This window comes from Cinclus cinclus, chromosome Z (assembly GCF_963662255.1).
Source record: "Cinclus cinclus chromosome Z, bCinCin1.1, whole genome shotgun sequence".
Classification (NCBI taxonomy): domain Eukaryota; kingdom Metazoa; phylum Chordata; class Aves; order Passeriformes; family Cinclidae; genus Cinclus; species Cinclus cinclus.
This window is the reverse complement of record NC_085084.1, coordinates 5,717,836-5,862,014: the sequence shown is the minus strand read 5'-3', so window position 1 is coordinate 5,862,014 and position 144,179 is coordinate 5,717,836.

The window sequence follows — 144,179 nt, the reverse complement described above, 5'->3', positions numbered from 1 at the left end:
ACAACAGGGCCTAATATAAGAAACAGAGGCTTCTTCATTTCTTACTGAGGCCCAGAGTCTGATAAAATGGGTTCTTCATCCTGCTGTGATCAGTGAATCTCAGGGTGAATTTCCACAAATTTCCCACCCTGTTTCCTTTATACCTGCCAGCCACATGTGCCATGATATCCTGTTGCTCAGCTTCCTTGAGAAAAGCTGTCATCTCTTTGGGACAGGCTTCTTCACTAATAGTTTGACTCAAAATTGGCTCACTGATGTCTCTCTAATTCCCAAGTTATTGCAGAGCTACAGCTGCCTTCTAGGGATGTACCCTGCTGCTCCTTTGATTCCTGTGGGGTCTTCTTTGCCTACCTTTTTCAGGAATGAGCTAGAACAAGCCATTAAATGTTCAAGGGAAGGATTTGTGTTTCCTACTTCATACAGGGTCATTTAATTTGAAAAGTTTTAGACTCTGATTTTTATGTAACGGGGGGCCAGACTTGAAATTCTGACCACTCTTTGGGCCAGACTTTAAATTCTCTCAGCACACTCCTGTTTTCCACATCAAAGTTTTTACACACCAAAATAGTATGTTTCACTGAATTTTAGTAAAATATTAAATGGATGAAGAGCCCTCCAGTTAGTATTCTTGCTTAATGGAGATTCCATAGTGATCCAGAATGAAGTGCTTGATTTGCACACTCCTGGAAACTCCATGCCTTCCTTCTCCCCATCCAGCCTTCAATGTAAGGAATACCAAAATTTCTTACATCATGCTATTTGTTGCCAATGTGTTTGAATATCATGCATTTAGTAATGTTGTGTTAAAGTTATCTGATACAGAATCACTTCCCAACTTCAAAACCCACGCACTTAATGTTTGACTCCAACTGCACCACACATAGACATTTTTTTAACCTACTTTCTCTGCTATAATTGAGCAGTCCTTTCTCTCTTGGATCACTAATTTGCTCAAATAAGACTAAAATGTAATCATCCTTTGTCACATGATGCTCTAGTCAGTATATTTCATTTATTCCTATTTACTAGGTATCAAGACTTAATTCTCACATGTAATAAGTACATTCTTTCAGCTTTAAGAGGCAGAGGCCATGAATTCCATTGAGACTGGCTCAATACTTTTATCTTCAGAGTCACTCATGAACTGTTTCAAGTTTGCATAAACAATTAATGCAGCAGTGCCTCTAAGAGACAGGGAAAAGATGATTAGGAGCAAGCAAATCATGGCTTGCTTTGGCATGCAGAAGTCTTCGCTTTAAAAAGAGAATTTCATTACATTTTGTATGTTTTGAAAAGGCAACAGGAGAAAAAAATATCTTTAAATGTTGGTAAGTTTCAGAGATAATTATGCAAATGTTAATGTGAGAATCTACAGAGTATCCTTCTTAATGACACATGTAGCTGTGCAGGTTTTTCATTCCTACATGGACATATTTGTGAAATAACTATCCATAAAGGATTTTTTTCTAAGAGTTTGCAGGAATGTTTTTATCTGATGTATCTTCCTGCTCTAAACTCTGTGTTTTGTGGAAAGAACACTAATACCTAGATAGCCTGGTTTCCTTTTGCAAAACTCTTCCTTCCAACTAATTTAAAACTTGTTCCCTGTTCTGCTTGGGTCAGCAGAGCAGTTCTAGTCTGTCTCCAGCTGGAAGCTGTCTTTCCCTTTCTTCTTCCTGGTCCAGAATCTCCTTTAATTCCTGCCTCCCACAGCTCTGCCCACTGACAAGCAAGTGCAGCACCAGTTCGTGGTCTGGATCCCTGTGCATTATTTGATGCCATTCTGCAGAACCAAGGGGAGATGTGTGGGCTGTGCAACTATTTGTGGATTTCTGTGTTTTTACTCCTACATATTGTCACAGATTTAATGCCACTTCTGCCCCTGAAGTCTGTGTATGTCCATTTATCTACTGCTATTGCTCAGAGCATAGTGTACCTTGTGCTTTTCAGCTGGGGCAGAATTCTTTTAGCAAACATCATGTGAATTTTTGAGAAGATAGGGTGTAAGAGAATTGAAGAGAGCTGCATCATACAGAACAAGAACAGTGTGCAATATGAGGAGAATCTGAGGCAGAGGGTATGTAGTTCTTACACACTGGATAACAGCTAAAAATGCCCATTGTTACAGAACACCTTGCAGACTGCTCCTGTGCTTGCTTTGTGCTCAGCCTGAGTTGACACATGCTGGTCTCTGAGCTTGTGTATAGACAAGCAAATTCCCACAGAGGGCACCGTGCAGCCTCCAGAATGCACAAGAACTTTAGGACACATTTAAGCATCACAGAAATATAAAAACCCCAAACCAAAATATATCACCATAACTAACTGAAAAAAAAAAGAAGTCTAATAAAAACCCCATGGAAATTTGTTTACAGGTTATAATAAATTGTCTCATGTCACCTCCATTCTGTTAGTCAAACTACTGTCAATGTTAATACAGATGGCGAAAGAGAGGTTTCAGTAAGATTGACAAAGTTTTGGTTTGGCCCCTCCTGCAACTGGTTTGGGAAAAGAATGAAGTGGAAAAAAATCTGTTTATTTAACAGGCAAAGCAGTCCCCAGCACAAAAATGAAGAACACTAAACAACAAAACCTCTCTCTGCTCTGACAAATGAGATGACAAATTCAGCAGAGTCCCTTTTGTGGGTTGCAGCCCGGCTCACTCAGGCTGTTCTCAGTCCCTTCAGAGCTGGGAAATGCCACAGCCCAGGCCAGGCATTCTGTGCCACAGGTGCCAGATCCTGCTGCTCTTCTGAGTTTTCCAGTCCAGAGCAGCTTCCAACAATACTGAGAAAATGGAAATGAACCACAGACCAGGGAATTTCTCTGCCTCAGCTAGTCAAAAAGGAAGTAACAGCAAAGGAGAGCTCTCTCCTGCTGTCCACTACAGACAGCACAGTCTGTGTGTAGGAATGTGGGGGAGCAAGTGCAGTCCCTGATGAAAAACTGTGCACCTCTTCTCTCCCCCTTCACTCTTGGAACCAGTCTTCAAGTTGCAGAACTTAATAGCCAACCCAAAGAGAACAAACAACTGGGGATGCAAGCATCATAAAGTCAACCCAGGACATTTGCTCATCACAGGGCTCATGAAGTCTGAATCTAGAGGCACAAAGTTTGCATGAGTTTCTGCACTCTTGTCAGAAGGAAAACCAATTCCATTCTAGAGGGGTTACTGGCACCAAGGCTCCAATAACCTGCACACAAAGTTGAGTGTTCCTCATTAAAATGACAAGATTGGGTTGGAAAGAGCCATGCACTTGTGAATTGCCCTTTGGTTCTTTTCAAAGGCTTCTGGGAAGCTCTGCACACATGAGCTCAAAGCTGTCTTTTCAAAGAAATGTTGAAGAATTATGAACATTAAAAGAGCTGGCATAAGGAAAAGTCAGCTGAAACAGGAAGGAACACTGAGAGTCTGGATAATCTCTCGCTGCTTTCCATCTGGGGCTTTTTGCCAAGTTTCAAACCACAGGATGCTTTATAGTCTTTGTTAGTTTACATTGCCACTCTATACACACAGCTCAGAATGTCAGCAGGTGGAGATTGTCATTTCATAGCTGAAACTGGACAAAATCTGTACAGAACACTCCCAGTTCCATGGGACGTAACCTATGGAGGTCTTACCCCAGCAGCAAGATGAGAGAACAAATCAGAGTCTAAAAAGACACATGAATAAAATTTGCAAAGAAACCACTGGGATGTGGCCAAAAGCATTTTTCCTTGCACTATTGAGGATCAGAATTCAAGTGGCTTCTAAAGAAAAAAGGGAGCCCATATGAAATGCTCGGTGGAAGATCTTCCCAAGTTAAAATCCTATCACAAAAGTGACAGGAAATGATAATTTCAGTCTGTGTGTATCACCTTTGGGAAAAGTGCTCTCATCTTTGGGAAAACTACTCTCATCTTAAAACAGCTTTCTGGTGTGAGCATCCCGGATGACTCTGGAGGTCAGGTACATACCTCATCAACCTGGGGACTGTGTCTATGTCAGAAAGCAAAGCAACAAGGCACTTAAAGTGGAAATGAGCATTTCAAGTACTCCTAAGCAATCCTGCATCAATAAAAAGGGATGGGATAAGTGCATTGGTAAAACTTCCACAAAGGAAGCCAGCCACAACATAAGAAGATCTAGGTGGGAAAATAAAGGCAAATGAGAATTTGAAACTTACACTTGTAAAAGCATGAAAATATGACTCCTTTATGCTGTATAGAATTGGTTAGAAGAATTGCCATGTAAGGAGTGAGAAGTCATGAAGGGGTAACCATGAAAAATTCTCAGTCCCAGCTCACTCTTGACAGCAACACTCTTGCATGTGGTTCTAAACAGCAGCAGTCAGCAAGCCAAGGGCAGGCACACCAGCAGAATTCACCCCAAGGCCCCTGTGGCAGAATTCCTTGTGCTGTTGCACTCCAGAGGTGTAGGAGCAGCCCTGGCCCCAGGCAAAAAAGGATACAAATCTCAGGATTTAAGAGGTGACATTTGCTTGAACTTCACTGGAAGGAGAACAAAGGGCAGCAACAGCTCAGCTGTTCAATCACAAAATGCAGCAAGATATCTCAGTTATGGGGACTTAACTGTGTTGGCATGGAGGCAACTGCAGAAGTTCTAAAATACTCTCCAAGGAAGAAAGGGGCATTCACAGCCCCATTTGACTCTTATCATATATTTTCTTCCCTCAGTCATTTTTTTATCCTTGCCCAAAAGAATGTTAATGGCATTGCTGGTCAAAACTCCACAGTGTCAGCTGAATACATTAACAACAGGAGAATTAGGAAAATGGATGGACTTCAGAGACCCCATAGGTCTGTGCAGGAAACAATAGCTGTGTTTCTCTGCAAAATCTACTTGGGCCAGACATTTTTTGAAAGAACAATTGAACAGTGTCTCCATATTGACACATTCACCTGGTTTCTCTTTAAAACCTGCTGAAGTATCTTCTCTGCAACTCTTGTAAATGACTTTTACAAAACACTTGCCAAGATCTCCATATTCCTTGGCTCACTGACAAGGTCAAACCAAGGTCTACAAGGAGGAGGTGCTTCAACTGACATCTTGGTGCAGCCCATAGGAATTCCTGTGTAACCGTCCAAAATAAGGTGATCTGGGGAAGGGCTTTGCCCAAACTTTTATACCTTTGACAAAATAAGGTAAAGAGTTAAAATTAAAATACAGATCAAAAAACACCCCTATACCCATCATAAAAAACTTCAGTTTACTACAATATCCTCTTAACATGTGCATAGCCTCATAGTAGAGGTACTGGGCGTCTACCCTCTACTGAAAAAGTTTATTTCCATGGATATACCTAAGGCTTGAAGCAAAGAATTGACCAGAAGAAAGCCACTCCAAATAATGTATAAAGAATGAGAGACAGAGCTATCAACAGTGAAATTTCTTTATTGTAAAAGTTCAAAACTAACTTCCTTCAACATCTAAAACTTCCTAAACTTCTTTGAACTAATCCTACATTTTTAACAAATAATCATCTGCTCAGTGCTATGTGCTAACTTAACTCTTCAGTGCTAACTTAAATAATCCTAAAAGCCTATTCTTCTAGTTCAAATAAAAATCCAGAGATCACTGATTTATGAGGCTGGAGCAGATGTCTGGTGCCAGGACTCCAATAATTGTTTGTCAAATTCAGATATTTGTCTGTGAATATGGGACAGCTTTTTGTGGAGGAATCGGCACCTGCTCTTCATTTCAGAGTAGCTGGGGCTACCCTGTGAAGGAGGAAGAAAAAGAAAATTAGGGCATGCAAACAGCTCTGCAGAATTTAGAATCTGATGTCTTTTGATTTATAAAAGCCTTGAGCCAGACTCAGCAGTAACCATGGCCCTGCAGGTCTGGTCTCACACATACCTCTTGTAACTGCTGATAATCTGAGAGGATTTGATGAAGCAGCATCTTCCAGGAAAAAAAAAATAAAGAAAGTTTCTCTACCACCATAAAATGTAAACCTAGGTAAACTGTAAAAATACTCTCAGTTTGACTCTAGAGATTCTCTTCTCTGTGGGCCACCTCTCTTCTGGGACGCTTGCAAAAACAAATCCCCAACTCCCAGCATCACCCAAAATCTACAATTAAGCCTCTCAATAGGGAGCACAAGGAGCACATGCTCTGAGGCTCTGCTTGGGACACATCTCACCTTCCTGTTTCTTCATAAGCACCTCAAACATGGTATTTTGGGCAGGGCCTTGCAAAAACTCAGACCCAGCCCAAGCAGTGGCTGAGCACATGTGCCAATTCTGCAGTTTCCATTTGTCCCAATGAGCAGCTCCAGGGAATCCAAAACAGTGCTGTGATGAAGCACAGCCTTCACAGTTTAATCCTTCTTTACCTGGTAGGCTTTGGAGCCTCGATTCAGAGACTTCCATTGTTCATGAAACCGTCTGAAATTCCTGTTGATCCTGACAATCTGAGTATGTAAATCCTGGTATTCCTCATAGTCTGCATTAAAGTCATCCTTGTAGTGCTGGCGTTGCTCCAAGGAGACTATGGCTATATATTTTCTAATGGAAAAAATTAGATCATTTTTCTATGAATGAACTCGAAGAGAACATTCTAATGTGTTCCTATTCCATAAAGCACATGTGTAGTTTTACACCATGCACGTGGCAAATGTCAAAACTGACCCCCAAGCTCTGAGTCAGTTCCTCTGGCCCTCACTGTTTCTACATGCAAGTTCATGTGCTTGAAGAGAATGTAGACAGGTGACTCTAGAAATCTGCCACATTTCTATGACACTTAATTACTAAGAGTTTACATAGGACAGGTATTCTTCATTAACAAGTGGAACACATTTAGAAAATACTGGCAATCATTTCAAATGTCAAAGGACCAACAATGACCACAGCCTCAGGAAGAGAAGAAACATTGCTAAATAATGTTCTCTTTCTATATAGGAAAAGCTTTTAAGTTTACATTTGCTTTTGAAAATCCATTTGTAATTCATTTTTGGCAGGGACTGCTTTTATGGATATGGTTTCACAGAGCTGGACTTGTGAGCTACATTAATGTCTCCCTATCTAACAGCAAAGCAGAGCTAATACAAATATTTGATTCTTCCAGTGGACAGCAGTTACAAAACTGAGCCTTGAACTGAGGCCCTTGTAATTCAGCCATTAAAAAAAACATCACTCTAAACAAGTCTGAAATTACAACTACAAAATCCCAAATCACATCACCTGCTAAGGGGGGCAGAACTGATTAATGCTTAAAGATATTGCATGGAGAAAAATCTTCTTCATTCTCCTCCCCCTCCAATTAATATGAGTGATGTTTATAAAGCTCATGATATAAATCCAAGATGAATTGGCAATGAGAATGATAGACACCATTTCCCAGCACAGACGCACCATTGCTTCTGCTCCTCTGGGCATGAACACCTGGTTATCTTGGAGGACAAAAACTCCCTCCACATGGAAATGAATCCTTCAAAGCCTCCTAAGATTAATTGTTGCAAGCAGTAAATACTTCACACGCTGAAATTCAGTACCAAGAGAGAAAACAGCTTGTGCCAGGGATGTGTCCCAGGCCAGATGCAGCTGCCTGGTGTGCTGGTGTGTTCTGGAAAGTACAGATGTCTTTGCAGGTTTTGGCAGGTACCAGAGAAAGAAAAGCCTAGACTTGTGCCATGTGCCCAGTGCCATTTCCTAGCAAGAGCCCTAGCACAGGCCTCCCTCAGCTGCTCCCCTGCAGGGCCAGCCTTGCCCTGAGCCTTGCCATGGAGCATCCCTGGCTGTATCCAATGTGAGCCAGGGCCCTGCCGCGCCTGCTCCAAAGGCCACAGCTGCCCCAGAGCCCAAGGGCTGCAGGAGGCCTGACTGCCCTTGCCACCATCAGTGCTCTGACAGAAGCTCTGAGCCATTCCCAGCCTTTCATACCACACACACACACACACACAGACACTTCTCCCTGCCCTCCTGCTCTGCAAATCCCAGGGGGGATGCAGCACCAGAGCTGCAGCTGACCCTGTGCAATTGCACTGCAGGAAGGGAGGGCCCGTCCGGGACAAACCCACCTCGGGGTCCATCTCAGCTCTTAGTCTGGGAGATACAGCAAAACCTACTCCAAATCATCCTTTCAATACTGTAAACAGCTTCACATGGCACCCCACTGCCAGTGCCAAGGCTTAATTGTTATTTCACTCACCTCAGGTAGTCAGCTTGGTTGTTTGTTGCAGACCATGTGGACACAATGGAAGTCTCTTTTCTCTGTCCTGTAGAAAAGCAGAATTTGGACATTCTTCACCAGGAGATCTTTAAAAAGCAAAAACAGACCTCCGGGATGACCATGAAAAATTCCTTCAGAGCTTTGTTCTCACATGAAATTATTCAGGAAACCCTACAAAACAAACCCTACAAAACTCAATAATGGGGCAGACATAACATTCTCTACAGTAGCCAGTTCTGAGCTTTAGACAGAATGCATAGCCACTTTATTCTACAGGTTTTGCACTAGCACAGGATAAAGCCCAGCTCAGCTCTTCTGTTTTGAGGGCATGAGGTGGCATCTGCACAAACATTCAAGTCTTGCAGCAACAGATACAGCTTCACAAAAGACAACAGCCTGAGAGGGACAGAGGGGGAAAGAGACAGACCAACATGGAGGTTCTAACAAGAAATAGAGAAAAAAGATGGAGTTCTTCATATCCAATATTTTTACTGCCATTTCCTTGCCCATTCCAGTGACCTGAATTTTGGATGAAATAAAGCGTGGATGCAAAGTTTCTGCACTTTTGTCTGCAGGAAAATCACAGTATGTTCAATACAACTTGTAAGAGCAGCTTTGCTGAGAGCATTTCATTCCTGAAAGTGCATTTGCTCTCATGGCTCAGTCTACACAAAAGCTTCAGCCCAAGCCCCAACTTGAAACACAATCCAGAATTTTCCCTCACCAGCTGCTCAGGGTTTTGTAACTGGCTCCTGAAGAACAATGCTCATGTATTTATAGATTCAAGCAGGAGTCCTTCCAAAGTCACCCCAAGGTTTGCTGGCATTGTGTGTATGTCCAGAAGAAATGTGGAAAGACCATCTCAAAGCACCTGTCCCTACAAGCACACCACCACTCTCAAGAGGCATCTGCACACTCTGAACATGCCTCCAGGCTAAACGCAACTGGTGATTTGCAAATTCAACTTCCAAAAGAGACAACACACAGAGAAAGCAACTGAACTCTGCCCTACTGGGCGTGTCCCTGGGATCAGATGTCAAGTGTTCTTTGTGCCTTTCTGTTTAGCTTTTCAATGTCATCTTCAGTCTTGTAAAGCTTTTGAAGAGAGAAATTCTGCAGCTAAGATACAGAGGAGCTCCTGGCAAAACCCAAACTACAACTTCAGGAACCCCAGCCCAGGGTTGGTAGCTTTTGGTGTTCCCATGAAAAGGCTGAGTTCAATGAAAAATGATGAAATCATTGAGATTTGATCTACATATTTCAGCAAACTAATCCGCAATCAATGTGTAATGGGTTTCTGTCTTCAACATGCAGACTTGAAAGCCTGCTGGTGGAAAAAGTGGTGCCTCAATCAACTGTTACTTTTACTAGAAATCAAACTAAAAGAAAACATCCATTCTCTGTGGCTTTCTAGCTCCTGGCTCCTCATTTTTAGCAGGTTTCCCCAACATTAATCCATGGGTCACATTTCTTTCTCCTTGATTGGTTTTGCAATACAGAGGGAGAAATTCTAAAATTTAATGACGTCTTAGATAAGGTTCCAGCAGCACAGATTCTGGGCTTTGCTCTTGCTTTTAAACAACAAGACTTACAATGTAATGCAAAGGCAGAAAACAAAGTCTTGATTTTTCAGGACGGTGCATGAGGGATAATGTAGAGCAGTAATAGAGAGCAGTGACTTCATGTCTTCAGTCCCAGGTTTCCAAGCTCCCTTTTCACACAGTGCAAGAACACAATTCACTATTTCAGAGCACAGTCAAAGAAGGATGTTCCCATAAGATAAGCCATCAGAACAAGAATTTTAAAAAAGCACAGATGGCATGAAGAAAGGCACTAAGCCTTGACCTAACAGAGGTGAAGACTTGGAATTAGGAGACCAGACAGAAATGCTGTTGGAGGGACTGTGGGAAAGGAAAGGACAGCTTACATCCCTTACAGGCCAAGATCTAAGAATATCTGTGACCATCTCTATCTGTGGGTACTCAAATCTTGGGCAGTATAAAGGTGGTACCTCCTGAGGGACTTGGGGACACCCATCACCGACAAGACCAAGGCTGAAGAAAGACTGGCTGGATGACAGAGAATCCATGTGGTGCTGACATCTTCATACTTAACATCTCTCTCTCTTCCCCAAGCCCCACCTCTCTTCTCTTATTCTTTTCTAGCTCCCTACTTTGCATTTACTCTTAATAACATCTGCACACTTGAAAAGGATCTCACTTGTGCTCTAATTTGGGCAGAAGCTTCTCTACATAACCAAATCTTTCCACCACAGTTCTCCAGAGAGGACTTAGGAGAAGCAGCATATTAATACCTTCATCAAAATCCAAAGGATGAGACTGCTTCAGCCTTCCCAATTCATTTTTCTTCCCATTTGAACTGGGGACCTCCTTCTGTACCATGCCAAGCTCAGGGACACAAGAACTCTGGAAATTTTCTTCCTGGCGCACCTCATGGGCGCAGGGGGAAATGGAGCCGACCCTTGGAGACATGTTCAAAGTAGAAAGGGATGTGGAAGCTAGCACCCAGGAAGAAGAGAGGCATGCAGCTGCTGGCTGGATGTGACTGGTGAATTGCTGGTGACCAATTCGCCTCTTCTTGCTCATCACAGGATCAGTAAAGTCAGAAGCCAGAGGGTGTTTCTGCAACAATAACAAAGTTATTTATTTATTTATTTATTCATTCATTCATTCGTTCATTCAGTCGTTCATTCAGTCGGTCATTCATTCATCTATGATCAGGATCAGCTCCAGTTGGTTTTGTGTAACTCCCAATTCCTGCTTGCACACACCAGGAAAAGACTCAGTTCTTGCTCGCACACACCTACATGATGCACTAAAGACACCCTTGGCTGGTTTAGGGTTTTACCCGTTAAAGACAAGATCAGTGCTTCATTCACCCAACCCAGGAGTACCGGCTGTGGTGGTTGGTTGTGAATTGTCATCAGGAGGAGCAAAGACATCAGTCACATGTCAGGAAATTCTTTAGGTGCTTTTAGGTAGAATTGCCTTGACTCAAGCAGCCACTCCACTCTTTAGACTCAAAAGCTGTTGGTTCAAAACTTCTTAGATTTGTACAGCAGACTTTCACAAGTGAGCACCTTATGAGCCCTTCCTTTTCCCTCAGTGCCCTTCAATCATTTCTCACCACCTCCCAAGGACCTTCTCAGAGGTACTGGCTCACAAGCCACAAAACACATGGCCACAAGCTCCCCACTCCCACAGCAAACTTGAGGGCTGAGGATGGAGTAGAACAGGACAGCCATGCTGTTCCCAGGCAGAGTGAGGGAGGAGAGAAATTAAGGCCGAGAAGGGAGCGAGGGAATACCACAGTTTTGTCATGCATGCAGAGCCAGCCCTTTGAGCCCTTCTCCAGGGAAAGAGTGGAAAGTGGCTGCTGAGCTCAAGTGTCCAGGCAGAGCAGAAAGTTGGCTCAGGACAGTGCTGCTCCAGCCCTGCAGGACCCTCTCTTCTGATCACAACCTTCCTGTCCAAGCAGTCACAATGCCTGAGGCACAGCATATTTTGGCCCTGGTTTTGCACATTCCCATCACAGCTTTATCCCCATCAGCAGAGGTCTGAACATTAATACAAAACAAAGAATGTGCAAAAATGCCCCAAATACCTGAGCAGGTCTTGCTGGAGCATCTCTCTCAGAAGGCCCTGGAGATGTCACTTGGCTGGTGCTGGTGGGGTTCTGAGATGGAGCTGATTTGCTAGGAAGATGGTCAAACATTTCAGGTTACAAGGATTAAGTATCAACTGACATAGTTCTTTCCTTGTCGACAAAACAGACTTTCAGTGTCAGGACTCAAGGAAACTGCATGGGGCTGAGTTGAGAGAGCTTTCAGCTGGATATCAGGAAAACATTCTTGCCCCAGAAGGTGCTTGAGGACTAGAACAGGCTCTCCTGGCCAGTGGTCACCACAGCAGGGCTTCAAGAGGTGTTTGGACAACACTCTTGGGCACAGGCTGTGATTCTTGTGGTGTCCAGAGCAGGGCCAGGAGTTGGACTCCATGACCGTGATGGGTTGCTGCTGACTCAGCATATTCTAACAAGCTCGGCTTCATTTCCCAGGGTGTTTCCTCTGAAAAGTCTCTTTTCCTTCCTCTAAAGACTGAACTTACCTAGCTAGTATTAACTTCAAATTCTCCCTATCGATTTCAGTGTAGCCAGGCCAATCAGTCTGAAGGGTTGGAAATAGATGTTCCTTCAGACTGAAGGAATTATCCTTTAGGTTCAGGTTGGCTACCTACAGGCAGACATACAAGAAAAGAAACATCAATTATGGTTGTGTTATGCAAACTAGAGAAATCCAATTGGTCCTGACAGCTGTTTGTGAGCACCCAACTCAAACTAAACAATGTCCTTTGGTACAGAGATGAATTATTCCTCTATCACATGAGTTTCAAGCCATGTCAAACTTTCACCGACTTGAAACAACCAAGTATGTCTATTGATATCAGGCAAGTATTCCTTTGAAAACAACATTTAGTGCTGCAATGTGTAAGGAGAGGCTGTCAGGCCTAGTATCCCTCCCTCTTCACGTGGCAGAGCCAGAGTTCATTCCTGACAAGTCCTGTTGTGAGAAGGCAGTGCACATGGCTTGCTCTATTCCTTTGACAATAAATGAGGTTCATCCCTCCCTCTAGACAAATACAAAGTCTACTCAAGAAGCTAAAATGAGGTAGTAAAATTTCAAGACCACTGACATGAATAGTGCTGGTTTAGATTTTATCACCTGTCACCTGCTCAGAGATCCTGCTGAGATGAAGACAGGAAAAGTCTCTCTCCATTTACCCCGACAATACATTAAATACCTCATCAACACAGCACCACCATGCCTCCATATCTGGCCTTTCTCTTTCTTTGAAGACATTATAAACACTGATGTTCATCTGATGGTCTGTGTTGATGTCTCTGTCCCCCCAGCTTAGAAAAAATGTAGGAGTAACAAAGATACCAAAAATTGAGGATTTCATGTCTTAAAAGCAGAACTAAGGTTGTGTTGGAAGGGAAGTCAGTCTGTGAATCCATTTGATAAGCAAGGCTGTGCATCCAAAATTGTATCCATTTGAATTATCCTCCCTGGACATTGTTCATAGCTGAAGAAGATGTATTCTTATGTGGTATATTAATGTTGGCATAATTCAACAACAGCCATGGGGAACAGGGAGGATTTTAAAAAGAGAAAAGTTTCTTATAGAAAGATTGAAGGAAGAAATATAAATTAAGGACAAAAGAACAATGTGGTGGAAAAAATTGCTGGAACAAACTGCACAATCTCACCTGCTGGAGGATCTTTCCAAGGGTACCCTTGTCCTTTTGCATGACTCCATCTCTCTGCAAGCGGGCAAGTAACTCTGGCTTCTTGTACATCCTCAGAGCAAGCAAATGAATCACCCTGTCCCTGTAGGGTCGGCGATAAACAGCAGTGCAAGGATTGCCTTCACTCTCTGCAGCCTTCATGGGCATTGTTTTCTTCTTCTCGGGTGCAAGATATGAAGTGTTTGGCTGGGCTCTTTTGTTTACCCAAAGGAAAAGACAACAGAAATGAAATGTCATTGGGAGCAGGCAAGAGAGCTGATTTAAACTTACGATGGAATTCTTGGGCACAGAGTTGCACTTGCATATCCTTGTGAATCCCTTCCAGCTAAGCGTATTCTCTCATTCTGTGACAAAGCCCAATCCCTAACTGGTACTGCATGGAGCATGTTGCAAGGGCACCCTGTACCCTACCAGCAACCACACCTGACTCACCTGAGTTTCTCAGTGCCAGCCCAAAGCAAAACCATCCAGACCAAGTTCCACAATTATCTCACTACTGCCTGTTTTCAATCTCAATTGCTGAAATGTTCAATATTCCCTTTGGATCTATGTAAACTATCAGCAAGTGTTACACAATCATCATTCACATGATATATAAACAGAAGATCCATAAAAACAAATTTGGAGGTTTAGTTTCATTTCCCCAAAATACCATGATGTTGCTGCCCTAAAATGCTCAGCACTCAGCTAAGGCAGAGGAAGAGCTGCACTTTCAGTGGCAGGGATGTCCCTGCAGGCAGGTGACTGCAGCCACAGCCAGGTGAGAGCCTCTTTTTCTCAGGGCAGCTGGCTGTGCCTAATTCAGCTGTCTGCTACAGGCAGCACCACGGAGTGCCTGGAAGGGGAATATCCACCTCATGTCTGCCTGGAGCCAGGCTCCTTGGGGAAACACTACTCAGAACAGGTTAATAACAGATGGCACCACCAGAGCACACTGGGTTTTGTGCACAGTTATGCAATCTGTGGGGAAGATGACATCATTACTTGCCTTTCACTTTCTTTGAAAAGGACCCAAAACTGTATTGTGTCTACCGTTACTTCTTACTGACCATGACAAAGAATGAAATCAAGTAACATTTTCCATCTTGACCTTATGAAATTCTGCATGGGACTTCCTCAATGTCATTTTTGGTCAATTTCCAAGGTTTACCACATAAACAGAGTGCCTAGCTACCCCAAAGTCCACTTGAAAACCAAATCATTAGTTACCAAGGCAGGTTACTTAAGTGCATTGGGTAGTCCCTACCTGGACCTCAATGCTCAAAATTCCAAACATTCCAAAATTCCAAAATTCCATCAAGCAGTATGGGGACAGGAACGGACTGGCAGGCTTTCCAAGAGGAAAACAGGCCAATGGCTGAATGTAGTGACAAGAGAATGCAAGGCAGACCTCAGGGCAAACCACCTATAGCTAACTCTGAACACACCACCTGGCCCAAGAATATGCTGCAAGAATAAATTACCAAGTTGAAAATCTTACAGATGTTGAACAAAATATGCAAAGCAACCATACCTCCAAGTGGGTTATACAATTTGACAACCTGAGCAATTCCAATGTGCAATGCCTCACTGGAACTTGGCTAAAAGGAAAAAGAAATGCTCTGTAAAACTTCCAGCCAGCACTCCATTCCTGGTGATTCACCAGGCCCTTACTTTTAAACAAGAGCTCTAGTTGAAAATTTTTGCTGTCCCATCACTAAAAACAGCTGCTGTGACACAATTCTCCCTCTGAAAGCAGCCGGCTACAAAACTGCCCTGAGACAGCGACTGTCACTTCACCTCCAATGCAGACAAGTGCTCAAGTAGCAAGTCATCCTGTCCCAGTTGCTGGAATTTATAGGCACGGGCTTCCCTTGAAATCAAGTGCCTGAGGACAATTGGGCTGGCCAGAGCTCAGCTGACAAACCAGGTGAGAGTGGTTCCCAAAAAGATCACAAAGTTGGGACAGCACCCAGTGCTGGCATTGATTTGGTACTAAGGAAGCACATGCTGCAGTGAGCTCCAAGAAGAATTTCAACTGCAAATGGTGAATTTTGTCTGGAACAGGCACCAAAACCCTTTCTCTTCTCCGCAGCTCTAGGTGTATTTATTTGCATAGATGTGACATGGAAACAGTTTATCCCAGGTTAATGACATGTAACAAAATTTGGATTGCTTGGCTGAACTCATCATTTGCTACAGAATGTGCCACAGGGAGCTCAAAACTCACTAAAATGTCTGTAAACACAACCATATTTTTTAACAAAAACAGCCTACTGCCATGTAACTGCTTCATTCTAAAAGCAAAATGGGCTGAAAGTGAAGCTAAAATCTATTCATCTGGAATTTGCCTGGACTTTTATTTAAACAGGAATATCACTTGCAAATACCTGTGAAAGCAATATTCCACAGTCCTTTGGAAATCCCTCAACATTTTGCTTGTGACACTGTTCATCCTTCATCCATGGCACTGTCATTTGCACTAAGTATTGCCTCAAAACAATTCCACTGAGATTTCTGTTTCAATCATCCGCACTGGCAGAGCTTAGGATAGGGACTGGATATGAAGGGGAGCAGGGAGTCACCTGAAATTCACATCCTTTTACGTCAGCTAAATGAATAAGTTTCCTCTAAGACCACCCGTGCATTTTATAGAAGAATGGGAACAAATATCAGAGGGGGCTGATGGGTTTCCACCAGCCTGGATTATTTATGGAGCATTTCATTTCTTGTTTAGCCTATATTTTCTCCCGCTTAATGTACTTAATTAACTTTGTAATTGCTTCTTAAATTAATCATAAACAGTATGGTAATCATATACACTGCTTTCCTCCTAAGCAGGAGAAGCAAGAGGATCGTTACCCAAGAACAGACAGAATATTAATTATGAACAGAACTCGGGAACTTGCAGCCAATGAACACAAAGAGCTTTGCTGGTTCAAATGTATCAATACTAAAATCTTCTGGGGCTTATGGTGCAGGCTTTGCGAATTTGCCACTGAGTCCCCCCTTTCTGCCCAGAACTGTAAATATTTACCTCCACTCAGTGTGTGGATCAGCCTCTTGACCAACGGGTGTGAGATCCAACCAAGCTGGAAGAGCACTCGCTGAACGCTCGGACACCTCCGCTCTCGCTGCAGCCACGGAAGGGTCTGACCGGTCCTGCCCTGTGCTGCTGACAATGGCCTCGTGTCCTTGGAAACAGGCAGCTCCATGTTCCAGGCTGGGTGGGCTGTCACTGAGGAGCTGGATGGGACACACCCAGGGCAGAGGGAATTCCCACTGGGCACACATAGGAACGCACTGCCCAGTTCCACAAGGGACTCAGCTCATTTCCAAGAGCAGGAAGAGGTGCTCCGGTCACCCCAGTTGCTGCAGCTGTGCAAAGCAGGGCTAATTAAGTGTTTCTGCACAAAAGTGCTGTACTTGGCTGTCTCCTGGGTGAAGGTGCAGCTGAACACCTCTCACAAGGGCAGCAAGGTGCAGCCCTACCAGCACTGCTTGATCCTGCCATGGGCCGGTCAGTCTGTGAGGCTTCCAGCACGTACATGCTCACTCAAATATCATCCCTTTGACAAAAGCCCCTGGAGCTTTCCTCATCCCCCTCTCCTAAAAGGATACAAGCCAGCAACATGCACAGGCCCCCATGGGCTCTGCAGGAGGAGCTGGCATGGAAGAGCCAGTGCTGACCCTGAACACAATCACAGGCTGATAGTTGTGCTGACTGCAGGTGGCCATTGAAGTTATATTGACACATCTGGAAAAATAGTTTGTAGTCAGTTTATGATCCTTTTACTTCCAGCTTCTCCTTAGCCACTCTTACTCCTGATTTCAGTCAACTGGCAGCAATAATACTCTCTTGCAGTCATTACAGGGAGAGGGAATAAAGCGTGTCATTGAAAATGCGTTGAATATTTCCATCCAAGCTCCTTTTCCATATCACAAAATCTTGTCTTTGTCTTCAAGACCATGTCCATATCTGCCCATGTCTGGTGTCCTGGCTGCCACGCTCACAAGGGCAGTGTAGTTTGGGGAACAGTAAGGAAGGAAGTAGTTTGTCAAACACTAGAGCCCAGATCTATAAGACAACTATGTCCCTGCTTGGGAATGCCTGGATGGTGGGAATTATGGATCCCCAGTTATGGACTATTGCAAAAGCCTTTGTATGAACCACCAAAGGAATCCAAGGAGGTAATTCACTGGATTATGGAATGTCCATCAACCATTCAATACCTTAACAAGACATTGCTGACCACACCTGCTCAGGAGTTACCACATTTGACTCAAACCTTTGCACTGTTCATCCCTGAGTGCCTTTGCCTTGCACAGCAGCTCCATATTTAGCTCCAAGACTGGGAATGAAGGAATGAACCCAGTAGAAAGGAGCATATTTCTCAAAAGAACCCTAAACTAGTTACTCAAGGGATGGCCAGTTCACCTCAGAGTTGGAGCCACCATGGTCCTCATTGATAGAACAGACTTGAAAATGAATGGGGAAAAAATGACAGCTTCTGTGCCACACAGGTTATCCCTGAGAAGAATCTTAAAATAACAGGTAGTATTGCAAGATCAAAAGGCATGGTGCTAAAGACAGCTCCTACCTTGAACCCTGCTAAGTTCCTCAATCCTTCTACAAGCAATCATGACCTCCAAGCAAGTATGGACAGTTCTGGGAGTGCCCAGTTCTCTGCTAAAGCAGCAATAATGCACTGCAAAGCTCACCAGTACACACAAACACCCGGCAACATCCAAAACCCAGTAGCAGACAAAACTGCTAGAGAGGGGGCAGGACAAAGCATCTTGTTGCCAGTTCTATCCAAAGTTGTCAACCTTTCCAAATCAGTCCCAGAACACCAGGATGAAAACAATCCATTAGCAAAATCCCTACATGTCGGATTTAGTGGGGAAGGGTGGTGGCTGACAACAAATCAACAAATTAGTGTCTCAAGCAATAATGACACAAGCTATAGAAGACAAACATAGAGAAACCCATTAGGGTAGTGAGGATTCAGAGGACAATTTGGAAAAGCTGCTACTTAGTGTTAGGCTGACAAGGAATGGGACAAGTGCAATGTAGAGTCTGCTTACAGAACAATGCACAGTTTTACAAAACACTGCCATTAGAGATCACAAAAAAAAAAAAAAGAAAAGAAAAAAAAGAAATAATGCAGGAGATGACTGCCAAAGAGATTTTTCCAAGTTACCTCAACACAAAAGAATATAAGTATATATTAGGTTTAGTAGACCCACTTTCTGTGGCCAGAGGCTTTTCCTTTTCATACACACAAAGCTAGAGAAGTACCTCAAGTAATAATAAGAGAAATAATACTCAGGTTGGGGATCCAATTGGGAATGTCATCAAATAGAGGTTCTCGTTTTGTACCTGAAACTGTACAAAATCTATGCAAAACACTCCCAGTTACATGGGACCTACTTTGCTAATGGAGGTCGTACTGCAGTGGCAAGGCTGAAAGAACAAATCAGAGTCAAAGAAGATGAAAAGATTGACCCAGCTCCCCAGAGGGAAGCCAGCCCCAAGGCATGAGGAACTAGATGGGAAATTAGATTCAACTTAAGACTGTGAAGCTTACACTTCTAAAATCATGAAAATATGACTTCTTTCTGCTGTGTAGAATTAGTTAGAAGAATGGCCAGGCAAGGAAAGATAAGTCATGAAAGGGTAACCATGAGAAGTCCTCCGTCTCAGTCCATTCTTGACTGCAACACTATTGCACACTCTGCCAAGCAGCAGCAGTCACCAGGCCAAGGGCAGGCACCCCAGCAGAATTTACCCATTCATGCTCCCCACAGCAGAGTTCCTTGTGCTAAGGCACTCCAGATGTGTAGGATTACCCCTGCGCCAGGCACAAAAGGACACAGATCTCAGGGTTTAAGAGGTGACATTTTCTTCAACTTCACTTGAAGGAGAAATGAAGGCCAGCAACAGCTCAGGTGTTCAAGCACAAAACACCCCAAGATGTCTCAGGTATGGGGGCTTATCATCCTTAGCATGGAGAGAACTGAGGAAATTCCAAAATATTCTCCAGGGAAGAAAGGGGCATTCATTGCTCCCTTTGAGTGTACCCAAATATTGTCCTCCCTCAGTCATTTTTCTATCCTTCCCCAAAAAGAAGGTTATGGCATTGCTGACCACACTTCTACCCTGTCAGCTCAATGTATTAACAACAGGAAACTTAGGAAAAAGACTGGACTTCAGTGTTCCCATAGGTCTGCGCATGAATCAACTTTTGAGGCTGTCTACAAAGACTGGGTGTGACAGATTATTTTGGAGACAACTACAAACCAGAGTTTCCATTAGGGATACATTCACCCAATTTCTCTTTCAAAGCCACTGAAATATTTACAAGTGTTGAAGGCAAGGTGTGTTTTACAAAACACTTGCAAAGATCTGGATATCCCTTGGCTCATTGACAAGGTGAAAACCAAGATCTACAAGCAGTCCTGGGAGGTGCTTCAGCTGACCTCTCAGAGCAGCCCATATGCATTCCTCTGTAACCCTCCAATACAAGCTGATTTGGGGATGGGATTGTCCAAACTTCTACACCTTCTACCACTCAAGGCAAAGATCGTAAATTAACAAGTGTCTTGGGTTGTAAAGCAGGAGTAACCAAAAGCAGGTATCCTATCTTCAGCTGTTAAAACCACGTGCGGGAGTTGTCACCATCAGGTTGGACGTCACACACAAACACACACACACACACACACACACACACACACACACTCACACACACTCACACACACTTGAGCAGAGTTGCAATGGTGTCTTTGTCCTCTTAATTCTGCGTGTTCTCCTTTTTATATACTCTTAACAAAGCACGATCCTAAGGCGTTGTCTACACCTCAATTGCTTATTATATTCATTAGTGCAGAGCAGTTATTGTCAATATATTTGGCAAAAGTTTTGCACCAATTTAATAAGGCAGGTATACACATTTCCTTATGTACCTAGTCTAACTACAAAAATCCTTCATGTACCTTTTTCAACCAGTTTCCATGCTAATGGCCGTGTCTTCTTCTTTGCTATGGATATGCTTGGAATTCATCAATTGCTGTTTTTTCTACTGACTCAGTTTGGCTTACAGGCCAGCTCTCAAGCCTCTACATAGATAGTTGAATGTGACATAGGGAAAAGTGCTGCAAAATGCCAATGATTAAATGCCCATTGCATCTGAGGCAGGTGTGGGTCCAGTATGCTCATGCCACACTGCAGGTCTGTAGTGGATGCCTGTGATTCACCAGCAGAACACATTTACCCACTTCCCAAAAAACCCTACAGGTCCTGTCCAAGTACCCACTACAAATCTCCTGCTTACGAGCATCTCTGGAAAGACATCTCAAATATGGCTTGTACTGGATTCATCTGCAAACCAGCATTATATTATACCAGGATTGTTACGAGATGGCACTTGCACAGACCCTCATAAACTAACATGCTGGTTTGTAATAACTTTTTCCTTTTTTTCGGGGGGGGAAGGAATGAATGAGTTATGCAAAAAATTCCCTGTAAGGATCTGGGGAGCTTGCTTTTGACCAGAAAAAACCCCATCAGTGGCTGATTTTTAATACTGACACATTGCCATACCAATGAAAATTTAGATGCGTGTCTGGGAACACACAGGTAAAGATGGACAACAAATCCTGGGAATCTCTCTTGCCCTTCTAGCCTGAGTACAGGCAACAGCCTGGCCAGGCAGGCTCTGCCCCTTTGCAGGGCTGGGTCAGGCCAAGCATTTGCACACCACTGTTCACAAGAACAATTCAATTCTGATGGCACTCACTCAGATGTAATCCAGCCTAAAACATCAAGACAAGATCACTGCAGACCAATTTGAGTCAAATGTTGAGATTCAAATAAAATAAGTAAGAAAGCAACTCCAGACTATAAACAGTAAAAATTGGAAGCAAGCAAGAAATGGATATATTTGATGAAGCAACTTCATGTCAGCTGGTGACACGGGCTTTGTCAGCCCCTCTGCTGTGGATGAGCTTTCCCCTGGGTGAAGGACCCCACAGCGGGGCTGGTCTGCACATGGGAGGATGGGTGGTCCCTGAGCCTCTCACCAGAGGCTTTCCAACACAGCCCCAAAGCTTCTCTTTGCCCACCCTTTGGGGTGAGGCTCTGTGCGAGCCTGGCAGCTGATAGCCTTGTGGCTGTTGTCTCCTCCCCAGAGGTGCTAAGCTTGTGCTTGGTCAATGTCCCCAGTTCCTGAGTTTTATCTTACCTTCACTGTCGAACAATCCAGGGCCTCACTCCAAAGGCCTATTCAGGATACGGTGGTATTCTGTGAAGCTCCTGTAATACAGATCTAAATGTCCCTCAAGAAAATATTTCAGTCAAAAATTAGAATATTTCATCCACTGACACACACTGAGAAAGAAAGGGATCTTCCAGAGGGGTTGTCGTTTCAGAAAACACTGATTTACAATCCACTTTTTCTTGTGCCCCCCAGCCTGTTGCTCTTGCACAGGTGAAAGCTACAAGGTTTGTGAGCTCTGGCCCATCAGGCACTTAGCAGCTTCATGGTTTCTCACAGAAACCTAGAGTTTCCAGCTGGCATAAAAAGACTGGGAAAGCAGCTCAGACTTTTCCCACAGGCTTTATTATCATCTGTGTAGGGGTCAGGCTACAAATCCAAAGATGGGGGAATCACACATGGAATTTTACAGGGTTTGGGGGGATCACAAGTAAACCAATGAAAAACAGGGTTAACGCATTTTGGCCAACTACATTATCTTTTGTTGGAATAACCAATGATAAAAGAATCAAACCTAACCAATAATATTCCAAAAAGAAGAGCAGCTTACGTATTTTCTAACACAAGTCATTGTAAACAAGTAGTTTCTCTTATCTCAAAGAAAGTGCCAGGTGGCCCTCCCAGGGATGTCTGCAGAGGGACTCATCTCCTCTATACAATCCTACTCTACAATTCTTCTCTATAATTCCTACTCTACAAACCTACTCTACAATTCTACACTACAGTCCTATTCTAAAATCGTAGACTGGTTGGTGGAGGAAATGGTCCACAGGTGATTATCTGTCTCCCCTCCACCATCTTCTTCTTCACAAGCAGTGGCACCAGGCAGAAGGTAGGCTCGACTGATGCCACCAACAGATACTGCCCAAAGAAACAAAGAAGAAATTACCAACAATAAACAAGGAACAATGACTTTCCAAGGTCAGTGCTTTACAGGCTCAATCAGGATTCCTCTGGTTCATAGAAAGATGAAGATGTGGGGAGGTGGAGGGCTCATCTGATGCCTTGGACTTGAGTGGAGGAGGAACCCATCCCTGGCACACTGTTTCACCTGCAGCCCCTTCACATTTTACCTGCAGGAGCTCCTTGGCAGTCCAGCGCCGAGCCTCATCTGTCTGCAGGCAGCAGCTCAGGAAGTCCCGCAGCAAAGGAGAGAAGAGGTTGGGCTGCTGCAGCTTTGGTCTCCCTCCGGTGGCTATCAGGAGCTGAGGCTGCACAAAAAGGAAACACGAGGCTCCACCTGCTTCTTTCACATCTGTAACTGCTCTCCCAGATACCCTTGTTTAACCTCCACTCTGCAGTGGCAGTTTCTGCCCTGGCAGAGAGGCGGAGATGAGTTTGTTATACCAACAAAATCCCCAAAACCCAAAGCAGCCACAGCTTCTCCCACATCCAGGGGTTGTTGCCTTGGCAGGTGATTTCATTGACTGACCTCGTTAGTGGGAACTACTTCAGCAAAAGCAAGTGTGTTTCCCTAAGGATTCACAACAGCTGAACAGGCTTTTTGGAAGAGGGACTTGACTGTGTTATCTAACACTACTATTTCCAAGGGTAGTTACATGAAAGGCATCTTGGAAGTGCTGCTTGGTCCCTTAAGCACAGTGGCCATAAAATAAAGCTCATTAAGTTTTTGTCCTCTTCTTGCTCAGAAAAGGAAACGGATAGCAGAACTGCTTGGAGATGGCTTTGGTGATTGTCCTTTCCCTTTCTGTTTTCATTTTCCTTCTCTTTCTCCTTCTGCTTTTTCTTATTCTTTTTTTGTTTCTTACTTTTCCTATAAAATTAAAACTAGGATAATTCAACCTCTAATGTGAAGGATATTTATCACATATCTAATTATTTCACTAAAAAAATCCTTTCCTTCAGAAACAGAGCTCCAACAGGGCTCAAAAAGCAAATAAGAAATAGCAGGCATGGCTGGAGGCCAAAGTGGCAAGTAGCTGAACTAGTTCCCAGCCACTTCCCTTCTGATGCTACCAAAACTACAGCACATGTGCTAAAATGTGCAAGGGACATTTTACAAGGGGACCATGGTGGAAGGGGTGCCAGCAGATGACAATGGGATTTTGTCCAGTGGCACACACAGTATGGCACAGGTGAGAAAGACAGCGGCATCAGGAAGTCTTTGCACCTTACCCACACAGCATTTTCATTCCAGTAGGGAACTTCTCCTTCCACCATTTCAATGCCCACAATTCCAAAAGACCATAATCCAGTTTAGGGCCATATTGTTGACCTGTCAGGACTTCAGGTGCCATCCACCCAGAAGTGCTGGCCACTGAGTCCTGTCTTCTCTGCTCAGGGCTGAGCTGAGCTAAGAGGCCAAAATCAGCTGTGGAGAAAACAACACACCAGGAAAGCCAGCTCAAATTAGCAAACCAGGCAAAAGAATTCCCCACTCTCACTCTGAGAATGTGCTGTTGATGAATGTCCTGGAGAACTGTCAGTGGGGATTTAGCCAAAGGAGTAGGGAAATGTCCACTTCCAAAAATAACCTAGGTTTTTAAATGCTGCTCACAGCAGTGGCCTTTATTCCCCTGGACGTTTCGATAGTATCTCCCTCCCTCTGGAAAAGACACACACAGACCAACGCCACTCTTGACTGCTTGTGGCTCCTTATCATACCTCTGTGCACATTGCAACTGTGCCTTCAGCTCAGAGCAGGGGACCCTGCACTGCTACCAGCACCATTTTTGGGGAGCTGGAAGTCACTCATAGCAGCCCAAAACCCCACAACCCTGGAATGCTGCCTCTGACCAAGAATATACTGACCCAGCTTGACAGAGCCATCGCTTCTGAGAAGGATGTTGCGGCTCTTCACATTTTGATGGATCACACACATTTTGAGAAGAAAATCCAGGCCTTGCAGGCACTGGGAAGGGAAACAGAAAGAGGAAAAGGCAAAAATTAGTGATGGGAGCTCATCCCACAAGAAAGGAAACAACTCCAAATCACTTCCTTTCCACAGGAATAGGGAATCATGGCAGAACACTGTGCCATTGAGAGGAAGAGCATGCTGCTCCAACACTAGCAGAGCAGGACCTCTCTAAGGAAAGGCACGTCAGCTTTTGAAAGAGCAACAGCAACTGCTGTTGTAGACCGTCCCCTGCAAACCAGCCAGAATGCCTGCTCCTGCAGTGGATGTGCTCAGAATCCAACAGCACTTTGGGTGCACTATTATCCTCTTCAGCTGAGGACTGTGAGAAAAGAGTCTCTCTTTTCTCTTTGCTGTTTGTTTCAAATCCTGCCAGCAGCAACTTTGCTTTCCCAGGCAAGGAATGCAGTGCACACAGGCTGGAGGTAAACATTTAGAGAGGTAGGGTGGAGAACAGCAAATACAAAGAGACAGAGTGAGGATACAAGAGCAGGAGATAAGGGTACAGGAACAGAGTACAGTGAGTTCTGGGGCACTGGTAGACAATTGACTTGAGATGCTCTAGCTTCCCCATAGCATTCTAGCAACACAGAAACAAAGCTTGGCACATGAAATCTCTCCAGGTCTGAGCCCCACTTTCCCAGACAATCCTGCCCAAGGCCCTGGAAGCACAGGTGGGATTCCTGACCTGCTGACTGACAGCTGCCATCTCATCTTCAGACAGGAAGGTCCAGCTGATGACATTGCTCAGAGTGCCTCCATCCATGTACTCCACTACCAGCCAGAATTGCTTATCCACAAGGTAGCTGAAAGAAGGAAACAAGGGCGTGGATATGAACATGCATGACTACGTTGCTGTTTGGAAAAGATATGGGTTGATTCTTTGTTTCTGGGTCTCTTTGTGATGAGAACAGAATAAAAGGAATAGACATTCCCTCTAGGCTGTGTAGTGTTTGCACTCTCTGCTGGCTCAAGGAAAACAACACATCTGGGAAAAAGAGATGTGTTAGAGGACCAGCAAGGGAAAAAATGCAGTTTACTAACAGATCAAGAAGCTGTCACACTGTGTGTTTCTGGAAAAGAGCTCCTAGTGTCCCTGGCATGCACAGTAATGGAAAAGACGGAACACAATCCAAGGGAAATCCTTGTTAGTTTATCCACATGTAAGAAGACACTTGAAACAACCAAGCCCCAAAACAATGGGGTGGCAGTGAATTTACAGGCTATTGATTTAGTAAGATACGGTTAATCCAGTTTTTGGAACAATTTTTAAACTACGTGGACCAGGGAAAACTCATGCAGACAAGATCCACTCTCTTCCCATCCATAGTGAGGGTGAGCAGAACAATAACAATTTACTAATAATAACAGCTGTCTTTTCTGCCAGGGACCAAAGTGGGGGTTTACCTTGTGTGTTTGCAGTATGTAAACAAACAGTCATGGAACTAAAGCACAACAACTCACCAGTCTAAATATTTGACCAGGTTGGGATTCCTATTCTTCTTGATGACCATAAGTTCATCAACTTTTAGTTCCCTCTTCCTCAGTTGGTGGAGATTAATTTTCTTTATGGCCACCTAAAATGACATTCACACTCAATAACTTCAGAAGTTGATGGCACAAGACCACAGTGCTCATGAGTGCAGGATGCACTTGTGATGGGTGAGGGTACTGCTGGAAAGTCTGAGGGGAGGCAGACTACACCCACATCAGGCAGAACAGAAGGGGAATTGCTGCAGTGCGTGAGGGATTTGAGACTGGGACAGGGGAGTGAGGAGGAGGCAGTAGGGGGATCAAAGCGGTTGCGGGTCTTGAAAGGAATGACACCGAGGGCTCAACAGAAGAGACTGAAGGGGGAACTGAAGTGCCCAAGGGGAGACCTGGGGCAACTGGCAGAGGGGTTGAGGCATTTTTGGGTAACCAGAAGGAGAAAGATAAGTAATCGAGGGGACACCATCTACTACTAGTTCTATCTTCCCCCTTTCTTTTTGCTTTTGTAGTTTGCTTGATTTTCATGGACTGCGGCACTTTTTTTCCCAACAGGCTGCATAGGAAAACTGTTCCATGTCCAGAGTTTCTCAGGTTCTTAAATAGATTTAACTGAGAACACATCCACGGATCCCGTGTTCCATACCAAGGCCACTCCCTTTGTAGGTCTAAGTTAGGCCAGACTTCTGGACAATAAAAAATCAGTTTTATTTGGTCTAGACTGTTGGTGGCCTCCCGAGTGTCCCATTAATGCAGTATCTGTACAAGAGAGCAATTAGGTGGAATACTCTTTACTTTCTTCCGGTTTCCTTTCTGGCAACTCTCTGCCTTTCTCCAACGCTTTCTGGTATCTATTCCTTTTGCCTAAACAGAAAATCACTACCTAGTAACTCAAGTCAGGCTTTTACTAAAATTTTAAGGTGCCCTTACCCAAACAGAAAACTACAGACACGCAACACAACTGTTGAACTAAAAATTTACCTTTTCCTTAAACTCGGGAACCTCTAGACATCCAATGCAGGAATTAAGACTCTTTGAAACTCTCTTCACCTACTCAGTTTTACACACAGATTTCCTTTCTCCCCAGGAACACACTATTAGGGCAAGGATGGAATTCACTCACACCAGGCCTACAGGAGCAGTATGGATCCTTGTGTGTGACTCTCACTCATGGCTGGGCCTCCACATGCTCAGAGCCACCCAGCCACATAGCCTTTACAAGGGAGGCCTTACCCCTTTTGCCTCCCAGCTCACATTAAGGATCTCCAGGGGACCTGGGGTGGAGGGAATAGAAAAGACAGTGTGTGTTGGCCTTCCTTTGTCCCCAGGAGATGGCTCACCCACTCCTCAGGGCCTTGTTAGGCCTCTCTCACTTCCCTCGTGGCCGGCCTCCCTACAGGAGTTCTGAACCTCAGTGCTCACAACACCTCCCTCACTTCAGGGCTCCGGGCTACCAGCCCCCGTCCCACTCCTCGCCACCCGCCCCCCCCCCACCTTACTCCCATCACCGCTTTCTTACCTACTCCTGGTGCTCCTTCACCTCTCCTCACATTCCAGCTCCACCAGCTGTCCCCACAGGGAGCTCAGCCGCCTGCTCCCAGCTCCTCTGCAGGGGCAGCTCTCCTCCACGAGCCCCCGAGGTGCCCCCAACCGCCCACAACCAGCTCCCTTTCAAAAGCCTTCACCGATCACAGCTCCACCTGGGGCCCCAGGAGGTCACACACACCAATGCTGCTCCCACAGCACAGCCTGAAGGACAACACCAGCTCAGCTCTGCCCCCCAGCTCCCCCAGGGCTCCCACCCACACCACATCAAACACACCAACCAAGTCCTCGCCAAGGGCTGTCATAGTAATCAGCTGCTATTCAAGTCATAGCAACAAGACAAAGAACACTCTGGTTGCTGATTTGATGTTCTTCACTGTTTTGCTGACTCAAAAATGTCATTTTCAGTCTTTAGTTTTACACTGGCTCGTTGTTCTTGGGGTCCTTTTATTCCTAAACAATTCTGGATGTCTTGAATTTGCATGTAGCCTTGGGCGCACAGCCTCTTGGGAGCAGCAGAAGTGATACCCCAAGGAGGGGCAGACAGTGACAGGGTAGGTTCCAGAAGGGGTACAAGCTTTGACTAACAGTTAATCTTAGGACATCAACATTTAACAATTAAAGCTTAACAATCCTGGGACATTAACATTTAACAATTATACCTTAACAATCTTGGAACATTAGCATTTAACAATTATAGCTTAACAATCTTGGAACATTAGCATTTAAGAATTAAACCTTTAACAATTAAATAGCTCTTCAACAAAGGACCTGTGTTTGGGGATTCCATTCCCCACACCCTGGGTGTCTGTAAACGTCCATTTAAACAGAGGGCTGAAAGGGGGGGGGGGGAAGGGGGGGGGGGGGGGGGGGGGGGGGCTCTGCCCGCCCTGTGCTGCTCCAGGGCTGGGGCTGGGCAGGCAGGGGCTGCAGAGCACCCAGGGAGGGACAGCCTCAGCCCTGGTCATCATCTTGTGTGTCTGCCTCAGACCCGGCCGCCGTCTTGTGTGTGTCTGCCTCAGCCCCGGCCACCATCTTGTGCCTCCACCAAGTCCAGCTCTGAAGGCAATGTGTTGCTGTTTTGCCAGCAGGCAGGGGCAGCACCAAAGACACCAACACCAACTTATGGAATAAGTGTCATTTAATGAAGTGCAAAGCAGCAATGAAATACAAAAGGATAAGCTAAGCAATGCACCCAATTATTACTGCAAAAGATTGTCTGTAGAGACTAGGAAAGGTACATCACCAGTGGCCCTAATACTTGACCATCATCCTGACACACCCGTCCCCTGGGGAGCCCCTGTCACAGCAAAGGATTGGAGAGGCACTGCCAGGAACTGGAAACTCCTGTGCAGTTTGCCCACCCTCACGCATGGTCGCCACCTTTGCTGTGAGAGGCACAGATTTTATACTGTTGAATAAACAAGCCACCATAACTTGTATTGTGGGAACATCTGCTTTCATCTTCCTCTTGGCTAGGGCTCAGGGAGGAACCAAGGGAATTTACTGTGACCATATAACTTCAGGAAAAAACAGACAGTGATTTTGTGGCCTTGTCTGGCTTCTAAGTGTAGAGAGGTAAATGCCTGTTGCGCTGACAAGCAGATTCATACATATACTGGTAATGATCATCCATATTTTGCTAATGAGTGAATATATATATAATATTTGGCTGGAGGTCATCTTTGGCTCAGAGCTTGTTGTTCAGCCTTAGTACTTCACTGGAATTGTCCTTTTACAGGCAGTGATCCTGTCCCCTCAGCTGCAATGGAATCCTCATCTGGTCCCACAGGGATTGCTCAAGCTCTGGATGTGCTGAGCTCCTTGTGCGTGGAGTCATCAGTCTCTTGGACAAGCAGATTCTCTGTCACAGTGTACAGAATTTTTCCCTGGGATCCACCAAGGTAAGAGGAAAGGTCTCTGCAGCTCTGACATGGAAATTGTCCTGCTGGGTGGCCTTGGCTGTGAGTCTGAAGCACAGCAGCTCTCTGGCCCACACGGTGCTGCAGGCAGAGCTGGCTGCTGCCTACTCAAGGCTCAGGTAGGCGCCTGAGCTGCCTTGCTGCACGGCCAAAACCATCTCAGTGCTCAGTGGCACCTCCCGACCCCTGGTCTCAGTGGGGTCCCCCTGGCAGTGTCAGAGCAGTGGCTCGTCAGGGTCGGTGCTGCCCGTGCTCTCCGCCCGCCCTGGCCCCGGCAGTCCTGGCCCGCAGCCATGCACTCACAGGGAATGGGAACTGCTGCCTGTGGCTTTCTGAGCTGCGCTTCTGCTGCTGCTGCTGAAGACACCTTGATGAATGAACTAGTGGGACTATGGGCCATATTGGCCTGTGATAGCGAGGTCATGAAGGCAGAGGTGCAGATGGTCCCGTCCAGTCCTATTTCTGCATATTTCTGGAAACCAAGGAATCGCCATTGATCCTGTGAGGCGCTGAGTTTGCAAAGTAATGGCTCCTTTGTTGTTGTTGTTTTCCCTCTGGACAACATCCATATTTAAAGACAGCTGAACCTCTCTCGAGACTGGCATCTCTGATCATTGCAATAAATCAATGGAGGGAGTTCAGGAGGTGGTGATGACTAATTCAGGATGGCTCTCTCCAGTTCAGGCCCTGAGTAGAACTCAGAATAACAACTTTTATTAAACCTGAACTCCATTGGAAGCTTCCCTTCCTTGTCATCCTGTGAATAAGCTCTACATTAACTTTCTGAATTGTCCAATGTTTTTTTTTTTCTTCAATTTGGAAAGTTCTGATTATGGTGGTTGTGATATGATTAGGAGTTGGTGAAGGTTCTCCTTCTGCCACCCAAATTATTTTTTGGTTTTTTATTTCCTTTATATATTCATAGATGTATAGACTATTGTTGTACGGTTACATAGTTCCTAGGTAACTTCAGTACTTTTCCTCCCCTGATAGGCAGAATGACAAAACACATTCCTAAGGCTCCTATCCTATCTTGCTTCCTCTGGGAACCAAGGTTAAAACACATTGTCAGGACACTTTCTCATAAAATGAGTGTAGCCCATACCGCTATTAGCAAGAAAGAGGGGCTCCAGAGGAGGTGGATTGAAAAGGGGGAACATGTCCTCATTATTGTGCTTCTAATTGGGAATTCTTGTCAATTATGCTAATTTTCAAAACTTATAAAACCAAATTTGCCCTATGTGGGGTGGACATTTTTCCGTATCTGCCCCTGGAGGCCTCCAGTTAGAGACCGGATTTGATATTACCTCCTATTGCGTAATATTGTCACAAAAGTGTGTTCTTTTGTTTCTCAATCATTAGGGCATCGCGTCCTCCACACTGCAGTGCCTGCGGAACACGGCACACCGTCCAATTTTTTCACAACCGTGGTACTTCTCCAGGAGGCAGAAAGTGCAATTGCATTTCCAAAGGCCAAGAGCCGATGAGGAGTGGGGCAGCCGGAGCATCCTGTGCACATACAGGCCTGCAGCTGTGACTCGAGAGCGTTTTGGTTCCTGCCCAGCGCAGCGGGTGCGTGTCCTCTGCCACTGCTGCTCCTTCCCTGGTGCCCATGGATAGTAGGTACAGGGTTCTGCAGGGGGAATGGAACAGGGTGGGGACATCTGCTGGCAATGGAGTGCAGTGGAAAATGTCAAAAAAATGTTTGACTGTAACAACCTGTGAATTCCTGAAACTTTACCAGAGAGTTCTTAGTCGTGTATTCCCTCATACCAATGATTGATGTGTGCAAGTGGATATCTTAGTCTTGAGAATAGAGTGGGCCTTCTGAGAAGATCGCTGCAATGTATTTAAGGGGAAACAACTGGTTTTAGGAGGCTTTTGACCATCAAAGGATAGTTTAAGACATGGGATGTTCCCCAGATGACCACCAGAGACTTTTAAGAGACCTTTATTCTAATACAAATAATTCTGTGGAAATGATTTATAAAAGTAAAATTATCTGCAGAAATGCTTAGCCTATGTGTTTCTGCAAAGTAGTGAATATGCCTTAGTTCCATGGATACAAAATAGTAGGTGCTGGAAAAAAAAAGCAATTCCTTCTCTCTATCCCTGTTAAAAAGGGATCCAGAAAGAAGAATCAAGAATCACTGTATTTTCCAAACAGCAATGTTGCATTGCACATTGATCTCCATGCCCCTATTTCCTTCTTTCAGCCACCTTGTGGATAAGCAATGCTGGCTGGTGATGGAGTACATGGATGGAGGCACTCAGAGATGTGATTAGTGAGACTCACATGTCTGAAGATGAGATTGCAGCTGCCAGTCAGGACGTCAGGGATCCCACCTGTGTTTCCAAGGACTTGGGCAGGATTGTCTGGGAAACGGCGACAAAACAGGAGCAATTCCATGTGCCAGTGGGCAAGAAAGGGCATTTCTGCACAAGTGTGTGTGTGTGTGCATGTGTGCGTGTGTGTCTGTGTGTGTGTGCATGTGTGTGTGTGTGTGCGCATGTGTGTGTGTGTGTGTGTGTCTGTGTGTGTGTGTGTGTGTGTGTGTGTGTCTGTGTGTGTGTGTGTGGTATGAAAGGCTGGGAATGGCTCAGAGCTTCTGTCAGAGCACTGATGGTGGCAAGGGCAGTCAGGCCTCCTGCAGCCCTTGGGCTCTGGGGCAGCTGTGGCCTTTGGAGCAGGCGCGGCAGGGCCCTGGCTCACATTGGATACAGCCAGGGATGCTCCGTGGCAAGGCTCAGGGCAAGGCTGGCCCTGCAGGGGAGCAGCTGAGGGAGGCCTGTGCTAGGGCTCTTGCTAGGAAATGGCACTGGGCACATGGCACAAGTCCAGGCTATTTCTTCTGAGGCACCTGCCAAAACCTGCAAAGACATCTGTACTTTCCTTTTCAGAACACACCAGCACACCAGGCAGCTGCATCTGGCCTGGGACACATCCCTGGCACAAGCTGTTTTTTGTCTCGGTACTGAATTTCAGCGTGTGAAGTATTTACTGCTTGCAACAATTAATCTCAGGAGGCTTTGAAGGATTCATTTCCATGTGGAGGGAGTTTTTGTCGAGCAAAAGAGCCAGGTGCTCAGGCTCAGAGGAGCAGAAGCATTGGTGTGTCAGTGTTAGGAATTGGTGTCTGTTATTATCATTGCCACATCATCTTGGATTTATATAATGATCTTTGCAAAATTAACTCATGTTAATTTGAGGGAGAAGGGAATGAAGAAAAAATTTCTCCCATCAGTGTCTTTATGTATTAATGAGTTTTGCCCTCCTTAGCAGCTGGTGTGGTTTGGGATTTTGTTGTTGTAGTTTCAGACTTGTGTAGAGTTGTTTTTTTTTTTCTAATGGCTGTATTGCACATGCCTCAGTTCAAGGCTCAGTTTTGTAACTGCTGTCCAGTAGAAGAATCAAATATTATCATCACCTCTGCTTTGCTGTTAGACAGGCAGACATAAATGTAGCTCAGAAGTCCAGCTCTGTGCAAACAAATCCATAAATGCCAAAGTCCCTGCCAAAAATGAATTACAAATGGATTTTCAAAAGGAAATGTAAATTCAAATGTGTTCCTAACTACAGAGAGAATATACTTTAGCAATGGGTCTTCTTTTCCTGAGGCCGTGGTCTCTGTTGTTCCTTTGACATTTGAAATGAGTCCCAATGTTTCTGAATGGGTTCCACTTGCTAATGAAGAAAACCTCTACTATGTAAAATCTTAGTAATTAAGTGTCATAGAAATGTGACAGATTTCTAGAGTCACCTGTCTACATTCTCTTCTAGCACATGAACTTGCATGTAGAAACAGTGAGGGCCAGAGGAACTGACTTAGAGCTTGGGGGTCTGTGCTTGACATTTGCCACGTGCTTGGTGTAAAACTACACATGTGCTTTATGGAATAGGAACACATTAGAATGTTCTCTCAGAGTTCATTCATAGAAAAATGATCTAATTTTTTACCATTAGAAAATATATAGCCATAGTCTCCTGGGAGCAACACCAGAACTACAAGGATGACTTCAATGCAGAGTATGAGGAATACCAGGATTTACATACTCAGATTGACAAGATCAGCAGGAATTTCAGATGGTTTCATGAACAATGGAAGTCTCTGAATCGAGGCTCCAAAGCCTACCAGGTAAAGAAGGATTAAACTGTGAAGGCTGTGCTTCATCACAGCACTGTTTTGGATTCCCTGGAGCTGCTCATTGGGACAAATGGAAACTTCAGAATTGGCATATGTGCTCAGTCACTGCTTGGGCTGGGTCTGAATTTTTGCAAGGCCCTGCCCAAAAAACCGTGTTTCAGGTGTTTATGAAGAAACAGGAAGGTGAGATGTGTCCCAAGCAGAGCCTCAGAGCATGTGCTCCTTGTGTTCCCTATCGAGAGGCTTAATTGCAGATTTTGGGTGATGCTGGGAGTTGGGGATGTGTTTTTGCAAACATTCCCACAAGAGTGGTGGCTGACAGGGAAGAAAATTTCTGGAGTCAAACAGAGAGTAGTTTTAGTGTTTTACCTAGGTTTGCATTTTATGGTGGTAGTAAAACATGCTTTATGGTTTTATCTTGATGATGCTGCTTCATCAAATCCTAGCAGATTATCAGCAGTTACAAGAGGTATGTGTGAGACCAGACCTGCAGGGCCATGGTTACTGCTGAGTCTGGCTCAAGGCTTTTATAAATCAAAAGACATCAGATTCTAAATTCTGCAGAGCTGTTTGCATGCCCTAATTTTCTTTTCTTTCTCCTTCACAGGGTAGCCCCAGCTACTCAGAAATTAAGAGCAGGTGCCAGTACCTCCACAAAAAGCTGTCCCATATTCACAGACAAATATCAGAATTTGACAAGCAGGTAGTGGAGTCCTGGCACCAGACATCTGCTTCAGCCTTATAAATCAGTGACCTCTAGAGTTTTATTTCAACTAGAAAATTAGGCTTTTTGGAATACTTTATTTAGTATTGAATAGTTGAGATATGTTACCACATAGCACTGAGGAGTTATTTGTTCAAAATGTAGGATTAGTTCAAAGATGTTCAGGAAGTTTTAGATGTTGAAAGAAGTTAGTTTTGAACTTTTACAATAAAGAAATTTCACTGTTGGTATCTCCTTCTCTCGTTGTTTATACATTATTTGGAGTGGCTTTCTTCTGGTCAATACTTTTCTTCAAGCCTTTGCTATGTCCCTTGAAATAAACATTTTCAGTTGAGGGTTGAAGCGCAGTACCTCTACTATGAACCTGTAGACATGTTAAGAGGATATTGTGGAAAATTGAAGTTCTTTATGATAGGTGTAGGGGTATTTTTCAATCTTTCTTGCAATTTGAACTCTTTACCTTATTTTGTCAAAGGTGTAGTAGTTTGTAAAACTTCATCCCCAAATCACCTTATTTTGGAGGGTTTCAGAGGAATGCATATGGGCTGCTCCAAGATATCAGCTGAAGCACCTCCTGGACTTCCTGTAGATTTTGGTTTCACCTTGTTCATGAGTCAAGGAATATCCAGATCATGGCAAAAGTTTTGTAAAATACATTTACAAGTGTTGCAGAAAAGATACTTTGGTGGATTTTAAAGAGAAATTAGATGAATGTGTCAATATGGAGACACTGTATAGTAGTCCTTTCAAAAATAAACTGTCACATCTGGATTTTCTAGAGAGACAGAGCTGTTGATTCCTGCACAGACCTATGGGGACTTGGAAGTCCGTCCATTTTCCTAAGTTTCCTGTTGTTAATATATTCAGCTGTCAAGGTAGAGTTTTGGCCATCCATGCCATAATATTCTTCTGGGCAAGCATAGAAAAAATGACTGAGGGAAGACAACATATGAGAAGACTCAAATGGGGCTGTGAAAGCCCATTTCTTCCTTGGAGAGTATTTTAGAACTTCCTCAATTATCTCCATGCCAACATTGTCAAGTCCCATAATTGAGATATCATGGTTCATTTGTTGCTTGAACACCTGAGCTGTTGCTGCCCTTTGTTCTCCTTCAAGGGAATTGCTAGAAAATATCACCTCCTTAACCCTGAGATGTGTGTCCATTTTTTCCTGGGGCAGGGGTGCTCCGACACCTCTGGAGTGCAACAGCACAAGGAACTCTGCCACGGGGGGCATGGGGTGAATTCTGCTGGGGAGCCTGCCCTTGGCTTGCTGACTGCTGCTGCTTGGAACCACATGCAAGAGTGTTGCTGTCAAGAGTGAGCTGGGACTGAGGATTTTTCATGTTACCCCTTCATGACTTCTCACTCCTTACATGGCAATTCTTCTAATTCTATACAGCGTAAAGAAGTCATATGTTCATGCTTTTAGAGGCTTCAAATTCTCAGTTGACTTTATCTTGCCAACTAGATCTTCAAGTGTTGTAGCTGGCTTCTCTTGGGGAAGTTCTACCAATGCACTTATCCCATCCCTTTTTATTGATGAAGGAGTGCTTAGGAGTACTTGAAATGGTCAAATCCACTTTTCTTTCAGTGTCTTCTTGCTTTGCTTTCTGACATAGACACAGTCCCCAGGTTGATGAGTTGTGTACCTGACCTCCAAAGTTGTCACGGATGCTCACACCAGAAAGCTGCTCAAAGATGAGAGAACTTTTCCCAGAGATGAGATCACTTTTCCCAAAGGTGATACACAGACTGAAATGATCATTTCCTATCACATGATTGTCTCTAGACAGGATTGGAACTTGGGAAGGTCTTCCACCGAGCATTTTATATGGGCTCGCTTTACTTTAGGAGCCACTTGAGTTCTGATCCTCAATAGTGCAAGGGAAAATGCTTTTGGCTTTTTCCCAGTGGTTTCCTTGCAAATTTTACTAATTTGTCTTTTTAGACTCTGATTTGTTCTCTCATCTTGCTGCTGGGGTAAGACCTCCATAGGTTACGTCCCATGGAACTGGGAGTGTTCTGTACAGATTTTGTCCAATTTCAGCTATGAAATGACAATCTCCACCTGCTGACATTCCAAGCAGTGTGTATACAGTGGCAATGTAAGCTAACAAAGATTATAAAAAATCCTGTGGTCTTTAAACTGGCCACAAAACCCCAGATGGAAAGCAGAGAGAGATTATCCAGACTCTCAGTGTTCCTTCCTGTTGCAGCGATTTTTACTTATGCCAGCTGCTTTTATTTTCATAATTCTTCAACATTTCTCTGAAATGATGGCTTTGAGCTTATGCATGTGGAGCTTCCCAAATGCCTTTGAAAAGAGCCAAAGAGCAATTCACAAGTGCATGGCTCTTTCCAACCCAATCTTGTCATTTTAATGAGGAACACTCAACTTTGTGTGCAGGTTATTGGAGCCTTGGTGCCAGTAACCCCTCTAGAATGGAATTGGTTTTCCTTCTGACAAGAGTGCAGAAACTCATGCAAACTTTGTGCCTCTAGATTCAGACTTCATGAGCCCTGTGATGAGCAAATGTCCTGGGTTGACTTTATGATGCTTGCATCCCCAGTTGTTTGTTCTCTTTGGGCTGGCTATTAAGTTCTGCAACTTGAAGACTGGTTCCAAGAGTGAAGGGGGAGTGAAGAGGTGCACAGTTTGTCATCAGGGACTGCACTTGCTCCCCCACATTCCTACACACAGACTGTGCTGTCTGTAGTGGACAGCAGGAGAGAGCTCTCCTTTGAATTTACTTTGTTTTTGACTAGCTGAGGCAGAGGTATTCCTTGGTCTATGCTTTTTTTTACTTTTTCTCAGTATTGTTGGAAGCTGCTCTAGACTGGAAAACTCAGAAGAGCAGCAGGATCTGGCACCTGTGGCACAGAATGCCTGGCCTGGGCTGTGGCATTTCCCAGCTCTGGAGGGACTGAGAACAGCCTGAGTGAGCTGGGCTGCAACCCACAAAAGGGACTCTGCTGAATTTGTCATCTCATTTGTCAGAGCAGAGAGATGTTTTGTTTTTTAGTGTTCTTCAATTGTTGTGCTGGGGACTGCTTTGCCTGTTAAATAAACAGATTTTTTCCACTTCACTCTTTTCCCAAACCATTTGGGGCAGGGGCCATACCAAAACTTTGTCAATGTTACTAAAATCTCTTTCTTCTTCTTTGTTAACATTGACAGTAGTTTGAATAACAGAATGGAGATGACATGAGACAATTTATTATAACCTGTAAACAAATTTCCATGGGGTTTTTATTAGACTTCTTTTTTTTTCCCCAGTTAGTTATGGTGTTATAGTTTGGTGTGGGGTTTTTCTATTTCTGTGATGCTTAAATGTGTCCTGCACAGTTCTTCTGCATTCTGGAGGCTCTACAGTGCCCTCCATGGCAATTTGCTTGTCTATACACAAGCTCAGAGACCAGCATGTGTCAACTCAGGCTGAGCACAAAGCAAGCATAGGAGGAGTCTGCAAGGTGCTCTATAGCAATAGGTACTTTTGGCTGTTATCCAGTGTGTAAGAACTACATACCCTCTGCCTCAGATTCTCCTCATATTGCACACTGTTCTTGTTCTGTATGATGCAGCTCTCTTCAATTCTCTTACACAGTATCTTCTCAAAAATTCACATGATGTTTGCTAAAAGAATTCTGCCCCAGCTGAAAAGCACAAGGTACACTCTGCTCTGAGAAATAGCAATAGATAAATGGACATACACAGACTTCAGGGGCAGAAGTGGCATTAAATCTGACAATATGTAGGAGTAAAAACACAGAAATCCACAAATAGTTGCACAGCCCACACATCTCCACTTGGTTCTGCAGAATGGCATCAAACAACGCACAGGGATCCAGACCACGAACTGGTGCTGCACTTACTTGTCAGTGGGCAGAGCTGTGGGAGGCAGGAATTAAAGGAGATTTTGGACCAGGAAGAAGAAAGGGAAAGACAGCTTCCAGCTGGAGACAGACTAGAACTGCTCTGCTGACCCAAGCAGAACAGGGAACAAGTTGCAAATTAGTTGGAAGGAAGAGTTTTGCAAAAGGAAACCATGATATCTGGGCATTGGTGTTCTTTCCACAAAACACAGAGTTTAGAGCAGGAATATACATCAGAGATAAATATTCTTGCAAAGTCTTAGAAAAAATCCTTTACCTCTGGTTGTTTCCTCAATTATTTCCCTGCTGGAATGATAAACCTGCACAGCTACATGTATTATTAAGAAGGATACTCTGTAGATTCTCACATTAACACTTGCATAATTACCTCTGGTACTTCCTAAATATTGAAAGATTTTTTTGTCTCCTTTTGTGTCTTGAAAACATACGAAATTTAATGAAATTCTCTTTTTAAACTGAAGATTACTGCGTGCCAAAGCAAGCCATGATTTGCTTGCTCCTAATCATCTTTTCCCTGTCTGTTAGAGGCACTGATGCATTAATTATTTATCCAAACTTGAAACAGTTCATGAGTGACTCTGAAGATAAAATTAATGAGCCAATATCAGTGGAAATCATGTCCTCTGCCTCTTAAAACCGGTGTTTTCTACATGTCAGAATTAAGTCTTGATACCTAATAAATGGGAAAAGAATGAAATATACTCACTAGATTACCATGTTTCAAGGGATCATTGCATTTTAGTCTTATTTGACCAAGTTAGTGATCCAGGAGAGAATGGACTGGTCAATTATAATAGAGAAAGTAGACGAGGAAGATGTCTAGGTGTGGTGCAAAAATTAAGCATGTTGTTTTGAAGTTGGGAAGTGATACTGTATCAGGTGATTTTAACAAAACATTACTAAATGCATGATCTTCAAACAAACACATTGGCAACAAATAGCATGACAGAAGGAAGGCATGGGGTTTTCAGGAGTGTGCAAATCAAGCACTTCATTCTGGATCACTATGGAATCTCCATTAAGCAAAAATACTAAGTGGAGTGCTCTTCACCCACTTAATATTTTACTAAAACTCAGTGAAACATACTTTTTTGGAGTGTAAAAACCTTTGATGTGGAAAACACGAGTGTGCTGAGAGATTTTTAAGTCTGGCCCAAAAGAGTGGTCAGAATTTCAAGTCTGGCCCCCTGTTAAAAATCAGAGTCTAAAACTTTTCAAATTAAATGACCCTAGATGGGGTAGGAAACACAAGTCCTTCCATTGAACCTTTAATGGCTTTAAGGAATGAAGAAGCCTCTGTTTCTTATATTAGGTCCAGTTGTCCTTTGTCAGGTGGTAGCAGCTGCTCAGCAGAAGGCTCTGCTTTAACTTCAGCCCATCACACCTGGGGGCAGCCCTAGAAGTGCTCCACACCTCAGCTGGTGCCAGAGCACAGGGACACCCAGACACCCTCTTTAGACCCTTGTGTGCCATTAACTAAAGGCATCTCCCCAAACCAAGCTATCCAATTCAGCACTTAGCACAGAATATGTCACTGCCAGGGAAGTCAGCATGTAAGAATTCAGAGAAAAATGCAATTACTAAACATACTGGGGATTCAATATAACAGAGGATAAATTCAAATTTTGGTACTTACCTTCATAAATGAGCATATATACTAGCTGTTTTCTCTGGAGTATAGTTCAAGAGTGTGCACTTTCCATAGCAGTAACATTCTTCACTTCATGCATTCACAGCCACCAGAGCTCTCACACAACTTGTTGTTTCTCTTAACTGTAAGGAAGGCCTTAGTTCAAATGAACCGTGCTGCTTCCTCCAAAAGATACCGAATTATGGCAATAATACATGCAAAGTCATAGGTTCTTTAAGGCAGGCTACTGGTATCTAAAATAAGGATGGTTTACATGTAGCATCATATGCACATAAGGTAACAATCAATTTTCTTATGTTTGTGAAAAATATGTTTTGTACTCCCAGAAAGTACACAGTCCAATAAAGCCAAACTCAGATACAAATGTTTTCCGCACCATGAAAATGGCCAAACAAAGAATAGCTGCCAGTGATACATTTCCTACAGCCCTGTTTGCCCCAGGTGTGGATACAACCAGCGTCTGAGCTGCTCAGATCATTCCGGCCTGTTGATCTGAGCCTGTCCCAGAGTGTCACCAACAAGGACATGGAAGTTCAGCGTCCCGTGCTCTATGCCCCGTGCTCCTCTCAGGGCTCCTGAGAGCTCCTCCAGGGACAGGATAAACCCCCGCCAGTGGGGACCAGCTCCTGCTGTGTCACCAGGCAGCCTCGGATGGTGCTGGGGCAGCAGCCCATGCAGGGCTCGCTCAGCGTCAGCCCCGGGCACTGTGGGCAGTGCTGCATTCTCAGCAAAGCTCTGCTGCAGGCTTTGCAGAAGTGTGGGTGTTCTGTTGGATTGATCCCTGCAATCCCCAAATTCAGAGCCCGCAGCAAAGTCCAGCTGGGTGTGAGTGATCTTCCCATTTGTCCCGTGGCCTTTTTGGGAATGCTGCCAAGGAGCCTGATGTCTCTTCTCCCCACCTGGAGGCATCAGCACATGCCAGGGACCTGTCAGTGGCACCAGGGTTAATCACAGTTCCTAGACTACTGCAAACAAGGTGGTGTCAAAACATGCATTCGCTAATTCCTCTGTGCTAATGCCTGTGCCCAGCAGGAAGAGTGCAACATCTGTGAAAAGCTCCTGCACATCCACAGCAGCCTCAGTATCTGTGTTGGTAGAAGCATTGCAGAAAAGTGTGCTTGTGAATTCTCAGCCAGTCTGATAAGCATTTCAAGGGTTTCAATCGATCAATCAATTGATCAATCAATCAATCAATATTTTTATGGTTTTAAAAAAAAAGCAATTAGTGGGAGCATTTAAAGCAATTAAATTACATAACGTTCATATATCCCAAATTAATATTATCATGAGAATTGTGGAGGTGACAAATTCCTCACAAACTAGCACAGCTGTCTTTAGAGAAACACCTTACAGGTAATGTTACAACACAATCAATAATTCATGTTTTCCTTGCAGGTTGCATTAAACACAGCCTACAAACATGTGTAACAGGAAATCATTGTAGGCAGAGTTCTTAGGTAACCAACTGCAGCAAAGGCCTGTTGTACCTGTCTCTGTAGCTCTCTTACCTCATGTCTCATTCTTCAAGTTGCAATAAACAGATGAATGCTCCCAGTGACTCTGAGTCCTTCCTCTTATCATCCTGAATGGATGGGCAAAAGTAGCATTAAACAATACAAACAACTCTTCCATTCTATCATAACTTAAACCTCAGAAGTTTGGATTTTGTGTCTTGCAGGGCAAGCGGATGTACCAAACACACAGGAGAACATGATTTGAGATGATGCTGTTTGGTCTGGTATGCTCAAGAGCTGCTTTCCCAGGGAACTGATGGATAGTCCCTCTCTAAACCTCAAGAACTGCAGAATGAGTAAAGCCTGAATGGACAAACTTGCATTTCACGTGGTACCTGGTAATCCGCATAGACTCAGATTAGTGTTGGATAAAGCAGGTAAAGGATATTGGAAAAACATCCTCTCCTGATGTGATCTGTGATTTCCAGGTAAGAAAAAAGTCAGTTTTCAAAAGACAAAAAGGATGTTTACATTGAGGAATTCCCTAGACCTGCCTGAGAAGGTTGCCCTTCAGAGAAGGCAATGAAGCAATAGACAGATCAAAAAGAAACTTAGCTTAAAATTGAGAATAATAACACAGAAACACGTATTACAAATATTAACCCGTTTTATACACCTAAGGGCTACAACTCAGTATCTTTTAATTCAACTTGTACAACTTTTCATGCATTTTTTCACATTTACTTTTAAGTGGGACTGCACAAATAATGTAAGGAAAAACATGAAGTACACTTAATGCTGACTAAAGCAGGATGTTAAATACAGGCAGAATCAAATACTGTCAAACTATGTCAAGTATTTTCTGAAGCAATCTGAAGTCTGCTGAGAAGTCACTGACTGAAAGGAATAGTAGCAAAAACCAGAATAAGTGTCGAAAAGACAGGGCTGGTATAGGAGAACAAGTAGGGTGTGGAACAGAGAGCCCAGTTGGTCGAGACATTCTGGCTTTGGTCGAGTACAGACCATGGAATAAGAAAGCACAGATATGAAGCAAAGAGCTTCATGTGCAGCTATCAGGTTTTTTGGAACTATGTGTTTTTGTAAGGCTGCCAAGTAATGCGAACAATAGGCTGATTCTGTAACTGGGGGGACATTCTGGCCTGGGGATGTGACTGCTTGGGGCTGCAACAGTCTAGAAGGCTGACCTGAGAGAACAATACATTACTTCAGTGACTGCAGTGACTTCAAGAACTTCAGTAACTTCAATGACTTCAATGTCTTCCACTCTGACTTCAACTCTGATTTCAACTTCAAATCTGACTTCTTTCTGCTTGGACTTTGGCTTCTTGCTTGGATTACTTTTTGTACCCCTCCTTTGCAATCCCGTCTCTCAGTCACGCAGCAGACTGGCTATCACATCTTTAATAAATATCCATGCAGCAGTGTCTGATATTATGATCAAAAGTTTGTTCATTTCAGGTGAGTGAAAGGACTCTTGCTGACTGCAGTGGATTGGATACTGCATGCTTTGGGAAAAGATCACAGAGAAAACATTCAAGTGATCAGCATATCCTTTGTATTCAGTCTCTGTTTCCTCCAGTCTAAATGAGATACATGCTTATAAATCACAACCATTCTTCTGCTCTCTTTAAGTCTTAGTTTGGTATTCCAGGTGGCTCTTGGAATTAAATTGGCTTTCTGGAAAGCAATTTGCTATTCTTCTAGTAGTCACACAAGTAGGGACAAAGAGTCTTGGTAGCTCACAGTAGAATCAGAAAGTGCATTTGATGGGTTGTGTGTTTTTCTATTGCTACGTCTCATACATATGTGAACCTCTCCTAATGTAAGTTCCACTTTCATCATTCATAAATATCACAGTGATTCAGCAAAGGGATTAATTTATTTCCAAAATCAGACTCCTAAAGTGAGTGCCATTTGTGAACATGAGTTCCCACCAGTGGAGATCTCAATGGAAATTCTTGGATTTATCCTGGGAGTTAAGAGCAGATGTACCAGCTGAGCACCTCTGCAGTTCCAAACGTCTCCTGCAGCCCATTATGCCTCCGCACTAAGCTACATTTATTTAAATACATATTTTACATGTATTGATTTCTATATTTATTTCTATTTCTATTTCTATTTCTATTTCTATTTCTCTTTCTATTTCTATTTCTATTTCTATTTCAAAACAAGATGAGCAGCGTATCTCATCCTCCACTTCAGCAGCTCATCTCCTGTACCCAAGACACTTGCCCTGCAGCCGATGTCTGTAGGGGTGCCGGTGTGCATGGGAGACCTATTTCCTTCTGGAGCAGCAAATGAGGCACAACAGATCCCACAGGGAAGATTCAATGGATCAAAAGGTCCACTTTAAGGCACCTGAAGCAAGGATGAGATCTCCACCACCCTAAAGGCAGTTTGGACACCCAGCTCCCCTGGAGGCACAGGTACGTGGGAAACTCAAGGACAGCCCTGAATGATGAACTATCTAACTCTAGTACACCTCAATTTTCCCTGGGGATATAAGGAATGCAAAGAACATGCAGTCCTACTAGAGAAACTTCGTGGACCTGTCTGAGAGTGTTTGATAGCATTTTGAAAGGTCGATGCCATTTTTTATTTGCCTATCCAAAAGGGCTTTTGTGTTCCACAGCTTTTGTGTCATATCCGTAGGTCCTTTATGGACATTTTGTATTTAAAATGGTTCCAGAGGGCTGTGCTGAAACCATGGAATTAAATTCTAGATATCTGGTTATCACAGGTTTGACAAGCCTTCATATACAACCGTGGAGGAGCCCAGAAGAGCAAAGACAAAAACTGAAGTCAAAGTGAAGTTAAATCTCTGTCACTCACAATGCTTTCTGACCCTTCAGTGCCAAATCAAATGACACTGCTTCAATACTGCAAGCTGCAGCAATGAGTTTATCTTTTAAATCTGTGGGCTGAGACTAAAATGATCAGCATGAATTATTCGGCAACATAAAAGAAGTGATGAGTTTTCAATCACTATACATCTAATCTATATAAAGCACATTTTAAGTATAATTGAGATGAGCTAGATAAGCTCTTTTTATTGTTATCAAATGATGTTTTCATCTTCGGCACCAGGGTCTCTTATCTCCATCATTTATGAGATCTTCATATTAACTGCTCTACAATATCCCAAAGATACTTTGTGCAATGCTCCTGTTAATAATGTCTATTGCTTACCACTCACAAAGTGTCAATTTTGTTTCTCTTCAGCAAGAGAGAATTAAAATTATTATTTGAACGATCCTAAATCAAACTTCATCAAACTTGTCAATTTTTTAACCAATTAATTTTGGAAAGGACAGTAGTATTTCTCTTCCTGATTTTACTAAGAAAGAACAAAACAGGAAGCTAGCAAAAACTGTAGATGAGATCTTGTTTATGTGGAGCATTTCTTCAGCTGATACTTCATACCTGTACATATATACGTTGTATTTAGATTATAGTATATTTACCTAAGGGCTTACAAACTGATGTAAAATACCTATCAGGTCATTGCTTTAAAGGATTTGTTCTCTTCCCTTCCTTTAACAGTTGTGTTCCTGAGAACCATGGGTAATTGTAAATGATAAAGAAGTTGCATGGTATCAATTAGTTCAGTGGGTTACTGGCATTAAAATCAAAATCAAAAATATACACACGCCTTGTTTACTAGGAAGAAAGAGAACAAAAGGGAAATCGAGATTTTGATACCTGGATATTAATCGGATTTAAAGGAAATATTGCACAGATTGAAAGAGAATTTGGATTCAATTCTAAACCAGCCCTGCAATTCTCACCCTTAACTGCTTTAGCAAAGTGTCTTGATACTAGAGGTTCCTTAGAAAATAAGTTGAACTAAAGTTCTATGGAACCATGCTGTTGTAAAACCTTTCTTAAATTTGCCCTTTCTTCACAGAGAAGCATGAATGTTCTAGAAATCTGCTAAAGGAGAGAAGACATGGTTCTAAATGCTGAGCACTACCTTTTGAAACACCCAGGGTACGTAATGCAGAGATAGCCTAGAAAGTAAAAAATCCATATTAACAGTGGGGCAACAAGTGCTGAAGTCTTATCATTGATCCCATTTATAATCAGGTCTGCTCTCGGCAGTGGATTTGAGCTCCAAACGCCAAGCAGAGCCTGCAGGATGGGCAACTGATCTGTAACTGCAGTTCCAGGAGGGGTCCTGTTGGCAGCTCAGGAACAGCTCCCTTGTCCATCAGCAATGTGCCCGCTCCTCCTGCGTGCTGCCAGTCCTTCCCTTGCAGTGCCAGCAGGAGCTGCTCCCTGCCACCGGCCAGCTCCTTAGCCTGGAGTGCCTTCCAGTGCTGGCAGTCCAAGCTCCCTCTTGCCTTGAGCCAAACACGTGCCTGCACCTTGGGCTGGCTTTGCCAGGTCTCTTTTTCCAAGCGGCTGACTCCCCAGCTTCTGCCCCAGCCCAGGGACATTGGTTATTTCCATCACCAGGTAGTTTTACACCATGAACCATTTTGGTTTTAGTCAGGAGGTGAATCATTATCATTCTGGTGTTTTCTTGTACCCAATGTCCTGTTAAGACCAAGAATGAGCTGTTCCCACAGCTTAGTTGGTGGCTATTCCTACACCATTTTATTCCAGACTGCATGACTAAAGAAAAGCTATCCTTTTCCTTCCTATGTTCCAGCTCACTAAGTACTTCCTACATGTGTATATATATATATATATATATATATATATATATATATATATATATATATTTGTATATAAGGATGTCTGCGTATAAAGAACCAAACATCAATGGAATGACCTGAAAATCCACAGAGCACAAGTTCTGTGCCAGTGGAGTCCCGGAGTTTCCTCAGCAGGCTTTGCAGGGAGTTCTTGGTGAACATGTGCCTCTGCTACCATCCCAAATCTGCCCTTTCCTTGCCCAGCCTGAGTGCACGTGGGACATGTGCTGGGCATGGCTGGAGATTTTCACAATCAAAATCCTCCAGCGCCATCGCCTTTACACCTGCTCATTGCTTTGGACAGCACAAATCACACAACACCCATCTCAGCCGACAAATGTCATTTCTTGCACATTGCTACAGCCACACTGCTGATCGACAAACACACAATAATATTGATTTCAGCTGAAAAATAGAGTTTGTTACAAATTGTGACACCCATGCTGACAATACAGAATGACACCAATCTCTGTTAAGGTCAAAAAAAGGAATTTATTACATTAGTACAACAATGCTATGGAAATACATACAAATACTAACTCCAGTTAACAAAAAGATTAATTTATTGCCAACATCTACAACAACTCACTATACACAAAGATCAACTAAGTGTTGAACAACCTAATTTATTACATACTACTACAAGTGTACAGGCCATATAGAAATACAAATATATGCATTCCCTCTCTAAATAGATAAAACTCTACCATTCTACAACTCCATACACGTTGAAACAGAACTCAATTAATACATATATACATACATATAAATACATATAAACATATAACGATACACAGATGTAAAGATAGATTAAATATTACATATTAAATACAATATAGTTAAACATATATATAAAACACACCATCTATAAATTTAAAAATATCCCTGTGCCAAGCTAAATAGCCATACAACTGCACCAGTACAAATACAGAGCTCTTCAATTGGATACAAATGTGAATAGAATGACATCTAGAAATTGATTATTACACATGTAAAAATAAAACATATAGACCTATGCAAATAACAATATACCTATTTAAAACGCCATCTACCTATAATTGCATCAAAACAAACAGATACATATGTACAGAAAAATCTATACAAAGGAAACAGAACTAAAAGTAGACCGAACACCATACATGTCTACTTAGACACATATATACACTTATATGTAATTACAAACATATATGTATGTATATGCATACATATATGCATAGCATAGGTCCATCAATATAACAACAGACGTATAAATACAATGCTATACAAATAGAAACCCATATATGCATATTTCCATATAATTATCACTGCCTATGTGCAAGTCCATCTGTCTTGAACAAGGACGCTGAGCAGAGGGATTCCAGCAGGCCCAGCTCCAAAGCCTCTCCCTCGGTCTCCTTGTCCCGTGCAGAGCAGCTCTCCTGGACAGGGACAGCACATGGCACATCTGGGAAGCAAAGGGAACACGGAGTCAGGATCAGGCCCTTTCCCTTGGCAGCACCTGCCCTTCCATCGGGGAAGCGAAGAGAAAACCTCAGCACCTCCCCAGGAGGGTTGGAAGAAAAAGCAGGCCCAGCGGGCCAGGCTGTGGTGAGCGCAGCCGCGGCGGGACTGTCCCACAGCCCCCGGCAGCCCGGCACAGCCGGCACAGCTCCCGGGCCCTGCCGGCACAGCTGCCTTGCCCAAGGACAGCCCCTGTGCCGGCCGGGGCAGCTGCGCTGAGCAGCCCCAGCACGGACAGGGCCCGCTCCTGCCCCGCCGGGCAGTGCCCACGGCCACACCCCACGGCACCCTCACCCCCACCCTGCCTCCCCGGCCCTGTGCCCTCACCCAGGCTCTCGCGGGGCAGCACCAGCTCCCTGCTCGCTCCTCTTGCTCCTGCCCTTCAGCTCCTCCCTGCTGCCTCCTGTCAGTGCTCCTGCTGTCTTCCAGGCCTTCACTGCAGCTGTGGCACAAGTGGAGGCTCAGCAATGGCTTCCAAGGCCTGCCAGAGCTGCAGTCCCTCAGCCCTCTGTGCTCCCTGCTGGCCCCCTCCATCCCCTCAGTCCCGCCATGCTCTCGGCAAACCCCGAGTCCCCTTCAGGTTCTTCTGAGCCCCGCAGTCCCCTCACCCCCCTCAGTCCCTTCTGACCCATCCCGTCCCCTTGGCCCCACCACCACCCTCCTCAGCCTGTGCCACTTCCCTGTCACCTCAGTGCCACCATTGCCCTCTGCTGCCCCACAGCCTCAGCCCCAGCAGCACCTCCAGGTCACCGTCCCTTCAGTGTCACCGCCTCCTCAGCCCCCTCAGTCCCCTCAGTCTCACCGTCCCTCAGCAGCTCCTCAGGGGACAGTGCCTGGGGCCACCGGCAGCTCCCACCTCTCCAGGGACACCCGGGGCTGGAACTGCTGCTCCGCCCGGCCCGGCCACCAGCTCGGACCCATCACAGGACAAGGGGACACAGGGGGCACAGGGGAAAGACAAGAGATGAAAAATCAGCATGTCAGGGGGGAAAGAGCTTACGAAAAGACCTGCACCTATACAGATGTCAATCTTTGTAAATGAACTCCCAAATGTTAATATAAATATGTCTATTTATAAACATAGCTATAGATATGTAAATGCTATTCTAGATATGTATAAATGCATCTAGGCATATCTAGAACTATATATTCACATATAAAAAGATATATATCTACAACTATATATATAAATTTAACTATACAGATCTATAAATACAACTATATAGACATATAAATACACCTATATAGATCTAGAAACATAAATGTATAACTATAACATTGTAACTCTAAATATCAACAAACATGTCTACTGGCAGAGGGATTCACCTGCCCGATGGTCACAGGCCTTTCCTCTGTCTCTTCCTGCCACACAGGGCAGCCCTCCTGGAGAGGCGGATCAGATGGGATCTGGGAAGCAAAGGGAACACTGAGTTAATATTGGCCCTTGTGCACACTTCCCTTGGGCACCAATTGTCCTTCTATCCGGGACTGTTCAAGACAGTCTGAAAGGCAGACTCTCATTTGGAATTTAAAGCCTGCTCTTCAGAGAGCACGGATCCTTCCAAGTGTTCAAAACTGTGGAAAGCACTGAAAACTTTATCATTTATCTTGATAAAGTCTCAGAGCTCATAGTGCAAATAGCACCTCTGAGACCTTGAAACACAGTCTCAGCTCCCACAAGGAAGCCCAGCCTTGTTCTTTCTCTGTGCTGACACAGAGACCTCAGTCCTCACTGAAATGGCTGAAGCTGAAGGGTGCTGTGAGCTGCGTTAGGAACCAGCTCCATGAGCTGAGTTCTGCCAACTGCCCTCTGCACTGAACAACAGCTGCTCCAACTCGACCATCAGCTCTAGCAGGAAGAGCTGGCAGGGAAAGACCTCCCTACCAGGACTGCAGGCTGTACCAGCTTGCTAAAGATAGGATCTATAATGTTCCCTCTGTCCTCTCAGGTCTTGCTAATTTGGGGTCATTCAGGCTTTTCCTTTTGTCAATGGATTTGCAATTTTTCAATTGATTGGCCTCTGATCTTTTGCTCCTTTTTTTTTTTTTCTTCTGTCTCAGGAAAGATAGCAGCAGACTGGTACTACATTTAGTCAGTGATCTGGACTTCTCTCCTGACTTTTTGCTCTTTTTTCCCGCCCCTGTTCCTTCATGGGCCAGGCTCAGACTGGCTTCCGCTGTCATCCTAGAGCAAACTTATCCATGGACTTCAGCACAAAATTGGGACACCTGGCCTGTGGGCGACACAACTCCCACAAGGTCAGGTTTACTCCTGGCTCTCTTGCCCCAGCAGAGGACTCAGTGTCAGAGCCTCTGGAGAAGCGTGGAGGGCAAGGCTCAGGGAGGTTGTGTCACTGCAGGATTTGATCTAAAGGCACCCAGAAGCACCAACCCTGTAGACAAGAACTCAGCTCTTCTCATCTCCCTTCCTGTCACAGGCAGGCTCAGAGCAGCTGTCTCACACCTCCCTAATCCAATGTGGGCTCTCTCCTTACCAGGCTCCTCACGCTCTGGGGAACTGTTCCCGCAGCTCTCGGTGCCAGATGAAGCTTCCTCTGCTGCAGCCTTGTTCAGAGTGTCCTCTCCTGATGACTCAGGGGCAGCATTGATATTCCCCTTGAAAGAGAAACAGAAAGAAAGCAACCCAAAGATCATTCACTATTTTCTTGGAATCACATCAGGGATACAGGAACTCTCCTTCCCCACTCCCAGGGGACATGGAGAACAAGGGGGGAACACTGCCCACATGGTTCACATGACAAGCATTTTCAATTCAGGATTTGGGGGGCCAAGGTGAAACTGAAGCTCTTACAAAATGACCTTTGAGGCAAAACATGAACACAGAAAAACACAAGACACCAAGTGAGGGGACGTGCCCTCAGGTGCTGACCCTGCCTTATCCCATGAGCTGTAAATCTGGAGGGTAAAAGAAAAGAAACAACCCACCTCTTCTGCAATAGCCTGCCCATCAGAATCCTAAAGATTCTAAAGATGATTCGGAGCCTACAAAGTTTCCTTTTAGTGCGGAATAAAATTCTTTTGAAAAGTGCTACGTGTGAGTTTATGGAAGACAAAAGACATCCCACTGGAGAATTAAATATTAGAAAAACCTAAAAAAATCCCGCTCCCTGCCCTGAGTCTGCCCTTCCTCAGTCATAGATGTACTGCAGCCAGTGGGATCAGCACATCAAGAGAAAGAGAGCCATTCTTTGGACAACACGTGGAATAGCTGTGAAAAGGCTTTTGTAACACTCCAGGCAAGTTGGGGAAGAGTTCAGAGAAATGGGATTCCTAATGCAAAGACTGAATCTGGCAATCAAAAGGTCAGAAGGCTGCAGCTACAGCCCATCCCCAAACGCAGCTCTGGGAGCACCTACACGCACAGCAGGGCTCACACAGCAGCTGCAGCAGCTCCAGCCCAGCCCTTGCTTTGCCTGGGCCTTCCAACACCAAAGAGGCAGAGCCCACATCTGCTGCTGCAGCAGAGGCACCTCTCACGTGCCCCTCCCTGCAAGGGACACTTGGCCTTCAGTGCCCTTCTTCAAACGCTCTTCTGTTCTTTCCCAACAAACAAAGCCTGGTAGAACCTACAAAGCATCACCACAACTGCCTTTGCACGAGGCATTCTTCCCAGGAAAAGGAGCAACCAAATGTGGCCAGCACAGGCTCACACCTCTCATCCTCACTAAGGGAGAAGACTTTTTCATCCTTCTCCTTTTAGAAATCCTACCTTACTTAGAATAATTAGATAGCTATACAATAACACAACAAATTCAGTTCAAGAAGCCTTTGCTTCCTAGTCCAGCCCCTTTTCTTCCCATCCAATGGGCTTACCTGAGCAGAGGGAGACCGTTGAGGCAAGGATCTCCTGATCTCCCGAATCATTTTTTCTATTTCAATGCCTAGATCTGCCGCTGCTGATTGCTCTTCCGCAGGTGCATTCCGTGCTGAGCTGGAGGCCATCGATGCTGCACAACCAGCACTACCAGGTGGAACACTGAGGGCTGAAGTGCCTGGGTGGGAGGCTGCAGGAATCCAAAAACATTGGTCAGGTTCCAGAATGAGGCTCTGGGACACAGAGCTCTATGGCTGCCTTGGATCAAACATCGCAGGAAGCACACAGGAAAACCAGGCAGAGAATCTTTTGGCCTTCTAGGTGCCCCTTCCTAACAGTCTTGACAATTTCTGTCTCACAATGACAGAGCAGCGCTGAAAAATACTTCAAGCGCTCGCTTTTCATGACCTTCTGGAAAAGCAAGGCTACAATTCTTTTCCTACCTGGCTCACCGGAGGCAGGGAGCTGCTGCTCCCTGTGGAGCTGCTGGAAGCTGCAGGGCTGGATCCTGAGCACCTCCTGCTCGGCCGGAGGCAGCTGCTCCCCGCAGAGCTCCGGCAAGCGGCGGGGGGCCCCCTCCCGGCCGAGCGGCAGCGGTCGCTCCCCGTGGAGCCCGAGGAAGTGGCAGGGCGGCAGCCGGAGCACCTCCCGCTCGGCGGGCAGCGGCCGCTCCCCGTAGAGCTCCTGCAAGCGGCTCGGCCCCTCCCGCCGGGCCGGCAGCGGCCGCTCCCCGTGCAGCAGGTGGAAGCCGCAGGGCGGGCGCCGGAAGAGCAGCGGCCCCTCCCTGGGGGGCTGCTGGAAGCGGCCGGGCCGGGGGCCGCGCAGCTCCCGCCCGTCCGGCAGCGGCCGCGCCCTGGGGAGCTGCTGGGAGCCGCGGGGCGGGCGCCTGCGCCCCTCCCGCCCCGCCGGCAGCCGCTGCCTGTTGGCCGCGCTCCGGCGCCGCATGCGGAACAGCAGGTCGGGGCGGTCGCGGCGAAAGCAGGGGTTGGCGTAGTGGAGCCAGGCGCCGGCATCGCCCGGCACAGCCGAGCCGAGCCAGCCCGGCACCTTGCGGAAGCCGTAGCGGTAGAGCTGGCGCACGAAGCTGCGGAACCGCGTGGCCCTGAAGGTGCGCGGGGCCGGAGGCCGGGCGGCGGCCGGGCTGAGCAGCTCCCGCTCGAACAGGCAGCGGTCGACGAGCAGCCCCTGGGCCCGGCCGTCCCAGCGCACGGACACGACGCGGGGGCTGTTCACCAGGCGCCACAGCTTGGCGGGGAAGGTGTCGGCGTTGAGCCCGGCGGGCAGCGGCAGCTCCGCCATCTCGCCCATCGCCGACTGTCGCCACAACGCCCGCGGCGCAACGGCCGCGGCTGCAACGGCGGCGCGCGGCCTGAGGGGGGCGCTGCGCTCGGCCCCGCTCGCGGCCCCCGCGCGGGCCGGACTTGGCGGGGACGAGCGCCGCAGAGCCGGGGCTGCGGGACCAGCGCGGGCGGGGCGGCTCCCGGGGCTGGCCGGGCACCGCAGGGCGGGCCGGGGTGAGCTGCAAACCCCTTCTGGGACGGGTTTGCCTGCCATGGAAAGGTCCTGCACATGACGGTTGAGGTGCACATGTCCCCGCTGCACCTCTTGGTGCATCTTTGTATGGACCACAGGAATACCCACTCAGCCTGTGAAGCGCTGAATTTGGAAAGTCATAGTTCATGGGGTTTCTTTTTTGTTTGCTTGTTTATTGTTTTTTGAGTTGTTTCTTTCTTGTAGGCAGCATCCATTTGTGGCATCTGTCAACCCTACTTCCTGCCTGGTGCCACTGATCATTCCTGTGAGGAAGAGGGTGCTTGAGAAAGACTGTCAAAATCACATCTGGACCATTTACTCCACAGCCAGTTTATAATGTTAGAGTAGAACTGTAGAGTAGGAATGCAGAGTAGCATTAGAGAGTAGGATTGTAGAGAAGAACTATAGAGTAGCATTGTAAATAAGGATATTCTCTGAAACATCAACTCATCTGGAGGATTCCTTTCTAGATCACCGTGTGTCAGAGACTGAAATATTCTAATTTTTGACTGAAACATTTTCTTGAAGGACTTGTAGGACTGAATTGCAATAGCTGCACATAATACCACCATATCCTGAACAGGCCTTTGGAGTGAGGCCCTGGACTGTTCCACAATGAAGGTAAGATAAAACTCAGGAACTGGGGACATTCACCAAGCACAAGCTTAGCACCTCTGGGGAGGAGACAACAGCCACAAGGCTATCAGCTGCCAGGCTCACACAGAGCCTCACCTCAAAGGGTGGGCAGGGAGAGAAGCTTTGGGGGTGTGTTGGAAAGCCTCTGGTGAGAGGCTCAGGGACCACCCATCCTCCCATGTGCAGACCAGCCCCGCTGTGGGGTCCTTCACCCAGGGGAAAGCTCATCCACAGCAGAGGGGCTGACAAAGCCCGTGTCACCAGCTGACATGAAGTTGCTACATCAAATATATCCATTTCTTGCTTGCTTCCAACTTTTACTGTTAACAATCTGGAGTTGCTTTTTTACTTATTTTATTTGAATCTCAACATTTGACTCAAATTGGTCTGCAGTGATCTTGTCTTGATGTTTTAGGCTGGATTACATCTGAGTGAGTGCCATCAGAATTGTTCTTGTGAACAGTGGTGTGAAAATGCTTTTATAATTTGGGTGGTTTCAGGTCAATCTGGGCTGAAACACCAGTTTTTTATTGTGTTTTTAGTTTGCCATTTTGAAATTTCCCAGGCAATGCATCAATTGCTGTGGTGGGACTAGTACTTGTCAAATCACAGTGCACCTTCAAGTCCCAGAGACTTTATTTCTTTACAATTGTGGTCTCATTCCTCCTCTACAATCCTTTTCAACAATCCTGCTCTAAGCTTGTTGTCGTGTAAATGATCCTGGTGTGATTATCACAGTCTTCTCTCTTCCTTTCTCTTTTCACTGAAATGATGCGTAGCACATTGATGGAACTAGGCTTAGATAATGGTACAGGTGTTCAGTCACAAAAGGCTCCAAGAATTCTTCAACATCACTGGCATGGAGACAATTGAGGAAGTTCTAAAATACTCCCTAAGGGGAAAAGGGCATTCAGAGACCCTTTGAATGTTCCCAAATATTGTCCTCCCTCAGTCAGTTGCATACACTTTCCCAAAAGAAGGTTATGGCATTGCTGGCCACACCTCTACTCTGTCAGCTGAATAAATCAACAGCAAGAAACTTAGGAAAAGGATTAGACACCAAACTTCATAGACCCCATAGGTCTGTGCACAAATCAATGACTGTCACTCTGGAAAGAGTGGTTGGAAGAGCATGTTTTGGAGAAAACTACAAAACTGCCAGAGTTTGCATATGGACAGATTCAACCAATTGCTCTTGAAAATCTGCTGAAGTACCTTGCCTGCAACATTTCTTTATGAGTTTTACAGAACACTTGCCAAAATCTGCATATTCCTTGGCTCACTGACAAGGTGAAACCAAGGTCTACAAATAGTCCTGGGAGGTGTTTCAGCTGACATCTTGGAGCAGCCTGTACACATTCCTCTGTAACCCTCCAAGGCAAGGTGATTTAGGGGGGAATTGTCTGAACTTCTACACTTTTGACAGCATAAGGCAAAGCACTTAAACTATAAGAATGTTTACAAAACACCCCTGTATTTATCATAAAGTATTTCAATTTGCCGCAATAGTTTCTTAAAATGTGCACAACTTCATAGCAGAGGTATTTGGCTTCCACCCGCTACTGAAAAAGTTTATTTCAATGAACAAACCTAAGGCTTGAAGAAAAGAATTGACCTGAAGAAAGCCACTCCAAAGGCTGTATAAACAATGAGAGATAGAGTTATCAACAGGGAACATTTCTTTATTTTTAAAGGTCTAAACTAACTTCTATCAACTTCTACAACTTTCTAAACATATTTCAACGAATCCTATATTTTGAACAAATATTCAACTGCTAGTGCTGTGTGCTAACAGAACTGTTCATTACTAACTTAAGTAAGGCTCAAAGACTAATCTTCTAATTGAAATAAAAATCCAAAGGCCAGAGATTTGATCAGGCTGAAGCATAAGTGTGGTGCTAGGACTCCACTACCTGCTTGTCAAGTTCAGATGTTTGGCTCTGAATATGGGACAGCTTTTTGTGGAGCTACTGGCACCTGCCCTTCATTTCAGAGTAGCTGGGGCTACCCTGTGAAGGAGGAAGAAAAAGAAAATGAGGGCATGCAAGCATCTCTGCAGAATTTAGAATCTGTTGTCTTTTGATTTAAAAAAAGCCTTGAGCCAGTCTCAGCAGTAACCATGGCCCTGCAGGTCTGGTCTCACACATACCTCTTGTAACTGCTGATAATCTGCTAGGATTCGATGAAGCAGCATCTTCAAGAAAAAAACCATGAAGAATGTTTCACTACCACTATAAAATGCAAACCTAGGTAAACACTAAAAATCCCCTCTGCTTGACTCTGTTCCTGTGCCTCTTCTCTGTGAACCACCACTCTTGTGGGAGGTTAGCAAAAACAAATCTCCAACTCTCAGTATCACCCAATATCAGCAATTAAGTCTCTCAATAGGGAACACAAGGAGCACATGCTCTGAGGCTCTGCTTGGGACACATCTCACCTTCCTGTTTGTCCATAGACACCTCAAACAGGGGGTTTGGGACTGCAGCCCTAAGCAGACCCAGCCCAAGCAGTGGCTGAGCACATATGGCAGTTACGCAGTTTCCATTTGTCTCACTGAGCAGCTCCAGGGGATCCAAAACCCTGCTGTGATGAAGCACAGCCTTCACAGTTTTGTCCTTCTTTACCTGGTAGACTTTGGAGCCTCGATTCAGAGACTTCCACTGTTCATGGAACCATCTGAAATTCCTGTTGATCTTGTCAATCTGAGTATGTAAATCCTGGTATTCCTCATACTCTGAATTGAAGTCATCCTTGTAGTGCTCCAAGGAGACTATGGTTATGTATTTTCTAATGGAAAAAATTAGATCATTTTTCTCTGAATGAACTCTAAGTGAATATTCTAATGTGTTCCTATTCTATTAAACCACATGTGTAGTTTTACACCAAGCACGTGGCAAATGTCAAGCACAGACCCCCAAGCTCTGAGTCAGTTCCTCTGGCCCTCACTGTTTCTACATGCAAGTTCAAGTGATTGAAGAGAATGTAGACAGGTGACTCTAGAAATCTGCCACATTTCTATGACACTTAATTACTAAGATTTTACATAGTAGAGGTTGTCTTCATTAGGCAGTAGAGCACATTTAGGAAACACTGGCACTCATTTCAAATGTCAAAGGACCAGCAATGACCACAGCCTCAAGAAGAGAAGAAACATCACTGAATTATATTCTCTTTCAATATAGGGAAAGCTTTTAAGTTTACATTTGCTTTTGAAAATCCATTTGTAATTCATTTTTGCAGGGACTACGTTTATGGATTTGGTTGCACAGAGCTGGACTTCTGAGCTACATTTATATCTGCCTGTCTAACAGCAAAGCAGAGGTAATGATAATATTTGATTCTTCTAGTGGACAGCTGTTACAAAACTGAGTCTTGAACTGAGGCATTTGTAATGCAGCCATTAAGTAAACTCTATACATCTCTGAAACTGCAACAACAAAATCCCAAACCACATCAGCTGCTAAGGAGGGCAAAACACATTAATGTTGCTGACAGAGAGAAAAAATTCTACACCCTTTCTCCCTCAAGTTAACCAAAGTAAAATTTATAGAGCTCATGATACAAGTCCAAGATGAAGTGGAAATGGGAATGATAGACACCAATTCCCAACACTGACACACCAATGCTTCTGCTCCTCTGAGCCTGAGCACCTGGCTCTTTTGCACGACAAAAACTCCCTCCACAAGGAAATTAATCCTTCAAAGCATCCTGAGATTAACTTTTGCAAGGTGTAAATATTTAACATGCTGAAATTTGGTACCAAGACAGACAGCATCTTGTGCCAGGTATATGTCCCAGGCCTGATGCACCTGCCTGGTGTGCTGGTGTGTTCTGAAAAGGAAAGTACAGATGTCTTTGCAGGTTTTGGCAGGTGCCTCAGAAGAAATAGCCTGGACTTGTGCCATGTGCCCAGTGCCATTTCCTAGCAAGAGCCCTAGCACAGGCCTCCCTCAGCTGCTCCCCTGCAGGGCCAGCCTTGCCCTGAGCCTTGCCACGGAGCATCCCTGGCTGTATCCAATGTGAGCCAGGGCCCTGCCGCGCCTGCTCCAAAGGCCACAGCTGCCCCAGAGCCCAAGGGCTGCAGGAGGCCTGACTGCCCTTGCCACCATCAGTGCTCTGACAGAAGCTCTGAGCCATTCCCAGCCTTTCATACCACACACACACACACACACAGACACACACACACACACACACACACACACTTCTCCCTGCCCTCCTGCTCTGCAAATCCCAGGGGGGATGCAGCACCAGAGCTGCAGCTGACCCTGTGCAACTGCACTGCAGGAAGGGAGGGCCCGTCCGGGACAAACCCACCTCGGGGTCCATCTCAGCTCTCCCTCCCACCACACCCATCTCCTCCTATTCCTTTCTATCTCTTGATCACATTTACTACTAAATACGTCTGTACTATTGATTCTGGAATATGGCCTTGCTTGTACCTTAATTCAGGCAGAGACTTCTCTTAATAATCAAATCGTTCCACCATGGTTATCCACACAGGACCTAGGAAACACAGCCCAACAATATTTTCATGAACATCCAAAGGACACTACTCCTTCAGCCTCAACAAGTGTTTTTACTTCCTATTGGACTTTTGGTTCTACTTCAGTACATGTCAGGCGCTGGGATTCTGGAGCTCCAAAATTTATCGGTTTTGGCACCTCATATTTGCAGGGGCAAATGGAGCCGACACTTGGGGACAGGGATGAAGTGGAACGGGAATCTGGAAGGCAGAACCAAGGAAGCAGCTGCTGGAAGGACTTGATTGGGCTGCTGGTCAATCCTCTGCTTCTTGCTGTCCTGGATTAGGGAACATTTGGAAGGAAACCTCTGAATGGGTTCCCTCTGGGAAACAGACTGCCCTCATAGCGGCCCCTCCTCCAACTGGTTTGGGCAAAGGTTTCCTTGGAGTGAAGTGGAAAAGAGGTGTTTATTTAACAGGCAAAGCAGTCCCCAGCACAAAAATGAAGAACACTAAACAACAAAACCTCTCTCTGCTCTGACAAATGAGATGACAAATTCAGCAGAGTCCCTTTTGTGGGGTGCAGCCCGGCTCACTCAGGCTGTTCTCAGTCCCTCCAGAGCTGGGAAATGCCACAGCCCAGGCCAGGCATTCTGTGCCACAGGTGCCAGATCCTGCTGCTCTTCTGAGTTTTCCAGTCTAGAGCAGGTTCCAACAATTCCAAGAAAAAGGAAAATAACATACAGTCTAGGGAACTTCTCTGCCTCAGCTAGGCAAAACCAAAGTAAAAGCAAAGGAGAGCTCTCCCCTGCTGTCCACTACAGACAGCACAGTCTGTGTGTAGGAATGTGGGGGAGCAAGTGCAGTCCCTGATAACAAACTGTGCACCTCTTCTCTCCCCCTTCACTCTTGGAACCAGTCTTCAAGTTGCAGAACTTAATAGCCAACCCAAAGAGAACAAACAACTGGGGATGCAAGCATCATAAAGTCAACCCAGGACACTTGCTCATCACAGGGCTCATAAAGTCTGAATCTAGGGGCACAAAGTTTGCATGAGTTTCTGCACTCTTGTCAGAAGGAAAACCAATTCCATTCTAGAGGGGTTACTGGCACCAAGGCTCCAATAACCTGCACACAAAGTTGAGTGTTCCTCATTAAAATGACAAGATTGGGTTGGAAAAAGCCATGCACTTGTGAATTGCTCTTTGGCTCTTTTCAAAGGGAAGCTCTGCATACATAAGCTCAAAGCCATAATTTCAGAGAAATGTTGAAGAATTATGAAAATAAAATGAGCTGGCATAAGGAAAAAATCAGCTGCAACAGGAAGGAACACTGAGGATCTTGGCAATCTCTCTTTGCTTTTCATCTGGTGTTTTGTGGCAAGTTTATCCTTTATAGTCTTTGTTAGCTTACATTGCCACTCTATACACACAGCTCGGAATGTCAGCAGGTGGAGATTGTCATGTCATAGCTGAAATTGGACAAAATAGATACAGAACACTCCCAGTTCCATGGGACCGACTTAATCCATGGAGGTCTCACCCCTGCAGCAAGATGAGAAAACAAATCAGCGTCTAAAAACACAAATGAATAAAAATTTCCAGGGAACCACTCAGAAGTGGCCAAAAGCATATCCCCCTTGCACTATTAAGGATCAGAATTCAAGTGGCTTCTAAAGAAAAAAGTGAGCCCATATGAAATGCTCTGTGGAAGACCTTCCCAAGTTCCAATCCTGTCTAGAGATAATCAATGTGATAGGAAATGATAATTTAAGTCTCTGTGTACCACCTTTGGGAAAAGTGCTCTCATCTTTGAACAGATTTCTGGTGTGAGCAGCCTTGATGACTTTGGATGACAGGTACATACCTCATCAACCTGGGGACTGTGTCTATGTCAGAAAGCAAAGCAAGAAGGCACTGAAAGAAAAGTGGATTTGACCATTTCAAGTTCTCCTAAGCACTCCTGCATCAATAAAAAGGGATGGGATAAGTGCATTGGTAGAAATTCCCCAAGAGGAGCCTGCTATAGCATTTGATGGTCTAGATGGGAAAATAAGGTCAACTGAGAATTTGAAGCCTCTAAAAGCATGAACATATGACTTCTTTACGCTGTATGGTATTACGAGAATTGCCATGTAAGGAGAGAGAAATCGTGAAGGGGTAACCATGAAAAATCCTCTGTTTCAGCCCACTCTTGACAGCAACACTCTTGCATGTGGTTCCAAGCAGCAGCAGTCAGCAAGCCAAGGGCAGGCTCCCCAGCAGAATTCACCCCATGCCCCCTGTGGCAGAGTTCCTTGTGCTGTTGCATTCCAGAGGTGTAGGAGCACCCCTGCCCCAGGAAAAAATGGACACACATCTCAGGGTTAAGGAGGTGATATTTTCTAGAAATTCCCTTGAAGGAGAACAAAGGGCAGCAACAGCTCAGGTGTTCAAGCAACAAATGAACCAAGATGTCTCAGTTATGGGGACTTGACGTTGTTGTCACGGAGACAATTGAGGAAGTTCTAAAACAGTCTCCAAGGAAGAAATGGGCATTCACAGCCCTATTTGAGTGCTCCCAAATATTGTCCTCCCTCAACTAATTTCATATCCTTCCCCAAAATAAGGTTATGGCATTGCTGGCCACACCTCCACCCTGTCAGCTGAACATATTAACAACCAGAAACTTAGGAAAAAGACTGGACTTCCATGTTCCCATAGGTCTGTGCACGAATCAACTTTTGTGGCTCTCTAGAAAGACTATGACAGATTACTTTGGAGACAACTACAAACCAGAGTTTCCATAGGAATACATTCACCCAATTTCTCTTTCAAACCCACTGAAATACCTTGCCTTCAACACTTGTAAATGTGTTTTACAAAACACTTGCAAAAATCTGGATATCCCTTGGCTCATTGACAAGGTGAAAACCAAGATCTACAAGCAGTCCTGGGAGGTGCTTCAGCTGACCTTTCAGAGCAGTCCATATGCATTCCTCTGTAACCCTCCAGTGCAAGCTGATTTGGGGATGGGATTGTCCAAACCTCTACACCTTCAACCACTCAAGGCAAAGATCGTAAATTAACAAGTGTCTTGGGTTGTAAAGCAGGAGTAACCAAAAGCAGGTATCCTATCTTCAGCTGTTAAAACCACGTGGGGGAGTTGTCACCATCAGGTCGGACGTGACACACACACACACACACACACACACACACACACACACACACACAAACTCACACACTCATACACTTGAGCAGAGTTGCAATGGTGACTTTGTCCTCTTAATTCTGAGTGTTCTCCTCTTTATGTACTCTTAACAAAGCATGATCCTAAGGCATTGTCTACACCTCAATTGCTTATTATATTCATTAGTGCAGAGCAGTTATTGTCAATATATTTGGCAAAAGTTTTGCACCAATTTAATAAGGCAGGTATACACATTTCCTTATGTACCTAGTCTAACTACAAAAATCCTTCATGTACCTTTTTCAACCAGTTTCCATGCTAATGGCTGTGTCTTCTTCTTTGCTACAGATATGCTTGGAATTCATCAATTGCTGTTTTTTCTACTGACTCAGTTTGGCTTACAGGCCAGCTCTCAAGCCTCTACATAGATAGTTGAATGTGACATAGGGAAAAGTGCTGCAAAATGCCAATGATTAAATGCCCATTGCATCTGAGGCAGGTGTGGGTCCAGTATGCTCATGCCACACTGCAGGTCTGTAGTGGATGCCTGTGATTCACCAGCAAAACACATTTACCCACTTCCCAAAAAACCCTACAGGTCCTGTCCAAGTACCCACTACAAATCTCCTGCTTACGAGCATCTCTGGAAAGACATCTCAAATATGGCTTTTACTGGATTCATCTGCAAACCAGCATTATATTATACCAGGATTGTTACGAGATGGCACTTGCACAGACCCTCATAAACTAACATGCTGGTTTGTAATAACTTTTTCCTTTTTTTCGGGGGGGAAGGAATGAATGAGTTATGCAAAAAATACCCTGTAAGGATCTGGGGAGCTTGCGTTTGACCAGAAAAAAACCCATCAGTGGCTGATTTTTAATACTGACACATTGCCATACCAATGAAAATTTAGATGCGTGTCTGGGAACACACAGGTAAGGATGGACAACAAAGCCTGGAAATCTCTCTTGCCCTTCTAGCCTGAGTACAGCCAATACCCTGGCCAGGCAGGCTCTGCACCTTTGCAGGGCTGGGTGAAGCCAAGCATTTGCACACCACTGTTCACAAGAACAATTCAATTCTGATGGCACTCACTCAGATGTAATCCAGCCTAAAACATCAAGACAAGATCACTGCAGACCAATTTGAGTCAAATGTTGAGATTCAAATAAAATAAGTAAAAAAGCAACTCCAGATTGTTAACAGTAAAAGTTGGAAGCAAGCAAGAAATGGATATATTTGATGTAGCAACTTCATGTCAGCTGGTGGCACGGGCTTTGTCAGCCCCTCTACTGTGGATGAGCTTTCCCCTGGGTGAAGGACCCCACAGCGGGGCTGGCCTGCACATGGGAGGATGGGTGGTCCCTGAGCCTCTCACCAGAGGCTTTCCAACACACCCCCAAAGCTTCTCTCTCTGCCCACCCTTTGGGGTGAGGCTCTGTGCCAGCCTGGCAGCTGATAGCCTTGTGGCTGTTGTCTCCTCCCCAGAGGTGCTAAGCTTGTGCTTGGTGAATGTCCCCAGTTCCCGAGTTTTATCTTACCTTCACTGTTGAACAATCCAGGGCCTCACTCCAAAGGCCTGTTCAGGATATGGTGGTATTATATGCAGCTACTGTAATACACTTCTAAATATCCTTCAAGAAAATGTTTCAGTCTAAAATTAGAATATTTCAGTCTCTGACACATGGTGAGAAGGAAAGGAATCTTCCAGATGGGTTGAGGTTTCAGAAAATGTCTTTATTCAAAATCCTACTCTATAATCCTTGTCTACAATCCTACTCTGCAGTCCTACTCTACAATCCTACGCTAAAATCATACACTGGTTGGTGGAGGAAATAGTCCAGATGTGCTTATCACAGTTTCTTCTCCACCATCCTCTTCTTCAAAGAAACGATCAGTGGCACCAGGCAGGAAGTAGGCTCGACTGATGCCACAAATGGATGCTGCCCAGCGGAAAAAACCAAAAATTAACAACAAACAACAAAAAACAATGAACCGTGATTTTCCAAGGTCAGTGCTTTACAGGCTCAATCAGGATTCCTCTGGCTCATAGAAAGATGAAGATGTGGGGAGGTGGAGGGCTCATCTGATGCCTTGGACTTGAGTGGAGGAGGAGCCCATCCCTGGCACACTGTTTCACCTGCAGCCCCTTCACATTTTACCTGCAGGAGCTCCTTGGCAGTCCAGCGCCGAGCCTCATCTGTCTGCAGGCAGCAGCTCAGGAAGTCCCGCAGCAAAGGAGAGAAGAGGTCAGGCTGCTGCAGCTTTGGTCTCCCTCCGGTGGCTATCAGGAGCTGAGGCTGCAGAAAAAGGAAACACGAGGCTCCACCTGCTTCTTTCACATCTGTAACTGTTCTCCCAGATGCCCTTTTTTAACCTCCACTCTGCAGTGGCAGTTTCTGCCCTGGCAGAGAGGCAGAGATGACTTTGCTATACCAACAAAACACCCAAACCCCAAAGCAGCCACAGCTTCTCCCACATCCAGGGGTTGTTGCCTTGGCAGGTGATTTCATTGACTGACCTCTTGCAAAAGCAAGTGTGTTTCCCTGAGGATTCTCACCAGCTGAACAGGCTTTTTGGAAGGGGGATTTTGCTATATTATCTAACACTATTATTTCCAAGGGTAATTACATGAAAGGCATCTCTGAGTGCTTCTTGGTCCCTTAAGCATGGCGGCCATAAATTAAAGCTCATTAAGCTCTTTATCCTGTACTCGGTTAAAAAAGACAATAGATAGCAGAACTGCTTGGAGATTGCTTTGCTGATTGTCCTTTCCCTTTCCCTTTCCCTTTCCCTTTCCCTTTCCCTTTCCCTTTCCCCTTCTGTTTTTTTCTTGTTCTTTTTTCATTTTTTCTTACTTTTACTATAAAATTGAGACTAGGATCATCCAACCTCCAATGTGAAGGATATTTGTCATGTATTTAAACATTTCACTGAAAAAAATCCTTCCTTCAGAAACAGAGCTCCAACAGGGCTCCAAAATCAAATCAGAAATAGCAGGCATAGCTGGAGCTCAAAGTTGCTGAACTGGATTCCTGCCACTTCCCTTCTGGTGCAACCAAAACTACAGCAGATGTGCTGAACTATGGGGACATTTTACAAGGGGACCATGGTGGAAGGGGTGCCAGCAGATGGCAATGGGATTTTGTCCAGTGGCACACACAACATGGCACAGGTGACAAAGAGAGCGGCATCAGGAAGTCTTTGCACCTTACCCACACAGCAGTTTCATTCCAGTAGGGAACTTCTCCTTCCACCATTTCAATGCCCACAATTCCAAAAGACCATATATCCAGTTTAGGGCCATATTGTTGACCTGTCAGGACTTCAGGTGCCATCCACCCAGAAGTGCTGGCCACTGAGTCCTGTCTTCTCTGCTCAGGGGTGAGTTGAGCTAAGAGGCCAAAATCAGCTGTGGAGAAAACAACACACCATGAAAGCCAGCTCAAATTAGCAAACCAGGCAAAAGAATTCCCCACTCTCACTCTGAGAATGTGCTGTTGATGAATGTCCTGGAGAACTGTCAGTGGGGATTTAGCCAAGGGAGTAGGGAAATGTCCACTTCCAAAAATAACCTAGGTTTTTAAATGCTGCTCACAGCAGTGGCCTTTATTCCCCTGAAGGTTTAGATTCTATCTCCCTCCCTCTGGAAAAGACACACACAGACCAACGCCACTCATGACTGCTTGTGGCTCCTTATCATACCTCTGTGCACATTGCAACTGTGCCTTCAGCTCAGAGCAGGGGCCCCTGCACTGCCACCAGCACCATTTTTGGGGAGCTGGAAGTCACTCACAGCAGCTCAAAACCCCACATCCCTGGAATGCTGCCTCTGACCAAGAATATACTGACCCAGCTTGACAGAGCCATCGCTTCTGAGAAGGATGTTGCGGCTCTTCACATTTTGATGGATCACGCACATTTTGTGAAGAAAATCCAGGCCTTGCAGGCACTGGGAAGGGAAACAGAAAGAGGAGGGCAAAAATGAGTGATGGGATTTTATCCCACAAGAAAGGAAATAACTCCAAATCACTTCCTTTCCACAGGAATAGGGAATCATGGCAGAACACTGTGCCATTGAGAGGAAGAGCGTGCTGCTCCAACACTAGCAGAGCAGGACCTCTCTAAGGAAAGGCACATCAGCTTTTGAAAGAGCAACAGCAACTGCTGTTGTAGACCGTCCCCTGCAAACCAGCCAGAATGCCTGCTCCTGCAGTGGATGTGCTCAGAATCCAACAGCACTTTGGGTGCACTATTATCCTCTTCAGCTGAGGACTGTGAGAAAAGAGTCTCTCTTTTCTCTTTGCCGTTTGTTTCAAATCCTGCCAGCAGCACCTTTGCTTTCCCAGGCAAGGAATGCAGTGCACACAGGCTGGAGGTAAACATTTAGAGAAGTTGGGTAGAGAACAGCAAATACAAAGACACAGAGTGAGGATACAAGAGCAGGAGAAAAGCGTACAGGAATAGAGTACAGTGAGTTGTGGGGCACTGGTAGACAATTGACTTGAGATGCTCTAGCTTCCCCATAGCATTCTAGCAACACAGAAACAAAACTTGGCACATGAAATCTCTCCAGTTCTGAGCCCCACTTTCCCAGACAATCCTGCCCAAGGCCCTGGAAGCACAGGTGGGATCCCTGACCTGCCGACTGACAGCTGCCATCTCATCTTCAGACAGGAAGGTCCAGCTGATGACATTGCTCAGAGTGCCTCCATCCATGTACTCCATCACCAGCCAGAATTGCTTATCCACAAGGTAGCTGAAAGAAGGAAACAAGGGCATGGATATGAACATGCATGACTACGTTGCTGTTTGGAAAAGATATGGGTTGATTCTTTGTTTCTGGGTCTCTTTGTGATGAGAACAGAATAAAAGGAATAGACATTCCCTCTAGGCTGTGTAGTGTTTGCACTCTCTGCTGGCTCAAGGAAAACGACACATCTGGGTAAAAGAGATGTGTTAGATGACCAGCAAGGGAAAAATGCAGTTTAGTATCAGATCAAGAAGCTGTCACACTGTGTGTTTCTGGAAAAGAGCACCTAGTGTCCCTGGCATGCACAGTAATGGAAAAGACGGAACACAATCCAAGGGAAATCCTTGTTAGTTTATCTGCATGTAAGAAGACACTTGAAACAACCAAGCCCCAAAACAATGGGGTGGCAGTGAATTTACAGGCTATTGATTTAGTAAGATATGGTTGATCCAGGTTTTGGAACAATTTTTAAACTACGTGGACCAGGGAAAACTCATGCAGACAAGATCCACTCTCTTCCCATCCATAGTGAGGGTGAGCAGAACAATAACAATTTACTAATAATAACAGCTGTCTTTTCTGCCAGGGACCAAAGTGGGTTTTTACCTCGTGTGTTTGCAGTATGTAAACAAACAGTCATGGAACAAAAGCACAACAACTCACCAGTCTAAATATTTGACCAGGTTGGGATTCTTATTCTTCTTGATGACCATAAGTTCATCAACTTTTAGTTCCCTCTTCCGCAGTTGGTGGAGATTAATTTTCTTTATGGCCACCTAAGATGACATTCACAATCAATAACTTCAGATGTTGGTGGCACGAGACCACAGTGCACGTGGAGTGAGTGATTTTGCAATGACACAGCCAAGCTGAGCCAAAGTGCCTTGTGATTAGACATTGGAGGAATTAGGAACTGACATTCCAGCAGCCCATTTCTCGGCTCCATTGGAGTCCAGTTTCAGGACATGAGGCCACTGACATTTTGTGTTGTCCACTTGGGAACAAAGATGGCTCTACTATCACCCACAAAGCTCTGACCACACTCTCTACTGCTCTGTCTAGGATTCAAAAGCAATCCTTGCTTGCTCCTCTGTTGATACATCCCGGGCTATAAGCAGGGCTTAGGGCTTTTAGGGACACCTTGCAGATCTCTGCCTACATGCAGTTCCCAAGTGCAGCACTGCAGGTGGCTAAGGAACTCCCAGTAACATTCAGATATATTTGCTGGCAGCCAGAAATGAGAATAGAGCTCTGAAGCTGTAGCCCCAAAGAGCAGTGAGATGCTCTAAGGCACCAGCTTTGTTTCAGCAGCTGAGAGCGAGTGAGCGCGTCCTTCTCTGAAAGGAACCGCTGCCCTCCTCGCCTTCCTTCTGGCAGCTGAGAAGGACAAACACTGTCCCTAATGCAATTTGCAGGCTGGCACCAGTCTGGGCTTCTTGTGCCTTTGCAGCACAGCTCTACCCAAAGCTCCAGCCACAGCTCACACCAGAGGGGAAAGCTCTCAAGAGCTGCAGAGTCTGCAGGGGCTGTTGACATTTACCTCTTCTCCTGTGGTAGTGTCGAGTGCCCTACAAACCTCCCCAAATGTCCTAGAAACAAAACAAAGCAAAGAAAGGAGAAGCCGTTTAGATCTCTGAGTGAAAGCCAGCCCAGACAGGAGATCTGTGCTGGCAGTGCCTAAAACCTGCAGGATGCAGGAAGTGTCTGCCAGAAGGCAGCTGATGCATTTCCCTCTCAAGTGCATGGGCACTGGACCTGTTCCTGGAGTGATGGGCTTTACTGCCTCAGCTCAAAAAGAGAGCTGATTCTTTCATCTCAGGCTTCAGTTTCTAAACTGTACAGTTCTTATCCTGACCATGGATTTTTTTTATTTCCTTCAACAAACTCTTGGAAAGAAATGTTCCTCAGAACTCTTATCTCACAGCTATCATAGTGGGCAGGTTGCTTTTTAAGGCAAGCAAGATTATTCTCCTTTCATTATTGTGGCTGTATGATGTGAAGATATTCAAAAATGCTAAGGCAATTAACACAGAGATGGCCCACACTTGATAGACAAGAAAGAAATCTTCCAGGTCCTGTTCCTTGCTGCTGGCAAGGCCTTGGAAGCATGGAGATCTCTTTGACAAGGAGTTCACAGCACGCTCACAAATTCTGGCTGGTACTGAGAAGTGGGACAATCTAACTCCAGTTTCTGAATATGTGTGCAGCTTGCCTGACTCCACAATTGATAGATGTACTATCAGTAAACCCCCTGCCTCATTCTTGTGTAGAAGTAATTGCGGATGGACTCACCCACTGCCAATATTTTCCAGTTCAGTATACTTCATCATGGGGTTTCCCATGTTCACTATTTTCCCTGAGAGAAACCAAAATGTAAGATACTCACTTTAAAGCAAAGATCTCTGCTTCCAGATGATAAGAAAGGCAGCCCCACTGTCTGGGTCTCTGAACCCTTTGTGCTTGGTGGGGAACAACAACAACCAGGCAGACAGCTCTGCAGTACAGATGGCCAGCACAGAGAGGGATTTTTCTACAGCAGTTCATGTGGGGAGTCCTAAGTATCCCTGTGACACCAGACTGAGGAGGAACATTTGGTACAGCTATGCTGACACATGCACACAACACACTGTCCCTCAGACAAGAAATACACCAGACGTACTCAGTAGCTGCAAGTACTTCTCCTCTGCCTCCTCTTGCTGAGCAGCAGCTCTGTCAGTGCTGGTGATGAACACACTGCCCAGGCTCGACTTTTCAGGCTGGGGAACAAAGGCTCCTTCAGACAATGCTGCTGCTGCTGCTGCTTCAGGTTCAGTGACAGTGCCTGTGTAGATCTGAGACAAGTAATGAGTTTGTGTCAGAAAGTTGGCTGTCAGAGATGATCCTGAGATCCCTTTTCAAAATTTTAGGAAGATGTTGTCAGCCACGTGAAGGGCTCTTAAAAGGCATTATTTCGATGTCCCCTATTCAGACTGGATGGGTCCATATAAAAGGCCGCTTTTACTCGACTTCATGACCACATTCATGTTCCAAACTCATGGATTTTCTGAAGGATGTCTGCCACAATGACCATTCCACTTCCTCCCCAAGGATTCCTTTCTCCTTCCAAGGGCTGCTGACACACTTATTAAAATGCTCTACCTCCTCCCACTCAGTTCTCTTTCCCTGCGCCATCTTCGGGACATGCCCAACCTGCAGCATCTCTGATTGGGAAAGCTCCCGTGTCTCTCGTCGACCACGGGGCTTTTTGTTTCCAGTCATTTGCTGGAAGTCTTCACAGGCTGGCACATCAGAAGTGAACAATTCCACCTCAAGTTAAACAGAACAAAGCAGTCAGAGACTACAGGTTGTCCCTGTGAGCCAAGAGTCATTGACTGTGAGGAAAGGGAGAGAACAGATTTACTAGGGTTACAGACTGTTTGTTCCAATCCTCCATCTGGGTCACCATGCCCCTCTGTAAAAATACCTCAAGAAAAAAGGCATGCAGGAACAGCCCAGCAGGAATCCATTTGTATGAGTGCTAACATAAAGGCCAAAGGACTAGCCTCACTGTGCAGGGCAGCTTCAGAGATTTGGCACACCAGGAGAAGTCCTTCAGAGTGGCTGTGATGGACCCTACAGCAGGATGGCACTCAGAGGCATCACCCCACCCACTGCTACTCTACACTGGAAAGGCAAGAAGGGCAGAGACCAGCAGATGGGTGACTGCACTGGCTATTGATGTTCCACTCACTTGCTTTTGTACAGCCTGAAGCAGGGGATTATGTTTCTCTCTGATAAGTTTTATTTCTTCCCTCAGCCTCTTCTCTCTTGCCTTCATCCCAGCCTCAATTTCATGCAGCTCTGCATGCAGGTTGTCCTTGAGGTTCTGTAAAAAACAAGAGACATCTGTCACGAGTGGAGTGTCTTCCACTCTTGCACTCACCTGGTTTTGTTGATCGCCTGTCTGCTGATGGAGATTCATCTCCTCTTGGATGCTTCTCATGTCTTCCTTGTGCCTTCCCCTTACTGCCATGATGGCAATCGGAGCTTCGGGCAGCTCTGATGGAGGCTCTGCCTTGATGTTCTGCACACACAAATGCAGAGCAATTCACAGGGAGCTGCCACCAGGCTCAGCTTTTTTCCTCTTTCAGCCTCAAAACCAAATTCATTCAGCCACTTCTTTCTGCTCCCCTACCCACCTCTGTTTCCATTGTAACCCTCCCGTGCTAGAGCTGATCTCTGCACATCACAAGGCCCTGTGCTTTCAGTGTCTGTGGCACTCCTGGCCGCCTCGGTCCCAAGAGCTCTGTTTTATGCCTCTGCTCCTCTCCGTCATTCTGGCACCTGGGGAGCCAGGCTTACCTGGCCATTCTCCTGTACCTCTTCCTTCTCTCTTCTTCCCAGCCTTCCTCCAGCCTTCTACCTGCTGCCTGAGCTGCACCTCCTGCTCCTGGGCTGGGAACAGCTCTCCCTGAGTCTGCTGTGGCACCTCTGATAAAGCACTCTGCTCGTTCTCTTCCTCTAGAAGGACCTGCACAGAAAGCAAGACAAGAAGGCTTTCAACATCCCATACAACATTTGTGGGCCAGGTCTCAAAGACTGATGGCTTCACACGTTCCCAAAGCACTGTGCTGCTGCTGCTGCTCTCCTGGCTCGTTCTCTGCCCATGGGGAGGCACAGATTCCAAAGTGACACTGGCAGTACAATCAGGGTCCATTTGGGACTGAAGCTCCAACAGCCTCTCAGGCAGCTGACAGGGAAGGTGTGGCATTTCTCAAGGGTCTGCTGAGGGCCTCCCTCCACTTCTGCCGTTTCCATTTTGTCTCTCCATCGTGACTGACACTCATCCCTCTCTCACAGCTCCATCCTGCCCACTGTGGGCTCACTCCTTGTGAGAGACACTTCTGGAGTTCACGTTCTCTTCAGACCTGCCCCACCATTCCTGCCTTTCTGACATCTACACTCTTGTCACAAAATCCTGCTCATTCAATAGATGAGGATGCATGCACAGCTCCTCTGATGGAGGTCAGAGCGCCTCTACAGCCCCCTCAGTATCTGGAGGAGGGCCAAGGTGTTTATTCTTCCTCTTTGTCAACTGAGAATTCAGACCAGCTCTAAGAGAGACCCTCCTAAGGCCCCATCAACAAATGAACTTTCACATCCTTAGGGATGCCAAGGATGAAAATCATGTGGCATGTAATACATGTATGACCAGATTCACCAAACACCACCTAAAACATGGAATTGTTCCACGTCACTAGGAGGGGGAGAAATGCAAAGAATGAACTGGGGGCTTCAGGGCAGAAGAGGCTGGAGGACGATTGCAACTCTGAGGGGAAAGAACAACCATTTCTGGAGGGGAAACATCTCAGCCTGCTCAGGATCTGTTGATAGAACACGTCTCTCCTCTTCTTCTGAAGGGATGCCTTTGGGTGAGCTTTGCACCTCCAGCTGCCTCTGCCCAGAGCCAGGAAGAGTCAGTTATGGAACAGTTACATAGATAAATGGATAGATAAATAGATCTCGTGTAATTTGTCTTACTGTACTTTCTATTATGACACACCATAGCACGTGGCTGCCAGTGCCCCCATCAGCAGCAGGAATCCTGAACTTGCTCTCCTGTTGCTTCATTAAACCACATCCCTGGGGAATCTGGAGCATGTAGGTCCTTATGGAATGAGATTACACCCAGACTACTGCTCTGGGAACTGAACTCCTTGTGCATCAGTGCTTGGGCAAGTTCTTCTCTTGCTCACAACCACACTGACAATGCTCAAGTGGCTGTAATCAGAAATGAAGCCCAGTCCCTCCCAGCTCCTCTGATCTCTGAGCACCAGCCAGAATGCAAGGGACTTGATTTCATGTCTAATGCCCAAATACAATCCTGACTGAATTATTTGACAATTGCTGAACCACAAGGCTGCCAAAAGGTAAGGGTTCTGTTAACACCAGAGTGATGTGCTGGCTGGCCTGGCATCAGAGCAGCTCTTTCTGCACCAACGTCCCTACCCCAAACTACATCCTCTCGTGCAGGAGAATGTTGTGATAAAGCGCCTTTGCTAGCCAGAGGAAGAAACTAAACAGATCTTCTCCTCCTAGCAAATCAACAACCCAACAAAACAAACCATCAAAGTGACACCTAGTCCAGTGTCTAAAGCATCTGGGTGCAGTGAGGGGATTCTTGTCATGGAAGTGGTCCTTGTGAGGAGCACTGTCACGCAGGCATTTATGGAAGTGTGCCTGGAAGGACTCTCATGAGCCTCCCTTTCCCCTGGCTAAAGCTCCCTCAAGCACCTCCTCACTGGGTTTGTGAAAGCTCCCACTTCTCCCCAGCTCCCTTGCCCTTCTCTGGACTCGCTCCAGCCCCTCAATGTCTTTCTGCTTCAGAAGGGCCCAGAACTGGACACAGCACTCGAGCTGTGGCCGCAGCAGTGCCCAGCACAGGGCACAGCTCACTGCCCTGCTCCTGCTGCCCCACTATTGCTGACACTGGCCACGATGGCCTTGGCTTTCTTGGCCACCTGTGCACACGCTGCCTCATGTTCAGCTGCTGTTGACTGCAACCCCTGGGTCCTTTTGAACAAGTTGCATGTTTGTCTTAAGATACAGCATCGGGAATTCCAAGATGTCTTTCCTGTAGTTATCAACACAAGACAGCAGTCAAGGACTTGCAGCTTCACCTAAACTCCAGACTCCAATGGAGTTTTCACATCTGCAGACTACCCCACAAAATGTATCAACAGAAACTTGCCCTTTCTGGTTTGTGCCTCAGAAGAAGGGTTCAGAATTATGCCCTTGGTTTCTTTTGCCACAAGGGACAAGAATGTCCCCCACAGCTTCACGAACAGCACAATCATCTCTTTGCAGCTTATCAAAAGCCAAAAGACAGGTGGGCAAAACCAGTCTTCGGATGTGAAGAATTCCTCAAGGAAATGGCAGAGGAATTCCACAAGCTCCAAACACAGCATTTCAGAAAGGGAAAACAAACAAAGCCCTGTGATCTGCAGCGCTACCACATGTGCCCTTTGGCCATAGCACTGCAGAAGCCAAGTGTGCTGGTTTTACCCTGGGGGAAGGGCACACTAGGAAGTTTTATCTGCATGAGAATTTCCTCTGTGGATTGATGGGACCACTTGGAGGCTGGTTTAGATGTTGACAGCCTGAGAAACCAATTGGAAAAGTCGGTTCGCTCCGTGAATCCCATTTGAAGCAAGTAAACCCCGGGAAAGCTCCCTTGCATTGCCGGCCTTTCACAAGGTAACACTGACCTGGCCCGGGCCCGCTTCCAATGCGGCCAGGGCCAGGCGGGAGCGGGCTCCGGAGGCTGCTGGGCCTCGTTTTAACCAGGGGTCCCAGCGGCCAAGGGGAGGAGAGCCCATTGCTGGGATTCTCGCCTTTTCCCGGTGTGGCCGTGCTCGGCGGGGCCCTGCCCAGCCGCCCTCACGGCCTGGGGGGAGGCAGCTGGGCCCGGTTTGGGAGAGCCCCCCACGGCTTTGTGTGCTGGGCAGGGCAGAGGGAGAACCCCCGGCCCGCGGCTGGAACTGAATGCAGTCAGTGCGGGAAGAAAGCCATGGAGCCAAAGGCTTGTCACCCATTTCTCCTCTGACTGGACTAGGTAGTTTTCATCCTGCCCCTCCAGCGTGGCCTGGGCGGCCTGAGATCCTGACACAGCTCCAGCATGGCCTGGCCCAACTCCTGCAACTTCCGTGTGAGATTTTAATTTTTTTTTCGTAATGTTCAGATATCACTTACAGACTTTTGTCTTTCCTTGGGTGAGAGGGAGAAGAACAGAAAGGATACACTAAAATCAGTGAAATAAAAGCTAAGTTTCTAAATGGAAGGAGAATGATGAAATGACATGAAGGTTGGCTGAAATATCTTTTTGCAAGTTGTAGGCATGGACTGTACTTCACGAATAAAATTCCTTTAAACTATGGAGAAAAAGAAAGACATGGGAGGTGGAGCATGGTGTAAAGTGTTTGAAGAATTCTTTGCCCTGAGGAAAAGGAGGGGAATCTCTGTTCCTGGGAATGAACTATAAACAGAGAGAAGTGAGCAAAAGAGAACTTTTGCCTTGGAGTAGCTCAACCTTAAAAGTAATACCTGATGACTATTTAACATGGCCCGCAACTCAGTTCTGAAAAGACGGTATAGTGGGAGGAAATTCATGATAGCAGGTCCCAGGTGCCTGCTAATCATGAAAAAGTGGATTCCAGAGAGCAGTGGGGATTTCCTCTCTTGGTAAAAGATCCTTATAGCTAAACAAAAAGAAACTAATCTCCCTAAAATAAACTGAAGAACATTATTTAAGTAGGGAATTGACTGAAGTGTCCCTGTATGTTGTTCTTCTGTAACAACAGGGGAAGGAGGAACTGGCCTGAAAATCTGTTCTGAATTTACTATTTTTATTCTTTGTGTTGTTAATAATTTTTTTTCTTTATTGCCTTTTTTAAGTTTTAGGGTTGCTTCACTTTTACTCCTAATCCTATTTCACAACAAAAGGTAAATATATTACAATTGGCAAACCTTAAACCATTACACCAAGAGACAGAGCGTCACTGAGCAAAGGATCCAGATGCTCACCCAGAGGCACCAGATTTTTGGTAACTCAACATGACAGACCAAAGCCCAGTTTCCAGCTCTCACTAGCTGGGGGAGAATTGCTATGTCCCAGCAGGTCTCCAGCTCTCAGCATCCTCAGCCACCAACAGCAAGTGCTGGCTGCTCAGCATCTTGCAGCTCTGTCTTGCACTAAAGACAGCACCAGCCAGAACTGGCACTTACCGGCTCGGAATATTCAGGTTGTGCTGTGAGCACAGCTGGAGGATTGTGGTCATTCAGCTCCTCTTTGGCCACATCTCCAGGAACTGAGAGAGTCAGTGGAGAGTCTGCTGTGGGTTCAGGGCTCTGTGAACAGACAGCAGCATGAGGGACAGGCAGTTACCTATCATTTATAACCTTACTCCTATTCAGCTCTACAACCTGCTCGACTAAGGACAAATGATAAACTGCCATTGCAATGTGATTCTAAGTCACTCCAACAAAATTAAAATGGGCTGATTCAGCAGAATTTCATATGGCTCTGAATTCAATATTCCCTCGTGCTTACTATCAGCAGGCAAGGTTCCCTCTGAAAACTGAGCTTTGAGTGTTTTAAAGCTCTGAAATGGAAAATTAGGAAACAGCCAGTGATGCCTTTGCAATTGCTGATTCAGGTATGGGAATGGATTTTCTTTTAACCTACCCAGCTGGCCGTCTACACCCTACTACCACAGGCCAAGCTCACAGATTCCTTCACAATTTTTAAACGTCAGGAGCATCCAAGGTTCCTTTCTCACTCACCTCAGGATCTGCACCTCTGAATACACGTCTCAGGTGTCCTGTAGAGGGCAGGGAAAATGAAATAAATTATTTGAGAAAACTGGAGAGAGCCGTAATGTGTTTAGAAATCCTTCTGAGAACATCTCCCTGTCTGCGTTTTCAAAGTTGTCCTGCTTGACCCAGCAAACTGAGGAAATGGCAGACTCTGCTGCCACAGACTCTCCCGGGGAGGGAATGCAACCCCTGCAGTTTCCCTTGCAAATGCTGCCCGCAGCTCCCTGGCTACAGACACCCCGTCTATAGCGGAACAGGTTGACAGGAGCTGTACCAAACCAGTGGCATCCTCATGCTCTTTCTGTTCCAAAATCAACCGGGTCACTACAACAGAGCAGGAAGACATCTAAAAGCCAGATTAGGTTACACCCAGGGAAAATCTCTACTTACGTCCCAGGCTAGTCAGATAATATCCTGAATAACCAATGCCATAAACAGTGCAAACTGCAGCAACGAGTTGCTCAATCATGGTAGCACTGCTGTGCAAGTTTGCAGACTCTTCTGAAACACTAGAAAAAACAAGGCTCCTGTCACAGTGTGCAGCTGCCCACTGACAAACAGGAGGATGCTCCTGCACTGAGCACAGGCAAGAGCTGCTCTGCCACTGAGGCCTTGGGTGCAGCAAAGCAACCTTCTGATGTCACCACAGCAACGTGGCAACCGTGCCCTGACATCACAAAGCAAACGTTCTGCATTGGTCTGTGAATTTATGCAAAGCAGCCCAACCCTCCCTACAGCAAACACAAAATCACCTGGGACGTTCTCCTCTGTCACAAAGCAGCACAAACTCCCCTGGTGGGACAAACCCTGTTGTTCAAGGGATCCTAGAGTAACTTGGAGATAGAAAACAAAGAGAACTTGTAAGCAGAGTGCTTACAAGAAAGCTACTCAGTGAAGGCAGGATGGATGTAAAAATGCCTCTAAAATGGCACAGGTGTTGGAGGGAAAACTATCTAAGCATTGGAGATGAAAAGGTGAAGGCAGTGACAGAGCTGTGTGCAAATCAGAAAGGGAAAGCTGTGTCTTCCTACACTGCAAAGAGATCTCACCTGCTAGCACTAGGGCACACAGGAGAGCTCCAGCTGAAACACACACCAGTGTATCACAGATATATTGAAAAGATCAATCATTTCTGACAATTTCTCAATAATAATTTCTTTATGAGTTTCAGCATCCTTGAAACACAGCTAAAGGTAACTTCTCATTCTTAGCCACAGAGTACTGTGGAAAAGTCCATGTAACCACAACTATACTACAGGTGGGACTAAACACTCCAATGGACAATGCACTTTTCAACCACCTGCTTCCTCATCTCCAGCAGGCCACAGGGCCACTATTCCTGTGGGTCTCATGACTCACAGAGATTACAGAGGAGGCCTTAAAAAAGAGGCTTTGCTTGATGCAGCAGCACATAGATGGACATGTGGGAAATAAGGGCCATGCAACATCAAGACAGACGTCCCCTCTTTTCTGAACTCCCCTCTTCTCCTGCTGGCCCATTCATCAGGAATTTTGTTGTAATTCAGTTGCTGGCTTACTTTCTGGCAGGTTTCTTACACTGCGTTGAAAAAAAGACCAACACCATCCAGCCAAGGTGCAACATTTGTAATTCACGTTCTGTTTGAAGCTATTTAAGATGAAACGGGAGGAGATTTTCTAGGCAGTGCATTTCAATTTTTCTGAGAAAGCCAGCACACAGAGGAAAAGATGACAGGGCATCTTGGAAACACTCACTCCGAAAGACTGCTCCAGAATGTGATGAGACCAACAATCCTTGTGTCAGCATGTCACCCACAGGGCAGTGGCTGAAGTGACAGGGCTGGGCTCCTCACAGAGGGACCTGGAAGGAGGGCAAGAGAAGGCAGTGTCAGCCAGAACTGCAGGCAAGATGGACGTAAGGAAAATACCCACTGTGTGTGGGGGGTGAGCTTCTGCCATTCCACCCAATATACTCACGTGAGGCCTCATGGTGAAATGATGGAAAGACATAAAAAAAGGGGCATGAACTAAAAGAGATGGGACAAATAGGTCTATATTTCCCTGCTCTGAAAAATGTTTCCATTTCAAGACAGCATTTAAAATAAAAGGAAGTGACACTAAGCAGATCATTGCTAGATCACCTTTGCCAGTTTACATTGAAGAGACATGGTGGTGGGAGGGATTTTACATTGTAACTCTCCCCTGATTGTGGGGGAAAAAAAAAGAGAAGAAAACATTTCTGAGGAAAGAAGAATGCAAAACCTCTTGGTGAAGACAGCAGCATGAGTTCACTGTCACTGTAAGCAATGAATGCCTCGGCTAAAGCAACATCCTTCCAGGCGACAGGACTCTAGGTCTGATGAAAATGCTGACAAAATTGCTGCCCCTTCCTGCTGCTGCTGCTTCTATCTCCAGAGAGTGAGAAATGTGCCAAATCTGCTGAGGACAGGCATAGACAGCGAGAAAGAAGCAATCAGCTGGCTGGAAAAAGGGGCAAAAAGAACGTCTTCCATTCTCTCTCTCCGTTTCCCCTTCTCGCACTTGACCTCCAAAGGGTTTGCAGCTCACCCCGCCCCGCCCCGCCCCGGCCCGCCCTGCGGTGCCCGGCCAGCCCCGGGAGCCGCCCCGCCCGTGCTGGTCCCGCAGCCCCGGCTCTGCGGCGCTCGTCCCCGCCAAGTCCGGCCCGCGCGGGGGCCGCGAGCGGGGCCGAGCGCAGCGCCCCCCTCAGGCCGCGCGCCGCCGTTGCAGCCGCGGCCGTTGCGCCGCGGGCGTTGTGGCGACAGTCGGCGATGGGCGAGATGGCGCAGCTGCCGCTGCCCGCCGGGCTCAACGCCGACACCTTCCCCGCCAAGCTGTGGCGCCTGGTGAACAGCCCCCGCGTCGTGTCCGTGTGCTGGGACGGCCGGGCCCAGGGGCTGCTCGTCGACCGCTGCCTGTTCGAGCGGGAGCTGCTCAGCCCGGGCGGCGCCCACGGAGCGGGCGCCCAAGGGGCGGGGCCGGCCCCGGACTCCTTCCAAGCCACGCACTTCGGCAGCTTCGAGCGCCAGCTCAACCTCTACGGCTTCCACAAGGTGCCGGGCGATGTCGGGGGCTGCCTGCACTTCAGCAATCCCAACTTTCGCCGCGATCGCCCCGACCTCCTCCTCCGCATCAAGCGCCTGACCAGGGCCAACAGGCAGCGGCTGGCGGCGGGGCTGGAGGTGCGCAGCCGCCAGCCCAGCCGCTTGCAGCAGCTCCACACGCAGCGGCCGCTGCTCGCCTTCTCTGCCGGGCAGCCCCCCAGAGCCGGTGAGACGGGGTGGGAGCTGCGGGCGCCGTGGCCGCTGCTGCTCCGTGCCCGGCCCGGGGATGCTTGGGGAGCTCTCCGTGAGTGCGTGTGAGCCGAGGGGCTCGGTCGTGGTCAGGCCCAGCCGGAGGGAGCCTCCTGCTCCTCTGGGGCGTAGGGGAAGACACCTGGCAGTTGGGTTCCTGGCAGTTGCTTCCTGCCAGGGAATGGCAGCAGGACACTTTTCCCAGGCAGTTGAACGAACAGGGGAGAGCTAAGTAGGCAAGGAACTGGGTATTGAATAGCCCCAGAATATTTTTTTCTTTTTTCCTTCCTCTTCTTTCTCACCTTACTTGGCGGGGGTGGGGGGAGCTTTTTGTCTTCCCTGACAGAAGTACACTTGCTGCCAAGGGAAACACACGCAAAGACCACTAGTGACCCAGGCTTTCCTTTGCTTCCTTTCTTCTTCCCTCACTGCTGCATAGCTCCGTCATGCCAGAACTTTGCTGCTGCCTCAGCTGAGGACGCAGAGCTGCTTCCAGGCTCTTCCAGGGGACGTGCAGGTGCTCAGGAGTCTGAGGCTTCCCCACCACCTGCCAAGAAAGTCTGTGCCTCCTCTGGACTTTCTGGGGTTTTAGCAGTGGAAGAAGCATCAAGGGAGCTCCTGCGCAGATTTAATCTCCACCAGCTCACCATTCCGCTGGTTCACATCGAGCCTGAAGCTGCCTGCAGGGCCTTTGGAGAGAGCAGCAGCTGCACCTCTTCAGGGCAGCACATCCCAGCCAACAGTGCTGCCTCACCTGAGGATGCAGAGGTGCCTCCAGGCACCTGCAGGACAAGTGCAGGTGCTCAAAAGCATCAGGCTTCCCCAGCACCTCCCAAGAAAGTGTTTGTCACCTCTGGACTTCTTGGCGAGTCCAGATCAGTGGAGGCAGGCACGTACAGATTTCAACTCCGGCCTGAGCTTATTATTCCACCGGTTCCTGTGCACCATCAAAGCACTTTGGTGACAGTTCCGGAGCGGAGCAGCTGCACATCTCCTGGGCAGCACTTGCCAACCTACTGCCCATCAGGTAGGGAAATAGTTTCTACCATTGCTTTTCAGAATGGTCATGAAAATTAAGCTTAAAATATTTCCCTGCACTGCTCTGTCATGGGTAGATCTCAAGTGATAATGAGGAGGAAAGGGGCAGGTGTTCTAGGAAGTGGAACCATGAAAACAGAACCCATCTCTGTCTGCTTTTCCTGTCCTTGCTGCAGATTTGGGGGCGGGTTCTGGGCATTTTCCAGACAGCCAATCTGTAGGGGTGCAAGGGCAAGGAAAAAAAACCCTTTGTCTACAACTGGTCAGTGCAAGGTAAATGGCCATCTTTCTCGGAATGAAGCCAAACTAGGAGCCCGATAGGGTATTGCAGTGTTTCTAGGTTGTCTCTCCTTCAAATAATGCTATTAAAATTCAGTGAGCTCTGTGTGTTCCCAGAACAGCTGCAGCGGCCGAATACAGCCTCACCCGCAAGGCTGCTTTTTAGAATAAACTCACAGTTTAATTCAGCATGTGTGTCTGCAGATCTGGGCTCTTCCTGGGTGAATCCACTTTCTGTGGTTTGTTGTGATGAGAAACTGCGAAGCCACCAAATCCAAAAGCTAATGGGGAGATAGAAAAGGCAGTGATTGTCAAGTGTTTTTTTGTATGTGTAGATCAATTTTAGAATCCATCCTTTAATATACATACACGTCCTTTAGAAGAAAGACTTCTCAAGAGCTAGAACTCACTCTTCCTATTTCCTGGGAAATTTGAACACATGTCTGGAAGTGAGGTTGCTGTGTGCTTCTTGTGATGTTTCATCCAAGGCAGCATAGAGCTCAGTGTCCCAAAGCCGCATTCTGGAGCCTGACCCATGCGTTTGAATTGTTGCAGCCAATCCAGGCACTTCAGCCCCCAGTGCTCCAGCTGGCTGTGCTGCTTATGCACCATGGAGAGCCCCCAGCTGGCTCTGGAATACTCCTGGGGAAGAAGAGTTGCCACCCCCGGATCTGGACATGGTGCTTGAGACACTGGAGGAGATGCTTTCGTCCTCCCCACGTGAAAGGTCTCGCTGTGCTCAGGTAAGTGCACTGAAGTGGGATGAAAGGGACTGGACGGAGAGCTTTGGAAAGTTGTTACATGGCTGAGAAGCAAAGGCTTCTTGAATTCAGTTGTGAATGGACAGGGAAGGATTTGCTTGCTGAAGGAAGGTTTCCAAGGGAAGGGGAATGAAAAAGTGTGTGCCCTTGGTGAGGATGAGAGGTGTCAGCCTGTGTTGGCCAAGTTTGGGTGCTCCTTTTCCCTGGCAGAATGCCTTCTGCAGGGGCGTTAGCGGTGAGGAAGTGGAAGCTTTGTGCATTCAACCAGGCTTTGTTTGATGGGGAAGAAGAGAGGAGTGTTTGGAGAATGCTACTGAAGGCCAAGTGTCCCTTGCAGGGAGGGGCATGCAAGAGGTGCCTCTGCTGCAGCAGCAGATGTGGGCTCTGCCTCTTTGGTGTTGGAAGGCCAAGGGAGAGCAAGGGCTGGGCTGGAGCTGCTGCAGCTGCTGTGTGAGCCCTGCTGTGTGTGTAGGTGCTCCCAGAGCTGTGTTTGGGGATGGGCTGGAGCTGCAGCTCTCTTGCCCTCTCAGTAACCTGGTGCCTGCAGTCCAGTTTCTGTCTGGGAAATCCTCCACTGGGCAAACTGGCCAGTCTTGCTCTCCATGTCCCAGAGCTGGGTCACCTTGCTGTTGGGCATGTGTGTGGGAAGAGTTGTGTGTTGCCATGCAGTCCCTGCAAAGCTGCAGCCTGGGTGAGACTGTTCTGCAGAGGGCTGTGGAGGGAGGAGCACATCCCTGTGCCAGGAGCTGGCAGGACTCCTTCCTCAGCAGCCAATCTATGTGTTCAGTGTCACCCCCACACTCAGCACTGTCAGCTTTGACAGCTTTTGGATCATGTTGGAGAAGTCAAATCTCTCTGGCTTTTCAAGGTTTTTGGGGTCCACATTTCTTGTTAGGAACAAGAGATGAAGTATGTGAGCCACAGAGTTGTTGGACCAGATGTCTTGTGTAAGTGGTAGGAAGGGTTTATTTCTTTGTGTTTCTCTTTCAAGGGGAATATTTATGTTGCACCTGAGTCTTCAGGAGGGGAGCCTGTGACCAAGGCTGCAGCAGAGGGAGCTTTGCCTGGCGCCGCGAGCTGTGGGAACAGTTCCCAGGAACACGAGGAGCTTGGTAAGGACAGAGCCCACATTGGTTTAGGGAGGTGTGGGACAGCTGCTCTGAGCCTGCGTGTGGCAGGAAGGGAGATGAGAAGAGTTGAGTTCTTGTCTGCAGGATTGGTGCTTCTGGGAGCCTTTAGTTCCAATTCTGCAGTGACACAACCTCCCTGAGCCCTGCCCTCCACGCTTCTGCAGAGGCTCTGACACTGAGTCCTCTGCTGTGGCAAGAGAGCCAGGAGTAAACCTGACCTTGTGGGAGTTGTGTCAGCCCCAAGCCGGGTGTCCCCATTTGGTTTCATAACTCAGTTCCCGGCAGCCTTCAGCTTCAGCCATTTCAGAGAGGACTGATGTCTCTGTCAGCACAGACAAAGAGCAAGGCTGGGTTTCTTTGTGGGAGCTGAGACTGTCTTTGTTTCAAGGTCTGGATTTGGGTGCGATTTGCGCTGTGAGTGTTGAGACTTTATCGAGATACTGCAGTGCTATCCACAGGTTTGAACGCTTGGATGGATCCCTGCTCTTTAAAGAGCAGGCTTCCAATTCCCAAGTGAGAGTCTGGCTTTCAGGCCATCTTGTACACTCTTTGATAGAAGGACAGTTACTTCCAAAGGAACAGATGGACACAGGCCTATATGAACTCAGTGTTTCCTTTGCTTCCCAGATATCCACCTGATCTACCTTGCCAGGAGGGCTGCCCTGCGTGCAAAGGAGGGAGCAAGGGAGAGCCAGTGATCATTGGGCAGGTGGAATCCCTCTTTTTATATGTAGATGTATAGGTGTCTATATAGTTAAATTTCTACATGCTTATATTTACATTTATAGATTTATGGAGTTATGTTTATGCATGTATATATATTTATAGACCTATATAGTTAAATATATATATCGAGGTATAGATGAGATAGAATCATGTCGATGCAATTATATTTATAGATTGGCAGAGTGCATTTATATATGCGTAGCAAAATATTTAAACATAGACGTAATATTTATAAGTACCGTAAACATAAGTAAGTATGTAAACTTGCAAGTAATATGAAGTAATATTGATGAAGTTGCATTGTTGCATAGTTAAAGTTATATGGATATTTAGGTGGATAGATGGATATTTGTGCAGGCTTAGGCTGCATTTTTACTTTCTTTTTTCCCTGTTGGATGCCTTTCTCATCTCTTGTTTTTCCCCTCTGTCCCCTCCTCCTGTGCTGGGTCCGAGCTGGCGGCCAGGCCGGGCGGAGCAGCAGTTCCAGCCCCGGGTGTCCCTGGAGAGGTGGGAGCTGCCGGTGGCCCCAGGCACTGTCCCCTGAGGAGCTGCTGAGGGACGGTGAGACTGAGGGGGCTGAGGGGGCTGAGGAGGCGGTGACACTGAAGGGACGGTGACCTGGAGGTGCTGCTGGGGCTGAGGCTGTGGGGCAGCAGAGGGCAATGGTGGCACTGAGGTGACAGGAAAGTGGCACAGGCTGAGGGGCTGGCAGCAGGTCTAAGGGGATGGGATGGGTCAGAAGGGACTTAGGGGGGTGAGGGAACTGCGGGGCTCAGAAGAACCTGAAGGGGACTCGGGGTTTGCCGAGAGCATGGCGGGGCTGAGGGGATGGAGGGGGCCAGCAGGGAGCACAGAGGGCTGCGGGACTGCAGCTCTGGCTGGCCTTGGAAGCCATTGCTGAGCCTCCACTTGTGCCACAGCTGCAGTTGAAGACCTGGAAGACAGCAGGAGCACTGACAGGAGGCAGCAGGGAGGAGCTGAAGGGCAGGAGCAAGAGGAGCGAGCAGGGAGCTGCTGCTGTCCCCGAGAGCCTGGGTGAGGGCACAGGGCCGGGGAGGCAGGGTGGGGGTGAGGGTGCCGTGGGCTGTGGCCGTGGGCACTGCCCGGCGGGGCAGGAGCGGGCCCTGCCCGTGCTGGGGCTGCTCAGCGCAGCTGCCCCGGCCGGCACAGGGGCTGTCCTTGGGCAAGGCAGCTGTGCCGGCAGGGCCCGGGAGCTGTGCCGGCTGTGCCGGGCTGCCGGGGGCTGTGGGACAGTCCCGCCGTGGCTGCGCTCACCACAGCCTGGCCCGCTGGGCCTGCTTTTTCTTCCAACCTTCCTGGGGAGGTGCTGAGGTTTTCTCTTCGCTTCCCCGATGGAAGGGCAGGCGCTGCCAAGGGAAAGGGCCTGATCCTGACTCCGTGTTCCCTTTGCTTCCCAGATGTGCCATGTGCTGTCCCTGTCCAGGAGAGCTGCTCTGCACAGGACGAGGAGACCGAGGGAGAGGCTTTGGAGCTGGGGCTGCTGGAATCCCTCAGCGTCCTTGTTCAAGATAGATGGACTTGCACATAGGCAGCAGTAATTATATGGAAATAAACATATGTGGATTGCTATTTGTATAGAATTATATTTATACGTCTGTTATTATATTAATGGACCTATGCTATGCATATATGTATGCATACACATACATATATGTTTGTAGTTACAGATATGTGTATATATGTGTCTAAGTAGATGTGTATATTATGCTATCTACTTTTAGTTCTGTTTCCTATGTATACGTTTTTCTGTACATATGTATCTATTTGTTTTGATGCAATTATAGGTAGATGGCGTTTTAAATAGGTATATTGTTATTTGCATAGGTCTATATGTTTTATTTTTAGATGTGTAATAATCAATTTCTAGATATCATTCTATTCACATTTGTATCCAATTGAATAGCTCTGTACTGGTGCAGTTATATGGACATTTAGCTTGGCACAGAGATATTTTTAAATTTATAGATAGGGTTTTTTATATATTTGTTTACCTATATTGTATTAAATATGTAATATTTAATCTATCTTTACATCTGTGTATCGTTATATGTTTATATGTATTTATATATATGTATATATGTATTAATTGAGTTCTATTTCAACGTGTATGGAGTTGTAGAATGGTATAGTTTTATCTATTTAGAGAGGGAATGCATATATTTGTACTTCTATATGGACTGTACACTTGTAGTAGTATGTAATAAATTAGGTTGTTAAACACTTAATTGATATTTGTGTATAGTGAGTTGTTGTAGATGTTGGCAATAAATTAATCTTTTTGTTAACTGCAGTTAGTATTTGTATATATTTCCATAGCATTGTTGTCCTAATGTAATAAATTCCTTTTTTTAACCTTAACAGAGATTGGTGTCGTTCTGTATTGTCAGCACGGGTGTCACAATTTGTAACAAACTCTGTTTTTCAGCTGAAATCAATATTCTTGTGTGTTTGTCGATCAGCAGTGTGGCTGTAGCAATGTGCAAGAAATGACATTTGTCGGCTGAGATGGGTGTTGTGTGATTTGTGCTGTCCAAAGCAATGAGCAGGTGTAAAGGCGATGGCGCTGGGGGATTTTGATTGTGAAAATCTCCAGCCATGCCCAGCACAAGTCCCACGTGCTCTTAGGCTGGGCAAGGAAAGGGCAGATTTGGGATGGCAGCAGAGGCACATGTTCACCAAGAACTCCCTGCAAAGCCTGCTGAGGAAACTCCAGGACTCCACTGGGCACAGAGCTTGTGCTCTGTGGATTTTCAGGTCATTCCATTGATGTTTGGTTCTTTATATGCCAACATCCATATATACAAATATATATATATATATATGTATATGTATATGTATATACATGTAGGAAGTACTCAGTGAGCTTGAACATAGGAAGGAAAAGGATAGCTTTTCTTTAGTCATGCAGTGTGGAATAAAATGGTGTAGGAATAGCCACCAACTAAGTTGTGGGAACAGCTCATTCTTGGTCTTAACAGGACATTGGGTACAAGAAAACACCAGAATCGTAATGATTCACCTCCTGACTAAAACCAAAATGGTTCATGGTGTAAAACTACCTGGTGATGGAAATAACCAATGTCCCTGGGCTGGGGCAGAAGCCTGGGAGTCAGCCGCTTGGAAAAAGAGACCTGGCAAAGCCAGCCCAAGGTGCAGGCACGTGTTTGGCTCAAGGCAAGAGGGAGCTTGGACTGCCAGCACTGGCAGGCACTCCAGGCCAAGGAGCTGGCCGGTGGCAGGGAGCAGCTCCTGCTGGCACTGCAAGGGAAGGACTGGCAACACGCAGGAGGAGCGGGCACATTGCTGATGGACAAGGGAGCTGTTCCTGAGCTGCTAACGGGACCCCTCCTGGAACTGCAGTTACAGATCAGTTCCCCATCCTGCAGGCTCTGCTTGGCGTTTGGAGCTCAAATCCACTGCCGAGAGCAGACCTGATTATAAATGGGATCAATGATAAGACTTCAGCGCTTGTTGCCCCACTGTTAATACTGATTTTTTACTTTCTAGGGTATCTCTGCATTACATACCCTGGGTGTTTCAAAAGGTAGTGCTCAGCATTTAGAACCATGTCTTCTCTCCTTTAGCAGATTTCTAGAACATTCATGCTTCTCTGTGAAGAAAGGGCAAATTTAAGAAAGGTTTTACAACAGCATGGTTCCATAGAACTTTAGTTCAACTTATTTTCTAAGGAACCTCTAGTATCAAGACACTTTGCTAAAGCAGTTAAGGGTGAGAATTGCAGGGCTGGTTTAGAATTGAATCCAAATTCTCTTTCAATCTGTGCAATATTTCCATTAAATCCGATTAATGTCCAGGAATCAAAATCTCGATTTTCCTTTTGTTCTCCTTCTTCCTAGTAAACAAGGCGTGTGTATATTTTTGATTTTGATTTTAATGCCAGAAACCCACTGGACTAATTGATACCATGCAACTTCTTTATCATTTACAATTACCCATGGTTCTCAGGAACACAACTGTTAAAGGAAGGGAAGAGAACAAATCCTTTAAAGCAATGACCTGATAGGTATTTTACATCAGTTTGTAAGCCCTTAGGTAAATACACTATAATCTAAATACAACGTATATATGTACAGGTATGAAGTATCAGCTGAAGAAATGCTCTACATAAACAAGATCTAATCTACAGTTTTTGCTAGCTTCGTGTTTTGTTCTTTCTTAGTAAAATCAGGAAGAGAAGTACTACTGTCCTTTCCAAAATTAATTGGTTAAAAAATTGACAAGTTTGATGAAGTTTGATTTAGGATCATTCAAATAATAATTTTAATTCTCTCTTGCTGAAGAGAAACAAAATTGACACTTTGTGAATGGTAAACAATAGACATTATTAACAGGAGCATTGCACAAAGTATCTTTGGGATATTGTAGAGCAGTTAATATGAAGATCTCATAAATGATGGAGATAAGAGACCTCGGTGCCGAAGATGAAAACTTCATTTGATAACAATAAAAAGAGCTTATCTAGCTCATCTTAATTATACTTAAATTGTGCTTTATATGCATTAGATGTATAGTGATTGAAAACTCATCACTTCTTTTATGTTGCCGAATAATTCATGCTGATCATTTTAGTCTCAGCCCACAGATTTAAAAAATAAACTCATTGCTGCAGCTTGCAGTATTGAAACAGTGTCACTTGATTTGGCACTGAAGGGTCAGAAAGCGTTGTGAATGACAGAGATTGCCAGTGTCAGGTATTCCCAGGAGCTCTTGAACATTGCAGGAAAACATAGGTCTGATTTGCTGTCTGCCAGCAGATTTGCTGAGAGCAAAACAAATCTCAGAAATAGCCATGGCTATAAAGCAGAAGATGGGCCAGTAGAAGAAAACTTGGTTGACAGATATTGTAAGAAAGCATAAAATGACAATTAAACCACATGATGCAGAATTATAAACACAAGTGACCAGTATCATTGTATCCTGTTTTGAAAGGCAGAAAAAGTCAGTTTCCGACCTGTACTCATTCATCTGGCAGCTGCTGAGGCAGCAGCAATGTAATTCAATCTTAAAGTGTGCTTCTTGTTTAGACCACATTATAAAATTTCTTGATTATCCATGTGCGGCATGATTTATTCTATCAGCTAATATTTGTGCTCTTGGTAATAGGACAGTGCAGCTGTGGATTGTAAGAGACATTTTAGATCCCAGAATTTATGCTCTCCATCTAGGAAAAGTAATAATAAAAAAAGTTTTCATCTTCTTCCCCTCTTATTATTTTAAGCCATCTAAACCCAGAATCACTTTGACTTCCATTTTTGTCTTTGCTCTTCTGGGCTCCTCCACGGTTGTGTATGAAGGCTTGTCAAACCTGTGATAACCAGATATCTAGAATTTAATTCCATGGTCTCAGCACAGCCCTCTGGAACCGTTTTAAATACAAAATGTCCATAAAGGACCTACGGATATGACACAAAAGCTGTGGAACACAAAAGCCCTTTTGGATAGGCAAATAAAAAATGGCATCTACCTTTCAAAGTGCTATCAAACACTGTCAGACAGCTCCACAAAGTTTCTCTAGTAGGGCTGCATGTTCTTTGCATTCCTTATTTCCCCAGGGAAAATTGAGGTGTACTACAGTTAGATAGTTCATCATTCAGGGCTGTCCTTGAGTTTCCCACCTACCTGTGCCTCCAGGGGAGCTGGGTGTCCAAACTGCCTTTAGGGCTGGTGGAGATCTCATCCTTGCTTCAGGTGCCTTAAAGTGGACCTTTTGATCCATTGAATCTTCCCTGTGGGATCTGTTGTGCCTCATTTGCTGCTCCAGAAGGAAATGGGTCTCCCATACACACCGGCACCCCTAAGACATGGGGTGCAGGACAAGTGTCTTGGGTACAGGAGATGAGCTGATGAGGTTGAGATGAGCTGCTCATATTCTTTCTGTAGAAATAGATATGGAAATAGAAATAGAAAGAGAAATAGAGAAATAAATATAGAAATCAATTCATATAAAATATGTATATAAATAAATCTAGCTCAGCACTGAGGCATAAGGGGCTGCAGGAGATGTTTGGAGCTGCAGAGGTGCTCCGCTGGCACATCTGCTGTTAACTCCCAGGAGAAATCCAAGAAGCTTTGTTGAGGTCTCCATTGGTGAGAAGACAGCTTCTTGAAGGGTACTGACTTTGGAAATAAATTAATCCCTTTGCTGAATCACTGTGATATTTATGAATGATGATAGCAAAACTCACATTAGGAGAAGTTCACATATGTATGTGATGTAGCAATAGAAATCCACAAAATAACCCATGCAAATTTGCTTTTTGACTCTTTACTCTGAGCTTTCAACCCTTGTTGTCCCTACTTGTGTGACTACTAGAAGAATAACAAATTGCTTTCCAGAAACCCAATTTAATTCTAAGAGCCATCTGGAATACCAAACTAAGACTTAAAGAGAACAGAAGAATGGTTGTGATTTATGAGTATGTATCTCATTTAGACTGGAGAAAACAGAGACTGAATACAAAGGATATGCTGATCACTTCAATCTTTTCTCTGTGATCTTCTCTCAAAGTATGCGGTTTCCAACCCACTGCAGTCAGCAAGAATCCTTTCACTCACCTCAACTTAACAAACTATTGATCATAATATAAGGCACTTCTACATGGATATTTATTAAAGATGTGATAGCCAGTCTGCTGCATGACTGAGAGATGGGACTGCAAAGGAGGGGTACAAAAAGTAATCCAAGCAAGAAGCCAAAGTCCAAGCAGAAAGAAGTCAGATTTGAAGTTGAAATCAGAGTTGAAGTCAGAGTTGAAGACATTGAAGTCATTGAAGTTACTGAAGTTCTTGAAGTCACTGCAGTCACTGAAGTAATGTATTGTTCTCTCAGGTCAGCCTTCTAGACTGTTGCAGCCCCAAGCAGTCACATCCCCAGGCCAGAATGTCCCCCCAGTTACAGAATCAGCCTATTGTTCGCATTACTTGGCAGCCTTACAAAAGCACATAGTTCCAAAAAACCTGACAGCTGCACATGAAGCTCTTTGCTTCATATCTGTGCTTTCTTATTCCATGGTCTGTACCTGACCAAAGCCAGAATGTCTCGACCAACTGGGCTCTCTGTTCCACACCCTACTTGTTCTCCTATACCAGCCCTGTCTTTTCTACACTTATTCTGGTTTTTTGATACTATTCCTTTCAGTCAGTGACTTCTCAGCAGACTTCAGATTGCTTCAGAAAATACTTGACATAGTTTGACAGTATTTGATTCTGCCTGTATTTAACATCCTGCTTTAGTCAGCATTAAGTGTACTTCATGTTTTTCCTGACATTATTTGTACAGTCCCACTTAAAATAAATGTGAAAAAAAATGATTGAAAACTTGTACACGTTGAATTAAAAGATACTGAGTTGTAGCCCTTAGGTGTATAAAATGGGTTAATATTTGAAACATGTGTTTCTGTGTTATTATTCTCAATTTTAAGCTAAATTTCTTTTTGATCTGTCTATTGCTTCATTGCCTTCCCTGAAGGGCAACCTTCTCAGGCAGGTCTAGGGAATACCTCAATGTAAACATCCTTTTTGTCTTTTGAAAACTGACTTTTCTCTTACCTGGAAATCACAGATCACATCAGGAGAGGATGTTTTTCCAATATCCTTTACCTGCTTTATCCAACACTAATCCGAGTCTATGTGGATTACCAGGTACCACGTGAAATGCAAGTTTGTCCATTCAGGCTTTACTCATTCTGCAGTTCTTGAGGTTTAGAGAGGGATTATCCATCAGTTCCTTGGAAAAGCAGCTCTTGAGCATACCAGACCAAACAGCATCATCTCAAATCATGTTCTCCTGTGTGTTTGGTACATCTGCTTGCCCTGCAAGACACAAAATCCAAACTTCTGAGGTTTAAGTTATGATAGAATGGAAGAGTTGTTTGTATTGTTTAATGCCACTTTTGCCCATCCATTCAGGATGATAAGAGGAAGGACTCAGAGTCGCTGGGAGCATTCAGTTGTTTATTGCAACTTGAAGACTGAGACACGAGGTAAGAGAGCTACAGAGACAGGTACAACAGGCCTTTGCTGCAGTTGGTTACCTAAGAACTCTGCCTACAGTGATTTCCTGTTACACATGTTTGTAGGCTGTGTTTAATGCAACCTGCAAAGAAAACATGAATTATTGATTGTGTTGTAACATTACCTGTAAGGTGTTTCTAAAGACAGCTGTGCAGTGTGTGAGGAATTTGTCTCCCCCACAATTCTCATGATAATATTAATTTGGGATATATGAAAGTTATGTAATTTAATTGCTTTAAATGCTCCCAATAATTGCTTTTTTTTTAAAACCATAAAAATATTGATTGATTGATTGATTGATCGATTGAAACCTTGAAATGCTTATCAGACTGGCTGAGAATTCACAAGCACACTTTTCTGCAATGCTTCTACCAACACAGATACTGAGGCTGCTGTGGATGTGCAGGAGCTTTTCACAGATGTTGCACTCTTCCTGCTGGGCACAGGCATTAGCACAGAGGAATTAGCGAATGCATGTTTTGACACCACCCTGTTTGCAGTAGTCTAGGAACTGTGATTAACCCTGGTGCCACTGACAGGTCCCTGGCATGTGCTGATGCCTCCAGGTGGGGAGAAGAGACATCAGGCTCCTTGGCAGCATTCCCAAAAAGGCCACGGGACAAATGGGAAGATCACTCACAGCCAGCTGGACTTTGCTGCGGGCTCTGAATTTGGGGATTGCAGGGATCAATCCAACAGATCACCCACAGTTCTGCAAAGCCTGCAGCAGAGCTTTGCTGAGAATGCAGCACTGCCCACAGTGCCCGGGGCTGACGCTGAGCGAGCCCTGCATGGGCTGCTGCCCCAGCACCATCCGAGGCTGCCTGGTGACACAGCAGGAGCTGGTCCCCACTGGCGGGGGTTTATCCTGTCCCTGGAGGAGCTCTCAGGAGCCCAGAGAGGAGCACAGGGCATAGAGCACGGGACGCTGAACTTCCATGCCCTTGTTGGTGACACTCTGGGACAGGCTCGGATCAACGGGCCGGAATGATCTGAGCAGCTCAGACGCTGGTTGTATCCACACCTGGGGCAAACAGGGCTGTAGGAAATGTATCACGGGCAGCTATTCTTTGTTTGGCCATTTTCATGGTGCGGAAAACATTTGTATCTGAGTTTGCCTTTATTTGTCTGTGTACTTTCTGGGAGCACAAAACATATTTTTCTCAAACATAAGAAAATTGATTGTTACCTTATGTGCATATGATGCTACATGTAAACCATCCTTATTTTAGATACCAGTGGCCTGCCTTAAAGAACCTATGACTTTGCATGTATTATTGCCATAATTTGGTATCTTTTGGAGGAAGCAGCATGGTTCATTTGAACTAAGGCCTTCCTTACAGTTAAGAGAAACAACAAGTTGTGTGAGAGCTCTGGTGGCTGTGAATGCATGAAGTGAAGAATGTTACTGCTATGGAAAGTGCACACTCTTGAAGTACACTCCAGAGAAAACAGCTAGTATATATGCTCATTTATGAAGGTAAGTACCAAAATTTGAATTTATCCTGCGTTATATTGAATCCCCAATACATTTCATGATTGCATTTTTCTCTGTATTCTTACATGCTATCTTCCCTGGCAGTGACATATTCTGTGCTAAGTGCTGAATTGGATAGCTTGGTTTGGGGAGATGCCTTTAGTTAATGGCACACAAGGGTCTAAAGAGGGTGTCTGGGTGTCCCTGTGCTCTGGCACCAGCTGAGGTGTGGAGCACTTCTAGGGCTGCCCCCAGGTGTGATGAGCTGAAGTTAAAGCAGAGCCTTCTGCTGAGCAGCTGCTACCACTTGACAATGGACAACAGGGCCTAATATAAGAAACAGAGGCTTCTTCATTCCTTACTGAGGCCCAGAGTCTGATAAAATGGGTTCTTCATCCTGCTGTGATCAGTGAATCTCAGGGTGAATTTCCACAAATTTCCCACCCTGTTTCCTTTATACCTGCCAGCCACATGTGCCATGATATCCTGCTGCTCAACTTCCTTGAGAAAAGCTGTCATCTCTTTGGGACAGGCTTCTTCACTAACAGTTTGACTCAAAATTGGCTCACTGATGTCTCTCTAATTCCCAAGTTATTGCAGAGCTACAGCTGCCTTCTAGGGATGTACCCTTCTGCTCCTTTGATTCCTGTGGGGTCTTCTTTGCCTACCTTTTTCAGGAATGAGCTAGAACAAGCCATTAAATGTTCAAGGGAAGGACTTGTGTTTCCTACCTCATCCAGGGTCATTTAATTTGAAAAGTTTTAGACTCCGATTTTTATTTAACGGGGGGCCAGACTTGAAATTCTGACCACTCTTTGGGCCAGACTTTAAATTCTCTCAGCACACTCCTGTTTTCCACATCAAAGCTTTTTACACACCAGAAGAGTATGTTTCACTGAATTTTAGTAAAATATTAAATGGATGAAGAGCCCTCCACTTAGTATTCTTGCTTAATGGAGATTCCATAGTGATCCAGAATGAAGTGCTTGATTTGCACACTCCTGAAAACTCCATGCCTTGCTTCTCCCCATCCAGCCTTCAGTGTAAGGAATACTAACATTTCTTACATCATGCTATTTGTTGCCAATGTGTTTGAAGATCATGCATTTAGTAATGTTGTGTTAAAGTCATCTGATACAGAATCACTTCCCAACTTCAAAACCCACGCACTTAATGTTTGACTCCAACTGCACCACATATAGATTTTTTTTTTAACCTACTTTCTCTGCTATAATTGAGCAGTCCTTTCTCTCTTGGATCACTAATTTGCTCAAATAAGACTAAAATGTAATCATCCTTTGACACATGATGCTCTAGTCAGTATATTTCATTTATTCCTATTTACTAGGTATCAAGATTTAATTGTCACATGTAATAAGTACATTCTTTCAGCTTTAAGAGGCAGAGGACATGAATTCCATTGAGACTGGCTCAATACTTTTATCTTCAGAGTCACTCATGAACTGTTTCAAGTTTGCATAAACAATTTATGCAGCAGTGCCTCTAAGAGACAGGGAAAAGATGATTAGGAGCAAGCAAATCATGGCTTGCTTTGGCATGCAGAAGTCTTCAGTTCAAAAAGAGAATTTCATTACATTTTGTATGTTTTGAAAAGGCAACAGGAGAAAAAAATATCTTTAAATGTTGGCAAGTTTCAGAGATAATTATGCAAATGTTAATGTGAGAATCTACAGAGTATCCTTCTTAATGACACATGTAGCTGTGCAGGTTTTTCATTCCTACATGGACATATTTGTGAAATAACTATCCATAAAGGATTTTTTTCTAAGACTTTGCAGGAATGTTTTTATCTGATGTATCTTCCTGCTCTAAACTCTGTGTGCTGTGGAAAGAACACTAATGCCTACATAGCCTGGTTTCCTTTTGCAAAACTCTTTCTTCCAACTAATTTGCAACTTGTTCCCTGTTCTGCTTGGGTCAGCAGAGCAGTTCCAGTCTGTCTCCAGCTGGAAGCTGTCTTTCCCTTTCTTCTTCCTGGTCCAAAATCTCCTTTAATTCCTGCCTCCCACAGCTCTGCCCACTGACAAGTAAGTGCAGCACCAGTTCGTGGTCTGGATCCCTGTGCATTATTTGATGCCATTCTGCAGAACCAAGTGGAGATGTGTGGGCTGTGCAACTATTTGTGGATTTCTGTGTCTTTACTCCTACATGTTGTCACAGATTTAATGCCACTTCTGCCCCTGAAGTCTGTGTATGTCCATTTATCTACTGCTATTGCTCAGAGCATAGTGTACCTTGTGCTTTTCAGCTGGGGCAGAATTCTTTTAGCAAACATCATGTGAATGCTCATGAATGCATTGTGTAAGAGAATTGAAGAGAGCTGCATCATACAGAACAAGAACAGTGTGCAATATGAGGAGAATCTGAGGCAGAGGGTATGTAGTTCTTACACACTGGATAACAGCTAAAAGTGCCCATTGTTACAGAGCACCTTGCAGACTCCTCCTGTGCTTGCTTTGTGCTCAGCCTGAGTTGACACATGCTGGTGTCTGAGCTTGTGTATAGACAAGCAAATTCCCACAAAGGGCACCGTGCAGCCTCCAGAATGCACAAGAACTTTAGGACACATTTAAGCCTTACAGAAATATAAAAACCCCAAACCAAAATATATCACCATAACTAACTGAAAAAAAAAAGAAGTCTAATAAAAACCCCATGGAAATTTGTTTACAGGTTATAATAAATTGTCTCATGTCACCTCCACTCTGTTAGTCAAATTACTGTCAATGTTAATACAGATGGTGAAAGAGAGGTTTCAGTAAGATTGACAAAGTTTTGGTTTGGCCCCTCCTGCAACTGGTTTGGGAAAAGAATGAAGTGGAAAAAATCTGTTTATTTAACAGGCAAAGCAGTCCCCAGCACAAAAATGAAGAACACTAAACAACAAAACCTCTCTCTGCTCTGACAAATGAGATGACAAATTCAGCAGAGTCCCTTTTGTGGGGTGCAGCCCGGCTCACTCAGGCTGTTCTCAGTCCCTTCAGAGCTGGGAAATGCCACAGCCCAGGCCAGGCATTCTGTGCCACAGGTGCCAGATCCTGCTGCTCTTCTGAGTTTTCCAGTCCAGAGCAGCTTCCAACAATACTGAGAAAATGATAATGAACCACAGACCAGGGAATTTCTCTGCCTCAGCTAGTCAAAAACAAAGTAAAAGCAAAGGAGAGCTCTCCCCTGCTGTCCACTGCAGACAACACAGTCTGTGTGTAGGAATGTGGGGGAGCAAGTGCAGTCCCTGATGACAAACTGTGCACCTCTTCACTCCCCCTTCACTCTTGGAACCAGTCTTCAAGTTGCAGAACTTAATAGCCAACCCAAAGAGAACAAACAACTGGGGATGCAAGCATCATAAAGTCAACCCAGGACATTTGCTCATCACAGGCCTCATAAATTCTGAATCTAGAGGCACAAAGTTTGCATGAGTTTCTGCACTCTTGTCAGAAGGAAAACCAGTTCCATTCTAAGGAGTGGTTACTGGCACCAAGGCTCCAATAACCTGCACACAAAGCTCCTCATTAAAATGACAAGATTGGGTTGGAAAGAGCCATGCACTTGTGAATTGCCCTTTGGCTCTTTTCAAAGGCTTTTGGGAAGCTCTGCACACATGAGCTCAAAGCTGTCTTTTCAAAGAAATGTTGAAGAATTATGAACATTAAAAGAGCTGGCATAAGGAAAAATCAGCTGAAACAGGAGGGAACACTGAGAGTCTGGATAATCTCTCTCTGCTTTCCATCTGGGGCTTTTTGCCAAGTTTCAAACCACAGGATGCTTTATAGTCTTTGTTAGCTTACATTGCCACTCTATACACACAGCTCAGAATGTCAGCAGGTGGAGATTGTCATTTCATAGCTGAAACTGGACAAAATCGGTACAGAACACTCCAAGTTCTATGGGACCGACTTAATCCATGGAGGTCTCACCCCAGCAGCAAGATGAGAGAACAAATCAGAGTCTAAAAAGACACATGAATAACATTTGCAAAGAAACCACTGGGATGTGGCCAAAAGCACTTTCCCTTGCACTATTGAGGATCAGAATTCAAGTGGCTTCTAAAGAAAAACTGAGCCCATATGAAATGCTCAGTGGAAGATCTTCCCAAGTTAAAATCCTATCACAAATGTGATAGGAAATGATAATTTCAGTCTGTGTGTATCACCTTTGGGAAAAGTGCTCTCATCTTTGGGAAAACTACTCTCATCTTCAAACAGCTTTCTGGTGTGAGCATCCCTGATGACTCTGGAGGTCAGGTACATACCTCATCAACCTGGGGACTGTGTCTATGTCAGAAAGCAAAGCAACAAGGCACTTAAAGTGGAAACGACCATTTCAAGTACTCCTAAGCACTGCGGCTGCAACAAAAGGGGATGGGATAAGTGCATTGGTAGAACTTCTACAAAGGAAGCCAGCCACAACATATGAAGATCTAGGTGGGAAAATAAAGGCAAATGAGAATTTGAAACTTACACTTGTAAAAGCATGAACATATGACTTCCTTATGCTGTATAGAATTGGTTAGAAGAATTGCCATGTAAGGAGTGAGAAGTCATGAAGGGGTAACCATGAAAAATCCTCAGTCCCAGCTCACTCTTGACAGCAACACTCTTGCATGTGGTTCTAAACAGCAGCAGTCAGCAAGCCAAGGGCAGGCACACCAGCAGAATTCACCGCAAGGCCCCTGTGGCAGAATTCCTTGTGCTGTTGCACTCCAGAGGTGTAGGAGCAGCCCTGGCCCCAGGCAAAAAAGGATACAAATCTCAGGATTTAAGAGGTGACATTTTCTTGAACTTCACTGCAAGGAGAACAAAGGGCAGCAACAGCTCAGCTGTTCAATCACAAAATGCAGCAAGATATCTCAGTTATGGGGACTTAACAGTGTTGGCATGGAGGCAACTGCAGAAGTTCTAAAATACTCTCCAAGGAAGAAAGGGGCATTCACAGCCCCTTTTGAGTCTTATCATATATTTTCTTCCATCAGTCTTTTTTTTATCCTTGCCCAAAAGAATGTTAATGGCATTGCTGGTCAAAACTCCACAGTGTCAGCTGAATACATTAACAACAGGAGAATTAGGAAAATGGCTGGACTTCCAAGTCCCCATAGGTCTGTGCAGGAAACAATAGCTGTGTTTCTCTGCAAAATCTACTTGGGCCAGACATTTTTTGAAAGAACTATTAAACAGTGTCTCCATATTGACACATTCACCTGGTTTCTCTTTAAAACCTGCTGAAGTATCTTCTCTGCAACTCCTGCAAATTACTTTTACAAAACACTTGCCAAGATCTCCATATTCCTTGGCTCACTGACAAGGTCAAACCAAGGTCTACAAGGAGGAGGTGCTTCAATTGACATCTTGGTGCAGCCCATAGGAATTCCTGTGTAACCGTCCAAAATAAGGTGATTTGGGGAAGGGCTTTGCCCAAACTTTTATACCTTTGACAAAATAAGGTGAAGAGTTAAAATTAAAATACAGATCAAAAAACACCCCTATACCCATCATAAAAAACTTCAGTTTACTACAATATCCTCTTAGCATGTGCATCGCCTCATAGTAGAGGTACTGGGCGTCTACCCTCTACTGAAAAAGTTTATTTCCATGGATATACCTAAGGCTTGAAGCAAAGAATTGACCAGAAGAAAGCCACTCCAAAGGCTGTATAAACAATGAGAGATAGAGTTATCAACAGTGAAATTTCTTTATTGTAAAAGTTCAAAACTAACTTCCTTCAACATCTAAAACTTCCTAAACATCTTTGAACTAATCCTACATTTTTAACAAATAATCATCTGCTCAGTGCTATGTGCTAACTTAACTGTTCAGTGCTAACTTAAATAATCCTAAAAGCCTAATCTTCTATTTCAAATAAAAATCCAGAGGTCACTGATTTATGAGGCTGGAGCAGATGTCTGGTGCCAGGACTCCAATAATTGTTTGTCAAATTCAGATATTTGTCTGTGAATATGGGACAGCTTTTTGTGGAGGAATCGGCACCTGCTCTTCATTTCTGAGTAGCTGGGGCTACCCTGTGAAGGAAGAAGAAAAGAAAATTAGGGAATGTAAGCACCTCTGCTGAGTTTAGAAACTGATGTCCTTTGCTTTAAAAAAGCCTTGAGCCAGACTCAGCAGTAACCATGGCCCTGCAGGTCTGGTCTCACACATACCTGTTGTAACTGCTGATAATCTGAGAGGATTTGATGAAGCAGCATCTTCCAGGAAAAAAAAAAATAAAGAAAGTTTCGCTACCACCATAAAATGTAAACCTAGGTAAACTGTAAAAATACTCTCAGTTTGACTCTAGAGATTCTCTTCTCTGTGGGCCACCTCTCTTCTGGGATGCTTGCAAAAACAAATCCCCAACTCCCAGTATCACCCAAAATCTACAATTAAGCCTCTCAATAGGGAGCACAAGGAGCACATGCTCTGAGACTCTGCTTGGGACACATCTCACCTTCCTGTTTCTTCATAAACACCTCAAACAGGGGGTATTGGGCAGGGTCTTGCAAAAATTAGACCCAGCCCAAGCAGTGGCTGAGCACATGTGGCAATTCTGCAATTTCCCTTTGTCCCACTCAGCAGCTCCAGGGAATCCAAAACTGCTGTGATGAAGCACAGCCTTCACAGTTTTGTCCTTCTTTACCTGGTAGACTTTGGAGCCTCGATTCAGAAATTTCCATTGTTCATGAAACCATCTGAAATTCCTGTTGATCCTGACAATCTGAGTATGTAAATCCTGGTATTCCTCATAGTCTGCATTAAAGTCATCCTTGTAGTGCTGGCGTTGCTCCAAGGAGACTATGGCTATGTATTTTCTAATGGAAAAAATTAGATCATTTTTCTCTGAAAGAACTCGAAGAGAACATTCTAATGTGTTCCTATTCCATAAAGCACATGTGTAGTTTTACACCATGCACGTGGCAAATGTCAAAACTGACCCCCAAGCTCTGAGTCAGTTGCTCTGGCTCTGACAGTTTCTACATGCAAGTTGATGTGCTTGAAGAGAATGTAGTCAGGTGACTCTAGAAATCTGCCACGTTTCTATGACACTTAATTACTAAGAGTTTACATAGCACAGGTATTCTTCATTAACAAGTGGAACACATTTAGAAAATACTGGCAATCATTTCAAATGTCAAAGGACCAACAATGACCACAGCCTCAGGAAGAGAAGAAACATTGCTAAATTATGTTCTCTTTCTATATAGGAAAAGTTTTTAAGTTTACATTTGCTTTTGAAAATCCATTTGTAATTCATTTTTGGCAGGGACTGCTTTTATGGATTTGGTTGCACAGAGCTGGACTTGTGAGCTACATTAATGTCTCCCTATCAAACAGCAAAGCAGAGCTAATACAAATATTTGATTCTTCTAGTGGACAGCAGTTACAAAACTGAGCCTTGAACTGAGGCCCTTGTAGTTCAGCCATTAAAAAAAACATCACTCTAAACAAGTCTGAAATTACAACTACAAAATCCCAAATCACATCACCTGCTAAGGGGGGCAGAACTGATTAATGTTTAAAGATATTGCAGGGAGAAAAATCTTCTTCATTCTCCTCCCCCTCCAATTAATATGAGTGATGTTTATAAAGCTCATGATATAAATCCAAGATGAATTGGCAATGGGAATGATAGACACCATTTCCCAGCACTGACGCACCAATGCTTCTGCTCCTCTGGGCCTGAACACCTGGTTATCTTGGAGGACAAAAAATCCCTCTCCATGGAAATTAATCCTTCAAAGCCCCTGAGATTAATTATTGCAAGCAGTAAATACTTCACACGCTGAAATTCAGTACCAAGAGAGAAAACAGCTTGCGCCAGGGATGTGTCCCAGGCCAGATGCAGCTGCCTGGTGTGCTGGTGTGTTCTGGAAAGTACAGAGATCTTTGCAGGTTTTGGCAGGTACCAGAGAAAGAAAAGCCTAGACTTGTGCCATGTGCCCAGAGCCATTTCCTAGCAAGAGCCCTAGCACAGGCCTCCCTCAGCTGCTCCCCTGCAGGGCCAGCCTTGCCCTGAGCCTTGCCACGGAGCATCCCTGGCTGTATCCAATGTGAGCCAGGGCCCTGCCGCGCCTGCTCCAAAGGCCACAGCTGCCCCAGAGCCCAAGGGCTGCAGGAGGCCTGACTGCCCTTGCCACCATCAGTGCTCTGACAGAAGCTCTGAGCCATTCCCAGCCTTTCATACCACACACAAACACACAGACACTTCTCCCTGCCCTCCTGCTCTGCAAATCCCAGGGGGGATGCAGCACCAGAGCTGCAGCTGACCCTGTGCAACTGCACTGCAGGAAGGGAGGGCCCGTCCGGGACAAACCCACCTCAAGGTTCATCTCAGCTCTTAGCCTGGGAGATACAGCTAAACCTTCTCCATATCATCCTTTCAATACTGTAAACAGCTTCACATGGCACCCCACTGCCAGTGCCAAGGCTTAATTGTTATTTCACTCACCTCAGGTAGTCAGCTTGGTTGTTTGTTGCAGACCATGTGGACACAATGGAAGTCTCTTTTCTCTGTCCTGTAGAAAAGCAGAACTTGGACACTCTTCACCAGGAGATCTTTAAAAAGCAAAAACAGACCTCCGGGATGACCATGAAAAATTCCTTCAGAGCTTTGTTCTCACTGGAAATTATTCAGGAAACCCTACAAAACTCAATAATGGGGCAGACATAACATTCCCTACAGTAGCCAGTTCCAAGCTTTAGACAGAAGGCATGGCCACTTTATTCTACAGGTTTTGCACTAGCACAGTATAAAGCCCAGCCCAGCTCTTCTGTTTTGAGGGCATGAGGTGGCATCTGCACAACCATTCAAGTCTTGCAGCAACAGATACAGCTTCACAAAAGACAACAGCTTGAGAGGGACAGAGGGGGAAAGAGACAGACCAACATGGAGGTTCTAACAAGAAATAGAGAAATATGATGGAGTTCTTCATATCCAATATTTTTACTGCCATTTCCTTGCCCATTCCAGTGACCTGAGGTTTGGATGAAATAAAGCGTGGATGCAAAGTTTCTGCACTTTTGTCTGCAGGAAAGTCACAGTATGTTCAATACAACTTGTAAGAGCAGCTTTGCTGAGAGCATTTCATTCCCGAAAGTGCATTTGCTCTCATGATTCAGTCTACACAAAAGCTTCAGCCCAAGCCCCAACTTGAAACACAATCCAGAATTTTCCCTCACCAGCTGCTCAGGGTTTTGTAACTGGCTCCTGAAGAACAATGCTCATGTGTTTATAGATTCAAGCAGGAGTCCTTCCAAAGTCATCCCAAGGTTTGTTGGCATTGTGTGTATGTCCAGAAGAAATGTGGAAAGACCATCTCAAAGCACCTGTCCCTACAAGCACACCACCACTCTCAAGAGGCATCTGCACACTCTGAACATGCCTCCAGGCTAAACGCAACTAGTGATTTGCAAATTCAACTTCCAAAAGAGACAACACACAGAGAAAGCAACTGAACTCTGCCCTACTGGGCGTGTCCCTGGGATCAGAAGTCAAGTGTTCTTTGTGCCTTTCTGTTTAGCTTTTCAATGTCATCTTCAGTCTTGTAAAGCTTTTGAAGAGAGAAATTCTGCAGCTAAGATACAGAGGAGCTCCTGGCAAAGCCCAAACTACAACTTCAGGAACCCCAGCCTAGGGTTGGTAGCTTTTGGTGTTCCCATGAAAAGGCTGAGTTCAATGAAAAATGATGAAATCATTGAGATTTGATCTACATATTTCAGCAAACTAGTCTGCAATCAATGTGTAATGGGTTTCTGTCTTCAACATGCAGACTTGAAAGCCTGCTGGTGGAAAAAGTGGTGCCTCAATCAACTGTTACTTTTACTGGAAATCAAACTAAAAGAAAACATCCATTCTCTGTGGCTTTCTAGTTCCTGGCTCCTCATTTTTAGCAGGTTTCCCCAACATTAATCCATGGGTCACATTTCTTTTTCTTGACTGGTTTTGCAATACAGAGGGAGAAGTTCTAAAATTGAATGATGTCTTAGATAAGGTTCCAGCAGCACAGATTCTGGGCTTTGCCCTTGCTGTCTTTTAAACAACAAGACTTACAATGTAATGCAAAGGCAGAAAACAAAGTCTTGATTTTTCAGGACCGTGCATGAGGGATAATGTAGAGCAGTAATAGAGAGCAGTGCCTTCATGTCTTCAGTCCCAGGTTTCCAAGCTCCCTTTTCACACCGTGCAAGAACACAATTCACTATTTCAGAGCACAGTCAAAGAAGGATGTTCCCATAAGCTAAGCCATCAGAACAGGAATTTTAGAAAAGCACAGACGGCATGAAGAAATGCACTAAGCCATGACCTAACAGAGGTGAAGACTTGGAATTAGGAGACCAGACAGAAATGCTGTTGGAGGGACTGTGGGAAAGGAAAGGACAGCTTACATCCCTTACAGGCCAAGATCTAAGAACATCTGTGACCATCTGTATCTGTGGCTACTCAAATCCTGGGCAGTATAAAGGTGGTACCTCCAGAGGGACTTGGGGACACCCATCACCGACAAGACCAAGGCTGAAGAAAGACTGGCTGGATGACAGAGAATCCATGTGGTGCTGACATCTTCATACTTAACATCTCTCTCTCTTCCCCAAGCCCCCCCTCTCTTCTCTTATTCTTTTCTAGCTCCCTACTTTGCATTTACTCTTAATAACATCTGCACACTTGAAAAGGATCTCATTTGCGCTCCAATTTGGGCAGAAGCTTCTCTACATAACCAAATCTTTCCACCACAGTTCTCCAGAGAGGACTTAGGAGAAGCAGCATATTAATACCTTCATCGAAATGCAAAGGATGGGACTGCTTCAGCCTTCCCAATTCATTTTTCTTCCCACGTGAACTGGGGACCTCCTTCTGCACCATGCCAAGCTCAGGGACACAAGAACTCTGGAAATTTTCTTCCTGGCGCACCTCATGGGCGCAGGGGGAAATGGAGCCGACCCTTGGAGACATGTTCAAAGTAGAAAGGGATGTGGAAGGTAGCACCCAGGAAGAAGAGAGGCATGCAGCTGCTGGCTGGATGTGACTGGTGAATTGCTGGTGACCAATTCGCCTCTTCTTGCTCATCACAGGATCAGTAAAGCCAGAAGCCAGAGAGCGTTTCTGCAAGAATAACAAAGTAATTAATTAATTCATTCATTCTTTCATTCATTCATTCATTCATTTATTAATTCATTCATTCATTCTTCTATGATCAGGAGCAGCTCCAGTTGGCTTTGTCTAACTCCCAATTCCTGCTTGTACACACCAGGAAAAGACTCAGCTCTTGCTCGCACACACCTACATGATGCACTAAAGACACCCTTGGCTGGTTTAGGGTTTTACCCGTTAAAGACAAGATCAGTGCTTCATTCACCCAACCCAGGAGTACAGGCTGTGGTGGTTGGTTGTGAATTGTCATCAGGATGAGCAAAGACATCAGTCACATGTCAGGAAATTCTTTAGGTGCTTTTAGGTAGAATTGCCTTGACTCAAGCAGCCACTCCACTCTTTAGACTCAAAGCTGCTGGTTCAAAACTTCTTAGATTTGTACAGCAGACTTTCACAAGTGGTGACTTATGAGCCCTTCCTTTTCCCTCAGTGCCCTTGAATCATTTCTCAGCTCCTCCCAAGGACCTTCTCAGAGGTGCTGGCTCACAAGCCACAAAACACATGGCCACAAGTTCCCCACTCCCACAGCAAACTTGAGGGCTGAGGATGGAGTAGAACAGGACAGCCATGCTGTTCCCAGGCAGAGTGAGGAAGGAGAGAAATTAAGGCTGAGAAGGGAGTGAGGGAATACCACAGTTTTGTCATGCATGCAGAGCCAGCCCTTTGAGCCCTTCTCCAGGGAAAGAGTGGAAAGTGGCTGCTGAGCTCAAGTGTCCAGGCAGAGCAGAAAGTTGGCTCAGGACAGTGCTATTCCACCCCTGCAGGACCCTCTCTTCTGATCACAACCTTCCTGTCCAAGCAGTCACAATGCCTGAGGCACAGCATATTTTGGCCCTGGTTTTGCACATTCCCATCACAGCTTTATCCCCATCAGCAGAGGTCTGAACATTAATACAAAACAAAGAATGTGCAAAAATGCCCCAAATACCTGAGTAGGTCTTGCTGGAGCATCTCTCTCAGAAGGCCCTGGAGATGTCACTTGGCTGGTCCTGGTGGGGTTCTGAGATGGAGCTGATTTGCTAGGAAGATGGTCAAACATTTCAGGTTACAAGGATTAAGTATCAGCTGACATAGTTAGTTCCTTGCTGACAAAACAGACTTTCAGTGTCAGGACTCAAGGAAACTGCATGGGGCTGAGTTGAGAGAGCTTTCAGCTGGATATCAGGAAAACATTCTTGCCCCAGAAGGTGCTAGAGCACTGCAACAGGCTCTCCTGGCCAGTGGTCACTACAGCAGGGCTTCAAGAGGTGTTTGGACAACACTCTTGGGCACAGGGTGTAATTCTTGTGGTGTCCAGAGCAGGGCCAGGAGTTGGACTCCATGACTGTGATGGGTTGCTGCTGACTCAGCATATTCTAACAAGCTCGGCTTCATTTCCCAGGGTGTTTCCTCTGAAAAGTCTCTTTTCCTTCCTCTAAAGACTGAACTTACCTAGCTAGTATTAACTTCAAATTCTCCCTATCGATTTCAGTGTAGCCAGGCCAATCAGTCTGAAGGGTTGGAAATAGATGTTCCTTCAGACTGAAGGAATTATCCTTTAGGTTCAGGTTGGCTACCTACAGGCAGACATACAAGAAAAGAAACATCTATTATGGTTGTGTTATGCAAACTAGAGAAATCCAATTGGTCCTGACAGCTGTTTGTGAGCACCCAACTCAAACTAAACAATGTCCTTCGGTACAGAGATGAATTATTCCTCTATCACATGAGTTTCAAGCCATGTCAAACTTTCACCAACTTGAAACAACCAAATATGTCTATTGATATCGGGCAAGTATTCCTTTGAAAACAACATTTAGTGCTGCAATGTGTAAGGAGAGGCTGTCAGGCCCAGTATCCCTCCCTCTTCACGTGGCAGAGCCAGGGTTCATTCCTGACAAGTCCTGTTGTGAGAAGGCAGTGCACATGGCTTGCTCTATTCCTTTGACAATAAATGAGGTTCATCCCTCCCTCTAGACAAATACAAAGTCTACTCGAGAAGCTAAAATGAGGTAGTAAAATTTCAAGACCAATGACATGAATAGTGCTGGTTTAGATTTTATCACCTGTCACCTGCTCAGAGATCCTGCTGAGATGAAGACAGGAAAAGTCTCTCTCCATTTACCCCGACAATACATTAAATACCTCATCAACACAGCACCACCATGCCTTCATATCTGGCCATTCTCTTTCTTTGAAGACATTATAAACACTGATGTTCATCTGATGGTCTGTGTTGATGGCTCTGTCCCCCCAGCTTAGAAAAAATGTAGGAGTAACAAAGATACCAAAAATTGAGGATTTCATGTCTTAAAAGCAGAACTAAGGTTGTGTTGGAAGGGAAGTCAGTCTGTGAATCCATTTGATAAGCAAGTCTGTGCATCCAAAATTGTATCCATTTGAATTATCCTCCCTGGACATTGTTCATAGCTGAAGAAGATGTATTCTTACGTGGTATATTAATGTTGGCATAATTCAACAACAGCCATGGGGAACAGGGAGAATTTAAAAAAGAGAAAAGTTTCTTATAGAAAGATTGAAGGAAGAAATATAAATTAAGGACAAAAGAACAACGTGGTGGAAAAAATTGCTGGAACAAACGGCACAATCTCACCTGCTGGAGGATCTTTCCAAGGGTACCCTTGTCCTTTTGCATGACTCCATCTCTCTGCAAGCGGGCAAGTAACTCTGGCTTCTTGTACGTCCTCAGAGCAAGCAAATGAATCACCCTGTCCCTGTAGGGTCGGCGATAAACAGCAGTGCAAGGATTGCCTTCACTCTCTGCAGCCTTCATGGGCATTGTTTTCTTCTTCTCAGGTGCAAGATATGAAGTGTTTGGCTGGGTGCTTTTGATGTCTGCTTGCTTACCCAAAGGAAAAGAAAAAAGAAATGAAATGTCATTGGGACCAGGCAAGAGAGCTGATTTAAACTTACGATGGAATTCTTGGGCACAGAGTTGCACTTGCATATCCTTGTGAATCCCTTCCAGCTAAGCGTATTCTCTCATTCTGTGACAAAGCCCAATCCCTAACTGGTACTGCATGGAGCATGTTGCAAGGGCACCCTGTACCCTACCAGCAACCACACCTGACTCACCTGAGTTTCTCAGTGCCAGCCCAAAGCAAAACCATCCAGACCAAGTTCCACAATTATCTCACTACTGCCAGTTTTCAACCTCAATTGCTGAAATGTTCAATATTCCCTTGGGATCTATGTAAACTATCAGCAAGTGTTACACAAATCATCATCATTCACATGATAAACAGAAGATCCATAAAAACAAATTTGGAGGTTTAGTTTCATTTCCTCAAAATACCATGATGTTGCTGCCCTAAAATGCTCAGCACTCAGCTAAGGCAGAGCAAGAACTGCACTTTCCGTAGCAGGGATGTCCCTGCAGGCAGGTGACTGCAGCCACAGCCAGGTGAGAGCCTCTTTTTCTCAGGGCAGCTGGCTGTGCCTAATTCAGCTGTCTGCTACAGGCAGCACCATGGAGTGCCTGGAAGGGGAATATCCACCTCATGTCTGCCTGGAGCCAGGCTCCTTGGGGAAACACTACTCAGAACAGGTTAATAACAGATGGCACCACCAGAGCACACTGGGTTTTGTGCACAGTTATGCAATCTGTGGGGAAGATGACATCATTACTTGCCTTTCACTTTCTTTGAAAAGGACCCAAAACTGTATTGTGTCTACCGTTACTTCTTACTGACCATGACAAAGAATGAAATCAAGTAACATTTTCCGTCTTGACCTTATGAAATTCTGCATGGGACTTCCTCGATGTCATTTTTGGTCAATTTCCAAGGTTTAACACATAAACAGAGTGCCTAGCTACCCCAAACTCCACTTGAAAACCAAAACATTAGTTACCAAGGCAGGTTACTTAAGTGCATTGGGTAGTCTCTACCTGGACCTCAATGCTCAAAATTCCAAACATTCCAAAATTCCAAAATTCCATCAAGCAGTATGGGGACAAGGAAGGACTGGCAGGCTTTCCAAGAGGAAAACAGGCCAATGGCTGAATGCAGTGACAAGAGATTGCAAGGCTGACCTCAGGGCAAACCACCTATAGCTGAGAACTCTGAACACACCACCTGGCCCAAGAATATGCTGCAAGAATAAATTGCCAAGTTGAAATTCTTACAGATGTTGAACAAAATATGAAAAACAACCATACCTCCAAGTGGGTTATACAATTTGACAACCTGCGCAATTCCAATGTGCAATGCCTCACTGGAACTTGGCTAAAAGGAAAAAAGAAATGCTCTGTAAAACTTCCAGCCACCACTCCATTCCTGGTGATTCACCAGGCCCTTACTTTTAAACAAGAGCTCTAGTTGAAAAGTTTTGCTGTCTCATCGCTAAAAACAGCTGCTGTGACACAATTCTCCCTCTGAAAGCAGCCAGCTACAAAACTGCCCTGAGACAGCGACTGTCACTTCACCTCCAATGCAGACAAGTGCTCAAGTAGCAAGTCATCCTGTCCCAGTTGCTGGAATTTATAGGCACAGGCTTCCCTTGAAATCAAGTGCCTGAGGACAACTGTAGTGGCCAGAGCTCAGCTGACAAACCAGGCGAGAGTGGCTCCCAAAAAATCACAAAGCTGGGACAGCACCCAGCGCTGGGATTGATTTGGTACTAAGGAAGCACATGCTGCAGTGAGCTCCAAGAAGAATTTCAACTGCAAATGGTGAATTTTGTCTGGAACAGGCACCAAGACCCTTTCTCTTCTCCGCAGCTCTAGGTGTATTTATTTGCATAGATGTGACATGGAAACAGTTTATCCCAGGTTAATGACATGTAACAAAATTTGGATTGCTTGGCTGAACTCATCATTTGCTACAGAATGTGCCACAGGGAGCTGAAAACTCACTAAAATGTCTGTAAACAAAACCATATTTTTTAACAAAAACAGCCTACTGCCATGTAACTGCTTCATTCTAAAAGCAAAATGGGCTGAAAGTGAAGCTAAAATCTGTTCATCTGGAATTTGCCTGGACTATTATTTAAACAGGAATATCACTTGCAAATACCTGTGAAAGCAATATTCCACAGTCCTTTAGAAATCCCTCAATATTTTGCTTGTGACACTGTTCATCCTTCATCCATGGCACTGTCATTTGCACTAAGTATTGCCTCAAAACAATTCCACTGAGATTTCTGTTTCAATCATCAGCACTGGCAGAGCTTAGGATAGGGACTGGACATCAAGGGGAGCAGGGAGTCACCTGAAATTCACATCCTTTTATGTCAGCTAAACGAATAAGTTTGCTCTAAGACCACCCGTCCATTTTACAGAAGAATGGGAACAATTATAAGAAGGGGCTGATGGGTTTCCACCAGCTTGGATTATTTATGGAGCATTTCATTACTTGTTTAGCCTATATTTTCTCCTGCTTAATGTACTTAATTAACTTTGTAATTGCTTCTTAAATTAATCATAAACAGTATGGTAATCACATACACTGCTTTCCTCCTAAGCAGGAGAAGCAAGAGGATCGTTACCCAAGAACAGACAGAATATTAATTATGAGCAGAACTCGGGAACTTGCAGTCAATGAACACAAAGAGCTTTGCTGGTTCAAATGTATAATACTAAAACATTCTGGGGCTTATGGTGCAGACTTTGTGAATATGCCACTGAGCCCCCCCTTTCTGCCCAGAACTATAAATATTTACCTCCACTCAGTGTGTGGATCAGCCTCTTGACCAACGGGTGTGAGATCCAACCAAGCTGGAAGAGCACTCGCTGAACGCTCGGACACCTCCGCTCTCGCTGCAGCCACGGAAGGGTCTGACCGGTCCTGCCCTGTGCTGCTGACAATGGCCTCGTGTCCTTGGAAACAGGCAGCTCCATGTTCCAGGCTGGGTGGGCTGTCACTGAGGAGCTGGATGGGACACACCCGGGCCAGAGGGAATTCCCACTGGGCACACATAGGAATGCACTGCCCAGTTCCACAAGGGACTCAGCTCATTTCCAAGAGCAGGAAGAGGTGCTCCGGTCACCCCAGTTGCTGCAGCTGTGCAAAGCAGGGCTAATTAAGTGTTTCTGCACAAAAGTGCTGTACTTGGCTGTCTCCTGGGTGAAGGTGCAGCTGAACACCTCTCACTAGGGCAGCAAGGTGCAGCCCTGCCAGCACTGCTCGATCCTGCCATGGGCCGGTCAGTCTGTGAGGCTTCCAGCACGTACCTGCTCACTCAAATATCATCTCTTTGACAAAAGCCCCTGGAGCTTTCCTCATCCCCCTCTCCTAAAAGGATACAAGCCAGCAACATGCACAGGCCCCCATGGGCTCTGCAGGAGGAGCTGACATGGAAGAGCCAGTGCTGACCCTGAACACAATCACAGGCTGATAGTTGTGCTGACTGCAGGTGGCCATTGAAGTTATATTGACACATCTGGAAAAATAGTTTATAGTCAGTTTATGATCCTTTTACTTCCAGCTTCTCCTTAGCCACTCTTACTCCTGATTTCAGTCAACTGGCAGCAATAATACTCTCTTGCAGTCATTACAGGGAGAGGGAATAAAGCGTGTCATTGAAAATGCGTTGAATATTTCCATCCAAGCTCCTTTTCCATATCACAAAATCTTGTCTTTGTCTTCAAGACCATGTCCATATCTGCCCATGTCTGGTGTCCTGGCTGCCACGCTCACAAGGGCAGTGTAGTTTGGGGAACAGTAAGGAAGGAAGTAGTTTGTCAAACACTAGAGCCCAGATCTATAAGACAACTATGTCCCTGCTTGGGAATGCCTGGATGGTGGGAGTTATGGATCCCCAGTTATGGACTATTGCAAAAGCCTTTGTATGAACCACCAAAGGAATCCAAGGAGGTAATTCACTGGATTATGGAATGTCCATCAACCATTCAATATCGTAACAAGACATTGCTGACCACACCTGCTCAGGAGTTACCACATTTGACTCAAACCTTTGCACTGTTCATCCCTCAGTGCCTTTGCCTTGCACAGCAGCTCCATATTTAGCTCCAAGACTGGGAATGAAGGAATGAACCCAGTAGAAAGAGCATATTTCTCAAAAGAACCCTAAACTAGTTACTCAAGGGATGGCCAGTTCACCTCAGAGTTGGAGCCACCATGGTCCTCATTGATAGAACAGACTTGAAAATGAATGGGAAAAAAATGACAGCTTCTGTGCCACACAGGTTATCCCTGAGCAGAATCTTAAAGTAACAGGTGGTATTGCAAGATCAAAAGACATGGTGTTAAAGACAGCTCCTACCTTGAACCCTGCTAAGTTCCTCAATCCTTCTACAAACAATCATGACCTCCAAGCAAGTATGGACAGTTCTGGGAGTGCCCAGTTCTCTGCTAAAGCAGCAATAATGCACTGCAAAGCTCACCAGTACACACAAACACCCGGCAACATCCGAAGTCGAGTAGCAGACAAAACTGCTAGAGAGGGGGCAGGACAAAGCATCTTGTTGCCAGTTCTATCCAAAGTTGTCAACCTTTCCAAATCAGTCCCAGAACACCAGGATGAAAACAATCCATTAGCAAAATCCCTACATGTCGGATTTAGTGGGGAAGGGTGGTGGCTGACAACAAATCAACAAATTAGTGTCCCAAGCAATAATGACACAAGCTATAGAAGACAAACATAGAGAAACCCATTAGGGTAGTGAGGATTCAGAGGACAATTTGGAAAAGCTGCTACTTAGTGTTAGGCTGACAAGGAATGGGACAAGTGCAATGTAGAGTCTGCTTACAGAACAATGCACAGTTTTACAAAACACTGCCATTAGAGATCACAAAAAAAAAAAAGAAAAGAAAAAAAAGAAATAATGCAGGAGATGACTGCCAAAGAGATTTTTCCAAGTTACCTCAACACAAAAGAATATAAGTATATATTAGGTTTAGTAGACCCACTTTCTGTGGCCAGAGGCTTTTCCTTTTCATACACACAAAGCTAGAGAAGTACCTCAAATAATAATAAGAGAAATAATACTCAGGTTGGGGATCCAATTGGGAATGTCATCAAATAGAGGTTCTCGTTTTGTACCTGAAACTGTACAAAATCTATGCAAAACACTCCCAGTTACATGGGACCTACTTTGCTAATGGAGGTCGTATTGCAGTGGCAAGGCTGAAAGAACAAATCAGAGTCAAAGAAGACAAAAGAATTGACCCAGCTCCCCAGAGGGAAGCCAGCCCCAAGGCATGAGGAACTAGATGGGAAATTAGATTCAACTTAAGACTATGAAGCTTACATTTCTAAAATCATGAAAATATGACTTCTTTCTGCTGTGTAGAATTAGTTAGAAGAATGGCCAGGCAAGGAAAGATAAGTCATGAAAGGGTAACCATGAGAAGTCCTCCGTCTCAGTCCATTCTTGACTGCAACACTATTGCACACTCTGCCAAGCAGCAGCAGTCACCAGGCCAAGGGCAGGCACCCCAGCAGAATTTACCCATTCATGCTCCCCACAGCAGAGTTCCTTGTGCTAAGGCACTCCAGATGTGTAGGATTACCCCTGCTCCAGGCACAAAAGGACACAGATCTCAGGGTTTAAGAAGTGACATTTTCTTGAACTTCACTTGAAGGAGAAATGAAGGCCAGCAACAGCTCAGGTGTTCAAGCACAAAACACCCCAAGATGTCTCAGGTATGGGGGCTTATCATCCTTAGCATGGAGAGAACTGAGGAAATTCCAAAATATTCTCCAGGGAAGAAAGGGGCATTCATTGCTCCCTTTGAGTGTACCCAAATATTGTCCTCCCTCAGTCATTTTTCTATCCTTCCCCAAAAAGAAGGTTATGGCATTGCTGGCCACACTTCTACCCTGTCAGCTCAATGTATTAACAACAGGAAACTTAGGAAAAAGATTGGACTTCAGTGTTCCCATAGGTCTGTGCATGAATCAACTTTTGAGGCTGTCTACAAAGACTGGGTGTGACAGATTATTTTGGAGACAACTACAAAACAGTGTTTCCATTAGGGATACATTCACCCAATTTCTCTTTCAAACCTGCTGAAATACCTTGCCTCCAGGCCATTGGTATCTAAAATAAGGATGGTTTACATGTAGCATCATATGCACATAAGGTAAGAATCAATTTTCTTATGTTTGAGAAAAATATGTTTTGTGCTCCCAGAAAGTACACAGACAAATAAAGCCAAACTCAGATACAAAGGTTTTCCTCACCATGAAAATGGCCAAACAAAGAATAGCTGCCAGTGATACATTTCCTACGGCCCTGTTTGCCCCAGGTGTGGATACAACCAGCGTCTGAGCTGCTCAGATCATTCCGGCCCGTTGATCCGAGCCTGTCCCAGAGTGTCACCAACAAGGGCATGGAAGTTCAGCGTCCCGTGCTCTATGCCCTGTGCTCCTCTCTGGGCTCCTGAGAGCTCCTCCAGGGACAGGATAAACCCCCGCCAGTGGGGACCAGCTCCTGCTGTGTCACCAGGCAGCCTCGGATGGTGCTGGGGCAGCAGCCCATGCAGGGCTCGCTCAGCGTCAGCCCCGGGCACTGTGGGCAGTGCTGCATTCTCAGCAGAGCTCTGCTGCAGGCTTTGCAGAAGTGTGGGTGTTCTGTTGGATTGATCCCTGCAATCCCCAAATTCAGAGCCCGCAGCAAAGTCCAGCTGGCTGTGAGTGATCTTCCCATTTGTCCCGTGGCCTTTTTGGGAATGCTGCCAAGGAGCCTGATGTCTCTTCTCCCCACCTGGAGGCATCAGCACATGCCAGGGACCTGTCAGTGGCACCAGGGTTAATCACAGTTCCTAGACTACTGCAAACAGGGTGGTGTCAAAACATGCATTCGCTAATTCCTCTGTGCTAATGCCTGTGCCCAGCAGGAAGAGTGCAACATCTGTGAAAAGCTCCTGCAAATCCACAGCGGCCTCAGTATCTGTGTTGGTAGAAGCATTGCAGAAAAGTGTGCTTGTGAATTCTCAGCCAGTCTGATAAGCATTTCAAGGGTTTCAATCGATCAATCAATTGATCAATCAATCAATATTTTTATGGTTTTTAAAAAAAACCAATTATTGGGAGCATTTAAAGCAATTAAATTACATAACTTTCATATATCCCAAATTAATATTATCATGAGAATTGTGGGGGAGACAAATTCCTCACACACTAGCACAGCTGTCTTTAGAGAAACACCTTACAGGTAATGTTACAACATAACCAATAATTCATGTTTTCTTTGCAGGTTGCATTAAACACAGCCTACAAACATGTGTAACAGGAAATCACTGTAGGCAGAGTTCTTAGGTAACCAACTGCAGCAAAGGCCTGTTGTACCTGTCTCTGTAGCTCTCTTACCTCGTGTCTCATTCTTCAAGTTGCAATAAACAGCTGAATGCTCCCAGCAACTCTGAGTCCTTCCTCTTCTCATCCTGAATGGATGGGCAAAAGTAGCATTAAACAATACAAACAACTCTTCCATTCTATCATAACTTAAACCTCAGAAGTTTGGATTTTGTGTCTTGCAGGGCAAGCGGATGCACCAAACACACAGGAGAACATGATTTGAGATGATGCTGTTTGGTCTGGTATGCTCAAGAGCTGCTTTCCCAAGGAACTGATGGATAATCCCTCTCTAAACCTCAAGAACTGCAGAATGAGTAAAGCCTGAATGGACAAACTTGCATTTCACGTGGTACCTGGTAATCCACATAGACTCAGATTAGTGTTGGATAAAGCAGGTAAAGGATATTGGAAAAACATCCTCTCCTGATGTGATCTGTGATTTCCAGGTAAGAAAAAAGTCAGTTTTCAAAAGACAAAAAGGCTGTTTACATTGAGGAATGCCCTAGACCTGCCTGAGAAGGTTGCCCTTCAGAGAAGGCAATGAAGCAATAGACAGATCAAAGAGAAACTTAGCTTAAAATTGAGAATAATAACACAGAAACATGTATTACAAATATTAACCCATTTTATACACCTAACGGCTACAACTCAGTATCTTTTAATTCAACTTGTACAAGTTTTCATGCATTTTTTTCACATTTACTTTTAAGTGGGACTGCACAAATAATGTAAGGAAAAACATGAAGTACACTTAATGCTGACTAAAGCAGGATGTTAAATACAGGCAGAATCAAATACTGTCAAACTATGTCAAGTATTTTCTGAAGCAATCTGAAGTCTGCTGAGAAGTCACTGACTGAAAGGAAGAGTAGCACAAACCAGAATAAGTGTAGAAAAGACAGGGCTGGTATAGGAGAACAAGTAGGGTGTGGAACAGAGAGCCCAGTTGGTCGAGACATTCTGGCTTTGGTCAGGTACAGACCATGGAATAAGAAAGCACAGGTGTGAAGCAAAGAGCTTCATGTGCAGCTATCAGGTTTTTTGGAACTATGTGTTTTTGTAAGGCTGCCAAGTAATGCGAACAATAGGCTGATTCTGTAACTGGGGGGACATTCTGGCCTGGGGATGTGACTGCTTGGGGCTGCAACAGTCTAGAAGGCTGACCTGAGAGAACAATACATTACTTCAGTGACTGCAGTGACTTCAAGAACTTCAGTAACTTCAATGACTTCAATGTCTTCCACTCTGACTTCAACTCTGATTTCAACTTCAAATCTGACTTCTTTCTGCTTGGACTTTGGCTTCTTGCTTGGATTACTTTTTGTACCCCGCCTTTGAAGTCCCGTCTCTCAGTAGCGTGGCAGACTGGCTATCACATCTTTAATATCCATGCAGCAGTGTCTGATATTATGATCAAGAGTTTGTTCATTTCAGGTGAGTGAAAGGACTCTTGCTGACTGCAGTGGATTGGATACTGCATGCTTTGGTAAAAGATCACAGAGAAAACATTCAAGTGATCAGCATATGCTTTGTATTCAGTCTCTGTTTCCTCCAGTCTAAATGAGATACATGCTTATAAATCACAACCATTCTTCTGCTCTCTTTAAGTCTTAGTTTGGTATTCCAGATGGCTCTTGGAATTAAATTGGCTTTCTGGAAAGCAATTTTCTATTCTTCTAGTAGTTACACAAGTAAGGACAAAGGGTCTTGGTAGCTCACAGTAGAATCAGAAAGTGCATTTGATGGGTTGTGTGTTTTTGTATTGCTACGTCTCATACATATGTGAACCTCTCCTAATGTAAGTTCCACTTTCATCATTCATAAATATCACAGTGATTCAGCAAAGGGATTAATTTATTTCCAAAATCAGACTCCTAAAGTGAGTGCCCTTTGTGAAGATGAGTTCCCACCAGTGGAGATCTCAATGGAAATTCTTGGATTTATCCTGGGAGTTAAGAGCAGATGTACCAGCTGAGCACCTCTGCAGTTCCAAACATCTCCTGCAGCCCATTATGCCTCCGCACGAAGCTACATTTTTTTAAATACATATTTTATATGTATTGATTTCTATTTCTATTTCTATTTCTATTTCTATTTCTATTTCTATTTCTATTTCTATTTCTATTTCTATTTCTATTTCTATTTCTAAACAAGATGAGCAGTGTATCTCATCCTCCACTTCAGCAGCTCATCTCCTGTAGCCAAGACACTTGCCCTGCAGCCGATGTCTGTAGGGGTGCAGGTGTGTATGGGAGACCCATTTCCTTCTGGAGCAGCAAATGAGGCACAACAGATCCCACAGGGAAGATTCAATGGATCAAAAGGTCCACTTTAAGGCACCTGAAGCAAGGATGAGATCTCCACCACCCTAAAGGCAGTTTGGACACCCAGCTCCCCTGGAGGCACAGGTACGTGGGAAACTCAAGGACAGCCCTGAATAATGAACTATCTAACTGTAGTACACCTCAATTTTCCCTGGGGAAATAAGGAATGCAAAGAACATGCAGTCCTACTAGAGAAACTTCATGGAGCTGTCTGAGAGTGTTTGATAGCATTTTGAAAGGTAGATGCCATTTTTTATTTGCCTAGCCAGAAGGGCTTTTGTGTTCCACAGCTTTTGTGTCATATCCGTAAGTCCTTTATGGCCATTTTGTATTTAAAACGGTGCTAGAGGGCTGTGCTGAGACCATGGAATTAAATTCTAGATATCTGGTTATCACAGGTTTGACAAGCCTTCATATACAACCGTGGAGGAGCCCAGAAGAGTAAAGACAAAAATGGAAGTCAAAGTGATTCTGGGTTTAGATGGCTTAAAATAATAAGAGGGGGAGAAGATGAAAGCTTCTTTATTATTACTTTTCCTAGATGGAAAGCATAATTTCTGGGATCTAAAGTGTCTCTTACCATCCACAGCTGCACTGTCCTATTACCAAGAGCACAAATATTAGCTGATAGAATAAATCATGCCGCACATGGATAATTAAGACATTTTATAATGTGGTTCTAAACAAGAACCAGTCTTTAAGATTGAATTACATTGCTGCTGCCTCAGCAACTGCCAGATGAATGAGTACAATAATCAACTAGGACAGAAACTGACTTTTTCTGCCTTTCAAAACAGGATACAGTGATACCGGCCACTTGTGTTTATAATTCTGCATCATGTGTTTTAATTGTCATTTTATGATTTCTTACAATATCTGTCAATCAGGTTTTCTTCTACTGGCCCATTTTCTGCTTTATAGCCATGGCTATTTCTGAGATTTGTTTTGCTCTCAGCAAATCTGCTGGCAGACAGCAAATCAGTCCTATGTTTTCTTGCAATGTTCAAGAGCTCCTGGGAATACCTGACACTGGCAATCTCTGTCATTCATAACGCTTTCTGACCCTTCAGTGCCAAATCAAGTGACACTGCTTCAATACTGCAAGCTGCAGCAATGAGTTTATCTTTTAAATCTGTGGGCTGAGACTAAAATGATCAGCATGAATTATTCGACAACATAAAAGAAGTGATGAGTTTTCAATCACTATACATTTAATCCATATAAAGCACATTTTAAGTATAATTAAGATGAGCTAGATAAGCTCTTTTTATTGTTATCAAATGAAGTTTTCATCTTCGGCACCGAGGTCTCTTATCTCCATCATTTATGAGATCTTCATATTAACTGCTCTACAATATCCCAAAGATATTTTGTGCAACGCTCCTGTTAATAATGTCTATTGCTTACCACTCACAAAGTGTCAATTTTGTTTCTCTTCAGCAAGAGAGAATTAAAATTATTATTTGAACTATCCTAAATCAAACTTCATCAAACTTGTCAATTTTTTAACCAATTAATTTTGGAAAGGACAGTAGTATTTCTCTTCCTGATTTTACTAAGAAAGAGCAAAACACAAAGCTAGCAAAAACTGTAGATGAGATCTTGTTTATGTAGAGCATTTCTTCAGCTGATACTTTATACCTGTACATATATACGTTGTATTTAGATTATAGTGTAATTACCTAAGGGCTTACAAACTGATGTAAAATACCTATCAGGCCATTGCTTTAAAAGATTTGCTCACTTCCCTTCTTTTAACAGCTGTGTTTCTGAGAACCATGGGTAATTGTAAATGATAAAGAAGTTGCATGGTATCAATTAGTCCAGTGGGTTTCTGGCATTAAAACCAAAATCAAAAATATACACACGCCTTGTTTACTAGGAAGAAAGAGGACAAAAGAGAAATCGAGATTTTGATTCCTGGACATTAATCAGATTTAATGGAAATATTGCACAGATTGAAAGAGAATTTGGATTCAATTCTAAACCAGCCCTGCAATTCTCACCCTTAACTGCTTTAGCAAAGTGTCTTGATACTAGAGGTTCCTTAGAAAATAAGTTGAACTAAAGTTCTATGGAACCATGCTGTTGTAAAACCTTTCTTAAATTTGCCCTTTCTTCACAGAGAAGCATGAATGTTCTAGAAATCTGCTAAAGGAGAGAAGACATGGTTCTAAATGCTGAGCACTACCTTTTGAAACACCCAGGGTACGTAATGCAGAGATAGCCTAGAAAGTAAAAAATCCATATTAACAGTGGGACAACAAGCGCTGAAGTCTTATCATTGATCCCATTTATAATCAGGTCTGCTCTTGGCAGTGGATTTGAGCTCCAAAAGCCAAGCAGAGCCTGCAGGATGGGCAACTGATCTGTAACTGCAGTTCCAGGAGGGGTCCCGTTAGCAGCTCAGGAACAGCTCCCTTGTCCATCAGCAATGTGCCCGCTCCTCCTGCGTGCTGCCAGTCCTTCCCTTGCAGTGCCAGCAGGAGCTGCTCCCTGCCACCGGCCAGCTCCTTAGCCTGGAGTGCCTTCCAGTGCTGGCAGTCCAAGCTCCCTCTTGCCTTGAGCCAAACACGTGCCTGCACCTTGGGCTGGCTTTGCCAGGTCTCTTTTTCCAAGCGGCTGACTCCCAGGCTTCTGCCCCAGCCCAGGGACATTGGTTATTTCCATCACCAGGTAGTTTTACACCATGAACCATTTTGATTTTAGTCAGGAGGTGAATCATTACGATTCTGGTGTTTTCTTGTACCCAATGTCCTGTTAAGACCAAGAATGAGCTGTTCCCACAACTTAGTTGGTGGCTATTCCTACACCATTTTATTCCAGACTGCATGACTAAAGAAAAGCTATCCTTTTCCTTCCTATGTTCCAGCTCACTAAGTACTTCCTACATGTGTGTGTGTATATATATATATATATAAATATATGGATGTCTGTGTATAAAGAACCAAATACCAATGGAATGACCTGAAAATCCACGGAGTACAAGTTCTGTGCCAGTGGAGTCCTGGAGTTTCCTCAGCAGGGTTTGCAGGGAGTTCTTGGTGAACATGTGCCTCTGCTGCCATCCCAAATCTGCCCTTTCCTTGCCCAGCCTGAGTGCACGTGGGACATGTGCTGGGCATGGCTGGAGATTTTCACAATCAAAATCCTCCAGCACCATCGCCTTTACACCTGCTCATTGCTTTGGACAGCACAAATCACACAACACCCATCTCAGCCGACAAATGTCATTTCTTGCACATTGCTACAGCCACACTGCTGATCGACAGACACACAAGAATATTGATTTCAGCTGAAAAATAGAATTTGTTACAAATTGTGACACCCGTGCTAACAATACAAAACGACACCAATCTCTGTTAAGGTTAAAAAAAGGAATTTATTACATTAGGACAACAATGCTATGGAAATATATACAAATACTAACTCCAGTTAACAAAAAGATTAATTTATTGCCAACATCTACAACAACTCACTATACACAAAGATCAATTAAGTGTTGAACAACCTAATTTATTACATACTACTACAAGGGTACAGGCCATATAGAAGTACAAATATATGCATTCCCTCTCTAAATAGGTAAAACTATACCATTCTATAACTCCATACACGTTGAAATAGAACTCAATTAATACATATATACATATATATAAAATCATATAAACATATAATGATACACAGATGTAAAGATAAATTAAATATTACATATTAAATACAATATAGATAAACAGATATATAAAAAACCCTATCTATAAATTTAAAAATATCCATGTGCCAAGCTAAATAGCCATATAACTGCACCAGCACAAATACAGAGCTCTTCAATTGGATACACATGTAAATAGAATAACATCTAGATTATTACACATCTAAAAATAAAACATATAGACCTATGCAAATAACAATATACCTATTTAAACACCATCTTCCTATAACTGCATCTAAACAAATAGATACATATGTATAGAAAAATGCATACAAAGGAAACAGAACTAAAAGTAGACCGAACACCATACATGTCTACTTAGACACATATATACACATATATGTAATTACAAACATATATGTATGTATATGCATACATATATGCATAGCATAGGTCCATCAATATAACAACAGACGTATAAATATAATGGTATACAAATAGAAAACCATATATGCATATTTCCATATAAAAATCGCTGCCTATGTGCAAGTCCATCTATCTTGAACAAGGACGCTGAGCAGAGGGATTCCAGCAGCCCCAGCTCCAAAGCCTCTCCCTCGGTCTCCTCGTCCCGTGCACAGCAGCTCTCCTGGACAGGGACAGCACATGGCACATCTGGGAAGCAAAGGGAACACGGAGTCAGGATCAGGCCCTTTCCCTTGGCAGCACCTGCCCTTCCATCAGGGAAGCAAAGAGAAAACCTCAGCACCTCCCCAGGAAGGTTGGAAGAAAAAGCAGGCCCAGCGGGCCAGGCTGTGGTGAGCGCAGCCGCGGCGGGACTGTCCCACAGCCCCCGGCAGCCCGGCACAGCCGGCACAGCTCCCGGGCCCTGCCGGCACAGCTGCCTTGCCCAAGGACAGCCCCTGTGCCGGCCGGGGCAGCTGCGCTGAGCAGCCCCAGCACGGACAGGGCCCGCTCCTGCCCCGCCGGGCAGTGCCCACGGCCACAGCCCACGGCACCCTCACCCCCACCCTGCCTCCCCGGCCCTGTGCCCTCACCCAGGCTCTCGCGGGGCAGCACCAGCTCCCTGCTCGCTCCTCTTGCTCCTGCCCTTCAGCTCCTCCCCGCTGTCTCCTGTCAGTTCGTCGTCTGGTGTCTTCCAGGCCTTCACTGAGGCTGTGGCACAAGTGGAGGCTCAGCAATGGCTTCCAAGGGCTGCCAGAGCTGCAGTCCCACAGCCCTCTGTGCTCCCTGATGGCCCCCTCCATCCCCTCAGCCCCACCATGCTCTTGGCAAACGCCGAGTCCCCTTCAGGTTCTTCTGAGCCCCGCAGTCCCCTCACCCCCCTCAGTCCCTTCTGACCCATCCCGTCCCCTTAGACCCGCCATCACCCTCCTCAGCCTGTGCCACTTCCCTGTCACCTCAGTGCCACCATTGCCCTCTGCTGCCCCACAGCCTCAGCCCCAGCAGCACCTCCAGGTCACCGTCCCTTCAGTGTCACCGCCTCCTCAGTCCCCTCAGCCCCCTCAGTCTCACCGTCCCTCAGCAGCTCCTCAGGGGACAGTGCCTGGGGCCACCGGCAGCTCCCACCTCTCCAGGGACACCCGGGGCTGGAACTGCTGCTCCGCCCAGCCCGGCCGCCAGCTCGGACCCAGCACAGGAGGAGGGGACAGAGGGGAAAAACAAGAGATGAGAAAGGCATCCGGCAGGGGAAAAAGAAAGTAAAAATACAGCCTAAGCCTGCACAAATATCCATCTATCCACCTAAATATCCATATAACTTTAACTACGCAACTATGCAACTTCATCAATATTACTTCATATTACTTGCAAGTTTATATAGTTACTTATGTTTACATTACTTATAAATATTACTTGTATGTTTAAATATTTTGCTATGCATATATAAATGCACTCCGCCAATCTATAAATGTAACTGCATAGATATGATTCAATCTAACCTATAACTCGATATGTATATTTAACTATATAGGTCTATAAATATATACATGCATAAGCACATCTCCATAAATCTATAAATGTAAATATAAGCATGTATAAATATAACTATATAGACACCTATACATCTACATATAAAAAGAGGGATTCCACCTGCCCAATGATCACAGGCTCTCCCTTGCTCCCTCCTTCGCACGCAGGGCAGCCCTCCTGGCAAGGTAGATCAGGTGGATATCTGGGAAGCAAAGGAAACACTGAGTTCATATAGGCCTGTGTCCATCTGTTCCTTCGGAATTAACTGTCCTTCTATCAAAGAGTGTACAAGATGGCCTGAAAGGCAGACTCTCACTTGGGAATTGGAAGCCTGCTCTTTAAAGAGCAGGGATCCATCCAAGTGTTCCAACCTCAGGAAGTACTGCAGTATCGCCATAAAGTCTCAACACTCACAACGCAAATCGCACCCAAATCCAGACCTTGAAACACAGTCTCAGCTCCCACAAAGAAACCCAGCCTTGCTCTTTGTCTGCGCTGACAGATACATCAGTCCTCTCTGAAATGGCTGAAGCTGAAGGCTGCTGGCAGCTGAGTTAGGAAACCAAATGGGGACACCTGGCTTGGGGCTGACACAACTCCCACAAGGTCAGGTTTACTCCTGGCTCTCTTGCCACAGCAGAGGACTCAGTGTCAGAGCCTCTGGAGAATCGTGGAGGGCAGGGCTCAGGGAGGTTGTGTCACTGCAGGATTGGAACTAAAGGCTCCCAGAAGCACCAATCCTGCAGACAAGAACTCAACTCTTCTCATCTCCCTTCCTGCCACACGCAGGCTCAGAGCAGCTATCTCACACCTCCCTAAACCAATGTGGGCTCTGTCCTTACCAAGCTCCTCGCGTTCCTGGGAACTGTTCCCACAGCTCTCGGCGCCAGGCAAAGCTCCCTCTGCTGCAGCCTTGGTCACAGGCTCCCCTCCTGAAGACTCAGGGGCAACATTAATATTCCCCTTGAAAAAGAAACACAAAGAAATAAACCCTTCTTACCAGTTACACAAGACATCTGGTCCAACAACTCTGTGGCTCACATACTTCATCTCTTGTTCCTAACAAGAAATGTGGATCCCAAAAACCTTGAAAAGTCAGAAAGATTTGACTTCTCCAACATGGTCCAAAAGCTGTCAAAGCTGACAGTGTTGAGTGTGGGGGTGACACTGAACACATAGATTGGCTGCTGAGGAAGGAGTCCTGCCAGCTCCTGGCACAGGGATGTGCTCCTCCCTCCACAGCCCTCTGCAGAACAGTCTCACCCAGGCTGTAGCTTTGCAGGGACTGCGTGGGAACACACATCTCTTCCCACACACATGCCCAACAGCAAGGTGACCGAGCTCTGGGACATGGAGAGCAAGACTGGCCAGTTTGCCCAGTGGAGGATTTCCCAGACAGAAACTGGACTGCAGGCACCAGGTTACTGAGAGGGCAAGAGAGCTGCAGCTCCAGCCCATCCCCAAATGCAGCTCTGGGAGCACCTACACACACAGCAGGGCTCACACAGCAGCTGCAGCAGCTCCAGCCCAGCCCTTGCTCTCCCTTGGCCTTCCAACACCAAAGAGGCAGAGCCCACATCTGCTGCTGCAGCAGAGGCACCTCTTGCATGCCCCTCCCTGCAAGGGACACTTGGCCTTCAGTAGCATTCTCCAAACACTCCTCTCTTCTTCCCCATCAAACAAAGCCTGGTTGAATGCACAAAGCTTCCACTTCCTCACCGCTAACGCCCCTGCAGAAGGCATTCTGCCAGGGAAAAGGAGCACCCAAACTTGGCCAACACAGGCTGACACCTCTCGTCCTCACCAAGGGCACACACTTTTTCATTCCCCTTCCCTTAGAAACCTTCCTTCAGCAAGCAAATCCTTCCCTGTCCATTCACAACTGAATTCAAGAAGCCTTTGCTTCTCAGCCATGTAACAACTTTCCAAAGTTCTCCGTCCAGTCCCTTTCATCCCTCTTCAGTGCACTTACCTGAGCACAGCGAGACCTTTCACGTGGGGAGGACGAAAGCATCTCCTCCAGTGTCTCAAGCACCATGTCCAGATCCGGCGGTGGCAACTCTTCTTCCCCAGGAGTATTCCAGAGCCAGCTGGGGGCTCTCCATGGTGCATAAGCAGCACAGCCAGCTGGAGCACTGGGGGCTGAAGTGCCTGGATTGGCTGCAACAATTCAAACGCATGGGTCAGGTTCCAGAATGCAGCTTTGGGACACTGAGCTCTATGCTGCCTTGGATGAAACATCACAAGAAGCACACAGCAACCTCACTTCCAGACCTGTGTTCAAATTTCCCAGGGAATGGGAAGAGTGACTTCTAGCTCTTGAGAAGTCTTTCTTCTAAAGGGCGTATATGTATATTAAAGGATGGATTCTAAAATTGATCTACACATACAATAAACACTTGACAATCACTGCCTTTTCTATCTCCCCATTAGCTTTTGGATTTGGTGGCTTCGCAGTTTCTCATCACAACAAACCACAGAAAGTGGATTCACCCAGGAAGAGCCCAGATCTGCAGACACACATGCTGAATTAAACTGTGAGTTTATTCTAAAAAGCAGCCTTGCGGGTGAGGCTGTATTCGGCCGCTGCAGCTGTTCTGGGAACACACAGAGCTCACTGAATTTTAATAGCATTATTTGAAGGAGAGACATCCTAGAACACTGCAATACCCTATCAGGCTCCTAGTTTGGCTTCATTCCGAGAAAGATGGCCATTTACCTTGCACTGACCAGTTGTAGACAAGGGGTTTTTTTCCTTGCCCTTGCACCCCTACAGATTGGCTGTCTGGAAAATGCCCAGAACCCCCTCCAAATCTGCAGCAAGGACAGGAAAAGCAGACAGAGATGGGTTCTGTTTTCATGGTTCCACTTCCTAGAACACCTGCCCCTTTCCTCCTCATTATCACTTGAGATCTACCCATGACAGAGCAGTGCAGGGAAATATTTTAAGCTTAATTTTCATGACCATTCTGAAAAGCAAGGTTAAAAACTATTTCCCTACCTGATGGGCAGTAGGTTGGCAAGTGCTGCTCAGGAGATGCGCAGCTGCTCCGCTCCGGAACTGTCACCAAAGTGCTTTGATGGTGCACAGGAACCAGTGGAACAATAAGCTCAGGCCGGAGTTGAAATCTGTACGTGCCTGCCTCCACTGATCTGGACTCGCCAAGAAGTCCAGAGGTGACAAACACTTTCTCAGGAGGTGCTGGGGAAGCCTGATGCTTTTGAGCACCTGCACGTGTCCTGGAGGTGCCTGGAGGCACCTCTGCATCCTCAGGTGAGGCAGCACTGTTGGCTGGGATGTGCTGCCCTGAAGAGGTGCAGCTGCTGCTCTCTCCAAGGGCCCTGCAGGCAGCTTCAGGCTCGATGTGAACCAGCGGAATGGTGAGCTGGTGGAGATTAAATCTGCGCAGGAGCTCCCTTGATGCTTCTTCCACCGCTAAAGCGCCAGAAAGTCCAGAGGAGACACAGACTTTCTTGGCAGGTGGTGGGGAAGCCTCAGACTCCTGAGCACCTGCACGTCCCCTGGAAGAGCCTGGAAGCAGCTCTGCGTCCTCAGCTGAGGCAGCAGCAAAGTTCTGGCATGACGGAGCTATGCAGCAGTGAGGGAAGAAGAAAGGAAGCAAAGGAAAGCCTGGGTCACTAGTGGTCTTTGCGTGTGTTTCCCTTGGCAGCAAGTGTACTTCTGTCAGGGAAGACAAAAAGCTCCCCCCCCCCCCCCCCCCTCCCGCCAAGTAAGGTGAAAAAGAAGAGGAAGGAAAAAAGAAAAAAATATTCTGGGGCTATTCAATACCCAGTTCCTTGCCTACTTAGCTCTCCCCTGTTCGTTCAACTGCCTGGGAAAAGTGTCCTGCTGCCATTCCCTGGCAGGAAGCAACTGCCAGGAACCCAACTGCCAGGTGTCTTCCCCTACGCCCCAGAGGAGCAGGAGGCTCCCTCCGGCTGGGCCTGACCACGACCGAGCCCCTCGGCTCACACGCACTCACGGAGAGCTCCCCAAGCATCCCCGGGCCGGGCACGGAGCAGCAGCGGCCACGGCGCCCGCAGCTCCCACCCCGTCTCACCGGCTCTGGGGGGCTGCCCGGCAGAGAAGGCGAGCAGCGGCCGCTGCGTGTGGAGCTGCTGCAAGCGGCTGGGCTGGCGGCTGCGCACCTCCAGCCCCGCCGCCAGCCGCTGCCTGTTGGCCCTGGTCAGGCGCTTGATGCGGAGGAGGAGGTCGGGGCGATCGCGGCGAAAGTTGGGATTGCTGAAGTGCAGGCAGCCCCCGACATCGCCCGGCACCTTGTGGAAGCCGTAGAGGTTGAGCTGGCGCACGAAGCTGCCGAAGTGCGTGGCTTGGAAGGAGTCCGGGGCCGGCCCCGCCCCTTGGGCGCCCGCTCCGTGGGCGCCGCCCGGGCTGAGCAGCTCCCGCTCGAACAGGCAGCGGTCGACGAGCAGCCCCTGGGCCCGGCCGTCCCAGCGCACGGACACGACGCGGGGGCTGTTCACCAGGCGCCACAGCTTGGCGGGGAAGGTGTCGGCGTTGAGCCCGGCGGGCAGCGGCAGCTGCGCCATCTCGCCCATCGCCGACTGTCGCCACAACGCCCGCGGCGCAACGGCCGCGGCTGCAACGGCGGCGCGCGGCCTGAGGGGGGCGCTGCGCTCGGCCCCGCTCGCGGCCCCCGCGCGGGCCGGACTTGGCGGGGACGAGCGCCGCAGAGCCGGGGCTGCGGGACCAGCGCGGGCGGGGCGGCTCCCGGGGCTGGCCGGGCACCGCAGGGCGGGCCGGGGCGGGGCGGGGCGGGGTGAGCTGCAAACCCTTTGGAGGTCAAGTGCGAGAAGGGGAAACGGAGAGAGAGAATGGAAGACGTTCTTTTTGCCCCTTTTTCCAGCCAGCTGGCTGCTTCTTTCTCGCTGTCTCTGCCTGTCCTCAGCAGATTTGACACATTTCTCACTCTCTGGAGATAGAAGCAGCAGCAGCAGGAAGGGGCAGCAATTTTGTCAGCATTTTCATCAGACCTAGAGTCCTGCCGCCTGGAAGGATGTTGCTTTAGCCGAGGCATTCATTGCTTACAGTGACAGTGAACTCATGCTGCTGTCTTCACCAAGAGGTTTTGCATTCTTTTTTCCTCAGAAATGTTTTCTTCTCTTTTTTTTCCCCACAATCAGGGGAGAGTTACAATGTAAAATCCCTCCCACCACCATGTCTCTTCAACGTAAACCGGCAAAGGTGATCTAGCAATGATCTGCTTAGTGTCACTTCTTTTTATTTTAAACGCTCTCTTGAAATGGAAACATTTTTCAGAGCAGGGAAATATAGACCTATTTCTCCCATCTCTTTTAGTTCATGCCCCTTTTTTTATGTCTTTCCATCATTTCACCATGAGGCCTCACGTGAGTATATTGGGTGGAATGGCAGAAGCTCACCCCCCACACACAGTGGGTATTTTCCTTACGTCCAGCTTGCCTGGAGTTCTGGCTGACACTGCCTTCTCTTGCCCTCCTTCCAGGTCCCTCTGTGAGGAGCCCAGCCCTGTCACTTCAGCCACTGCCCTGTGGGTGACATGCTGACACAAGGATTGTTGGTCTCATCACATTCTGGAGCAGTCTTTTGGAGTGAGTGTTTCCAAGATGCCCTGTTATCTTTTCCTCTGTGTGCTGGCTTTCTCAGAAAAATTGAAATGCGCTGCCTAGAAAATCTCTTCCCGTTTCATGTTAAATAGCTTCAAACAGAACCTGAATTACAAATGTTGCACCTTGGCTGGATGGTGTTGGTCTTTTTTTCAACGCAGTGTAAGAAACCTGCCAGAAAGTAAGCCAGCAACTGAATTACAACAAAATTCCTGATGAATAGGCCAGCAGGAGAAGAGGGGAGTTCAGAAAAGAGGGGACATCTGTCTTGATGTTGCATGGCCCTTATTTCCCACATGTCCATCTATGTGCTGCTGCATCAAGCAAAGCCTCTTTTTTAAGGCCTCCTCTGTAATCTCTGTGAGTCATGAGACCCACAGGAATAGTGGCCCTGTGGCCTGCTGGAGATGAGGAAGCAGGTGGTTGAAAAGTGCATTGTCCACTGGAGTGTTTAGTCCCACCTGTAGTATAGTTGTGGTTACATGGACTTTTCCACAGTACTCTGTGGCTAAGAATGAGAAGTTACCTTTAGCTGTGTTTCAAGGATGCTGAAACTCATAAAGAAATTATTATTGAGAAGTTGTCAGAAATGATTGATCTTTTCAATATATCTGTGATACACTGGTGTGTGTTTCAGCTGGAGCTCTCCTGTGTGCCCTAGTGCTAGCAGGTGAGATCTCTTTGCAGTGTAGGAAGACACAGCTTTCCCTTTCTGATTTGCACACAGCTCTGTCACTGCCTTCACCTTTTCATCTCCAATGCTTAGATAGTTTTCCCTCCAACACCTGTGCCATTTTAGAGACATTTTTACATCCATCCTGCCTTCACTGAGTAGCTTTCTTGTAAGCACTCTGCTTGCAAGTTCTCTTTGTTTTCTATCTCCAAGTTACTCTAGGATCCCTTGAACAACAGGGTTTGTCCCACCAGGGGAGTTTGTGCTGCTTTGTGACAGAGGAGAACGTCCCAGGTGATTTTGTGTTTGCTGTAGGGAGGGTTGGGCTGCTTTGCATAAATTCACAGACCAATGCAGAACGTTTGCTTTGTGATGTCAGGGCACGGTTGCCACGTTGCTGTGGTGACATCAGAAGGTTGCTTTGCTGCACCCAAGGCCTCAGTGGCAGAGCAGCTCTTGCCTGTGCTCAGTGCAGGAGCATCCTCCTGTTTGTCAGTGGGCAGCTGCACACTGTGACAGGAGCCTTGTTTTTTCTAGTGTTTCAGAAGAGTCTGCAAACTTGCACAGCAGTGCTACCATGATTGAGCAACTCGTTGCTGCAGTTTGCACTGTTTATGGCATTGGTTATTCAGGATATTATCTGACTAGCCTGGGACGTAAGTAGAGATTTTCCCTGGGTGTAACCTAATCTGGCTTTTAGATGTCTTCCTGCTCTGTTTTAGTGACCCGGTTGATTTTGGAACAGAAAGAGCATGAGGATGCCACTGGTTTGGTACAGCTCCTGTCAACCTGTTCCGCTATAGACGGGGTGTCTGTAGCCAGGGAGCTGCGGGCAGCATTTGCAAGGAAGCTGCAGGGTTTGCATTCCCTCCCGGGAGAGTCTGTGGCAGCAGAGTCTGCCATTTCCTCAGTTTGCTGGGTCAAGCAGGACAACTTTGAAAACGCAGACAGGGAGATGTTCTCAGAAGGATTTCTAAACACATTACGGCTCTCTCCAGTTTTCTCAAATAATTTATTTCATTTTCCCTGCCCTCTACAGGACACCTGAGACGTGTATTCAGAGGTGCAGATCCTGAGGTCAGTGAGAAAGGAACCTTGGATGTTCCTGACCTTTAAAAATTGTGAAGGAATCTGTGAGCTTGGCCTGTGGTAGTAGGGTGTAGATGGCCAGCTGGGTAGGTTAAAAGAAAATCCATTCCCATACCTGAATCAGCAATTGCAAAGGCATCACTGGCTGTTTCCTAATTTTCCATTTCAGAGCTTTAAAGCACTCAAAGCTCAGTTTCCAGAGGGAACCTTGCCTGCTGATAGTAAGCACGAGGGAATATTGAATTCAGAGCCATATGAAATTCTGCTGAACCAGCCCATTTTAATTTTGTTGGAGTGACTTAGAATCACATTGCAATGGCAGTTTATCATTTGTCCTTAGTCGAGCAGGTTGTAGAGCTGAATAGGAGTAAGGTTATAAATGATAGGTAACTGCCTGTCCCTCATGCTGCTGTCTGTTCACAGAGCCCTGAACCCACAGCAGACTCTCCACTGACTCTCTCAGTTCCTGGAGATGTGGCCAAAGAGGAGCTGAATGACCGCAATCCTCCAGCTGTGCTCACAGCACGACCTGAATATTCCGAGCCGGTAAGTGCCAGTTCTGGCTGGTGCTGTCTTTAGTGCAAGACAGAGCTGCAAGATGCTGAGCAGCCAGCACTTGCTGTTGGTGGCTGAGGATGCTGAGAGCTGGAGACCTGCTGGGACATAGCAATTCTCCCCCAGCTAGTGAGAGCTGGAAACTGGGCTTTGGTCTGTCATGTTGAGGTACCAAAAATCTGGTGCCTCTGGGTGAGCATCTGGATCCTTGGCTCAGTGACGCTCTGTCTCTTGGTGTAATGGTTTAAGGTTTGCCAATTGTAATATATTTACCTTTTCTTGTGAAATAGGATTAGGAGTAAAAGTGAAGCAACCCTAAAACTTAAAAAAGGCAATAAAGAAAAAAAATTATTAACAACACAAAGAATGAAAATAGTAAATTCAGAACAGATTTTCAGGCCAGTTCCTCCTTCCCCTGTTGTTACAGAAGAACAACACACAGGAACACTTCAGTCAATTCCCTACTTAAATAATTTTCTTCAGTTTATTTTAGGGAGAGGAGTTTCTTTTGGTTTAGCTATAAGGATCTTTTACCAAGAGAGGAAATCCCCACTGCTCTCTGGAATCCACTTTTTCATGATTGACTGGCACCTGGGACCTGCTAGCATGAATTTCCTCCCACTATACAGTCTTTTCAGAACTGAGTTGCGGGCCATGTTAAATAGTCATCAGGTATTACTTTTAAGGTTGAGCTACTCCAAGGCAAAAGTTCTCTTTTGCTCACTTCTCTCTGTTTATAGTTCATTCCCAGGAACAGAGATTCCCCTCCTTTTCTTCAGGGCAAAGGATTCTTCAAACACTTTACACCATGCTCCACCTCCCATGTCTTTCTTTTTCTCCATAGTTTAAAGGAATTTATTCGTGAAGTACAGTCCATGCCTACAACTTGCAAAAAGATATTTCAGCCAATTTTCATGTCATTTCATCATTCTCATTCCATTTAGAGACTTAGCTTTTATTTCACTGATTTTAGTGTATCCTTTCTGTTCTTCTCCCTCTCACTCAAGGAAAGACAAAAGTCTGTAAGTGATATCTGAACATTACGAAAAAAAAATTAAAATCTCACACGGAAGTTGCAGGAGTTGGGCCAGGCCATGCTGGAGCTGTGTCAGGATCTCAGGCCGCCCAGGCCACGCTGGAGGGGCAGGATGAAAACTACCTAGTCCAGTCAGAGGAGAAATGGGTGACAAGCCTTTGGCTCCATGGCTTTCTTCCCGCACTGACTGCATTCAGTTCCAGCCGCGGGCCGGGGGTTCTCCCTCTGTCCTGCCCAGCACACAAAGCCGTGGGGGGCTCTCCCAAACCGGGCCCAGCTGCCTCCCCCCAGGCCGTGAGGGCGGCTGGGCAGGGCCCCGCCGAGCACGGCCACACCGGGAAAAGGCGAGAATCCCAGCAATGGGCTCTCCTCCCCTTGGCCGCTGGGACCCCTGGTTAAAACGAGGCCCAGCAGCCTCCGGAGCCCGCTCCCGCCTGGCCCTGGCCGCATTGGAAGCGGGCCCGGGCCAGGTCAGTGTTACCTTGTGAAAGGCCGGCAATGCAAGAGAGCTTTCCCGGGGTTTACTTGCTTCAAATGGGATTCACGGAGCGAACCGACTTTTCCAATTGGTTTCTCAGGCTGTCAACATCTAAACCAGCCTCCAAGTGGTCCCATCAATCCACAGAGGAAATTCTCATGCAGATAAAACTTCCTAGTGTGCCCTTCCCCCAGGGTAAAACCAGCACACTTGGCTTCTGCAGTGCTATGGCCAAAGGGCACATGTGGTAGCGCTGCAGATCACAGGGCTTTGTTTGTTTTCCCTTTCTGAAATGCTGTGTTTGGAGCTTGTGGAATTCCTCTGCCATTTCCTTGAGGAATTCTCCACATCCGCAGACTGGTTTTGCCCACCTGTCTTTTGGCTTTTGATAAGCTGCAAAGAGATGATTGTGCTGTTCGTGAAGCTGTGGGGGACATTCTTGTCCCTTGTGGCAAAAGAAACCAAGGGCATAATTCTGAACCCTTCTTCTGAGGCACAAACCAGAAAGGGCAAGTTTCTGTTGATACATTTTGTGGGGTAGTCTGCAGATTTGAAAACTCCATTGGAGCCTGGAGTTTAGGTGAAGCTGCAAGTCCTTGACTGCTGTCTTGTGTTGATAACTACAGGAAAGATATCTTGGAATTCCTGATGCTGTATCTTAAGACAAACATGCAACTTGTTCAAAAGGACCCAGGGGTTGCAATCAATAGCAGCTGAACATGAGGCAGCGTGTGCCCAGGTGGCCAAGAAAGCCAAGGCCATCGTGGCCAGTGTCAGCAATACTGGGGCAGCAGGAGCAGGGCAGTGAGCTGTGCCCTGTGCTGGGCACTGCTGCGGCCACAGCTTGAGTGCTGTGTCCAGTTCTGGGCCCTTCTGAAACAGAAAGACATTGAGGGGCTGGAGCGAGTCCAGAGAAGGGCAAGGGAGCTGGGGAGAAGTGGGAGCACAAACCCAGTGAGGAGATGCTTGAGGGAGCTTTAGCCTGGGGAAAGGGAGGCTCATGAGAGTCCTTCCAGGCACACTTCCATAAATGCCTACGTGACAGTGCTCCTCACAAGGACCACTTCCATGACAAGAATCCCCTCACTGCACCCAAATGCTTTAGACACTGGACTAGGTGTCACTTTGATGGTTTGTTTTGTTGGGTTGTTGATTTGCTAGGAGGAGAAGATCTGTTTAGTTTCTTCCTCTGGCTAGCAAAGGCTCTTTATCACAACATTCTCCTGCACGAGAGGATGTAGTTTGGGGCAGGGACGTTGGTGCAGAAAGAGCTGCTCTGATGCCAGGCCAGCCAGCACATCACTCTCGTGTTAACAGAACCCTTACCTTTTGGCAGCCTTGTGGTTCAGCAATTGTCAAATAATTCAATCAGGATTGTATTTGGGAATTTAGCAGGAAATCAAGTCCCTTGCATTCTGGCTGGTGCTCAGAGATCAGAGGAGCTGGGAGGGACTGGGCTTCATTTCTGATTACAGCCACTTGAGCATTGTCAGTGTGGTTGTGAGCAAGAGAAGAACTTGCCCAAGCACTGATGCACAAGGAGTTCAGTTCCCAGAGCAGTAGTCTGGGTGTAATCTCATTCCATAAGGACCTACATGCTCCAGATTCCCCAGGGATGTGGTTTAATGAAGCAACAGGAGAGCAAGTTCAGGATTCCTGCTGCTGATGGGGGCACTGGCAGCCACGTGCTATGGTGTGTCATAATAGAAAGTACAGTAAGACAAATTACACGAGATCTATTTATCTATCCATCTATCTATGTAACTATTCCATAACTGACTATTCCTGGCTCTGGGCAGAGGCAGCTGGAGGTGCAAAGCTCACCCAAAGTCATCCCTTCAGGAGAAGAGGAGAGACGTGTTCTATCAACAGATCCTGAGCAGGCTGAGATGTTTCCCCTCCAGAAATGGTTGTTCTTTCCCCTCAGAGTTGCAATCCTCCTCCAGCCTCTTCTGCCCTGAAGCCCCCAGTTCATTCTTTGCATTTCTCCCCATCCTAGTGACGTGGAACCATTCCATGTTTTAGGTGGTGTTTGGTGAATCTGGTCATACATGCATTACATGCCATATGATTTTCATCCTTGGCATCCCTAAGGATGTGAAAGTTCATTTGTTGATGGGGCCTTAGGAGGGTCTCTCTTAGAGCTGGTCTGAATTCTCAGTTGACAAAGAGGAAGAATAAACACCTTGGCCCTCCTCCAGATACTGAGGGGGCTGTAGAGGCACTCTGACCTTCATCAGAGGAGCTGTGCATGCATCCTCATGTCCTGAATGAGCAGGATTTTGTGACAAGAGTGTAGATGTCAGAAAGGCAGAAATGGTGGGGCAGGCCTGAAGAGAACATGAACTCCAGAAGTGTCTCTCAAAAGGAGTGAGCCCAGAGTGGGCAGGATGGAGCTGTGAGAGAGGGATGAGTGTCAGTCACGATGGAAAGACAAAATGGACACGGCAGAAGTGGAGGGAGGCCCTCAGCAGACCCTTGAGAAATGCCACACCTTCCCTGTCAGCTGCCTGAGAGGCTGTTGGAGCTTCAGTCCCAGATGGACCCTGATTGTACTGCCAGTGTCACTTTGGAATCTGTGCCTCCCCATGGGCAGAGAACGAGCCAGGAGAGCAGCAGCAGCAGCACAGTGCTTTGGGAACGTGTGAAGCCATCAGTCTTCGAGACCTGGCTCACAAATGTTGTATGGGATGTTGAAAGCCTTCTTGTCTTGCTTTCTGTGCAGGTCCTTCTAGAGGAAGAGCACGAGCAGAGTGCTTTATCAGAGGTGCCACAGCAGACTCAGGGAGAGCTGTTCCCAGCCCAGGAGCAGGAGGAGCAGCTCAGGCAGCAGTGGGAAGAGGTACAGGAGAATGGCCAGTTAAGCCTGGCTCCCCAGGTGCCAGAATGAAGGAGAGGAGCAGAGGCATAAAACAGAGCTCTTGGGACCGAGGAGGCCAGGAGTGCCACAGGCACTGAAAGCACAGGGCCTTGTGATGTGCAGAGATCAGCGCTAGCATGGGAGGGTTACAATGGAAGCAGAGGTGGGTAGGGGAGCAGAAAGAAGTGGCTGAATGAATTTGGTTTTGAGGCTGAAAGAGGAAAAAGCTGAGCCTGGTGGCAGCTCCCTGTGACTTGCTCTGCATTTGTGTCTGCAGAACATCAAGGCAGAGCCTCCATCAGAGCTGCCCGAAGCTCCGATTGCCATCATGGCAGTAAGGAGAAGGCACAAGGAAGACATGAGAAGCATCCAAGAGGAGATGAATCTCCATCAGCAGACAGGCGATCAACAAAACCAGGTGAGTGCAAGAGTGGAAGACACTCCACTCGTGACAGATGTCTCTTGTTTTTTACAGAACCTCAAGGACAACCTGCATGCAGAGCTGCATGAAATTGAGGCTGGGATGAAGGCAAGAGAGAAGAGGCTGAGGGAAGAAATAAAACTTATCAGAGAGAAACATAATCCCCTGCTTCAGGCTGTACAAAAGCAAGTGAGTGGAACATCAATAGCCAGTGCAGTCACCCATCTGCTGGTCTCTGCCCTTCTTGCCTTTCCAGCGTAGAGTAGCAGTGGGTGGGGTGATGCCTCTGAGTGCCATCCTGCTGTAGGGTCCATCACAGCCACTCTGAAGGACTTCTCCTGGTGTGCCAAATCTCTGAAGCTGCCCTGCACAGTGAGGCTAGTCCTTTGGCCTTTATGTTAGCACTCATACAAATGGATTCCTGCTGGGCTGTTCCTGCATTCCTTTTTTCTTGAGGCATTTTTACAGAGGGGCATGGTGACCCAGATGGAGGATTGGAACAAACAGTCTGTAACCCTAGTAAATCTGTTCTCTCCCTTTCCTCACAGTCAATGACTCTTGGCTCACAGGGACAACCTGTAGTCTCTGACTGCTTTGTTCTTTTTAACTTGAGGTGGAAATGTTCACTTCTCACGTGCCAGCCTGTGAAGACTTCCAGCAAATGACTGGAAACAAAAAGCCCCGTGGTCGACGAGAGACACGGGAGCTTTCCCAATCAGAGATGCTGCAGGTTGGGCATGTCCCGAAGATGGCGCAGGGAAAGAGAACTGAGTGGGAGGAGGTAGAGCATTTTAATAAGTGTGTCAGCAGCCCTTGGAAGGAGAAAGGAATCCTTGGGGAGGAAGTGGAATGGTCATTGTGGCAGACATCCTTCAGAAAATCCATGAGTTTGGAACATGAATGTGGTCATGAAGTCGAGTAAAAGCGGCCTTTTATATGGACCCATCCAGTCTGAATAGGGGACATCGAAATAATGCCTTTTAAGAGCCCTTCACGTGGCTGACAACATCTTCCTAAAATTTTGCATTTGAAAAGGGATCTCAGGATCATCTCTGACAGCCAACTTTCTGACACAAACTCATTACTTCTCTCAGATCTACACAGCCACTGTCAATGAACCTGAAGCAGCAGCAGCAGCAGCAGCAGCAGCAGCATTGTCTAAAGGAGCCTTTGTTCCCCAGCCTGAAAAGTCGAGCCTGGGCAGTGTGTTCATCACCAGCACTGACAGAGCTGCTCCTCAGCAAGAGGAGGCAGAGGAGAAGTACTTGCAGCTACTGAGTACGTCTGGTGTATTTCTTGTCTGAGGGACAGTGTGTTGTGTGCATGTGTCAGCATAGCTGTACCAAATGTTCCTCCTCAGTCTGGTGTCACAGGGACACTCAGGACTCCCCACATGAACTGCTGTAGAAAAATCCCTCTCTGTGCTGGCCATCTGTACTGCAGAGCTGTCTGCCTGGTTGTTGTTGTTCCCCAGCCAAGCACAAAGGCTTCAGAGACCCAGACAGTGGGGCTGCCTTTCTTATCATCTGGAAGCAGAGATCTTTGCTTTAAAGTGAGCATCTTGCATTTTGTTTCTCTCAGGGAAAATAGTGAACATGGGAAATCCCATGATGAAGTACACTGAACTGGAAAATATTGGCAGTGGGTGAGTCCAACCACAATTACTTCTACACAAGAATGAGGCAGGGGGTTTACTGATAGTACATCTATCAATTGTGGAGTCAGGCAAGCTGCACACATATTCAGAAACTGGAGTTAGATTGTCCCACTTCTCAGTACCAGCCAGAATTTGTGAGCGTGGTCAGAAGTCATTGTCAAAGAGATCTCCATGCTTCCAAGGCCTTGCCTGCAGCAAGGAACAGGACCTGGAAGATTTCTTTCTTGTCTATCAAGTGTGGGCCATCTCTGTGTTAATTGCCTTAGCATTTTTGAATATCTTCACATCATACAGCCACAATAATGAAAGGAGAATAATCTTGCTTGCCTTAAAAAGCAACCTGCCCACTATGATAGCTGTGTGATAAGAGTTCTCAGGAACTTTTCTTTCCAAGAGTTTGTTGAAGGAAATACTCCATGGTCAGGATAAGAACTGTACAGTTTAGAAACTGCAGCCTGAGATGAAAGAATCAGCTCTCTTTTTGAGCTGAGGCAGTAAAGCCCATCACTCCAGGAACAGGTCCAGTGCCCATGCACTTGAGAGGGAAATGCAACAGCTGCCTTCTGGCAGACGCTTCCTGCATCCTGCAGGTTTTAGGCACTGCCAGCACAGATCTCCTGTCTGGGCTGGCTTTCACTCAGAGATCTAAACGGCTTCTCCTTTCTTTGCTTTGTTTTGTTTCTAGGACTTTTGGAGAGGTTTGTAGGGCACTCGACAAGGGAGCAGGAAGAGAGGTAAATGTCAACAGCCCCTGCAGACTCTGCAGCTCTTGAGAGCTTTCCCCTCTGGTGTGAGCTGTGGCTGGAGCTTTGGGTAGAGCTGTGCTGCAAAAGCACAAGAAGCCCAGACTGGTGCCAGCCTGCAAATTGCATTAGGGACAGTGTTTGTCCTTCTCAGCTGCCAGAAGGAAGGCGAGGAGGGCAGCGGTTCCTTTCAGAGAAGGACGCGCTCACTCGCTCTCAGCTGCTGAAACAAAGCTGGTGCCTTAGAGCATCTCACTGCTCTTTGGGGCTACAGCTTCAGAGCTCTGTTCTCATTTCTGGCTGCCAGCAAATATATCTGAATGTTACTGGGAGTTCCTTAGCCACCTGCAGTGCTGCACTTGGGAACTGCATGTAGGCAGAGATCTGCAAGGTGTCCCTAAAAGCCCTAAGCCCTGCTTCTACCCGGGATGTATCAACAGAAGAGCAAAGCAAGGATTGCTTTTGAATCCTAGACAGAGCAGTAGAGAGTGTGGTCAGAGCTTTGTGGGTGATAGTTGAGCCATCTTTGTTCCCAAGTGGACAACACAAAATGTCAGTGGCCACATGTCCTGAAACTGGACTCCAATGGAGCCGAGAAATGGGCTGCTGGAATGTCAGTTCCTAATTACTCCAATGTCTAATCACAAGGCACTTTGGCTCAGCTTGGCTGTGTCATTGCAAAATCACTCACTCCACGTGCTCTGTGGTCTCGTGCCACCAACTTCTGAAGTTATTGATTGTGAATGTCATCTTAGGTGGCCATAAAGAAAATTAATCTCCACCAACTGAGGAAGAGGGAACTAAAAGTTGATGAACTTATGGTCATCAAGAAGAATAGGAATCCCAACCTGGTCAAATATTTAGACTGGTGAGTTGTTGTGCTTTTGTTCCATGACTGTTTGTTTACATACTGCAAACACACGAGGTAAAAACCCACTTTGGTCCCTGGCAGAAAAGACAGCTGTTATTATTAGTAAATTATTATTGTTCTGCTCACCCTCACTATGGATGGGAAGAGAGTGGATCTTGTCTGCATGAGTTTTCCCTGGTCCACGTAGTTTAAAAATTGTTCCAAAACCTGGATCAACCATATCTTACTAAATCAATAGCCTGTAAATTCACTGCCACCCCATTGTTTTGGGGCTTGGTTGTTTCAAGTGTCTTCTTACATGCGGATGAACTAACAAGGATTTCCCTTGGATTTTGTTCCCTCTTTTCCATTACTGTGCATGCCAGGGACACTAGGTGCTCTTTTCCAGAAACACACAGTGTGACAGCTTCTTGATCTGATACTAAACTGCATTTTTCCCTTGCTGGTCATCTAACACATCTCTTTTACCCAGATGTGTCGTTTTCCTTGAGCCAGCAGAGAGTGCAAACACTACACAGCCTAGAGGGAATGTCTATTCCTTTTATTCTGTTCTCATCACAAAGAGACCCAGAAACAAAGAATCAACCCATATCTTTTCCAAACAGCAACGTAGTCATGCATGTTCATATCCATGCCCTTGTTTCCTTCTTTCAGCTACCTTGTGGATAAGCAATTCTGGCTGGTGATGGAGTACATGGATGGAGGCACTCTGAGCAATGTCATCAGCTGGACCTTCCTGTCTGAAGATGAGATGGCAGCTGTCAGTCGGCAGGTCAGGGATCCCACCTGTGCTTCCAGGGCCTTGGGCAGGATTGTCTGGGAAAGTGGGGCTCAGAACTGGAGAGATTTCATGTGCCAAGCATTGTTTCTGTGTTGCTAGAATGCTATGGGGAAGCTAGAGCATCTCAAGTCAATTGTCTACCAGTGCCCCAGAACTCACTGTACTCTATTCCTGTATGCTTTTCTCCTGCTCTTGTATCCTCACTCTGTCTCTTTGTATTTGCTGTTCTCTACCCAACTTCTCTAAATGTTTACCTCCAGCCTGTGTGCACTGCATTCCTTGCCTGGGAAAGCAAAGGTGCTGCTGGCAGGATTTGAAACAAACGGCAAAGAGGAAAGAGAGACTCTTTTCTCACAGTCCTCAGCTGAAGAGGATAATAGTGCACCCAAAGTGCTGTTGGATTCTGAGCACATCCACTGCAGGAGCAGGCATTCTGGCTGGTCTGCAGGGGACGGTCTACAACAGCAGTTGCTGTTGCTCTTTCAAAAGCTGACGGGCCTTTCCTTAGAGAGGTCCTGCTCTGCTAGTGTTGGAGCAGCACGCTCTTCCTCTCAATGGCACAGTGTTCTGTCATGACTCCCTATTCCCATGGAAAGGGAGTCATTTGGAGTTGTTTCCTTTCTTCTGGGTTGAACTCCCATCACTAATTTTTGCCCTCCTCTTTCTGTTTCCCTTCCCAGTGCCTGCAAGGCCTGGATTTTCTTCACAAAATGTGCGTGATCCATCAAAATGTGAAGAGCCGCAACATCCTTCTCAGAAGCGATGGCTCTGTCAAGCTGGGTCAGTATATTCTTGGTCAGAGGCAGCATTCCAGGGATGTGGGGTTTTGAGCTGCTATGAGTGACTTCCAGCTCCCCAAAAATGGTGCTGGTGGCAGTGCAGGGGCCCCTGCTCTGAGCTGAAGGCACAGTTGCAATGTGCACAGAGGTATGATAAGGAGCCACAAGCAGTCAAGAGTGGCGTTGGTCTGTGTGTGTCTTTTCCAGAGGGAGGGAGATACAATCTAAACCTTCAGGGGAATAAAGGCCACTGCTGTGAGCAGCATTTAAAAACCTAGGTTATTTTTGGAAGTGGACATTTCCCTACTCCCTTGGCTAAATCCCCACTGACAGTTCTCCAGGACATTCATCAACAGCACATTCTCAGAGTGAGAGTGAGGAGTTCTTTTGCCTGGTTTGCTAATTTGAGCTGGCTTTCATGGTGTGTTGTTTTCTCCACAGCTGATTTTGGCCTCTTAGCTCAGCTCAGCCCTGAGCAGAGAAGACAGGACTCAGTGGCCAGCACTTCTGGGTGGATGGCACCTGAAGTCCTGACAGGTCAACAATATGGCCCTAAACTGGATATATGGTCTTTTGGAATTGTGGGCATTGAAATGGTGGAAGGAGAAGTTCCCTACTGGAATGAAACTGCTGTGTGGGTAAGGTGCAAAGACTTCCTGATGCCGCTGTCTTTCTCACCTGTGCCATGTTGTGTGTGCCACTGGACAAAATCCCATTGCCATCTGCTGGCACCCCTTCCACCATGGTCCCCTTGTAAAATGTCCCCATAGTTCAGCACATCTGCTGTAGTTTTGGTTGCACCAGAAGGGAAGTGGCAGGAAGCCAGTTCAGCAACTTTGAGCTCCAGCTATGCCTGCTATTTCTGATTTGCTTTTGGAGCCCTGTTGGAGCTCTGTTTCTGAAGGAAGGGTTTTTTTCAGTGAAATGTTTAAATACATGACAAATATCCTTCACATTGGAGGTTGGATGATCCTAGTCTCAATTTTATAGTAAAAGTAAGAAAAAATGAAAAAAGAACAAGAAAAAAAACAGAAGGGGAAAGGGAAAGGGAAAAGGAAAGGGAAAGGGAAAGGGAAAGGACAATCAGCAAAGCAATCTCCAAGCAGTTCTGCTATCTATTTCCTTTTTTAACCAAGTACAGGATAAAAAGCTTGATGAGCTTTATTTTATGGCCACTGTGCTTAAGGGACCAAGAAGCACTCAGAGATGCCTTTCATGTAATTACCCTTGGAAATAGTAGTGTTAGATAATATAGCAAAGTCCCCCTTCCAAAAAGCCTGTTCAGCTGGTGAGAATCCTCAGGGAAACACACTTGCTTTTGCAAGAGGTCAGTCAATGAAATCACCTGCCAAGGCAGGATCCCTTGAATGTTGGAAAATCTGTGGCTCCTTTTGGGTTTGGGTGTTTTGGTGGTGTAGGAAAGTCATCTCTGCCTCTCTGCCAGGGCAGAAACTGCCACTGCAGAATGGAGGTTAAACAAGGGCATCTGGGAGAGCAGTTACAGATGTGAAAGAAGCAGGTGGAGCCTCGTGTTTCCTTTTTCTGCAGCCTCAGCTCCTGATAGCCACCGGAGGGAGACCAAAGCTGCAGCAGCCCGACCTCTTCTCTCCTTTGCTGCGCGACTTCCTGAGCTGCTGCCTGCAGACAGATGAGGCTCGGCGCTGGACTGCCAAGGATCTCCTGCAGGTAAAATGTGAAGGGGCTGCAGGTGAAACAGTGTGCCAGGGATGGGCTCCTCCTCCACTCAAGTCCAAGGCATCAGATGAGCCCTCCACCTCCCCACATCTTCATCTTTCTATGAACCAGAGGAATCCTGATTGAGCCTGTAAAGCACTGAGCTTGGAAAGTCACGGTTCATTGTTTTTTGTTGTTTGTTGTTAATTTTTGGTTTTTTTCCGCTGGGCAGCATCCATTTGTGGCATCAGTCGAGCCTACTTCCTGCCTGGTGCCACTGATCGTTTCTTTGAAGAAGAGGATGGTGGAGAAGAAACTGTGATAAGCACATCTGGACCATTTCCTCCACCAACCAGTGTATGATTTTAGAGTAGGACTGTAGAGTAGGACTGCAGAGTAGGATTGTAGAATAGGATTGTAGACAAGGATTATAGAGTAGGATTGTGAATAAAGACATTTTCTGAAACCTCAACCCATCTGGAAGATTCCTTTCCTTCTCACCATGTGTCAGAGACTGAAATATTCTAATTTTAGACTGAAACATTTTCTTGAAGGATATTTAGAAGTGTATTACAATGGCTGCACATAATACCACCATATCCTGAACAGGCCTTTGGATTGAGGCCCTGGACTGTTCCACAGTGAAGGTAAGATAAAACTCAGGAACTGGGGACGTTCACCAAGCACAAGCTTAGCACCTCTGGGGAGGAGACAACAGCCACAAGGCTATCAGCTGCCAGGCTCGCACAGAGCCTCACCCCAAAGGGTGGGCAGAGAGAGAAGCTTTGCGGGTGTGTTGGAAAGTCTCTGGTGAGAGGCTCAGGGACCACCCATCCTCCCATGTGCAGACCAGCCCCGCTGTGGGGTCCTTCACCCAGGGGAAAGCTCATCCACAGCAGAGGGGCTGACAAAGCCCGTGTCACCAGCTGACATGAAGTTGCTACATCAAATACATCCATTTCTTGCTTGCTTCCAATTTTTACTGTTTCCATGTTGGGCTTGATTCTTAATTTTTTTTTTTTAATCTAAACATTTGAGTCAAATTTGTCTGCAGTGATCTTGTTTTGATGTTTTAGGCTGGATTGCATCTGAGTGAGTGCCATCAGATTTGAATTGTTCTTGTGAACAGTGGTGTGAAAATGCTTGGCCTGACCCAGCCCTGCAAAGGGGCAGAGCCTGCCTGGCCAGGGTATTGCCTGTATTCAGGCTAGAAGGGCAAGAGAGATTCCCAGGCTTTGTTGTCCATCTTTACATGTGTGTTCCCAGACACGCATCTAAATTTTCACTGGTATGGCAATGTGTCAGTATTAAAAATCAGCCACTGATGGGTTTTTTTCTGGTCAAAAGCAAGCTCCCCATATCCTTACAGGGAATTTTTTGCATAACTCATTCATTCCTTCCCCCCCTCCCCAAAAAAGGAAAAAGTTATTACAAACCAGCATGTTAGTTTATGAGGGTCTGTGCAAGTGCCATCTCGTAACAATCCAGGTGTAATATAATGCTGGTTTGCAGATGAATCCAGTAAAAGCCATATTTGAGATGTCTTTCCAGAGATGCTCGTAAGCAGGAGATTTGTAGTGGGTACTTGGACAGGACCTGTAGGGTTTTTTGGGAAGTTGGTAAATGTGTTTTGCTGGTGAATCACAGGCATCCACTACAGACCTGCAGTGTGGCATGAGCATGCTGGACCCACACCTGCCTCAGATGCAATGGGCATTTAATCATTGGCATTTTGCAGCACTTTTCCCTATGTCACATTCAACTATCTATGTAAGAGGCTTGAGAGCTGGCCTGTAAGCCAAACTGAGTCAGTAGAAAAAACAGCAATTGATGAATTCCAAGCATATCCGTAGCAAAGAAGAAGACAAGGCCATTAGCATGGAAACTGGTTGAAAAAGGTACATGAAGGATTTTTGTAGTTAGACTAGGTACATAAGGAAATGTGTATACCTGCCTTATTAAATTGGTGCAAAACTTTTGCCAAATATATTGACAATAACTGCTCTGCAGCAATGAATATAATAAAAACTTGTGGTATAAACAACGCCTTAGGATCATGCTTTGTTAAGAGTATATAAAGAGGAGAACACGCAGAATTAGAAGGACAAAGACACCATTGCAACTCTGCTCAAGTGTGTGAGTGTGTGTGTGTGTGTGTGTGTGTGTGTGTGTGTGTGACGTCCAACCTGATGGTGACAACTCCCCCACGTGGTTTTAACAGCTGAAGATAGAATCCTGCTTTTGGTTACTCCTGCTTTGCAACCTAAGACACTTGTTAATTTATGATCTTTGCCTTGAGTGGTTGAAGGTGTAGAAGTTTGGACAACCCCATCCCCAAATCAGGTTGCATTGGAGGGTTGCAGAGGAATGCATATGGGCTGCTCTGAGAGGTCAGCTGAAGCACCTCCCAGGACTGCTTGTAGACCTTGGTTTCAGCTTGTCAATGAGCCAAGGGATATCCAGATTTTTGCAAGTGTTTTGTAAAACACATTTACAAATGTTGAAGGCAAGGTATTTCAGTGGGTTTGAAAGAGAAATTGGGTGAATGAATTCCTATGGAAACTCTGGTTTGTAGTTGTCTCACAATTAATCTGTCATAGTCTTTCTAGAGAGCCACAAAAGTTGATTCGTGCACAGACCTATGGGAACATGGAAGTCCAGTCTTTTTCCTAAGTTTCCGGTTCTTAATATGTTCAGCTGACGGGGTGGAGGTGTGGCCAGCAATGCCATAACCTTATTTTGGGGAAGGATATGAAGTTAGCTGAGGGAGGACAATATTTGGGAACACTCAAATAGGGCTGTGAATGCCCATTTCTTCCTTGGAGACTGTTTTAGAACTTCCTCAATTGTCTCCGTGACAACAATGTCAAGTCCCCATAACTGAGACATCTTGGTTCATTTGTTGCTTGAACACCTGAGCTGTTGCTGCCCTTTGTTCTCCTTCAAGGGAATTGCTAGAAAATATCACCTCCTTAACCCTGAGATGTGTGTCCATTTTTTTCCTGGGGCCAGGGCTGCTCCTACACCTCTGGAGTGCAACAGCACAAGGAACTCTGCCACAGGGGAGCATGGGGTGAATTCTGCTGGGGAGCCTGCCCTTGGCTTGCTGACTGCTGCTGCTTGGAACCACATGCAAGAGTGTTGCTGTCTAGAGTGGGCTGAAACAGAGGATTTTTCATGGTTACCCCTTCATGATTTCTCTCTCCTTACATGGCAATTCTTCTAATTCGATACACCATAAAGAATACATATTTTCATGCTTTTAGAGGCTTCAGATTCTCAGTTGACCTTATTTTCTCATCTAGACCGTCAAGTGCTATAGCAGGCTCCTCTTGGGGAATTTCTACCAATGCACTTATCCCATCCCTTTTTATTGATGCAGGAG